Genomic DNA, 144,179 nt, shown 5'->3' with positions numbered 1-144,179 from the left:
TTTTTTGTTGGCCACATTCTTTTACTGGCCAAATTTTTTAGACCGTTCTTTCTTTTTTATGGGCCAATTTTTTGTGGTCACATTTTTTAATGCCCATTCTTTTTTAACCAGTCACTTTTTTTTATGCCACATCTTTTTTACTGGCCATTTTTTTGGACTGGTCTATTTTTATGGCCCAATTCTTTTTTGATCAGCCACTCTTTTTTAACCAGTCATTTTTTTTGATGGCCATTTATCTTTTTTACCTGCCAATTTTTAAAATTCTTTTCACGACTTTTTATTTTACCAGTCAATTTTATTTTTACTGGTCTCTTTTTTTACGGGCCACCTACCTCCTCCTCCGCCGCCTCCGCCGCCTACGCCTCCACCGCCTCCACCGCCGCCTTCGCCGCCGCCTCCACCGCCTCCGCCGCCGCCTCCGCCGCCTCCGCCGCCTCCGCCTCTACCGCCGCCTCCGCCACCGCCTCTGCCGCCGCCACCTCCTCACTTTGTGTGATGGCCAATTATTTTTTATTGACCAATTTTTTCTTGACTGGTCTATCTTTTTTTACGGGCCAATTTTTTGTGGTCACTCTTTTTTTAATGGGCATTCTTTTTTAACCGGTCACTTTTTTTTATGGCCACTCTTTTTTAACTAGTCACTTTTTTTGATGGCCATTCATCATCTTTTTTCCGGCCAATTTTTTTCACTCTTTTTTTATGACCACTTTTTTTTTACCAGTCAATTTTTTCTTTAATGGCCACTCTTTTTTTAACCAGTCACTTTTTTGGATGGCCCCTTTTTTTTAAACGGTAATTTTTTTTGATGGCCACGTTCTTTTCCTGGCCAATTTTTTTTGACTGGTGGTCTTTCTTTTTTATGGGCCAATTTTTTGTGGTCACTTTTTTTTATGGCCACTCTTTTTTAACCAGTCACTTTTTTGATGGCCACTTTTTTTTAACCAGTAAATTTTTTTGATGGCCACGTTCTTTTCCTAAGCCAATTTTTTTGACTGGTCTTTCTTTTTTATGGGCCAATTTTTTTGTGGTCACTTTTTTTTATGGCCACTCTTTTTTAACCAGTCACTTTTTTGATGGCCACTTTTTTTTAACCAGTAAATTATTTTGATGGCCACATTCTTTTCCTAAGCCAATTTTTTTGACTGGTCTTTCTTTTTTATGGGCCAATTTTTTGTGGGCACTCTTTTTTTAATGGCCATTCTTTTTTAACCGGTCATGTTTTTTATGGCCATATCTTTTTTACTGGCGAATTTTTTTTGACTGGTCTTTTTTAATGGGCCAATTATTTTTCTGGTCGGCCACTTCTTTTTTAATGGTCACTCTTTTTTAACCGGGCAATTTTTTTTCATGGCCATTCATCTTTTTTACCGGCCATTTCTTTTTTTAATGCCACATCTTTTTTAACGGTCACTTTTTTGATGGCCATTCATCTTTTTTACCGGCCCATTTTTTTCACTCTTTTTTTATGACCACTTTTTTTTTACCAGTCAATTTTTTCTTTAATGGCCATTCTTTTTTAACCAGTCACTTTTTTTATGGCCACTCTTTTTTAACCAGTCACTTTTTTTGATAGCCACTTTTTTTTAACCAGTAATTTTTTTTGATGGCCACATTCTTTTCCTAAGCCAATTTTTTGACTGGTCTTTCTTTTTTATGGGCCAATTTTTTGTGGTCACTCTTTTTTTAATGGCCATTCTTTTTTAACCGTCATGTTTTTTATGACCATATCTTTTTTACTGGCGAATTTTTTTTGACTGGTCTTTTTTAATGGGCCAATTCTTTTTCTGGTCGGCCACTTCTTTTTTAATGGTCACTCTTTTTTAACCGGGCAATTTTTTTTCATGGCCATTCATCTTTTTTACTGGCCATTTTTTTTTTTATGCCACATCTTTTTTAACCGGGCAATTTTTTTTCATGGCCATTCATCTTTCTTACCGGCCCATTTTTTTCACTCTTTTTTGATGACCACTTTTTTTTACCAGTCAATTTTTTCTTTAATGGCCACTCTTTTTTAACCAGTAACTTTTTTTTAATGGCCACATTTTTAATGGCCACTTTTTTTACCGGTTATTTTTTTTGTTGGCCACATTCTTTTACTGGTCAAATTTTTTTGACCGTTCTTTCTTTTTTATGGGCCAATTTTTTGTGGTCACATTTTTTAATGGCCATTCTTTTTTAACCAGTCACTTTTTTTTATGCCACATCTTTTTACTGGCCATTTTTTTGGACTGGTCTTTTTTTATGGCCCAATTCTTTTTTGATCGGCCACTCTTTTTTAACCAGTCATTTTTTTTGATGGCCATTTATCTTTTTTACCTGCCAATTTTTAAAATTCTTTTCACGACTTTTTAATTTACCAGTCAATTTTATTTTTACTGGTCTCTTTTTTTACGGGCCACCTACCTCCTCCTCCGCCGCCTCCGCCGCCTACGCCTCCACCGCCTCCACCGCCACCTTCGCCGCCGCCTCCACCGCCTCCGCCGCCGCCTCCGCCGCCTCCGCCGCCGCCTCCGCCGCCTCCGCCACCGCCTCTGCCGCCGCCACCTCCTCACTTTGCGTGATGGCCAATTATTTTTTTATTGACCAATTTTTTCTTGACTGGTCTATCTTTTTTTACGGCCCAATTTTTTGTGGTCACTTTTTTTAATGGGCATTCTTTTTTAACCGGTCACTTTTTTTTATGGCCACTCTTTTTTAACTAGTCACTTTTTTTGATGGCCATTCATCATCTTTTTTCCGGCCAATTTTTTTCACTTTTTTTTATGACCACTTTTTTTTTTACCAGTCAATTTTTTCTTTAATGGCCACTCTTTTTTAACCAGTCACTTTTTTGGATGGCCACTTTTTTTTAAACGGTTATTTTTTTTGATGGCCATGTTCTTTTCCTGGCCAATTTTTTTTGACAGGTCTTTTTTTTTTATGGGCCAATTTTTTGTGGTCACTTTTTTTTAATGGCCATTCTTTTTTAACCGGTCATGTTTTTTATGGCCATTTATCTTTTTTACCTGCCAATTTTTAAAATTCTTTTCACGACTTTTTATTTTACCAGTCAATTTTATTTTTACTGGTCTCTTTTTTTACGGGCCACCTACCTCCTCCTCCGCCGCCTCCGCCGCCTACGCCTCCACCGCCTCAACCGCCGCCGCCTCCACCGCCGCCGCCTCCACCGCCGCCTCCGCCACCGCCTCTGCCGTCGCCACCTCCTCACTTTGTGTGATGGCCAATTATTTTTTTATTGACCAATTTTTTCTTGACTGGTCTATCTTTTTTTACGGGCCAATTTTTTGTGGTCACTCTTTTTTTAATGGGCATTCTTTTTTAACCGGTCACTTTTTTTTATGGCCACTCTTTTTTAACTAGTCACTTTTTTTGATGGCCATTCATCATCTTTTTTCCGGCCAATTTTTTTCACTTTTTTTTTATGACCACTTTTTTTTTACCAGTCAATTTTTTATTTAATGGCCACTCTTTGTTGAACCAGTCACTTTTTTGGATGGCCACTTTTTTTTAAACGGTAATTTTTTTTGATGGCCACGTTCTTTTCCTGGCCAATTTTTTTTGACTGGTCTTTTTTTTTTATGGGCCAATTTTTTGTGGTCACTTTTTTTTATGGCTACTCTTTTTTTAACCAGTCACTTTTTTTGATGGCCACAATCTTTTCCTAAGCCAATTTTTTTGACTGGTCTTTCTTTTTTACGGGCCAATTTTTTGTGGTCACTCTTTTTTTAATGGCCATTCTCTTTTTAACCAGTCATGTTTTTTATGGCCATATCTTTTTTACTGGCGATTTTTTTTTGACTGGTCTTTTTTAATGGGCCAATTCTTTTTCTGGTCGGCCACTTCTTTTTTAATGGTCACTCTTTTTTAACCGGCCAATTTTTTTTCATGGCCATTCATCTTTTTTACCAGCCATTTTTTTTTTTTTATGCCACATCTTTTTTAACCGGGCAATTTTTTTTCATGGCCATTCATCTTTTTAACCGGCCATTTTTATTTTTTTTATGCCATATCTTTTTTAACCGGGCTATTTTTTTTCATGGCCATTCATCTTTTTTACCGGCCCATTTTTTTCACTCTTTTTTTATGACCACTTTTTTTTACCAGTCAATTTTTTCTTTAATGGCCACTCTTTTTTTAACCAGTCACTTTTTTGGATGGCCACTTTTTTTTAAACGGTAATTTTTTTTGATGGCCACGTTCTTTTCCTGGCCAATTTTTTTTGACTGGTCTTTTTTTTTATGGGCCAATTTTTTGTGGTCACTTTTTTTTATGGCCACTTTTTTAACCAGTCACTTTTTTTGATGGCCACATTCTTTTCCTAAGCCAATTTTTTTGACTGGTCTTTCTTTTTTATGGGCCAATTTTTTGTGGTCACTCTTTTTTTAATGGCCATTGTTTTTTTAACCAGTCATGTTTTTTATGGCCATATCTTTTTTACTGGCAACATTTTTTCGACTGGTCTTTTTTAATTAGCCAATTCTTTTTCTGGGCGGCCACTTCTTTTTTAATGGTCACTCTTTTTTAAGTGGGCAATTTTTTTTCATGGCCATTCATCTTTTTTATTGGCCATTTTTTTTTTTAATGCCACATCTTTTTTAACGGTCACTTTTTTGATGGCCATTCATCTTTTTTACCGGCCAATTTTTTCACTCTTTTTTTATGACCACTTTTTTTACCAGTCAATTTTTTCTTTAATGGCCATTCTTTTTTAACCAGTCACTTTTTTATGGCCACTCTTTTTTAACCAGTCACTTTTTTTGATAGCCACTTTGTTTTAACCTGTAATTTTTTTTGATGGCCACATTCTTTTCCTAAGCCAATTTTTTTGACTGGTCTTTCTTTTTTATGGGCCAATTTTTTTGGTCACTCTTTTTTTAATGGCCATTCTTTTTTAACCGGTCATGTTTTTTATGGCCATATCTTTTTTACTGGCAACATTTTTTTGACTGGTCTTTTTTAATGGGCCAATTCTTTTTCTGGTCGGCCACTTCTTTTTTAATGCTCACTCTTTTTTAACCGGGCAATTTTTTTTCATGGCCATTCATCTTTTTTACCGGCCATTTTTTTTTTATGCCACATCTTTTTTAACCGGGCAATTTTTTTTCATGGCCATTCATCTTTTTTACCGGCCCATTTTTTTCACTCTTTTTTTATGACCACTTTTTTTTACCAGTCAATTTTTTCTTTAATGGCCACTTTTTTAACCAGTAACTGTTTTTTAATGGCCACATTTTTAATGGCCACTTTTTTTTACCGGTTATTTTTTTTGTTGGCCTCATTCTTTTACTGGCCAAATTTTTTTGACCGTTCTTTCTTTTTTATGGGCCAATTTTTTGTGGTCTTTTATAACCAGTCACTTTTTTTATGCCACATCTTTTTTACTGGCCATTTTTTTGGACTGGTCTTTTTTTATGGCCCAATTCTTTTTTGATCGGCCACTCTTTTTTAACCAGTCATTTTTTTTGATGGCCATTTATCTTTTTTACCTGCCAATTTTTAAAATTCTTTTCACGACTTTTTATTTTACCAGTCAATTTTATTTTTACTGGTCTCTTTTTTTACAGGCCACCTACCTCCTCCTCCGCCGCCTCCGCCGCCTACGCCTCCACCGCCTCCACCGCCGCCTTCGCCGCCGCCTCCACCGCCTCCGCTGCCGCCTCCGCCGCCTCCGCCGCCTCCACCGCCGCCTCCGCCACCGCCTCTGCCGCCGCCACCTCCTCACCTTGTGTCATGGCCAATTATTTTTTAATTGACCAATTTTTTCTTGACTGGTCTATCTTTTTTTACGGGCCAATTGTTTGTGGTCACTCTTTTTTTAATGGCATTCTTTTTTAACCGGTCACTTTTTTTATGGCCACTCTTTTTTAATTAGTCACTTTTTTTGATGGCCATTCATCATCTTTTTTCTGGCCAATTTTTTTCACTTTTTTTATGACCACTTTTTTTTACCAGTCAATTTTTTCTTTAATGGCCACTCTTTTTTTAACCAGTCACTTTTTTGGATGGCCACTTTTTTTTGAACGGTAATTTTTTTTGATGGCCACGTTCTTTTCCTGGCCAATTTTTTTTGACTGGTCTTTTTTTTTTATGGGCCAATTTTTTGTGGTCACTTTTTTTTATGGCTACTCTTTTTTTAACCAGTCACTTTTTTTGATGGCCACAATCTTTTCCTAAGCCAATTTTTTTGACTGGTCTTTCTTTTTTACGGGCCAATTTTTTGTGGTCACTCTTTTTTTAATGGCCATTCTCTTTTTAACCGGTCATGTTTTTTATGGCCATATCTTTTTTACTGGCGATTTTTTTTTGACTGGTCTTTTTTAATGGGCCAATTCTTTTTCTGGTCGGCCACTTCTTTTTTAATGGTCACTCTTTTTTAACCGGCCAATTTTTTTTCATGGCCATTCATCTTTTTTACCAGCCATTTTTTTTTTTTTTTATGCCACATCTTTTTTAACCGGGCAATTTTTTTTCATGGCCATTCATCTTTTTTACCGGCCATTTTTATTTTTTTTATGCCATATCTTTTTTAACCGGGCTATTTTTTTTCATGGCCATTCATCTTTTTTACCGGCCCATTTTTTTCACTCTTTTTTTATGACCACTTTTTTTTACCAGTCAATTTTTTCTTTAATGGCCACTCTTTTTTTAACCAGTCACTTTTTTGGATGGCCACTTTTTTTTAAACGGTAATTTTTTTTGATGGCCACGTTCTTTTCCTGGCCAATTTTTTTTGACTGGTCTTTTTTTTTACGGGCCAATTTTTTGTGGTCACTTTTTTTTATGGCCACTTTTTTAACCAGTCACTTTTTTTGATGGCCACATTCTTTTCCTAAGCCAATTTTTTTGACTGGTCTTTCTTTTTTATGGGCCAATTTTTTGTGGTCACTCTTTTTTTAATGGCCATTGTTTTTTTAACCAGTCATGTTTTTTATGGCCATATCTTTTTTACTGGCAACATTTTTTCGACTGGTCTTTTTTAATTAGCCAATTCTTTTTCTGGGCGGCCACTTCTTTTTTAATGGTCAATCTTTTTTAAGTGGGCAATTTTTTTTCATGGCCATTCATCTTTTTTATTGGCCATTTTTTTTTTTAATGCCACATCTTTTTTAACGGTCACTTTTTTATGGCCACTCTTTTTTAACCAGTCACTTTTTTTGATAGCCACTTTGTTTTAACCTGTAATTTTTTTTGATGGCCACATTCTTTTCCTAAGCCAATTTTTTTGACTGGTCTTTCTTTTTTATGGGCCAATTTTTTTGGTCACTCTTTTTTTAATGGCCATTCTTTTTTAACCGGTCATGTTTTTTATGGCCATATCTTTTTTACTGGCAACATTTTTTTGACTGGTCTTTTTTAATGGGCCAATTCTTTTTCTGGTCGGCAACTTCTTTTTTAATGCTCACTCTTTTTTAACCGGGCAATTTTTTTTCATGGCCATTCATCTTTTTTACCGGCCATTTTTTTTTTATGCCACATCTTTTTTAACCGGGCAATTTTTTTTCATGGCCATTCATCTTTTTTACCGGCCCATTTTTTTCACTCTTTTTTTATGACCACTTTTTTTTACCAGTCAATTTTTTCTTTATTGGCCACTCTTTTTTAACCAGTAACTGTTTTTTAATGGCCACATTTTTAATGGCCACTTTTTTTTACCGGTTATTTTTTTTGTTGGCCACATTCTTTTACTGGCCAAATTTTTTTGACCGTTCTTTCTTTTTTATGGGCCAATTTTTTGTGGTCTTTTATAACCAGTCACTTTTTTTATGCCACATCTTTTTTACTGGCCATTTTTTTGGACTGGTCTTTTTTTATGGCCCAATTCTTTTTTGATCGGCCACTCTTTTTTAACCAGTCATTTTTTTTGATGGCCATTTATCTTTTTTACCTGCCAATTTTTAAAATTCTTTTCACGACTTTTTATTTTACCAGTCAATTTTATTTTTACTGGTCTCTTTTTTTACGGGCCACCTACCTCCTCCTCCGCCGCCTCCGCCGCCTACGCCTCCACCGCCTCCACCGCCGCCTTCGCCGCCGCCTCCACCGCCTCCGCTGCCGCCTCCGCCGCCTCCGCCGCCTCCACCGCCGCCTCCGCCACCGCCTCTGCCGCCGCCACCTCCTCACCTTGTGTCATGGCCAATTATTTTTTAATTGACCAATTTTTTCTTGACTGGTCTATCTTTTTTTACGGGCCAATTGTTTGTGGTCACTCTTTTTTTAATGGCCATTCTTTTTTAACCGGTCACTTTTTTTTATGGCCACTCTTTTTTAACTAGTCACTTTTTTTGATGGCCATTCATCATCTTTTTTCTGGCCAATTTTTTTCACTTTTTTTATGACCACTTTTTTTTACCAGTCAATTTTTTCTTTAATGGCCACTCTTTTTTTAACCAGTCACTTTTTTGGATGGCCACTTTTTTTTGAACGGTAATTTTTTTTGATGGCCACGTTCTTTTCCTGGCCAATTTATTTTGACTGGTCTTTCTTTTTTATGGGCCAATTTTTTGTGGTCACTTTTTTTAATGGCCATTCTTTTTTAACCAGTCACTTTTTTTATGGCCACTCTTTTTTAACCAGTCACTTTTTTTGATAGCCACTTTTTTTTAACCAGTAATTTTTTTTGATGGCCACATTCTTTTCCTAAGCCAATTTTTTGACTGGTCTTTCTTTTTTATGGGCCAATTTTTTGTGGTCACTCTTTTTTTAATGGCCATTCTTTTTTAACCGGTCATGTTTTTTATGGCCATATCTTTTTTACTGGCGAATTTTTTTTGACTGGTCTTTTGTAATGGGCCAATTCTTTTTCTGATCGGCCACTTCTTTTTTAATGGTCACTCTTTTTTAACCGGGAATTTTTTTTTCATGGCCATTCATCTTTTTTACCGGCCCATTTTTTTCACTCTTTTTTTATGACCACTTTTTTTTACCAGTCAATTTTTTCTTTAATGGCCACTCTTTTTTAACCAGTAACTTCTTTTTAATGGCCACATTTTTAATGGCCACTTTTTTTTACCGGTTATTTTTTTTGTTGGCCACATTCTTTTACTGGCCAAATTTTTTTGACCGTTCTTTCTTTTTTATGGGCCAATTTTTTGTGGTCACATTTTTTAATGGCCATTCTTTTTTAACCAGTCACTTTTTTATGGCCACTCTTTTTTAACCAGTCACTTTTTTTGATAGCCACATTTTTAATGGCCACTTTTTTTTACCGGTTATTTTTTTTGTTGGCCACATTCTTTTACTGGCCAAATTTTTTTGACCGTTCTTTCTTTTTTATGGGCCTATTTTTTGTGGTCTTTTATAACCAGTCACTTTTTTTATGCCACATCTTTTTTACTGGCCATTTTTTTGGACTGGTCTTTTTTTATGGCCCAATTCTTTTTTGATCGGCCACTCTTTTTTAACCAGTCATTTTTTTTGATGGCCATTTATCTATTTTACCTGCCAATTTTTAAAATTCTTTTCACGACTTTTTATTTTACCAGTCAATTTTATTTTTACTGGTCTCTTTTTTTACGGGCCACCTACCTCCTCCTCCGCCGCCTCCGCCGCCTACGCCTCCACCGCCTCCACCGCCGCCTTCGCCGCCGCCTCCACCGCCTCCGCCGCCGCCTCCGCCGCCTCCGCCGCCTCCACCGCCGCCTCCGCCACCGCCTCTGCCGCCGCCACCTCCTCACCTTGTGTCATGGCCAATTATTTTTGAATTGACCAATTTTTTCTTGACTGGTCTATCTTTTTTTACGGGCCAATTGTTTGTGGTCACTCTTTTTTTAATGGCCATTCTTTTTTAACCGGTCACTTTTTTTATGGCCACTCTTTTTTAACTAGTCACTTTTTTTGATGGCCATTCATCATCTTTTTTCTGGCCAATTTTTTTCACTTTTTTTATGACCACTTTTTTTTACCAGTCAATTTTTTCTTTAATGGCCACTCTTTTTTTAACCAGTCACTTTTTTGGATGGCCACTTTTTTTTGAACGGTAATTTTTTTTGATGGCCACGTTCTTTTCCTGGCCAATTTATTTTGACTGGTCTTTCTTTTTTATGGGCCAATTTTTTGTGGTCACTTTTTTTAATGGCCATTCTTTTTTAACCAGTCACTTTTTTTATGGCCACTCTTTTTTAACCAGTCACTTTTTTTGATAGCCACTTTTTTTTAACCAGTAATTTTTTTTGATGGCCACATTCTTTTCCTAAGCCAATTTTTTGACTGGTCTTTCTTTTTTATGGGCCAATTTTTTGTGGTCACTCTTTTTTTAATGGCCATTCTTTTTTAACCGGTCATGTTTTTTATGGCCATATCTTTTTTACTGGCGAATTTTTTTTGACTGGTCTTTTGTAATGGGCCAATTCTTTTTCTGGTCGGCCACTTCTTTTTTAATGGTCACTCTTTTATAACCGAGAATTTTTTTTTCATGGCCATTCATCTTTTTTACCGGCCCATTTTTTTCACTCTTTTTTTATGACCACTTTTTTTTACCAGTCAATTTTTTCTTTAATGGCCACTCTTTTTTAACCAGTAACTTTTTTTTAATGGCCACATTTTTAATGGCCACTTTTTTTTACCGGTTATTTTTTTTGTTGGCCACATTCTTTTACTGGCCAAATTTTTTTGACCGTTCTTTCTTTTTTATGGGCCAATTTTTTGTGGTCACATTTTTTAATGGCCATTCTTTTTTAACCAGTCACTTTTTTTATGGCCACTCTTTTTTAACCAGTCACTTTTTTTGATAGCCACATTTTTAATGGCCACTTTTTTTTACCGGTTATTTTTTTTGTTGGCCACATTCTTTTACTGGCCAAATTTTTTTGACCGTTCTTTCTTTTTTATGGGCCAATTTTTTGTGGTCTTTTATAACCAGTCACTTTTTTTATGCCACATCTTTTTTACTGGCCATTTTTTTGGACTGGTCTTTTTTTATGGCCCAATTCTTTTTTGATCGGCCACTCTTTTTTAACCAGTCATTTTTTTTTGATGGCCATTTATCTTTTTCACCTGCCAATTTTTAAAATTCTTTTCACGACTTTTTATTTTACCAGTCAATTTTATTTTTACTGGTCTCTTTTTTTACGGGCCACCTACCTCCTCCTCCGCCGCCTCCGCCGCCTACGCCTCCACCGCCTCCACCGCCGCCTTCGCCGCCGCCTCCACCGCCTCCGCCGCCGCCTCCGCCGCCTCCGCCGCCTCCACCGCCGCCTCCGCCACCGCCTCTGCCGCCGCCACCTCCTCACCTTGTGTCATGGCCAATTATTTTTTAATTGACCAATTTTTTCTTGACTGGTCTATCTTTTTTTACGGGCCAATTGTTTGTGGTCACTCTTTTTTTAATGGCCATTCTTTTTTAACCGGTCACTTTTTTTATGGCCACTCTTTTTTAACTAGTCACTTTTTTTGATGGCCATTCATCATCTTTTTTTTGGCCAATTTTTTTCACTTTTTTTATGACCACTTTTTTTTACCAGTCAATTTTTTCTTTAATGGCCACTCTTTTTTTAACCAGTCACTTTTTTGGATGGCCACATTTTTTTGAACGGTAATTTTTTTTGATGGCCACGTTCTTTTCCTGGCCAATTTATTTTGACTGGTCTTTCTTTTTTATGGGCCAATTTTTTGTGGTCACTTTTTTTAATGGCCATTCTTTTTTAACCAGTCACTTTTTTTATGGCCACTCTTTTTTAACCAGTCACTTTTTTTGATAGCCACTTTTTTTTAACCAGTATTTTTTTTTTATGGCCACATTCTTTTCCTAAGCCAATTTTTTGACTGGTCTTTCTTTTTTATGGGCCAATTTTTTGTGGTCACTCTTTTTTTAATGGCCATTCTTTTTTAACCGGTCATGTTTTTTATGGCCATATCTTTTTTACTGGCGAATTTTTTTTGACTGGTCTTTTGTAATGGGCCAATTCTTTTTCTGGTCGGCCACTTCTTTTTAATGGTCACTCTTTTTTAACCGGGCAATTTTTTTTCATGGCCATTCATCTTTTTTACCGGCCCATTTTTTTCACTCTTTTTTTATGACCACTTTTTTTTACCAGTCAATTTTTTCTTTAATGGCCACTCTTTTTTAACCAGTAACTTTTTTTTAATGGCCACATTTTTAATGGCCACTTTTTTTTACCGGTTATTTTTTTTGTTGGCCACATTCTTTTACTGGCCAAATTTTTTTGACCGTTCTTTCTTTTTTATGGGCCAATTTTTTGTGGTCACATTTTTTAATGGCCATTCTTTTTTAACCAGTCACTTTTTTTTATGCCACATCTTTTTTACTGGCCATTTTTTTGGACTGGTCTTTTTTTATGGCCCAATTCTTTTTTGATCGGCCACTCTTTTTTAACCAGTCATTTTTTTTGATGGCCATTTATCTTTTTTACCTGGCAATTTTTAAAATTCTTTTCACGAGTTTTTATTTCACCAGTCAATTTTATTTTTACTGGTCTCTTTTTTTACGGGCCACCTACCTCCTCCTCCGCCGCCTCCGCCGCCTACGCCTCCACCGCCTCCACCGCCGCCTTCGCCGCCGCCTCCACCGCCTCCGCCGCCGCTTCCGCCGCCTCCGCCGCCTCCGCCTCCACCGCCGCCTCCGCCACCACCTCTGCCGCCGCCACCTCCTCACTTTGTGTCATGGCCAATTATTTTTTAATTGACCAATTTTTTCTTGACTGGTCTATCTTTTTTTACGGGCCAATTGTTTGTGGTCACTCTTTTTGTAATGGCCATTTTTTTTTAACCGGTCATGTTTTTTATGGCCACTCTTTTTTAACTCGTCACTTTTTTTGATGGCCATTCATCATCTTTTTTCCGGCCAATTTTTTTCACTTTTTTTATGACCCCTTTTTTTTACCAGTCAATTTTTTCTTTAATGGCCACTCTTTTTTTAACCAGTCACTTTTTTGGATGGCCACATTTTTTTGAACGGTAATTTTTTTTGATGGCCACGTTCTTTTCCTGGCCAATTTATTTTGACTGGTCTTTCTTTTTTATGGGCCAATTTTTTGTGGTCACTTTTTTTAATGGCCATTCTTTTTTAACCAGTCACTTTTTTTGATAGCCACTTTTTTTTAACCAGTAATTTTTTTTGATGGCCACATTCTTTTCCTAAGCCAATTTTTTGACTGGTCTTTCTTTTTGATGGGCCAATTTTTTGTGGTCACTCTTTTTTTAATGGCCATTCTTTTTAAACCGGTCATGTTTTTTATGGCCATTTCTTTTGTACTGGCGATTTTTTTTTGACTGGTCTTTTGTAATGAGCCAATTCTTTTTCTGGTCGGCCACTTCTTTTTTAATGGTCACTCTTTTTTAACCGGGCAATTTTTTTTCATGGCCATTCATCTTTTTTACCGGCCCATTTTTTTCACTCTTTTTTTATGACCACTTTTTTTTACCAGTCAATTTTTTCTTTAATGGCCACTCTTTTTTAACCAGTAACTTTTTTTTAATGGCCACATTTTTAATGGCCACTTTTTTTTACCGGTAATTTTTTTTGATGGCCACGTTCTTTTCCTGGCCAATTTTTTTTGACCGTTCTTTCTTTTTTATGGGCCAATTTTTTGTGGTCACATTTTTTAATGGCCATTCTTTTTTAACCAGTCACTTTTTTTATGGCCACTCTTTTTTAACCAGTCACTTTTTTTGATAGCCACATTTTTAATGGCCACTTTTTTTTACCGGTTATTTTTTTTGTTGGCCACATTCTTTTACTGGCCAAATTTTTTTGACCGTTCTTTCTTTTTTATGGGCCAATTTTTTGTGGTCTTTTATAACCAGTCACTTTTTTTATGCCACATCTTTTTTACTGGCCATTTTTTTGGACTGGTCTTTTTTTATGGCCCAATTCTTTTTTGATCGGCCACTCTTTTTTAACCAGTCATTTTTTTTTGATGGCCATTTATCTTTTTCACCTGCCAATTTTTAAAATTCTTTTCACGACTTTTTATTTTACCAGTCAATTTTATTTTTACTGGTCTCTTTTTTTACGGGCCACCTACCTCCTCCTCCGCCGCCTCCGCCGCCTACGCCTCCACCGCCTCCACCGCCGCCTTCGCCGCCGCCTCCACCGCCTCCGCCGCCGCCTCCGCCGCCTCCGCCGCCTCCACCGCCGCCTCCGCCACCGCCTCTGCCGCCGCCACCTCCTCACCTTGTGTCATGGCCAATTATTTTTTAATTGACCAATTTTTTCTTGACTGGTCTATCTTTTTTTACGGGCCAATTGTTTGTGGTCACTCTTTTTTTAATGGCCATTCTTTTTTAACCGGTCACTTTTTTTATGGCCACTCTTTTTTAACTAGTCACTTTTTTTGATGGCCATTCATCATCTTTTTTTTGGCCAATTTTTTTCACTTTTTTTATGACCACTTTTTTTTACCAGTCAATTTTTTCTTTAATGGCCACTCTTTTTTTAACCAGTCACTTTTTTGGATGGCCACATTTTTTTGAACGGTAATTTTTTTTGATGGCCACGTTCTTTTCCTGGCCAATTTATTTTGACTGGTCTTTCTTTTTTATGGGCCAATTTTTTGTGGTCACTTTTTTTAATGGCCATTCTTTTTTAACCAGTCACTTTTTTTATGGCCACTCTTTTTTAACCAGTCACTTTTTTTGATAGCCACTTTTTTTTAACCAGTATTTTTTTTTTATGGCCACATTCTTTTCCTAAGCCAATTTTTTGACTGGTCTTTCTTTTTTATGGGCCAATTTTTTGTGGTCACTCTTTTTTTAATGGCCATTCTTTTTTAACCGGTCATGTTTTTTATGGCCATATCTTTTTTACTGGCGAATTTTTTTTGACTGGTCTTTTGTAATGGGCCAATTCTTTTTCTGGTCGGCCACTTCTTTTTAATGGTCACTCTTTTTTAACCGGGCAATTTTTTTTCATGGCCATTCATCTTTTTTACCGGCCCATTTTTTTCACTCTTTTTTTATGACCACTTTTTTTTACCAGTCAATTTTTTCTTTAATGGCCACTCTTTTTTAACCAGTAACTTTTTTTTAATGGCCACATTTTTAATGGCCACTTTTTTTTACCGGTTATTTTTTTTGTTGGCCACATTCTTTTACTGGCCAAATTTTTTTGACCGTTCTTTCTTTTTTATGGGCCAATTTTTTGTGGTCACATTTTTTAATGGCCATTCTTTTTTAACCAGTCACTTTTTTTTATGCCACATCTTTTTTACTGGCCATTTTTTTGGACTGGTCTTTTTTTATGGCCCAATTCTTTTTTGATCGGCCACTCTTTTTTAACCAGTCATTTTTTTTGATGGCCATTTATCTTTTTTACCTGGCAATTTTTAAAATTCTTTTCACGAGTTTTTATTTCACCAGTCAATTTTATTTTTACTGGTCTCTTTTTTTACGGGCCACCTACCTCCTCCTCCGCCGCCTCCGCCGCCTACGCCTCCACCGCCTCCACCGCCGCCTTCGCCGCCGCCTCCACCGCCTCCGCCGCCGCTTCCGCCGCCTCCGCCGCCTCCGCCTCCACCGCCGCCTCCGCCACCACCTCTGCCGCCGCCACCTCCTCACTTTGTGTCATGGCCAATTATTTTTTAATTGACCAATTTTTTCTTGACTGGTCTATCTTTTTTTACGGGCCAATTGTTTGTGGTCACTCTTTTTGTAATGGCCATTTTTTTTTAACCGGTCATGTTTTTTATGGCCACTCTTTTTTAACTCGTCACTTTTTTTGATGGCCATTCATCATCTTTTTTCCGGCCAATTTTTTTCACTTTTTTTATGACCCCTTTTTTTTACCAGTCAATTTTTTCTTTAATGGCCACTCTTTTTTTAACCAGTCACTTTTTTGGATGGCCACATTTTTTTGAACGGTAATTTTTTTTGATGGCCACGTTCTTTTCCTGGCCAATTTATTTTGACTGGTCTTTCTTTTTTATGGGCCAATTTTTTGTGGTCACTTTTTTTAATGGCCATTCTTTTTTAACCAGTCACTTTTTTTGATAGCCACTTTTTTTTAACCAGTAATTTTTTTTGATGGCCACATTCTTTTCCTAAGCCAATTTTTTGACTGGTCTTTCTTTTTGATGGGCCAATTTTTTGTGGTCACTCTTTTTTTAATGGCCATTCTTTTTAAACCGGTCATGTTTTTTATGGCCATTTCTTTTGTACTGGCGATTTTTTTTTGACTGGTCTTTTGTAATGAGCCAATTCTTTTTCTGGTCGGCCACTTCTTTTTTAATGGTCACTCTTTTTTAACCGGGCAATTTTTTTTCATGGCCATTCATCTTTTTTACCGGCCCATTTTTTTCACTCTTTTTTTATGACCACTTTTTTTTACCAGTCAATTTTTTCTTTAATGGCCACTCTTTTTTAACCAGTAACTTTTTTTTAATGGCCACATTTTTAATGGCCACTTTTTTTTACCGGTAATTTTTTTTGATGGCCACGTTCTTTTCCTGGCCAATTTTTTTTGACTGGTCTTTCTTTTTATGGGCCAATTTTTTGTGGTCACTTTTTTTAATGGCCATTCTTTTTTAACCAGTCACTTTTTTTATGGCCACTCTTTTTTAACCAGTCACTTTTTTTGATAGCCACTTTTTTTTAACCGGTAATTTTTTTTGATGGCCACATTCTTTTCCTAAGCCAATTTTTTGACTGGTCTTTCTTTTTTATGGGCCAATTTTTTGTGGTCACTTTTTTTAATGGCCATTCTTTTTTAACCGGTCATGTTTTTTTATGGCCTTATCTTTTTTACTGGCGAATTTTTTTTTGACTGGTCTTTTTTAATGGGCCAATTCTTTTTCTGGTCGGCCACTTCTTTTTTTAATGGTCACTCTTTTTTAACTGGGCAATTTTTTTTTTATGGCCATTCATCTTTTTTACCGGCCATTTTTTTTTTTTAATGCAACATCTTTTTTAACGGTCACTTTTTTTGATGGCCATTCATCGTTTTTACCGGCTCATTTTTTTACTCTTTTTTTATGACCACTTTTTTTCACCAGTCAATTTTTTCTTTAATGGCCACTCTTTTTTAACCAGTAACTTTTTTTAATGGCCACATATTTTTAATGGCCACTTTTTTTTACCGGTTATTTTTTTGTTGGCCACATTCTTTTACTGGCCAAATTTTTTTGACCGTTCTTTCTTTTTTATGGGCCAATTTTTTGTGGTCACATTTTTTAATGGCCATTCTTTTTTAACCAGTCGCTTTTTTTTATGCCACATCTTTTTTACTGGCCATTTTTTTGGACTGGTCTTTTTTTATGGCCCAATTCTTTTTTGTTCGGCCACTTCTTTTTAATGGCCACTCTTTTTTAACCAGTCATTTTTTTTGATGGCCATTCATCTTTTTTACCTTGCAATTTTTAAAATTCTTTTTACGACTTATTTATTTTTCACCAGTCAATTTTATTTTTACTTGTTTTTTTTTTTACGGGCCACCTACCTCCTCCTCCGCCGCCTCCGCCGCCGCCTCCACCGCCGCCTCCGCCACCGCCTCTGCCGCCGCCACCTCCTCACTTTGTGTGATGGCCAATTATTTTTTTATTGACCAATTTTTTCTTGACTGGTCTATCTTTTTTTACGGGCCAATTTTTTGTGGTCACTCTTTTTTTAATGGCCATTCTTTTTCAACCGGTCACTTTTTTTATGGCCACTCTTTTTTAACTAGTCACTTTTTTTGATGGCCATTCATCATCTTTTTTCCGGCCAATTTTTTTCACTTTTTTTTATGACCACTTTTTTTTTACCAGTCAATTTTTTCTTTAATGACCACTCTTTTTTTAACCAGTCACTTTTTTGGATGGCCACATTCTTTTACTGGCCAATTTTTTGACTGGTCTTTCTTTTTTATGGGCCAATTTTTTGTGGTCACTCTTTTTTTAATGGCCATTCTTTTTTAACCGTCATGTTTTTTATGACCATATCTTTTTTACTGGCGAATTTTTTTTGACTGGTCTTTTTTAATGGGCCAATTCTTTTTCTGGTCGGCCACTTCTTTTTTAATGGTCACTCTTTTTTAACCGGGCAATTTTTTTTCATGGCCATTCATCTTTTTTACTGGCCATTTTTTTTTTTATGCCACATCTTTTTTAACCGGGCAATTTTTTTTCATGGCCATTCATCTTTCTTACCGGCCCATTTTTTTCACTCTTTTTTGATGACCACTTTTTTTTACCAGTCAATTTTTTCTTTAATGGCCACTCTTTTTTAACCAGTAACTTTTTTTTAATGGCCACATTTTTAATGGCCACTTTTTTTACCGGTTATTTTTTTTGTTGGCCACATTCTTTTACTGGTCAAATTTTTTTGACCGTTCTTTCTTTTTTATGGGCCAATTTTTTGTGGTCACATTTTTTAATGGCCATTCTTTTTTAACCAGTCACTTTTTTTTATGCCACATCTTTTTACTGGCCATTTTTTTGGACTGGTCTTTTTTTATGGCCCAATTCTTTTTTGATCGGCCACTCTTTTTTAACCAGTCATTTTTTTTGATGGCCATTTATCTTTTTTACCTGCCAATTTTTAAAATTCTTTTCACGACTTTTTAATTTACCAGTCAATTTTATTTTTACTGGTCTCTTTTTTTACGGGCCACCTACCTCCTCCTCCGCCGCCTCCGCCGCCTACGCCTCCACCGCCTCCACCGCCACCTTCGCCGCCGCCTCCACCGCCTCCGCCGCCGCCTCCGCCGCCTCCGCCGCCGCCTCCGCCGCCTCCGCCACCGCCTCTGCCGCCGCCACCTCCTCACTTTGCGTGATGGCCAATTATTTTTTTATTGACCAATTTTTTCTTGACTGGTCTATCTTTTTTTACGGCCCAATTTTTTGTGGTCACTTTTTTTAATGGGCATTCTTTTTTAACCGGTCACTTTTTTTTATGGCCACTCTTTTTTAACTAGTCACTTTTTTTGATGGCCATTCATCATCTTTTTTCCGGCCAATTTTTTTCACTTTTTTTTATGACCACTTTTTTTTTTACCAGTCAATTTTTTCTTTAATGGCCACTCTTTTTTAACCAGTCACTTTTTTGGATGGCCACTTTTTTTTAAACGGTTATTTTTTTTGATGGCCATGTTCTTTTCCTGGCCAATTTTTTTTGACAGGTCTTTTTTTTTTATGGGCCAATTTTTTGTGGTCACTTTTTTTTAATGGCCATTCTTTTTTAACCGGTCATGTTTTTTATGGCCATTTATCTTTTTTACCTGCCAATTTTTAAAATTCTTTTCACGACTTTTTATTTTACCAGTCAATTTTATTTTTACTGGTCTCTTTTTTTACGGGCCACCTACCTCCTCCTCCGCCGCCTCCGCCGCCTACGCCTCCACCGCCTCAACCGCCGCCGCCTCCACCGCCTCCGCCGCCGCCTCCACCGCCGCCTCCGCCACCGCCTCTGCCGTCGCCACCTCCTCACTTTGTGTGATGGCCAATTATTTTTTTATTGACCAATTTTTTCTTGACTGGTCTATCTTTTTTTACGGGCCAATTTTTTGTGGTCACTCTTTTTTTAATGGGCATTCTTTTTTAACCGGTCACTTTTTTTTATGGCCACTCTTTTTTAACTAGTCACTTTTTTTGATGGCCATTCATCATCTTTTTTCCGGCCAATTTTTTTCACTTTTTTTTTATGACCACTTTTTTTTTACCAGTCAATTTTTTATTTAATGGCCACTCTTTGTTGAACCAGTCACTTTTTTGGATGGCCACTTTTTTTTAAACGGTAATTTTTTTTGATGGCCACGTTCTTTTCCTGGCCAATTTTTTTTGACTGGTCTTTTTTTTTTATGGGCCAATTTTTTGTGGTCACTTTTTTTTATGGCTACTCTTTTTTTAACCAGTCACTTTTTTTGATGGCCACAATCTTTTCCTAAGCCAATTTTTTTGACTGGTCTTTCTTTTTTACGGGCCAATTTTTTGTGGTCACTCTTTTTTTAATGGCCATTCTCTTTTTAACCAGTCATGTTTTTTATGGCCATATCTTTTTTACTGGCGATTTTTTTTTGACTGGTCTTTTTTAATGGGCCAATTCTTTTTCTGGTCGGCCACTTCTTTTTTAATGGTCACTCTTTTTTAACCGGCCAATTTTTTTTCATGGCCATTCATCTTTTTTACCAGCCATTTTTTTTTTTTTATGCCACATCTTTTTTAACCGGGCAATTTTTTTTCATGGCCATTCATCTTTTTAACCGGCCATTTTTATTTTTTTTATGCCATATCTTTTTTAACCGGGCTATTTTTTTTCATGGCCATTCATCTTTTTTACCGGCCCATTTTTTTCACTCTTTTTTTATGACCACTTTTTTTTACCAGTCAATTTTTTCTTTAATGGCCACTCTTTTTTTAACCAGTCACTTTTTTGGATGGCCACTTTTTTTTAAACGGTAATTTTTTTTGATGGCCACGTTCTTTTCCTGGCCAATTTTTTTTGACTGGTCTTTTTTTTTATGGGCCAATTTTTTGTGGTCACTTTTTTTTATGGCCACTTTTTTAACCAGTCACTTTTTTTGATGGCCACATTCTTTTCCTAAGCCAATTTTTTTGACTGGTCTTTCTTTTTTATGGGCCAATTTTTTGTGGTCACTCTTTTTTTAATGGCCATTGTTTTTTTAACCAGTCATGTTTTTTATGGCCATATCTTTTTTACTGGCAACATTTTTTCGACTGGTCTTTTTTAATTAGCCAATTCTTTTTCTGGGCGGCCACTTCTTTTTTAATGGTCACTCTTTTTTAAGTGGGCAATTTTTTTTCATGGCCATTCATCTTTTTTATTGGCCATTTTTTTTTTAATGCCACATCTTTTTTAACGGTCACTTTTTTGATGGCCATTCATCTTTTTTACCGGCCAATTTTTTCACTCTTTTTTTATGACCACTTTTTTTACCAGTCAATTTTTTCTTTAATGGCCATTCTTTTTTAACCAGTCACTTTTTTATGGCCACTCTTTTTTAACCAGTCACTTTTTTTGATAGCCACTTTGTTTTAACCTGTAATTTTTTTTGATGGCCACATTCTTTTCCTAAGCCAATTTTTTTGACTGGTCTTTCTTTTTTATGGGCCAATTTTTTTGGTCACTCTTTTTTTAATGGCCATTCTTTTTTAACCGGTCATGTTTTTTATGGCCATATCTTTTTTACTGGCAACATTTTTTTGACTGGTCTTTTTTAATGGGCCAATTCTTTTTCTGGTCGGCCACTTCTTTTTTAATGCTCACTCTTTTTTAACCGGGCAATTTTTTTTCATGGCCATTCATCTTTTTTACCGGCCATTTTTTTTTTATGCCACATCTTTTTTAACCGGGCAATTTTTTTTCATGGCCATTCATCTTTTTTACCGGCCCATTTTTTTCACTCTTTTTTTATGACCACTTTTTTTTACCAGTCAATTTTTTCTTTAATGGCCACTTTTTTAACCAGTAACTGTTTTTTAATGGCCACATTTTTAATGGCCACTTTTTTTTACCGGTTATTTTTTTTGTTGGCCTCATTCTTTTACTGGCCAAATTTTTTTGACCGTTCTTTCTTTTTTATGGGCCAATTTTTTGTGGTCTTTTATAACCAGTCACTTTTTTTATGCCACATCTTTTTTACTGGCCATTTTTTTGGACTGGTCTTTTTTTATGGCCCAATTCTTTTTTGATCGGCCACTCTTTTTTAACCAGTCATTTTTTTTGATGGCCATTTATCTTTTTTACCTGCCAATTTTTAAAATTCTTTTCACGACTTTTTATTTTACCAGTCAATTTTATTTTTACTGGTCTCTTTTTTTACAGGCCACCTACCTCCTCCTCCGCCGCCTCCGCCGCCTACGCCTCCACCGCCTCCACCGCCGCCTTCGCCGCCGCCTCCACCGCCTCCGCTGCCGCCTCCGCCGCCTCCGCCGCCTCCACCGCCGCCTCCGCCACCGCCTCTGCCGCCGCCACCTCCTCACCTTGTGTCATGGCCAATTATTTTTTAATTGACCAATTTTTTCTTGACTGGTCTATCTTTTTTTACGGGCCAATTGTTTGTGGTCACTCTTTTTTTAATGGCATTCTTTTTTAACCGGTCACTTTTTTTATGGCCACTCTTTTTTAATTAGTCACTTTTTTTGATGGCCATTCATCATCTTTTTTCTGGCCAATTTTTTTCACTTTTTTTATGACCACTTTTTTTTACCAGTCAATTTTTTCTTTAATGGCCACTCTTTTTTTAACCAGTCACTTTTTTGGATGGCCACTTTTTTTTGAACGGTAATTTTTTTTGATGGCCACGTTCTTTTCCTGGCCAATTTTTTTTGACTGGTCTTTTTTTTTTATGGGCCAATTTTTTGTGGTCACTTTTTTTTATGGCTACTCTTTTTTTAACCAGTCACTTTTTTTGATGGCCACAATCTTTTCCTAAGCCAATTTTTTTGACTGGTCTTTCTTTTTTACGGGCCAATTTTTTGTGGTCACTCTTTTTTTAATGGCCATTCTCTTTTTAACCGGTCATGTTTTTTATGGCCATATCTTTTTTACTGGCGATTTTTTTTTGACTGGTCTTTTTTAATGGGCCAATTCTTTTTCTGGTCGGCCACTTCTTTTTTAATGGTCACTCTTTTTTAACCGGCCAATTTTTTTTCATGGCCATTCATCTTTTTTACCAGCCATTTTTTTTTTTTTTTATGCCACATCTTTTTTAACCGGGCAATTTTTTTTCATGGCCATTCATCTTTTTTACCGGCCATTTTTATTTTTTTTATGCCATATCTTTTTTAACCGGGCTATTTTTTTTCATGGCCATTCATCTTTTTTACCGGCCCATTTTTTTCACTCTTTTTTTATGACCACTTTTTTTTACCAGTCAATTTTTTCTTTAATGGCCACTCTTTTTTTAACCAGTCACTTTTTTGGATGGCCACTTTTTTTTAAACGGTAATTTTTTTTGATGGCCACGTTCTTTTCCTGGCCAATTTTTTTTGACTGGTCTTTTTTTTTACGGGCCAATTTTTTGTGGTCACTTTTTTTTATGGCCACTTTTTTAACCAGTCACTTTTTTTGATGGCCACATTCTTTTCCTAAGCCAATTTTTTTGACTGGTCTTTCTTTTTTATGGGCCAATTTTTTGTGGTCACTCTTTTTTTAATGGCCATTGTTTTTTTAACCAGTCATGTTTTTTATGGCCATATCTTTTTTACTGGCAACATTTTTTCGACTGGTCTTTTTTAATTAGCCAATTCTTTTTCTGGGCGGCCACTTCTTTTTTAATGGTCAATCTTTTTTAAGTGGGCAATTTTTTTTCATGGCCATTCATCTTTTTTATTGGCCATTTTTTTTTTTAATGCCACATCTTTTTTAACGGTCACTTTTTTATGGCCACTCTTTTTTAACCAGTCACTTTTTTTGATAGCCACTTTGTTTTAACCTGTAATTTTTTTTGATGGCCACATTCTTTTCCTAAGCCAATTTTTTTGACTGGTCTTTCTTTTTTATGGGCCAATTTTTTTGGTCACTCTTTTTTTAATGGCCATTCTTTTTTAACCGGTCATGTTTTTTATGGCCATATCTTTTTTACTGGCAACATTTTTTTGACTGGTCTTTTTTAATGGGCCAATTCTTTTTCTGGTCGGCAACTTCTTTTTTAATGCTCACTCTTTTTTAACCGGGCAATTTTTTTTCATGGCCATTCATCTTTTTTACCGGCCATTTTTTTTTTATGCCACATCTTTTTTAACCGGGCAATTTTTTTTCATGGCCATTCATCTTTTTTACCGGCCCATTTTTTTCACTCTTTTTTTATGACCACTTTTTTTTACCAGTCAATTTTTTCTTTATTGGCCACTCTTTTTTAACCAGTAACTGTTTTTTAATGGCCACATTTTTAATGGCCACTTTTTTTTACCGGTTATTTTTTTTGTTGGCCACATTCTTTTACTGGCCAAATTTTTTTGACCGTTCTTTCTTTTTTATGGGCCAATTTTTTGTGGTCTTTTATAACCAGTCACTTTTTTTATGCCACATCTTTTTTACTGGCCATTTTTTTGGACTGGTCTTTTTTTATGGCCCAATTCTTTTTTGATCGGCCACTCTTTTTTAACCAGTCATTTTTTTTGATGGCCATTTATCTTTTTTACCTGCCAATTTTTAAAATTCTTTTCACGACTTTTTATTTTACCAGTCAATTTTATTTTTACTGGTCTCTTTTTTTACGGGCCACCTACCTCCTCCTCCGCCGCCTCCGCCGCCTACGCCTCCACCGCCTCCACCGCCGCCTTCGCCGCCGCCTCCACCGCCTCCGCTGCCGCCTCCGCCGCCTCCGCCGCCTCCACCGCCGCCTCCGCCACCGCCTCTGCCGCCGCCACCTCCTCACCTTGTGTCATGGCCAATTATTTTTTAATTGACCAATTTTTTCTTGACTGGTCTATCTTTTTTTACGGGCCAATTGTTTGTGGTCACTCTTTTTTTAATGGCCATTCTTTTTTAACCGGTCACTTTTTTTTATGGCCACTCTTTTTTAACTAGTCACTTTTTTTGATGGCCATTCATCATCTTTTTTCTGGCCAATTTTTTTCACTTTTTTTATGACCACTTTTTTTTACCAGTCAATTTTTTCTTTAATGGCCACTCTTTTTTTAACCAGTCACTTTTTTGGATGGCCACTTTTTTTTGAACGGTAATTTTTTTTGATGGCCACGTTCTTTTCCTGGCCAATTTATTTTGACTGGTCTTTCTTTTTTATGGGCCAATTTTTTGTGGTCACTTTTTTTAATGGCCATTCTTTTTTAACCAGTCACTTTTTTTATGGCCACTCTTTTTTAACCAGTCACTTTTTTTGATAGCCACTTTTTTTTAACCAGTAATTTTTTTTGATGGCCACATTCTTTTCCTAAGCCAATTTTTTGACTGGTCTTTCTTTTTTATGGGCCAATTTTTTGTGGTCACTCTTTTTTTAATGGCCATTCTTTTTTAACCGGTCATGTTTTTTATGGCCATATCTTTTTTACTGGCGAATTTTTTTTGACTGGTCTTTTGTAATGGGCCAATTCTTTTTCTGATCGGCCACTTCTTTTTTAATGGTCACTCTTTTTTAACCGGGAATTTTTTTTTCATGGCCATTCATCTTTTTTACCGGCCCATTTTTTTCACTCTTTTTTTATGACCACTTTTTTTTACCAGTCAATTTTTTCTTTAATGGCCACTCTTTTTTAACCAGTAACTTCTTTTTAATGGCCACATTTTTAATGGCCACTTTTTTTTACCGGTTATTTTTTTTGTTGGCCACATTCTTTTACTGGCCAAATTTTTTTGACCGTTCTTTCTTTTTTATGGGCCAATTTTTTGTGGTCACATTTTTTAATGGCCATTCTTTTTTAACCAGTCACTTTTTTATGGCCACTCTTTTTTAACCAGTCACTTTTTTTGATAGCCACATTTTTAATGGCCACTTTTTTTTACCGGTTATTTTTTTTGTTGGCCACATTCTTTTACTGGCCAAATTTTTTTGACCGTTCTTTCTTTTTTATGGGCCTATTTTTTGTGGTCTTTTATAACCAGTCACTTTTTTTATGCCACATCTTTTTTACTGGCCATTTTTTTGGACTGGTCTTTTTTTATGGCCCAATTCTTTTTTGATCGGCCACTCTTTTTTAACCAGTCATTTTTTTTGATGGCCATTTATCTATTTTACCTGCCAATTTTTAAAATTCTTTTCACGACTTTTTATTTTACCAGTCAATTTTATTTTTACTGGTCTCTTTTTTTACGGGCCACCTACCTCCTCCTCCGCCGCCTCCGCCGCCTACGCCTCCACCGCCTCCACCGCCGCCTTCGCCGCCGCCTCCACCGCCTCCGCCGCCGCCTCCGCCGCCTCCGCCGCCTCCACCGCCGCCTCCGCCACCGCCTCTGCCGCCGCCACCTCCTCACCTTGTGTCATGGCCAATTATTTTTGAATTGACCAATTTTTTCTTGACTGGTCTATCTTTTTTTACGGGCCAATTGTTTGTGGTCACTCTTTTTTTAATGGCCATTCTTTTTTAACCGGTCACTTTTTTTATGGCCACTCTTTTTTAACTAGTCACTTTTTTTGATGGCCATTCATCATCTTTTTTCTGGCCAATTTTTTTCACTTTTTTTATGACCACTTTTTTTTACCAGTCAATTTTTTCTTTAATGGCCACTCTTTTTTTAACCAGTCACTTTTTTGGATGGCCACTTTTTTTTGAACGGTAATTTTTTTTGATGGCCACGTTCTTTTCCTGGCCAATTTATTTTGACTGGTCTTTCTTTTTTATGGGCCAATTTTTTGTGGTCACTTTTTTTAATGGCCATTCTTTTTTAACCAGTCACTTTTTTTATGGCCACTCTTTTTTAACCAGTCACTTTTTTTGATAGCCACTTTTTTTTAACCAGTAATTTTTTTTGATGGCCACATTCTTTTCCTAAGCCAATTTTTTGACTGGTCTTTCTTTTTTATGGGCCAATTTTTTGTGGTCACTCTTTTTTTAATGGCCATTCTTTTTTAACCGGTCATGTTTTTTATGGCCATATCTTTTTTACTGGCGAATTTTTTTTGACTGGTCTTTTGTAATGGGCCAATTCTTTTTCTGGTCGGCCACTTCTTTTTTAATGGTCACTCTTTTATAACCGGGAATTTTTTTTTCATGGCCATTCATCTTTTTTACCGGCCCATTTTTTTCACTCTTTTTTTATGACCACTTTTTTTTACCAGTCAATTTTTTCTTTAATGGCCACTCTTTTTTAACCAGTAACTTTTTTTTAATGGCCACATTTTTAATGGCCACTTTTTTTTACCGGTTATTTTTTTTGTTGGCCACATTCTTTTACTGGCCAAATTTTTTTGACCGTTCTTTCTTTTTTATGGGCCAATTTTTTGTGGTCACATTTTTTAATGGCCATTCTTTTTTAACCAGTCACTTTTTTTATGGCCACTCTTTTTTAACCAGTCACTTTTTTTGATAGCCACATTTTTAATGGCCACTTTTTTTTACCGGTTATTTTTTTTGTTGGCCACATTCTTTTACTGGCCAAATTTTTTTGACCGTTCTTTCTTTTTTATGGGCCAATTTTTTGTGGTCTTTTATAACCAGTCACTTTTTTTATGCCACATCTTTTTTACTGGCCATTTTTTTGGACTGGTCTTTTTTTATGGCCCAATTCTTTTTTGATCGGCCACTCTTTTTTAACCAGTCATTTTTTTTTGATGGCCATTTATCTTTTTCACCTGCCAATTTTTAAAATTCTTTTCACGACTTTTTATTTTACCAGTCAATTTTATTTTTACTGGTCTCTTTTTTTACGGGCCACCTACCTCCTCCTCCGCCGCCTCCGCCGCCTACGCCTCCACCGCCTCCACCGCCGCCTTCGCCGCCGCCTCCACCGCCTCCGCCGCCGCCTCCGCCGCCTCCGCCGCCTCCACCGCCGCCTCCGCCACCGCCTCTGCCGCCGCCACCTCCTCACCTTGTGTCATGGCCAATTATTTTTTAATTGACCAATTTTTTCTTGACTGGTCTATCTTTTTTTACGGGCCAATTGTTTGTGGTCACTCTTTTTTTAATGGCCATTCTTTTTTAACCGGTCACTTTTTTTATGGCCACTCTTTTTTAACTAGTCACTTTTTTTGATGGCCATTCATCATCTTTTTTTTGGCCAATTTTTTTCACTTTTTTTATGACCACTTTTTTTTACCAGTCAATTTTTTCTTTAATGGCCACTCTTTTTTTAACCAGTCACTTTTTTGGATGGCCACATTTTTTTGAACGGTAATTTTTTTTGATGGCCACGTTCTTTTCCTGGCCAATTTATTTTGACTGGTCTTTCTTTTTTATGGGCCAATTTTTTGTGGTCACTTTTTTTAATGGCCATTCTTTTTTAACCAGTCACTTTTTTTATGGCCACTCTTTTTTAACCAGTCACTTTTTTTGATAGCCACTTTTTTTTAACCAGTATTTTTTTTTTATGGCCACATTCTTTTCCTAAGCCAATTTTTTGACTGGTCTTTCTTTTTTATGGGCCAATTTTTTGTGGTCACTCTTTTTTTAATGGCCATTCTTTTTTAACCGGTCATGTTTTTTATGGCCATATCTTTTTTACTGGCGAATTTTTTTTGACTGGTCTTTTGTAATGGGCCAATTCTTTTTCTGGTCGGCCACTTCTTTTTAATGGTCACTCTTTTTTAACCGGGCAATTTTTTTTCATGGCCATTCATCTTTTTTACCGGCCCATTTTTTTCACTCTTTTTTTATGACCACTTTTTTTTACCAGTCAATTTTTTCTTTAATGGCCACTCTTTTTTAACCAGTAACTTTTTTTTAATGGCCACATTTTTAATGGCCACTTTTTTTTACCGGTTATTTTTTTTGTTGGCCACATTCTTTTACTGGCCAAATTTTTTTGACCGTTCTTTCTTTTTTATGGGCCAATTTTTTGTGGTCACATTTTTTAATGGCCATTCTTTTTTAACCAGTCACTTTTTTTTATGCCACATCTTTTTTACTGGCCATTTTTTTGGACTGGTCTTTTTTTATGGCCCAATTCTTTTTTGATCGGCCACTCTTTTTTAACCAGTCATTTTTTTTGATGGCCATTTATCTTTTTTACCTGGCAATTTTTAAAATTCTTTTCACGAGTTTTTATTTCACCAGTCAATTTTATTTTTACTGGTCTCTTTTTTTACGGGCCACCTACCTCCTCCTCCGCCGCCTCCGCCGCCTACGCCTCCACCGCCTCCACCGCCGCCTTCGCCGCCGCCTCCACCGCCTCCGCCGCCGCTTCCGCCGCCTCCGCCGCCTCCGCCTCCACCGCCGCCTCCGCCACCACCTCTGCCGCCGCCACCTCCTCACTTTGTGTCATGGCCAATTATTTTTTAATTGACCAATTTTTTCTTGACTGGTCTATCTTTTTTTACGGGCCAATTGTTTGTGGTCACTCTTTTTGTAATGGCCATTTTTTTTTAACCGGTCATGTTTTTTATGGCCACTCTTTTTTAACTCGTCACTTTTTTTGATGGCCATTCATCATCTTTTTTCCGGCCAATTTTTTTCACTTTTTTTATGACCCCTTTTTTTTACCAGTCAATTTTTTCTTTAATGGCCACTCTTTTTTTAACCAGTCACTTTTTTGGATGGCCACATTTTTTTGAACGGTAATTTTTTTTGATGGCCACGTTCTTTTCCTGGCCAATTTATTTTGACTGGTCTTTCTTTTTTATGGGCCAATTTTTTGTGGTCACTTTTTTTAATGGCCATTCTTTTTTAACCAGTCACTTTTTTTGATAGCCACTTTTTTTTAACCAGTAATTTTTTTTGATGGCCACATTCTTTTCCTAAGCCAATTTTTTGACTGGTCTTTCTTTTTGATGGGCCAATTTTTTGTGGTCACTCTTTTTTTAATGGCCATTCTTTTTAAACCGGTCATGTTTTTTATGGCCATTTCTTTTGTACTGGCGATTTTTTTTTGACTGGTCTTTTGTAATGAGCCAATTCTTTTTCTGGTCGGCCACTTCTTTTTTAATGGTCACTCTTTTTTAACCGGGCAATTTTTTTTCATGGCCATTCATCTTTTTTACCGGCCCATTTTTTTCACTCTTTTTTTATGACCACTTTTTTTTACCAGTCAATTTTTTCTTTAATGGCCACTCTTTTTTAACCAGTAACTTTTTTTTAATGGCCACATTTTTAATGGCCACTTTTTTTTACCGGTAATTTTTTTTGATGGCCACGTTCTTTTCCTGGCCAATTTTTTTTGACTGGTCTTTCTTTTTATGGGCCAATTTTTTGTGGTCACTTTTTTTAATGGCCATTCTTTTTTAACCAGTCACTTTTTTTATGGCCACTCTTTTTTAACCAGTCACTTTTTTTGATAGCCACTTTTTTTTAACCGGTAATTTTTTTTGATGGCCACATTCTTTTCCTAAGCCAATTTTTTGACTGGTCTTTCTTTTTTATGGGCCAATTTTTTGTGGTCACTTTTTTTAATGGCCATTCTTTTTTAACCGGTCATGTTTTTTTATGGCCTTATCTTTTTTACTGGCGAATTTTTTTTTGACTGGTCTTTTTTAATGGGCCAATTCTTTTTCTGGTCGGCCACTTCTTTTTTTAATGGTCACTCTTTTTTAACTGGGCAATTTTTTTTTTATGGCCATTCATCTTTTTTACCGGCCATTTTTTTTTTTTAATGCAACATCTTTTTTAACGGTCACTTTTTTTGATGGCCATTCATCGATTTTACCGGCTCATTTTTTTACTCTTTTTTTATGACCACTTTTTTTCACCAGTCAATTTTTTCTTTAATGGCCACTCTTTTTTAACCAGTAACTTTTTTTAATGGCCACATATTTTTAATGGCCACTTTTTTTTACCGGTTATTTTTTTGTTGGCCACATTCTTTTACTGGCCAAATTTTTTTGACCGTTCTTTCTTTTTTATGGGCCAATTTTTTGTGGTCACATTTTTTAATGGCCATTCTTTTTTAACCAGTCGCTTTTTTTTATGCCACATCTTTTTTACTGGCCATTTTTTTGGACTGGTCTTTTTTTATGGCCCAATTCTTTTTTGTTCGGCCACTTCTTTTTAATGGCCACTCTTTTTTAACCAGTCATTTTTTTTGATGGCCATTCATCTTTTTTACCTTGCAATTTTTAAAATTCTTTTTACGACTTATTTTTTTTCACCAGTCAATTTTATTTTTACTTGTTTTTTTTTTTACGGGCCACCTACCTCCTCCTCCGCCGCCTCCGCCGCCGCCTCCACCGCCGCCTCCGCCACCGCCTCTGCCGCCGCCACCTCCTCACTTTGTGTGATGGCCAATTATTTTTTTATTGACCAATTTTTTCTTGACTGGTCTATCTTTTTTTACGGGCCAATTTTTTGTGGTCACTCTTTTTTTAATGGCCATTCTTTTTCAACCGGTCACTTTTTTTATGGCCACTCTTTTTTAACTAGTCACTTTTTTTGATGGCCATTCATCATCTTTTTTCCGGCCAATTTTTTTCACTTTTTTTTATGACCACTTTTTTTTTACCAGTCAATTTTTTCTTTAATGACCACTCTTTTTTTAACCAGTCACTTTTTTGGATGGCCACATTCTTTTACTGGCCAATTTTTTTGACTGGTCTTTCTTTTTTATGGGCCAATTTTTTGTGGTCACTCTTTTTTTAATGGCCATTCTTTTTTAACCCGTCATGTTTTTTTATGGCCACATCTTTTTTACTGGGCAATTTTTTTCGACTGGTCTTTTTTTATGGGCCAATTTTATTTTGGTCACTTTTTTTAATGGCCATTCTTTTTTAACCAGTCACTTTTTTTCATGCCACATCTTTTTTACTGGCCAATCTTTTTTGACTGGTATTTTTTAAAGGCCCAATTCTTTTTTGGTCGGCCATTTTTTTTTAATGGCCACTTTTTAACCGGTAACTTTTTATCATGGCCATTCATCTTTTTTACTGGCCAATTTTTTTACTTTTTTCATGACCACTTTTTTTTTACCAGTTATTTTTTTCTTTAATGGCCACTTTTTTAACCAGTCACTTTTTTTAATGCCACATCTTTTTTAATAGTCACTTTTTTAACCCGTCATGTTTTTTATGGCCACATCTTTTTTACTGGCCAATTTTTTTTGACTGGTCTTCTTTAATGGGCCAATTCTTTTCTGGTCGGTCACTTTTTGAAATGGTCACTCTTTTTTAACCGGTCACATTTTTTGATGGCCATTCATCTTTTTTACCAGTCAATTTTTTCTTTAATGGCCACTCTTTTTTAACCAGTCACTTTTTTTAATGGCCACATCTTTTTTAATGGCCACTTTTTTTTACCGGTTATTTTTTTTGATGGCCATTTATCTTTTTTACCCGGCAATTTTTAAACTTATTTTTACGACTTTTTTTTTTACCAGTCAAATTTTTTTTTAATGGTCTCTTTTTTTTACAGGCCACCGACCTCCGCCTCCGCCGCCACCTCCGCCACCTCCGCCGCCGCCGCCGCCGCCGCCGCCGCCGCCGCCTCGGCCGCCTCGGCCGCCTCCGCCTCACTTTGTGTGATGGCCAATTATTTTTTTAAAGACCAATTATTTTTTTAATGGTCTTTCTTTTTTTACGGGCCAATTTTATGGTCACTCTTTTTTTAATGGCCACTCTTTTTTAACCGGTCACTTTTTTTGATGGCCATTCATCATCTTTTTTACTGGCCAATTTTTTTCACTTTTTTTTTTATGACCACTTGTTTTTTTACCAGTCAATTTTTTCTTTCATGGCCACTTTTTTTTTAACCAGTCACTTTTTTGATGGCCACTTTTTTTTAACCGGTAATTATTATTTGATGGCCACATTCTTTTCCTGGCCAATTTCTTTTTGACTGGTCTTTCTTTTTTATGGGCCAATTTTTTGTGGTCACTTTTTTTAATGGCCATTCTTTTTTAACCGGTCACTTTTTTTTATGGCCACTCTTTTTTAACCAGTCACTTTTTTTATGGCCACTCTTTTTTAACCAGTCACTTTTTTTTAACCGGTAATTTTTTTTGATGGCCACATTCTTTTCCTGGCAAATTTTTTTTGACTGGTCTTTCTTTTTTATGGCCCAATTTTTTGTGGTCACTTTTTTGAATGGCCATTCTTTTTTAACCGGTCACTTTTTTTTATGGCCACATCTTTTTTACTGGGCAATTTTTTTCGACTGGTCTTTTTTTATGGGCCAATTCTTTTCTGGTCGGCCACTTTTTTTTAATGGCCACTTTTTTAACCGGTCACTTTTTATCATGGCCATTCATCTTTTTTACTGGGCATTTTTTTTACTTTTTTTTATGACCACTTTTTTTTTACCAGTCAATTTTTTCTATAATGGCCACTCTTTTTTAAATCCTTTATATTAAGTTCGCATGCTTGCTTGCTTGCGTGCTTGCTTGCGTGCTTACGACCGTGCAAATCTTTCGGTCGTTTTTTAACCCACTTCCCGTGATCCAATCGAGCTGACATTTTCCACAGACTCGTTGTGACAGACAATGTTCGTGAAAAAAAATTCCCAAAATTTTACACTTTTTAGGCAAAAACAAATTATTTTACATATATTCAAATAGAACTCATTCTTGGCTTTTGCTGAACGTCACAGTATAAGAGCCCAGAGCGTAACCCCTCCACAGGCCGTGGCGGAGTAGCGCAGTTGGTAGCGCCCTCGCTTCCCATGCCAAAGGTCGCGGGATCGATCCCCGCGTCCTCCACAGGCGAATATATTTTAAATCCTTTATATTAAGTTCGCTTGCTTGCTTAGGACCGTGCAAATCTTTCGCTCGTTTTTTAACCCACTTCCCGTGATCCAATCGAGCTGACATTTTCCACACAGACTCGTTGTGTGTGACAATTAATTTTTGTGAAATTTTTTTTCCAAAATTTTACACTGTTTATGGAAAACAAATTAAATTTTTAATTACCAATTGCTTAATACTGGCAGACAATCATCTGACCCATAGATTGCAGCCATCTCAAGCCAGAGGACGAGAGGACTCTAGCCGCCACGCATATAAAGGATTTAGAGTGAAACACTTTGTTTTTACGGGTTTACATGTTAACCAGTCACTTTTTTTAATGCCACATCTTTTTTAATGGTCACTTTTTTTATCGGTTATTTTTTTTGATGGCCACATTCTTTTACTGGCCAATTTTTTTTACTGGTCTTTCTTTTTTTACGGGCCAATTTTTTGTGGTCACTCTTTTTTTAATGGCCATTCTTATTTAACCGGTCACTTTTTTTCATGGCCACTTAACTTTTTTACTGGCCAATGTTTTTTTGACTGGACTTTTTTATGGCCCAATTCTTTTTTGGACGGCCACTTTTTTTTTAATGGCCACTTGTTTAACCGGTCACTTTTTTTGATGGCCATTCATCATCTTTTTTATCGGCCAATTTTTTTCACTTTTTTTACGACCACTTTTTTTTTTTACCATTAATTTTTTTCTTTAACGGCCACTCTTTTTAACCGGTCACTTTTTTTAATGGCCACATATTTTTTAATGGCCACTCTTTTTTTACCGGTTATTTTTTTTGATAGCCACATTCTTTTACTGGCCAATTTTTTTGACTGGTCTTTCTCTTTTATGGGCCAATTTTTTGTGGTCACTTTTTTTGATGGCCATTCATCTTTTTTACCAGTCAATTTTTTCTTTAATGGCCACTCTTTTTTAACCAGTCACTTTTTTTAATGGCCACATCTTTTTTAATGGCCACTTTTTTTACCGGTTATTTTTTTTGATGGCCATTTATCTTTTTTACCCGGCAATTTTTAAACTTATTTTTACGACTTTTTTTTTTACCAGTCAATTTTTTTTTTAATGGTCTCTTTTTTTTACAGGCCACCTACCTACACCTCCGCCGACGCCTCCGCCGCCGCCTCCTCCGCTGCCTCGGCCGCCTCCGCCGCCGCCTCCGCCTCACTTTGTGTGATGGCCAATAATTTTTTTATTGACAATTATTTTTTTTATGGTCTTTCTTTTTTTACGGGCCAATTTTGTGGTCACTATTTTTTTAATGGCCACTCTTTTTTAACCAATCACTTTTTTTGATGGCCATTCATCATCTTTTTTACTGGCCAATTTTTTCACTTTTTTTTATGACCACTTGTTTTTTTACCAGTCCATTTTGTCTTTAATGGCCACTCTTTTTTAACCAGTCACTTTTTTTAATGGCCACTTTTTTAACCGGTAATTTTTGTTGATGACCACATTCTTTTCCTGGCCAATTTTTTTTGACTGGTCTTTCTTTTTTATGGGCCAATTTTTTCTGGTCACTTTTTTTGATGGCCATTAATCTTTTTTACCGGACAATTTTTTTCACTTTTTAATATGACCACTTTTTTTTTTTACCCGTCAATTTTTTCTTTAATGGCCACTGTTTTTTAACCAGTCACTTTTTTTAATGGCTACATCTTTGTTAATGGCCACTTTTTTTTACCGGTAATTTTTTTTGATTTGTCATTTATCTTTTTTACCCGCCAATTTTTTTACTTATTTTTACGACTTCTTTTTTTACCAGTCAATTTATTTTTTTACTGGTCTCTTTTTTTACAGGCCACTTACCTCCTCCTCCGCCGCCGCCTCCGCCGCCGCCGCCTCCGCCGCCGCCTCCGCCTCAACTTTGTGTGATGGCCAATTATTTTTTTATTGACCAATTTTTTTTTGACTGGTCTTTCTTTTTTTACGGGCCAATTTTTTGTGGTCACTCTTTTTTAATAGCCATTCTTTTTTAACCGGTCACTTTTTTTTATGGCCACTCTTTTTTAACCGGTCACTTTTTTTGATGGCCACTTTTTACGGGCCACCTACCTCCGCCTCCACCGCCTCCGCCGCCGCCTCCGCCGCCTCCTCCGCCGCCACATCCGCCGCTTCCGCCACCTCCGCCGTCTCCGCCGCCTCCGACGCCGCCGCCGTCTCCACCGTCTCCGCCGCCTCCGACGCCGCCGCCTCACTTTGTGTGATGGCCAATAATTTTTTTATTGACTGGTCTTTCTTTTTTTACGGGCCAATTTTTTCTGGTCACTTTTTTTTATGGCCATTCTTTTTTTACCGGTTATTTTTTTTGATGGCCACATTCTTTTACTGGCCAATTCTTTTAAGCGGTCACTTTTTTGATGGCCATTTATCTTTTTTACCGTCCAATTTTTGTAACTTTTTTTACGACCAGTTTTTTTTACCAGTCAAATTTTTTTTTTTATGGCCACTCTTTTTTAACCAGTCAATTTTTTTGATGGCCACTTATCTTTTTTTATTGGCCACTTTTTTTTAACAGGTCACTTTTTTTGATGGCCACATTCTTTTACTGGCCAATTTTTAGTGAACGAACGTAACACTCACACTCGTGAACGTGACACACTCATGAACGTGACACCCACACTCGTGAACGTGACACCCACACTCGTGAACGTGACACCCACAATCGTGAACGTGACACCCACAATCGTGAACGTGACACACACGTGAACGTGACACACACACGTGAACGTGACACTCACACTCGTGAACGTGACACTCACACGAGTGAACGTGACACACGAGTGAACGTGACACACGAGTGAACGTGACACACGAGTGTACGTGACACACGAGTGTACGTGACACACGAGCGAACGTGACACACGAGTGAACGCGACACACGAGTGAACGCGACACACTCGTGAATGCGACACACTCGTGAACGCGATACACACACACACACTGGTGAACGCGATACACACACACACACTGGTGAACGCGACACACACACTGGTGAACGCGACACACACACACTGGTGAACGCGACACACACACACACTGGTGAACGCAACACACACACTGGTGAACGCAACACACACACTGGTGAACGCGACACACACACACTGGTAAACGCGACACACACACACTCGTGAACGCGACACGCACACACACTCTCGTGAACGCGACACACACACACACTCGTGAACGCGACACACACACTCGTGAACGTGACACACACACACTCGTGAACGTGACACACACACACACTCGTGAACGCGACACACACACTCGTGAACGTGACACACACACACTCGTGAACGTGACACACACACACTCGTGAGCGTGACACACACACTCGTGAACGTGACACACACACTCGTGAACGTGACACACACACACTCGTGAACGTGACACACACACTCGTGAACGTGACACACACACTCGTGAACGTGACACACACACTCGTGAACGCGACACACACACTCGTGAACGTGACACACACACTCGTGAACGCGACACACACACTCGTGAACGTGACACACGAGTGAATGTGACACACTCACTTGTGAACGTGACACACGAGTGAATGTGACACACACACTCGTGAATGCGACACACACATTCGTGAACGTGACACAAGAGTGAATGTGACACACACACTCGTGAACGTGACACCCACACTCGTGAACGTGACACACACACTCTTGAACGCGACACAAACACTCGTGAACGCGACACACTCACTCGTGAACGTGACACACTCACTCGAGAACATGACACACTCACTCGTGAACATGACACACTCACTCGTGAACGTGACACTCACACTCGTGAACGTGACACTCACACTCGTGAACGTGACACTCACACTCGTGAACGTGACACTCACACTCGTGAACGTGACACTCACACTCGTGAACGTGACACTCACACTCGTGAACGTGACACTCACACTCGTGAACGTGACACACACACTCGTGAACGTGACACACACACACTCGTGAACGTGACACCCACACACTCGTGAACATGACACCCACACACTCGTGAACGTGACACCCACACTCGTGAACGTGACACCCACACTCGTGAACGTGACACACACACTCGTGAACGTGACACACACACTCGTGAACGTGACACCCACACTCGTGAACATGACACACACACACTCATGAACGTGACACACACACACTCGTGAACGTGACACAAACACTCGTGAACGCGACACACACACTCGTGAACGTGACACACACACTCGTGAACGCGACACACACACTCGTGAACGTGACACACGAGTGAATGTGACACACACTCGTGAATGCGACACACACACTTGTGAACGTGACACACGAGTGAATGTGACACACACACTCGTGAACGTGACACACACACTCTTGAACGCGACACAAACACTCGTGAACGTGACACTCACTCGTGAATGTGACACACTCACTCGTGAACGTGACACTCACACTCGTGAACGTGACACCCACACTCGTGAACGTGACACACACACTCGTGAACGTGACACACTCGTGAACGCGGCACACACACACTCGTGAACGTGACACCCACACACTCGTGAACGTGACACCCACACTCGTGAACGTGACACACACACACTCGTGAACGTGACACACACACACTCGTGAACGTGACACACACACACACTCGTGAACGTGACACAAACACTCGTGAACGCGACACACACACTCGTGAACGTGACACACACACTCGTGAACGTGACACACGAGTGAATGTGACACACACACTCGTGAACGTGACACACGAGTGAATGTGACACACACACTCGTGAACGCGACACAAACACTCGTGAACGTGACACCCACACTCGTGAACGTGACACCCACACTCGTGAACGTGACACCCACACTCGTGAATGTGACACACACACTCGTGAACATGACACACTCGTGAACGCGACACACACACTCGTGAACGCGACACCCACACTCGTGAACGTCACACACTCGTGAACGTGACACCCACACTCGTGAACGTGACACACTCGTGAACGTGACACACACACTCGTGAACGTGAAACACACGTGAACGTGATACACACGTGAACGTGACACACACGTGAACATGACACACACGTGAACGCGACACACACACGAGTGAAGGCGACACCCACACGAGTGAAGGCGACACCCACACTCGTGAACGCGACACTCACACTCGTGAACGTGATACTCACACTCGTGAAGGTGACACACACACTCGTGAACGTGACACCCGCACTCGTGATGGTGACACACGCACTCGTGAACGTGACACACTCATGAACGTGACACACTCGTGAACGTGATACTCGTGAACGTGACATACACGTGAACGTGACACACACACACGAGTGAACGTGACACTCACACTCGTGAACGTGACACCCGCACTCGTGAACGTGACACTTGTGAACGTGACACACGAGTGAATGTGACACACACTCGTGAATGCGACACACACACTCGTGAACGTGACACACGAGTGAATGTGACACACACACTCTTGAACGCGACACAAACACTCGTGAACGTGACACACTCACTCGTGAACGTGCCACACTCACTCGTGAACGTGACACTCACACTCGTGAACGTGACACCCACACTCGTGAACGTGACACCCACACTCGTGAACGTGACACACACACTCGTGAACATGACACACTCGTGAACGGGACACCCACACTCGTGAACGTCACACACTCGTGAACGTGATACTCACACTCGTGAAGGTGACACACACACTCGTGAACGTGACACTCGCACTCGTGAAGGTGACACATGCACTCGTGAACGTGACACCCGCACTCGTGACGGTGACACACGCACTCGTGAACGTGACACACCCATGAACGTGACACACTCGTGAACGTGATACTCGTGAACGTGACATACACGTGAACGTGACACACACACACGAGTGAACGTGACACCCGCACTCGTGAACGTGACACTCGTGAACGTGACATACACGTGAGCGTGACACACACACACGAGTGAACGTGACACTCACACTCATGAACGTGACACACAAGTGAACGCGACACCCGCACTCGTGAACGCGACACTCGCACTCGTGAACGCGACACCCGCACTCGTGAACGCGACACACGCACTCGTGAACGCGACACTCGCACTCGTGAACGTGACACTCGCACTCGTGAACGTGACACTCGCACTCGTGAACGTGACACTCGCACTCGTGAACGTGACACTCGCACTCGTGAACGTGACACTCGCACTCGTGAACGTGACACTCGCACTCGTGAACGTGACACTCGCACTCGTGAACGTGACACTCGCACTCGTGAACGTGACACTCGCACTCGTGAACGTGACACTCGCACTCGTGAACGTGACACACGCACTCGTGAACGTGACACTCGCACTCGTGAACGTGACACTCGCACTCGTGAACGTGACACTCGCACTCGTGAACGTGACACACGCACTCGTGAACGTGACACACTCACTCGTGAACGTGACACACGCACTCGTGAACGTGACACACTCACTCGTGAACGTGACACCCACACTCGTGAAGGTGACACACGCACTCGTGAATGTGACACACGCACTCGTGAAGGTGACACCCGCACTCGTGAAGGTGACATACGCACTCGTGAACATGACACACTCGTGAACGTGACACTCACTCGTGAACGTGAAACACACACTCGTGAACGTGACACTCGCACTCGTGAACGTGACACTCGCACTCGTGAACGTGACACTCGCACTCGTGAACGTGACACTCGCACTCGTGAACGTGACACTCGCACTCGTGAACATGACACACGCACTCGTGAACGTGACACTCGCACTCGTGAACGTGACACTCGCACTCGTGAACGTGACACTCGCACTCGTGAACGTGACACTCGCACTCGTGAACATGACACACTCGTGAACGGGACACCCACACTCGTGAACGTCACACACTCGTGAACGTGATACTCACACTCGTGAAGGTGACACACACACTCGTGAACGTGACACTCGCACTCGTGAAGGTGACACATGCACTCGTGAACGTGACACCCGCACTCGTGACGGTGACACACGCACTCGTGAACGTGACACACCCATGAACGTGACACACTCGTGAACGTGATACTCGTGAACGTGACATACACGTGAACGTGACACACACACACGAGTGAACGTGACACCCGCACTCGTGAACGTGACACTCGTGAACGTGACATACACGTGAGCGTGACACACACACACGAGTGAACGTGACACTCACACTCATGAACGTGACACACAAGTGAACGCGACACCCGCACTCGTGAACGCGACACCCGCACTCGTGAACGCGACACCCGCACTCGTGAACGCGACACACGCACTCGTGAACGCGACACTCGCACTCGTGAACGCGACACTCGCACTCGTGAACGTGACACTCGCACTCGTGAACGTGACACTCGCACTCGTGAACGTGACACTCGCACTCGTGAACGTGACACTCGCACTCGTGAACGTGACACTCGCACTCGTGAACGTGACACTCGCACTCGTGAACGTGACACTCGCACTCGTGAACGTGACACTCGCACTCGTGAACGTGACACTCGCACTCGTGAACGTGACACTCGCACTCGTGAACATGACACTCGCACTCGTGAACGTGACACTCGCACTCGTGAACGTGACACACGCACTCGTGAACGTGACACTCGCACTCGTGAACGTGACACTCGCACTCGTGAACGTGACACTCGCACTCGTGAACGTGACACACGCACTCGTGAACGTGACACACTCACTCGTGAACGTGACACACGCACTCGTGAACGTGACACACTCACTCGTGAACGTGACACCCACACTCGTGAAGGTGACACACGCACTCGTGAATGTGACACACGCACTCGTGAAGGTGACACCCGCACTCGTGAAGGTGACATACGCACTCGTGAACATGACACACTCGTGAACGTGACACTCACTCGTGAACGTGAAACACACACTCGTGAACGTGACACTCGCACTCGTGAACGTGACACTCGCACTCGTGAACGTGACACTCGCACTCGTGAACGTGACACTCGCACTCGTGAACGTGACACTCGCACTCGTGAACGTGACACTCGCACTCGTGAACGTGACACTCGCACTCGTGAACATGACACACGCACTCGTGAACGTGACACTCGCACTCGTGAACGTGACACTCGCACTCGTGAACGTGACACTCGCACTCGTGAACGTGACACTCGCACTCGTGAACGTGACACTCGCACTCGTGAACGTGACACTCGCACTCGTGAACGTGACACTCGCACTCGTGAACATGACACACGCACTCGTGAACGTGACACTCGCACTCGTGAACGTGACACTCGCACTCGTGAACGTGACACTCGCACTCGTGAACGTGACACACGCACTCGTGAACGTGACACACTCACTCGTGAACGTGACACCCACACTCGTGAACGTGACACCCACACTCGTGAATGTGACACACGCACTCGTGAAGGTGACACCCGCACTCGTGAAGGTGACATACGCACTCGTGAACATGACACACTCGTGAACGTGACACTCACTCGTGAACGTGAAACACACACTCGTGAACGTGACACACACACTCGTGAACGTGACACACACACTCGTGAACGTGACACACACACGAGTGAACACGACAAACACACGAGTGAACGTGACACACACACACACACGAGTGAACGTGACACACACATTCGTGAACGTGACACTGTTGTATATGTGACCCTTTCTCTAAAATTCATATTAAGAATATTTCTGCCAATAATTTTTCTTCATACAACCAATCGCGGGGTCACTTGGAGCGCAAACAACAGAACCCCCCCCCCCTCGCGAGCAGCTGCCGTGACACGCTCGCGACAGGAAGCCGGAGATGAACCATAAAAAATTGTGAAAGGACACACCCCGCCTCCTCATACAAAAGAGAGACGAAGGTGACACCCCTCCCTCCCACCAACGGAAAGAGGTCAGTCATAAAAAAATACACATGCCCCGCCCTCCCCGGACGAAAGAGAACACAGGCGTTTAGTTTTGGTTAACTTTTTCACGTTTATCTTCTTGGTTCTTTCTTTCTACCGAAAGAACCAAGAAGATGAATCCCTGCAGTCACGAAAGCTTTAAATCGAAAATTTCCACGTTTCTTCTAATAACGAAAATCCAAACTTAGCGACAAAGATTAAGTGAACATTATCGCAGTACGCCTCACAATCACTCAAAGTAAAAAAACAGGCTAAAATCTACATCAGTTACTATTATTTCCCATTCATTATTTTAATACAAATGTTATTTATTTTTATCTTTATCTACGCGACCAAGCCAAAACGAATTCCCGAGCCTTGGGATGTCAAATAATAATAATAATAACACGAGAACAAACAGCACAAACCCAGGATACAGGCAGTGGAACGAAGGTTAGTAAAACCCTATGAATATACGTGGTAATAATAATGCTAAATCACAAATCTTGAATAAACACAAACCAAATAATAATTACGAGTAGTAGACAAAGGGTCATCTAGAAGAATTAAAGGCGAAAGAAGTCAGTCATACCTAACCAAAATAGAATGTACTCCATAGGGAAAGAGCCTCCCAACCGCCTTTGTCTTCCTGCAGCACGGATAGCAAGATTTTCACACACAAGCAAAGAACATCTCCCCATAAAAAAAAATCCAACCTCGATGGAAATACTGTGAACCCGGCTACAACATACCTTGAATCATTTACAATCAAAATTACAAGTAATGTTATAAGAAGTAAAGTGAGTCATTTTAACTTCCAAACAGAAAACTGAAAAACTTGGAAGTTTGTGTGAGACAAAGAGTCACACCCACCGCCGGAGACGGAGAAACCCCCCTCCTCCTTCCAAGTTAATAATTCGAGGCTGAGGAGAGGTACGAGTGGGAGCCATCTGGAGAAAATTCCTTTGTTGGCGAGAGAACCCGAGGAAGCCAATTATCACCCCCAATAAAATGGAACACACGGACACACATACCACTCCCCCTCCCCACAGCAAGCGACATCAAAGTAAGTCAGGCCTTTTGTGAAGAGAGAGAGGGGAGGGATTATAAAATTTGAAGTACGAACACGATTCACAAATTGTCAGTCTTGCTACAGCTGGGTTCGGCATCAGCCAACAAGAGTATCGCTGAAAGTTTCATGCTACATTTACGCTGATGTGTTGATACATTAGCAAAGTCAAGGATTGCGACAAGTGATAGTGTCCTAAGCTTTCACAGCTGTTTAAGAGGTGTGCGAATACAATTCACAACTTTTGAAAGTGAGCGCGCAGCAAAAGCGCCGTGAGATCATCATCACCACCGACGCAGGAGACCATCACCACCGACGCAAGAGACCATCACCACCGACACAGGAGAAGCGCCAACAGAAGAAGTATCGCTCCACCGAGCCGCTGCCGTGCGTGTAAAGCTGGCGAAAATTCCAGCTATTACTCTCGTGAAATAGCGGAAAGTGCCCAACATCGATCAAGCAATGAATGAGAGCATCGTTCATCGCCAAAGAACCCGGAGCCGGAGAGCGCGCACAGCCGCGTCGCCCAGTGCCCAGAGCACAGGTGTCAGCCACCAGCACACGAGCGAACGAGCACCGCCAAGCGCCGCCGGGCACCACCAGGGCCACCGGGCGTCACCGGGGGCCACTGGGCACCATCGAGCGCCACGAGCGACCAACGGGCGACCAAGCCTCTTCAAGCACAACATCGTGCCGACGCCGCTCATCTAGCAGCGGAGAGATAAAGCCGGCGGCTCACTGCAGCCACGCCCGAGCGAGAGGAAAACTCCAAGCCGTTCGTATCCCACGCCCCCACACTCACAAACCCACGACGCGCCCGGTGTCTGATTAATATAAAGAATTGACCCAAGGAATCAAAATCACACACGCACACATCTACATCCCCGGACTCACGTGAGAATTTATCAAAGAGACAAGCCACCTCACCCACACAATGGAACCAACCATAGCCAATAATAAGAAGACTAATCATACAAGTGCATGAACTATCAGCTGGCCGTGAAGGCATCGCGGCTCATCGAGTGATAAGAATACGTCTTTTATAAGTTAATTAGCCGTCCTATTTATTTATTTATTTATATTTTACTTCTAAATTGCATTAATTACCAATAGATTCAACGAGAAGAACTAAACCCTTGAAACCGTCGTCACCTTCCTCAAGAATCTACATGCTCACAGAGAGAGAATATCGTGTTAAACCTGTTTCTTTGTCATAGAACCTTGTCCACGAATTAATATAGGTAGGAACAATGTTCCACACTGCCCACCAGGGATTTTTTGTCTGTCTGTCGTGCATAAATAAATATATAATACAAACAGCTCTTTGATTGGTGGAGACCTACTGCCGGGTACGGAGAGGGGAGGGGCCTAAAGGAAGGGGGGTCAGGGGAATCGGCCTAAGGATATGGGGGGGTGGTCAAAGGAGGGGCCTAAAAAAGGGGGGGGGGTCAGTGGAGGGGCCTGAGGGAGGTACGGGGAGGTGCCTAAGCAAGGGGGAGGGGCCGATAGTTAAGGGGGTTGAGGATGTCGGGGAGGGTGGGGGGAAGGTTAACACGCCCACTCATCCAACTGCCCCGCCCCCCTGAACGCCGCGCTGAGTGTGTGTGTGTGAGTCTGACAGTAAGAGAGTGTGTGTGTGTGAGTCTGAGAGTGTGTGAGTCTAAAAGTGTGAGAGTGAGTGTGAGTGTGTGAAAGTGAGTGTATGTGTGTGTGAGAGTGAGTGTGAGTCTGTGAGAGTGAGTGTATGTGTGTGTGAGTCTGAGAGTGTGAGTGTGAGTGTGTGTGAGTATGACAGTGTGAGAGTGAGTGTGTGTGTCTGAGAGTGTGAGGGTGAGTGAGTGAGTGTGAGTCTGAGTGTGTGTGTGAGTCTGAGAGTGAGTGTGTGTTTGTGAGAGTCTGGGAGTGTGAGAGTGAGTGTGAGTCTGAGAGTGTGAGAGTGAATGTGTGTGTGTAAGTCTGAGAGTGTGTGTGTGTGTGAATCTGAAAGTGTGAGAGTGTGAGAGTGTGTGTGTGTGAGTCTAAGAGTGTGAGAGTGAGTGTATGTGTGAGTCTGAGAGTGTGAGAATGAGTGTGTATGTGAGTCTGAGAGAGTGAATGTGTGTGTGTGTGAGTCTGAGAGTGTGAGAGTGTGTGTGTGTGTGAGTCTGAGAGTGTGAGGGTGAGTGTGTGTGAGTCTGAGAGTGTGAGAGGTGAGTGTGTGTGCGAGTCTGAAAGTGTGAGAGTGAGTGTGTGTGTAAGTGAGAGTGTGAGCGTGAGTGTGTGTGTGAGTCTCAGAGTGTGAGAGTGAGTGTGTGTGTGTGAGAGTGAGTGAGTGTGTGTGTGTGCGAGTCTGAGAGTGTGAGGGTGAGTGTGTGTGTGAGTCTGAGAGTGTGAGAGTGAGTGTGTGTGTGTGTGAGAGTGAGTGTGTGTGTGAGTCTGAGAGTGAGTGTGTGTGAGTGTGAGAGTGAGTGTGTGTGTGAGTCTGAGAGTGTGAGGGTGTGTGTATGTGTGTGTGTGTGAGTCTGAGAGTGTGAGGGTGAGTGTGTGTGTGTGAGTCTGAGAGTGTGAGAGTGAGTGTATGTGCGTGTGAGTCTGAGAGTGTGAGAGTGAGTGTGTGTCTGAGTGAGAGTGTGAGCGTGAGTGTGTGTGTGAGTCTCAGAGTGTGAGAGTGAGTGTGTGTGTGTATGAGTCTGAGAGTGTGTGCGTGTGTGTGAGTCTGAGAGTGTGAGAGTGAGTGTATGAGTCTGAGAGTGTGAGAGTGAGTGTATGTGTGTGTGAGTCTGAGAGTGTGAGAGGTGAGTGTGTGAGTCTGAAAGTGTGAGAGTGTGTGTGTGAGTGAGAGTGTGAGCGTGAGTGTGTGTGTGAGTCTCAGAGTGTGAGAGTGAGTGTGTGTGTGTGAGTCTGAGAGTGTGTGTGTGTGAGTCTGAGAGTGTGAGAGTGTGTGTGTGAGTCTAAGAGTGTGAGAGGTGAGTGTGTGTGCGAGTCTGAAAGTGTGAGAGTGAGTGTGTGAGTGAGAGTGTGAGCGTGAGTGTGAGTCTCAGAGTGTGAGGGTATGTGTGTGTGAGTCTGAGAGTGTGACAGTGCATGTGAGTGTGAGTCTGAGAGTGTGTGTGTGAGTCTGAAAGTGTGAGAGTGTGTGTGTGTGTGTGAGTCTAAGAGTGTGAGAGTGAGTGTGTGTGTGTGTTTGAGTCTGAGAGTGTGAGAGTGAGTGTATGTGTATGTGTGTTTGTGAGTCTGAGAGTGAGTGTATGTGAGTCTAAGAGTGTGAGAGGTGAGTGTGAGTCTGAGAGTGTGTGTGTGTGTGTGAGTCTGAGAGTGTGAGAGTGAATGTATGTGTGTGTGAGTCTGAGAGTGTGTGTGTGAGTCTGAAAGTGTGAGGGTGTTTGTGTGAGAGTGAGTGTGTGTGTGTGCGAGTCTGAGAGTGTGAGAGTGAGTGTGTGAGTCAGAGTGTGAGAGTGATTGTGTGTGAGTGTGAGAGTGTGAGAGGGAGTGTAAGTGTGTGTGAGTCTGAGAGTGTGACATTGAGTGTGTGTGTGTGAGTCTGAGAGTGAGTGTATGTGTGAGTTTGAAAGTGTGATAGTCAGTGTGTGTGTGAGTCTGAGAGTGTGAGAGTGTGTGTGTGAGTCTGAGAGTGAGTGTATGTGTGTGAGTCTGATAGTGTGAGAGTGAGTGTGTGAGTCTGAGAGTGTGAGTGTGTGTGAGTCTGAGAGAGTGAGTGTGTGTGAGTCTGAGAGTGTGCGTGTGTGTGAGTCTGAGAGTGTGAGGGTGAGTGTGTGAGTGAGTCTGAGAGTGTGAGGAGTGTATGTGTGTGTGAGTCTGAGAGTGTTATCATGAGTGTGTGTGAGTCTGAGAGTGAGTGTATGTGTGTGTGTGAGTCTGAGAGTGTGAGGGTGAGTGTGTGAGTCAGAGAATGTGAGAGTGAGTGTGTGTGAGTCTGAGAGTGTGAGAGGGAGTGTATGAGTGTGTGAGTCTGAGAGTGTGTGCGTGAGTGTGTGTGAGTCTGAGAGTGTGAGAGGTGAGTGTGTTGTGTGAGTCTGAAAGTGTGAGTGAGTGTGTGTGTGAGTGAGAGTGTGAGGGTGAGTGTGTGTTTGAGTCTAAGAGTGTGAGAGTGAGTGTCTGAGTCTGAGAGTGTGTGTGTGAGTCTGAGAGTGTGAGAGTGAGTGTGTTTGTGTGAGTGAGTCTGAGAGTGTGAGACTGTGTGTGAGTGTGTGTGAGTCTGAGAGTGTGAGATGTGAGTGTGTGTGCGAGTCTGAGAGTGAGTATGTGTGTGTGAGTCTGAGAGTGTGAGGGTGAGTGTGTGTGAGTCTGAGAGTGTGAGAGTAAGTGTGTGTGTGTGAGTCTGAGAGTGTGAGGGTGAATGTGTGTGTGTGAGTCTGAGAGTGTGAGGGTGTGTGTGTGTGAGAGTGAAAGTGTGAGCGTGTGTGTGAGTCTAAGAGTGTGAAAGTGAATGTGTGTGTGTGAGTCTGAGAGTGTGTGTGTGTGTGAGTCTGAGAATGTGAGAGTGTGTGTGTGAGTCTGAGAGTGAGTGTGTGTGAGTGTGAGAGTGAGTGTGTGTGTGAGTCTGAGAGTGTGAGGGTGTGTGTATGTGTGTGTGTGTGAGTCTGAGAGTGTGAGGGTGAGTGTGTGTGTGTGAGAGTGAGTGTATGTGCGTGTGAGTCTGAGAGTGTGAGAGTGAGTGTATGAGTCTGAGAGTGTGAGAGTGAGTGTATGTGTGTGTGAGTCTGAGAGTGTGAGAGGTGAGTGTGTGAGTCTGAAAGTGTGAGAGTGTGTGTGTGAGTGAGAGTGTGAGCGTGAGTGTGTGTGTGAGTCTCAGAGTGTGAGAGTGAGTGTGTGTGTGTGAGTCTGAGAGTGTGTGTGTGTGAGTCTGAGAGTGTGAGAGTGTGTGTGTGAGTCTAAGAGTGTGAGAGGTGAGTGTGTGTGCGAGTCTGAAAGTGTGAGAGTGAGTGTGTGAGTGAGAGTGTGAGCGTGAGTGTGAGTCTCAGAGTGTGAGGGTATGTGTGTGTGAGTCTGAGAGTGTGACAGTGCATGTGAGTGTGAGTCTGAGAGTGTGTGTGTGAGTCTGAAAGTGTGAGAGTGTGTGTGTGTGTGTGAGTCTAAGAGTGTGAGAGTGAGTGTGTGTGTGTGTTTGAGTCTGAGAGTGTGAGAGTGAGTGTATGTGTATGTGTGTTTGTGAGTCTGAGAGTGAGTGTATGTGAGTCTAAGAGTGTGAGAGGTGAGTGTGAGTCTGAGAGTGTGTGTGTGTGTGTGAGTCTGAGAGTGTGAGAGTGAATGTATGTGTGTGTGAGTCTGAGAGTGTGTGTGTGAGTCTGAAAGTGTGAGGGTGTTTGTGTGAGAGTGAGTGTGTGTGTGTGCGAGTCTGAGAGTGTGAGAGTGAGTGTGTGAGTCAGAGTGTGAGAGTGATTGTGTGTGAGTGTGAGAGTGTGAGAGGGAGTGTAAGTGTGTGTGAGTCTGAGAGTGTGACATTGAGTGTGTGTGTGTGAGTCTGAGAGTGAGTGTATGTGTGAGTTTGAAAGTGTGATAGTCAGTGTGTGTGTGAGTCTGAGAGTGTGAGAGTGTGTGTGTGAGTCTGAGAGTGAGTGTATGTGTGTGAGTCTGATAGTGTGAGAGTGAGTGTGTGAGTCTGAGAGTGTGAGTGTGTGTGAGTCTGAGAGAGTGAGTGTGTGTGAGTCTGAGAGTGTGCGTGTGTGTGAGTCTGAGAGTGTGAGGGTGAGTGTGTGAGTGAGTCTGAGAGTGTGAGGAGTGTATGTGTGTGTGAGTCTGAGAGTGTTATCATGAGTGTGTGTGAGTCTGAGAGTGAGTGTATGTGTGTGTGTGAGTCTGAGAGTGTGAGGGTGAGTGTGTGAGTCAGAGAATGTGAGAGTGAGTGTGTGTGAGTCTGAGAGTGTGAGAGGGAGTGTATGAGTGTGTGAGTCTGAGAGTGTGTGCGTGAGTGTGTGTGAGTCTGAGAGTGTGAGAGGTGAGTGTGTTGTGTGAGTCTGAAAGTGTGAGTGAGTGTGTGTGTGAGTGAGAGTGTGAGGGTGAGTGTGTGTTTGAGTCTAAGAGTGTGAGAGTGAGTGTCTGAGTCTGAGAGTGTGTGTGTGAGTCTGAGAGTGTGAGAGTGAGTGTGTTTGTGTGAGTGTGTGAGTGAGTCTGAGAGTGTGAGACTGTGTGTGAGTGTGTGTGAGTCTGAGAGTGTGAGATGTGAGTGTGTGTGCGAGTCTGAGAGTGAGAGTGAGTATGTGTGTGTGAGTCTGAGAGTGTGAGGGTGAGTGTGTGTGAGTCTGAGAGTGTGAGAGTAAGTGTGTGTGTGTGAGTCTGAGAGTGTGAGGGTGAATGTGTGTGTGTGAGTCTGAGAGTGTGAGGGTGTGTGTGTGTGAGAGTGAAAGTGTGAGCGTGTGTGTGAGTCTAAGAGTGTGAAAGTGAATGTGTGTGTGTGAGTCTGAGAGTGTGTGTGTGTGTGAGTCTGAGAATGTGAGAGTGTGTGTGTGAGTCTGAGAGTGAGTGTGTGTGAGTGTGAGAGTGAGTGTGTGTGTGAGTCTGAGAGTGTGAGGGTGTGTGTATGTGTGTGTGTGTGAGTCTGAGAGTGTGAGGGTGAGTGTGTGTGTGTGAGAGTGAGTGTATGTGCGTGTGAGTCTGAGAGTGTGAGAGTGAGTGTGTGTGTGAGTGAGAGTGTGAGCGTGAGTGTGTGTGTGAGTCTCAGAGTGTGAGAGTGAGTGTGTGTGTATGAGTCTGAGAGTGTGAGAGGTGAGTGTGTTGTGTGAGTCTGAAAGTGTGAGTGAGTGTGTGTGTGAGTGAGAGTGTGAGGGTGAGTGTGTGTGTGAGTCTAAGAGTGTGAGAGTGAGTGTCTGAGTCTGAGAGTGTGTGTGTGAGTCTGAGAGTGTGAGAGTGAGTGTGTTTGTGTGAGTGTGAGTGTGTGAGTCTGAGAGTGTGCGCGTGTGTGAGTCTGAGAGTGTGAGGGTGAGTGTGTGTGTGAGTCTGAGAGTGTAAGAGTGAGTGTATGTGTGTGTGAGTCTAAGAGTGTGAGAGTGAGGGTGTGTGAGTCTGAGAGTGAGTGTATGTGTGTGTGTGTGAGTCTGAGAGTGTGAGGGTGAATGTGTGTGTGTGAGTCTGAGAGTGTGAGGGTGTGTGTGTGTGTGTGTGTGAGTGAAAGTGTGAGCGTGTGTGCGAGTCTAAGAGTGTGAAAGTGAATGTGTGTGTGTGAGTCTGAGAGTGTGTGTGTGTGAGTCTGAGAATGTGAGAGTGTGTGTGTGAGTCTGAGAGTGAGTGTATGTGTGTGTGAGTCTGAGAGTGTGTGTGTGTGAGTCTGAGAGTGTGAGAGTATGTGTGTGTATGAGTCTGAGAGTGTGAGAGTGTATGTGTGTGTGAGAGTCTGAGAGTGTGTGTGTGAGTCTGAAAGTGTGAGAGTGTGTGTGTGAGTCTAAAAGTGTGAGAGTGAGTGTGTGTGCGTGAGTCTGAGAGTGAGTGCATGTGTGTGTGAGTCTGAGAGAGTGAATGTGTGTGAGTCTGAGAGTGTGCGCGTGTGTGAGTCTGAGAGTGTGAGGGTGAGTGTGTGTGTGAGTCTGAGAGTGTAAGAGTGAGTGTATGTGTGTGTGAGTCTAAGAGTGTGAGAGTGAGGGTGTGTGAGTCTGAGAGTGAGTGTATGTGTGTGTGTGTGTGTGAGTCTGAGAGTGTGAGGGTGAGTGTGTGAGTCTGAGAGTGTGAGAGGGAGTGTATGAGTGTGTGAGTCTGAGAGTGTGAGTGTGTGTGAGTCTGACAGTGTGAGAGGTGAGTGTGTTGTGTGAGTCTGAAAGTGTGAGAGTGAGTGTGTGTGTGAGTGAGAGTGTGAGGGTGAGTGTGTGTGTGAGTCTAAGAGTGAGTGTCTGAGTCTGAGAGTGTGTGTGTGAGTCTGAGAGTGTGAGAGTGAGTGTGTGTGAGTGTGAGAGTGAGTGTGTGAGTCGGAGAGTGTGAGAGTGTGTGTGAGAGTGAGTGTGTGTGTGAGTCTGAGAGTGTGAGATGTGAGTGTGTATGCGAGTCTGAGAGTGTGAGAGTGAGTGTACGTGTGTGTGAGTCTGAGAGTGTGAGGGTGAGTGTGTGTGTGAATCTGAGAGTGAGTGTGTGTGTGTGAGTCTGAGAGTGTGAGGGTGAATGTGTATGTGTGAGTCTGAGAGTGTGAGGGTGTGTGTGTGTGTCTGAGAGTGTGAGGGTGTGTGTGTGTGTCTGAGAGTGTGAGGGTGAATGTGTGTGTGTGAGTCTGAGAGTGTGAGAGGTGAGTGTGTGTGTGAGTTTGAGTGAGTGTGTGAGTCAGAGAGTGTGAAAGTGAGTGTGTGTGAGTCTGAGAGTGTGAGAGGGAGTGTATGTGTGTGTGAGTCTGAGAGTGTGACATAGAGTGTGTGTGAGTCTGAGAGTGTGATAGTCAGTGTGTGTGTGAGTCTGAGAGAGTGAGTGTGTGTGAGTCTGAGAGTGTGCGTGTGTGTGAGTCTGAGAGTGTGAGGGTGAGTGTGTGTGTGAGCCTGAGAGTGTGAGAAGGAGTGTGTGTGAGTCTGAGAGTGTTATCGTGAGTGTGTGTGAGTCTGAGAGTGAGTGTATGTGTGTGTGTGAGTCTGAGAGTGTGAGGGTGAGTGTGTGAGTCAGAGAATGTGAGTGTGAGTGTGTGTGAATCTGAGAGTGTGAGAGGGAGTGTATGAGTGTGTGAGTCTGAGAGTGTGAGCGTGAGTGTGTGTGAGTCTGAGAGTGTGAGAGGTGAGTGTGTTGTGTGAGTCTGAAAGTGTGAGAGTGAGTGTGTGTGTGAGTGAGAGTGTGAGGGTGAGTGTGTGTGAGTCTAAGAGTGTGAGAGTGAGTGTCTGAGTCTGAGAGTGTGTGAGTGAATCTGAGAGTGTGAGAGTGAGTGTGTGTGAGTGTGAGAATGAGTGTGTGTGTGAGTCTGAGAGTGTGAGAGTGTGTGTGAGAGTGAGTGTGTGTGCGAGTCTGAGAGTGTGAGAGTGAGTATGTGTGTGTGAGTCTGAGAGTGTGAGTGTGTGTGTGTGAGTCTGAGAGTGTGAGAGTGAGTGTGTGTGAGTCTGAGAGTGTGAGGGTGAATGTGTGTGTGTGTGTGAGTCTGAGAGTGTGAGGGTGTGTGTGTGTGAGTGAGAGTGTGAGCGTGTGTGTGAGTCTCAGAGTGTGCAAGTGAGTGTGTGTGTGTGAGTCTGAGAGTGTGTGTGTGAGTCTGAGAATGTGAGTGTGTGTGTGAGTCTGAGAGTGAGTGTATGTGTGTGTGAGTCTGAGAGTGTGTGTGTGTGAGTCTGAGAGTGTGACAGTATGTGTGTGTATGAGTCTGAGAGTGTGAGAGGTGAGAGAGAGTGTGAGCGTGAGTGTGTGTGAGTCTGAGAGTGTGAGAGGTGAGTGTGTTGTGTGAGTCTGAAAGTGTGAGAGTGAGTGTGTGTGTGAGTGTGAAAGTGAGTGTGTATGTGTGTGAGTGAGTGTGTGAGTCAGAGAGTGTGAGCGTGAGTGTGTGTGAGTCTGAGAGTGGAGAGAGGTGAGTGTGTTGTGTGAGTCTGAAAGTGTGAGAGTGAGTGTGTGTGTGTGAGAGTGTGAGGGTGAGTGTGTGTGTGAGTCTAAGAATGTGAGAGTGAGTGTCTGAGTCTGAGAGTGTGTGTGTGAGTCTGAGAGTGTGAGAGTGAGTGTGAGTGTGAGAGTCTGAGAGTGTGAGATGTGAGTGTGTGTGCGAGTCTGAGAGTGTGAGAGTGAGTGTATGTGTGTGTGAGTCTGAGAGTGTGAGGGTGAGTGTGTGTGTGAGTCTAAGAGTGTGAGAGTGAGTGTCTGAGTCTGAGAGTGTGTGTGTGAGTCTGAGAGTGTGAGAGTGAGTGTGTTTGTGTGAGTGTGTGAGTGAGTCTGAGAGTGTGAGAGTGTGTGTGAGTGTGTGTGAGTCTGAGAGTGTGAGATGTGAGTGTGTGTGCGAGTCTGAGAGTGAGAGTGAGTATGTGTGTGTGAGTCTGAGAGTGTGAGGGTGAGTGTGTGTGAGTCTGAGAGTGTGAGAGTAAGTGTGTGTGTGTGAGTCTGAGAGTGTGAGGGTGAATGTGTGTGTGTGAGTCTGAGAGTGTGAGGGTGTGTGTGTGTGAGAGTGAAAGTGTGAGCGTGTGTGTGAGTCTAAGAGTGTGAAAGTGAATGTGTGTGTGTGAGTCTGAGAGTGTGTGTGTGTGTGTGAGTCTGAGAATGTGAGAGTGTGTGTGTGAGTCTGAGAGTGAGTGTATGTGTGTGTGAGTCTGAGAGTGTGTGTGTGTGAGTCTGAGAGTGTGAGAGTATGTGTGTGTATGAGTCTGAGAGTGTGAGAGTGTATGTGTGTGTGAGAGTCTGAGAGTGTGTGTGTGAGTCTGAAAGTGTGAGAGTGTGTGTGTGTGTGAGTCTAAAAGTGTAAGAGTGAGTGTGTGTGCGTGAGTCTGAGAGTGAGTGCATGTGTGTGTGAGTCTGAGAGAGTGAGTGTGTGTGAGTCTGAGAGTGTGCGCGTGTGTGAGTCTGAGAGTGTGAGGGTGAGTGTGTGTGTGAGTCTGAGAGTGTGAGAGTGAGTGTATGTGTGTGTGAGTCTAAGAGTGTGAGAGTGAGGGTGTGTGAGTCTGAGAGTGAGTGTATGTGTGTGTGTGTGAGTCTGAGAGTGTGAGGGTGAGTGTGTGAGTCTGAGAGTGTGAGCGTGAGTGTGTGTGAGTCTGAGAGTGTGAGGGTGAGTGTGTGTGAGTCTGAGAGTGTGAGAGTAAGTGTGTGTGTGTGAGTCTGAGAGTGTGTGTGTGTGTGAGTCTGAGAATGTGAGAGTGTGTGTGTGAGTCTGAGAGTGAGGGTATGTGTGTGTGAGTCTGAGAGTGTGTGTGTGTGAGTCTGAGAGTGTGAGAGTATGTGTGTGTATGAGTCTGAGAGTGTGAGAGTGTATGTGTGTGTGAGAGTCTGAGAGTGTGTGTGTGAGTCTGAAAGTGTGAGAGTGTGTGTGTGTGTGAGTCTAAAAGTGTGAGAGTGAGTGTGTGTGCGTGAGTCTGAGAGTGAGTGCATGTGTGTGTGAGTCTGAGAGAGTGAGTGTGTGAGTCTGAGAGTGTGCGCGTGTGTGAGTCTGAGAGTGTGAGGGTGAGTGTGTGTGTGAGTCTGAGAGTGTAAGAGTGAGTGTATGTGTGTGTGAGTCTAAGAGTGTGAGAGTGAGGGTGTGTGAGTCTGAGAGTGAGTGTATGTGTGTGTGTGTGAGTCTGAGAGTGTGAGGGTGAATGTGTGTGTGTGAGTCTGAGAGTGTGAGGGTGTGTGTGTGTGTGTGTGTGAGTGAAAGTGTGAGCGTGTGTGCGAGTCTAAGAGTGTGAAAGTGAATGTGTGTGTGAGTCTGAGAGTGTGTGTGTGTGAGTCTGAGAATGTGAGAGTGTGTGTGTGAGTCTGAGAGTGAGTGTATGTGTGTGTGAGTCTGAGAGTGTGTGTGTGTGTGAGTCTGAGAGTGTGAGAGTATGTGTGTGTATGAGTCTGAGAGTGTGAGAGTGTATGTGTGTGTGAGAGTCTGAGAGTGTGTGTGTGAGTCTGAAAGTGTGAGAGTGTGTGTGTGAGTCTAAAAGTGTGAGAGTGAGTGTGTGTGCGTGAGTCTGAGAGTGAGTGCATGTGTGTGTGAGTCTGAGAGAGTGAATGTGTGTGAGTCTGAGAGTGTGCGCGTGTGTGAGTCTGAGAGTGTGAGGGTGAGTGTGTGTGTGAGTCTGAGAGTGTAAGAGTGAGTGTATGTGTGTGTGAGTCTAAGAGTGTGAGAGTGAGGGTGTGTGAGTCTGAGAGTGAGTGTATGTGTGTGTGTGTGTGTGAGTCTGAGAGTGTGAGGGTGAGTGTGTGAGTCTGAGAGTGTGAGAGGGAGTGTATGAGTGTGTGAGTCTGAGAGTGTGAGTGTGTGTGAGTCTGACAGTGTGAGAGGTGAGTGTGTTGTGTGAGTCTGAAAGTGTGAGAGTGAGTGTGTGTGTGAGTGAGAGTGTGAGGGTGAGTGTGTGTGTGAGTCTAAGAGTGAGTGTCTGAGTCTGAGAGTGTGTGTGTGAGTCTGAGAGTGTGAGAGTGAGTGTGTGTGAGTGTGAGAGTGAGTGTGTGAGTCGGAGAGTGTGAGAGTGTGTGTGAGAGTGAGTGTGTGTGTGAGTCTGAGAGTGTGAGATGTGAGTGTGTATGCGAGTCTGAGAGTGTGAGAGTGAGTGTACGTGTGTGTGAGTCTGAGAGTGTGAGGGTGAGTGTGTGTGTGAATCTGAGAGTGAGTGTGTGTGTGTGAGTCTGAGAGTGTGAGGGTGAATGTGTATGTGTGAGTCTGAGAGTGTGAGGGTGTGTGTGTGTGTCTGAGAGTGTGAGGGTGTGTGTGTGTGTCTGAGAGTGTGAGGGTGAATGTGTGTGTGTGAGTCTGAGAGTGTGAGAGGTGAGTGTGTGTGTGAGTTTGAGTGAGTGTGTGAGTCAGAGAGTGTGAAAGTGAGTGTGTGTGAGTCTGAGAGTGTGAGAGGGAGTGTATGTGTGTGTGAGTCTGAGAGTGTGACATTGAGTGTGTGTGAGTCTGAGAGTGTGATAGTCAGTGTGTGTGTGAGTCTGAGAGAGTGAGTGTGTGTGAGTCTGAGAGTGTGCGTGTGTGTGAGTCTGAGAGTGTGAGGGTGAGTGTGTGTGTGAGCCTGAGAGTGTGAGAAGGAGTGTGTGTGAGTCTGAGAGTGTTATCGTGAGTGTGTGTGAGTCTGAGAGTGAGTGTATGTGTGTGTGTGAGTCTGAGAGTGTGTGTGTGAGTCTGAGAATGTGAGTGTGTGTGTGAGTCTGAGAGTGAGTGTATGTGTGTGTGAGTCTGAGAGTGTGTGTGTGTGAGTCTGAGAGTGTGACAGTATGTGTGTGTATGAGTCTGAGAGTGTGAGAGGTGAGAGAGAGTGTGAGCGTGAGTGTGTGTGAGTCTGAGAGTGTGAGAGGTGAGTGTGTTGTGTGAGTCTGAAAGTGTGAGAGTGAGTGTGTGTGTGAGTGTGAAAGTGAGTGTGTATGTGTGTGAGTGAGTGTGTGAGTCAGAGAGTGTGAGCGTGAGTGTGTGTGAGTCTGAGAGTGGAGAGAGGTGAGTGTGTTGTGTGAGTCTGAAAGTGTGAGAGTGAGTGTGTGTGTGTGAGAGTGTGAGGGTGAGTGTGTGTGTGAGTCTAAGAATGTGAGAGTGAGTGTCTGAGTCTGAGAGTGTGTGTGTGAGTCTGAGAGTGTGAGAGTGAGTGTGAGTGTGAGAGTCTGAGAGTGTGAGATGTGAGTGTGTGTGCGAGTCTGAGAGTGTGAGAGTGAGTGTATGTGTGTGTGAGTCTGAGAGTGTGAGGGTGAGTGTGTGTGTGTGAGTCTGAGAGTGTGAGAGTGAGTGTGTGTGTGTGTGTGTGTGCGAGTCTGAGAGTGTGAGGGTGAATGTGTGTGTGAGTCTGAGAGTGTGAGGGTGTGTGTGTGTGTCTGAGAGTGTGAGGGTGAATGTGTGTGTGTGAGTCTGAGAGTGTGAGAGGTGAGTGTGTGTGTGAGTCTGAAAGTGTGAGGGTGAGTGTGTGTGTGAGTGAGAGTGTGAGCGTGTGTGTGTGTGTGAGTTTGAAAGTGTGAGGGTGAGTGTGTGTGTGTGTGAGAGTGTGAGCGTGTGTGTGAGTCTCAGAGTGTGAAAGTTAGTGTGTGTGTGAGTCTGAGAGTGTGTGTGTGTATGAGTCTGAGAATGTGAGAGTGTGTGTGTGAGTCTGAGAGTGTGAGAGTGAGTGTATGTGTGTGTGAATCTGAGAGTGTGTGTGTGTGAGTCTGAGAGTGTGAGAGTATGTGTGTGTATGAGTCTGAGAGTGTGAGAGTGTATGTGTGTGTGTGAGTCTGAGAGTGTGTGTGTGAGTCTGAAAGTGAGTGTGTGTGTAAGAGTGAGTGTGTGTGCGAGTCTGAGAGTGTGTGCGAGTCTAAGAGTGTGAGAGTGAGTGTGCGTGTGCTTGAGTGTGAGAGTGAGTGTGTGTGTGAGTCTGAGAGTGTGAGAGTGAGTGGGTGAGTGAGTGTTAGTGTGAGTCTGAGTGTGAGATGTGAGTGTGTGTGTGAGTCTGAAAGTGTGAGCGTGTGTGTATGTGTGTGTGAGTCTAAGAGTGTGAGAGTGAGTGTGTGTGTGTTTGAGTCTGAGAGTGTGAGAGTGAGTGTATGTGTGTTTGTGAGTCTGAGAGTGTGAGGGTGAGTGTGTGATTCTGAGAGTGTGAGCGTGAGTGTGTGTGTGAGTCTGAGAGTGAGAGTGGTGAGTGTGTGTGCGAGTCTGAGAGTGTGAGAGTGAGTGTGTGTGTGAGAGTCTGAGAGTGAGTGTATGTGTGTGTGTGAGTCAGAGTGTGAGCGTGACTGTGTGTGAGTCTGGAGTGTGAGAGTGAGTGTGTGTGTGAGTGAGAGTTTGAGCGTGAGTGTGTGTGTGCGAGTCTCAGAGTGTGAGTGTGTGAGTCTGAGAGTGTGTGTGTGTGAGTCTGAGAGTGTGTGTGTGAGTCTGAGAGTGTGAGTGTGTGTGTGTGAGTCTGAGAGTGTGAGAGTGAGTGTATGTGTGTGATTCTGAGAGTGTGAGAGTGACTGTGTGTGTGAGTCTGAGAGTGTGAGAGTGAGTGTGTGTGTGAGTCTGAGAGTGTGTGTGTGAGTCTGAGAGTGTGAGTGTGAGTCTGAGAGTGTGTGTGTGAGTCTGAGAGTGTGAGAGTAAGTGTGTGTGAGTGTGTGTGAGTCTGAGAGTGTGAGATGTGAGTGTGTGTGTGAGTCTGAGAGTGTGAGATGTGAGTGTGTGTGTGAGTCTGAGAGTGTGTGTATGTGTGTGTGAGTCTAAGAGTTTGAGAGTGAGTGTATGTGTGTGTGAGTCTGAGAGTGTGAGGGTGAGTTTGTGTGTGTGAGTCTGAGAGTGTGAGAGTGAGTGTATGTGTGTGTGAGTCTGAGAGTGTGTGAGGTGAGTGGATGTGTGAGTCGGAAAGTGTGAGGGTGAGTGTGTGTGTGAGTGAGAGTGTGAGCATGAGTGTGTGTGTGAGTCTCAGAGTGTGAGAGTGAGTGTGTGTGAGTCTGAGAGTGTGTGTGTGTGAGTCTGAGAGTGTGAGAGTGTGTGTGTGTGAGTCTGAGAGAGTGTGTGTGAGTCTGAGAGTGTGAGATGTGAGTGTGTGTGCGAGTCTGAGAGTGTGAGAGTGTGTGTATCTGTGTGTGAGTCTAAGAGTGTGAGAGTGAGTGTGTGTGTGTGAATCTGAGAGTGTGAGAGTGAGTGTATGTGTGTGTGTGAGTCTGAGAGTGTGAGGGTGAGTGTGTGTGAGTCTGAGAGTGTGAGGGTGAGTGTGTGTGTGAGAGTGAGTGTGTGCGTGAGTCTGAGAGTGTGAGATGTGACTGTGTGTGTGAGTCTGAGAGTGTGAGAGTGTGTGTATGTGTGTGTGAGTCTAAGAGTGTGAGAGTGAGTGTGTGTGTGTGTCTGAGAGTGTGAGAGTGAGTGTATGTGTGTAGTGACATAAGAAGGGAGGGGCTGCTGGGGGCTCTGGGTTCCCAGGTGGGTCCAGACGCTAAGCCTCTGGGCGCCAGGCGTTGAGTTCCCAGGGGGTCCAGACGCTTAATCCCCTTGGCGCCGCCAAAGGGGGGGGCTGTGTGTGCTCTGTGGGATATCTGGGGGCGCACACGGCCCCACCCCTCGTTGTACCAGGCATAAAAGGAGAGCTCCCTGGACGATCGGGGCCCAGTTGTAACTCAAGACCCAAGACCCACGACCAGCCATCTGAAGACCCGGGGATGCTGTGAGAGCCAGCGCTGGGACTCTGGAACTCCCGACTCTACGACCTTGTGAGGGCGAGTTCCGGAGCGTAGCCAGAGTAGAGTATCTAGGCTGTGTAGCTAGGCTGTGTACCTAGGCTGTAACAGAGTATCAGGACTGTTGGACTGTTGGACTGTTGGACTGTTGGAGTGTTGTATTGTAATAAAGAAGTTACCTCTACAAGTGTCTCCGGAACCTGTTACATTTGGCGTCAGAAGTGGCAATGGAGACAAGAAGTAAGCCACCAGGCGATGTTGAGGAGCAAGCGGCGACGGGGCAGCCAACTCGGGCCGACAGCGACGCTGCACCGCCGGCTCAGCAGTCGTCCACCATACCTGCCGATCTTCCTCCAGCGTCGGGAGCAGCAATGGAGGAAACGCTGCTTCGCCTCACCGAGCTGCTCCACGCCACCGTCTCCATCCTGGACGACATGCGTCGCTCACAGGCGGAGACAGCAGGGAGAGAGGAGGCGCAGCGGCCGCACCATCCCGCCGGCTCCCACACAAAGATGGCGGCCGTTCCCGCCGCAAATACATCCGGGTGTGTCGTCACTTCTGCGGGGGGAGCAGTGGCCGCTGGGAGCGACGTCACTTCCGGGCCCAGCGTGGGCCAACCCGATGACGCCGCGTCATCAGCGCTGCGTCCCTCACCGCCGGGTGACAGCGCTGCGAACGCGAAGCCAGCTTCAGCCGGGTTGCCAGGCAACGAAAGCTTGGCTCACGTCCAGCAACGCCTGCCGGCACTCAAGGCATTTTCTTCAGAGGGGGGTGAGTGGGCAGCGTTCGAACGCCGGTTCGTCTCTCTTATAGAGACGTCCGGCTGGTCGGAGTATGAAGCGCTCCAAGGCCTCCCGGCCATGCTCGACGACGACTCCCTCGCAGCACTCCTTACTGTGCCACGCGCAAAACGTGCCACGCTCACGGATGCCCTTCATCAGATGCGGCTGATTTATGGACCCCCATCCGAAGCACGTCACCGCTTCGATGCGAGGAGGAAGAAGGCCTCCGAGTCGGCGATGGGGTACCGCAGCGCGCTGCTGGCCATGGCAAAGGTTGCCTACCCTCGCATGGATGAAGACGCTGTGGAGTCACTCGTGCTGCAGAAGCTCATGAGCTTGGCCCGCCAGCTTCGAGTTGCCATGCCGACAGCCGACGACGACGACGACTTCACGTCGCTACGTGCTGCCAGGTGCATCCAAGCACACCTACATTGCGATGAGGACACGACCATCGCCGCCTGCGCAGGCCCACCTGATGCACAAGCCTATGACGTGCATTCGGGGCCTCATCAGGCCTTCGCAGCAACAGAAAATCGCGGATCGTCCAACTGGCGATCCCAGCGAGATCACCACCAGCGGGACCGGCCAACCTCGCGCCAGGACGGAGCGTCCATCGTCTGCCACAACTGTGGCCTTCGGGGCCATGTGGCGTCCGGCTGCCGGGTCCCCCGACGCCGGACTTCAGGACCTCCGGCGCCTCGGCCACCACCGTATCCTCGGCATACCCAGGCGAGTCACGACACCTCGCACTCTCGGCCCCCACTTACAACAAGCACGCACCCTCACACCACACAGGGGGGTCATGCTTCTGAGGAGGGGGATTCGGGCCCATCATTGAACAACCGGGCGCTCGGACCGGGTCAATGGTCCGAGTTGGCCCATAGGGTCGTTGCCGCTGCGGCAGGGTCCTCTGCCGTAGTGGGTTCCATCGAGGGCGTTGATGTTCGTATGTTGATCGATACGGGTGCGTCGGCGACCATCATTTCAGACATAATTTATAACATTTTGCCCGATATATGCCGTCCCTTGCAGCCAGTTGATGTGCCATGCTATGCCGCAAATGGGGGTTCGTTGGGCATCACCGGACGGATCAATGCTCAGATCCGCATTGCTGACGTCCAATTAGTTGGGCCCATTTTGGTCTCATCAACCCTCGCCGTTCCGTGCCTCCTCGGAACAGATTTCTTGGGGAAGATGCCCATTAAAATTCTCATTAACAAAGGGTGTATTGAGCTCCCCTCCGGCCGACGCATGGCCTTCCTACCCACACCCACTCGGTTGCACTCCGCATCTACGACGGTGCAGGCGTTGGCGGCGTGCACAATTCACATTCCTCCTGGCTCTCAGATGTTAGTTCCCCTCCGGTTTCGTAAACCCCTTGATTACGACGCGTTCATGGGGGGTGCTGTGATCGGGCCTTCGCGTTCAGCTGAGCGGGTGTCGGACCTCGTGTGTGCACAAACGCTCGTGCGAAGCGACCACGACCCCTTTATCCAGGTCCTTAACGCGGGATTGGAAACGGCCGTTATCTGTCAGGGAATGGTGCTTGCTCACGCGACGCCAGCCCCGCCAGAAGATGTGATCGTGGGTCACGTAGGGGGCGAGTTCTCTTCCGTTGCCAAGCCAGGTCCTGACACAGGATGGCTCGACGCGCTTTGCTCCACTTCTGCCGATTTGTCACCATTACAACATGCTAAATTACGCACGCTGCTGAGCGATTTCGCCGACGTTTTCAGTCAAAGCAAATTCGACATTGGCTGCACTAAATTGCTAAGCCACCACATCGACACGGGTGATGCCGCTCCAATTCGTCAAAACCCATTCCGGTTGAGCCCGGCCGAAAAGGAACATGTACGGGTGGCCGTCAACGATATGTTGGCGGCCGATGTCATTGCGCCATCAAATAGCCCATGGGGGGCGCCGATCGTTCTTGTTAAGAAGCACGACGGGAGCCTCCGCTTTTGTGTTGACTTCAGGAAACTTAATAAGATTTCGGTGGCCGACGCCTACCCGCTTCCCAGGATGGACGAGTCGCTCGATGCCTTAGCAGGTGCGCATTACTTCTCCACCTTGGATCTCCTCTCGGGGTTTTGGCAGCTACCCCTTGATGACGCATCCAAACCAAAGACGGCCTTTCGCACGCCGCAGGGACTGTTCCAATTCAACAGACTTCCCATGGGTCTTCACTCGGCCCCGGCGACGTTCCAGCGCCTGATGGAGCTGGTCCTCGCTGGGCTCCAGTGGGATTCTTGCCTAATCTACCTCGACGATGTAATCGTGTTCAGCAAAACTTTTGATGAACACCTCACGCGATTGAAGGCAGTTTTCCTTAAAATGCGAGCGGCTAACCTCAAATTCAAACCGCAAAAATGCCACCTCATGAGGGATTCGGTTCGTTATTTGGGCCATATTGTCAGCCGCTCGGGAATTGCCACGGACCCCGAAAAGACAAATTGCGTGCGCTCATGGCCAACTCCTACCTCTGTTGGGGAGGTGCGGAGTTTTATCGGCTTCGCCTCATATTATCGACGATTTGTTGCGGGATTCGCATCTATTGCGAAGCCCCTCCACGCATTAACGGCCAAAGGGGTCAAATTCCGATGGGGAGAGTTAGAACAGGCATCATTCAATGCCGTCCGAAAAGCACTGGTCGATGCTCCTACCCTGTCTTATCCAGATTTTACCACTCCGTTCATTCTGGATACAGACGCCAGCAACACCGGAATTGGAGGGGTGCTGTCGCAAATTGTCAATGGAGTGGAGCGCGTCGTCGCCTATGGCAGCAGGGTGCTGTCGCCCGCGGAGCAACGTTACTGCGTGACGCGCCGCGAATTGCTTGCTATCGTTTTTTTCATAAAGCAGTACAGGCCATACGTGTATGGCAGGCATTTCACAGTACGCTCCGACCACGCGGCGCTACAATACGCCTTGCGAGTGGACCAACCATCTGGACAGCTCTCGCGTTGGCTCGAGATCCTCCAGGACTTTGCGTTCACTGTCATTTACCGCAAGGGGATTCAACACGGGAACGCCGACGGGTTGTCGCGACTGCCGAACAATGGGCGCTGTGCTTGTTTTTTGGGTGCGGGGCGTTGTAGGCAGCCTGACGGGGTACCGCCCCCATCCCTTGCGGCCGCGGCCGGGGATGGGGTCGGGGACCACGGGGCTCCCTCCACGCAAGTTCCGCAGGACGCATTGCTGGGCCTCGGGTTGGACGACTGGGGACGTCTTCAGATGGAAGACGTCTCCCTCCTCAAATTGAGACGCCGCGCTAGGGATGCCGAGGGTCACAGGGGGCAGGGGGGCCCCGTATCATATGTCATCCGGGAAGGCGTCCTCATGCATTGGGATGGGGGGTCCCAATCCCACACATTGGTGGTGCCCACCTCCCTGCGGGGGCGACTTGTGTGGGAAACCCACAGTCGCCTCTTGCACTTGGGTGTTCAGAAAACACTAGCTAAAATCCAATTGGAATTTTTCTGGCCGGGCATGGCAAACGATGTGGCTGACCTTGTGCAAGGTTGCACAGAATGTGCACGGCGGAAACCACCTGCTAGGCCGTCCTGCCCGCCGCTCCAATCCATTAAAGTTTCCCGGGTCAATGAGATCGTCGCATTGGATATTTTGGGTCCGTTTCCCGCTACTCCTCGGGGTAATAAGTACCTTTTGGTTGGGGTCGAATATTTTACCCGATGGGCCATGGCCTGGCCACTCCCCAACCAGTCTGCAGCAGCCATTACAGAGGCCTTTTTCCAGGGCTACGTCCTGGACAAGGGTGCTCCCGAACGCCTGCTGACCGACCAAGGGAAAAATTTCTCTTCCACCCTGTTGCGGGATGTGTGCAACCTGCTAGGGACACACAAAATTCGCACCTCGCCATATCACCCCCAGACTGACGGTATGGTCGAGCGATTACATAGGACACTTACCTCCATGCTAAGCCACCAGGTGTCTGAGTCACAGACTGATTGGGATCTCCACATACCTGGTGTCTTGGCCGCCTATAGAATGGCGCCCCATGCTGCCACGGGGTACTCGCCATTCTATCTAATGTATGGTAGGGAGGTTTGCCCCCCAATCGACGTACAATTGCACATTAAACAGCCCGCACCTAAGGCTAAGATTGCCGACCACATCCGTGCTAATGTGCGTCGTCTCGTAGATGCCCGGGAGGCTGCTCAAAATAACTCAGAAGCCCGTCAGCTTGCCAACGAGCGGTTGCGGAATCTCCGCACATCCCGCCACGTTTGGGTAGAAGGGGACCGCGCCTGGCTCCACTGCCCGCAGGTACCATTGGCTACTTCCTCAAAACTGCTTAAGCCTTGGAGAGGGCCGGTTGTTATTATTCGCGTTCTCCGCCCGCAGTGTGTCAGGATCCAGCATGGCAAGCGACGTTGGTTCGTGCACCCGTCACGTCTAAAACCTTACATTCAACCCTACACACCTCCTTCACATCTCCGGGGCCGAGAGCGCGACATGTCTGACGAGTCGCGCCGCGATGATGCTGCTCCTAACTCTCGGGCAGGTCCCGCTGCCCCGCCCTCAGGTGCCTTGGGAATGAAATCCGCCACGGCCGACCCAGCGGGAACAAGCTTGCCCGCGGGATCAGCGACCCAGGACACAAGCGCAACAGCGGGTCGTCGGTCCCCTCCTGCCTCCGTCGCGACCGATGGACCTGCCACTCGGACTCGCTCAAAACTCAAACGATTTTCATGACCCCCGCCCACGAACTCTCGTCCCAACGCGACGCCACTCACTTTTCCATCATGTATAGTGGGCGATTGGGGCGTGCGTTCATCCTGCATATATGTGTTTATACAGTGTTGTTCTGCATCGGTGACCACAGGAGGGGGAGAGGCGCTTTCTTCTCATTTTTTTTTCTTGATTTGTCACACACTCATTCTGATGGTTAACAAATAATTTCTTGTACAATTGTATTTTTTTTTGACAGCCGGGTCGGCTGGAGGCTACGTAGAGGGGGGTAATGTAGTGACATAAGAAGGGAGGGGCTGCTGGGGGCTCTGGGTTCCCAGGTGGGTCCAGACGCTAAGCCTCTGGGCGCCAGGCGTTGAGTTCCCAGGGGGTCCAGACGCTTAATCCCCTTGGCGCCGCCAAAGGGGGGGGCTGTGTGTGCTCTGTGGGATATCTGGGGGCGCACACGGCCCCACCCCTCGTTGTACCAGGCATAAAAGGAGAGCTCCCTGGACGATCGGGGCCCAGTTGTAACTCAAGACCCAAGACCCACGACCAGCCATCTGAAGACCCGGGGATGCTGTGAGAGCCAGCGCTGGGACTCTGGAACTCCCGACTCTACGACCTTGTGAGGGCGAGTTCCGGAGCGTAGCCAGAGTAGAGTATCTAGGCTGTGTAGCTAGGCTGTGTACCTAGGCTGTAACAGAGTATCAGGACTGTTGGACTGTTGGACTGTTGGACTGTTGGAGTGTTGTATTGTAATAAAGAAGTTACCTCTACAAGTGTCTCCGGAACCTGTTACATGTGTATGTGTGTGTGTGAGTCTGAGAGTGTGAGGGTGAGTGTGTGTGCGAGTCTGAGAGTGTGATCGTGAGTGTGTGTGTGTGAGTCTGAGAGTGTGAGAGTGAGTGTGTGTGTGTGAGTCTGAATGTGTGAGTGTGTGTGAGAGTGTGAGCGTGAGTGTGTGTGTGAGTCTCAGAGTGTGAGTGTGAGTGAGTGTGTGTGAGTCTGAGAGTGAGTGTATGTGTGTGTGAGTCTGAGATTGTGAGAGGTGAGTGTATGTGTGAGTCGGAAAGTGTGAGGGTGAGTGTGTGTGTGTGTGAGTGAGAGTGTGAGCGTGTGTGTGAGTCTCAGAGTGTGAGTGTGTGTGAGTCTGAGAGTGTGTGTGAGTCTGAGAGTGTGATAGTGTGTGTGTGAAAGTCTGAGAGTGAGTGTATGTGTGTGTGTGAGTTAGAGTGTGAGTGTGTGTGAGTCTGAGAGTGTGAGAGTGAGTGTGTGTGTGAGTCTGAGAGTGTGAGAGTGTGTGTGTGTGAGTGAGTGTGTGTGTGCGAGTCTGAGAGTGTGTGTGTGAGTCTGAGAGTGTGTGTGAGTCTGAGAGTGTGATAGTGTGTGTGTGAGAGTCTGAGAGTGAGTGTATGTGTGTGTGAGTCAGAGTGTGAGTGTGAGTGTGTGTGAGTCTGAGAGTGTGAGAGTGAGTGTGTGTGTGAGTCTGAGAGTGTGAGTGTGTGTGAGTGTGTGTGTGCGAGTCTGAGAGTGTGAGAGTGTGTGTGAGTCTGAGAGTGTGTGTGAGTCTGAGAGTGTGATAGTGTGTGTGTGAGAGTCTGAGAGTGAGTGTATGTGTGTGTGAGTCAGAGTGTGAGCGTGAGTGTGTGTGAGTCTGAGAGTGTGAGAGTGAGTGTGTGTGTGAGTCTGAGAGTGTGAGAGTGTGTGTGTGTGAGTGTGTGTGTGCGAGTCTGAGAGTGTGTGTGTGAGTCTGAGAGTGTGAGTGTGCGTGTGCGTGAGTGTGAGTGTGTGTGTGAGTCTGAGAGTGTGAGAGTGAGTGTATGTGTGAGAGTGAGTGTGTGCGTGAGTCTGAGACTGTGAGATGTGACTGTGTGAGTCTGAGAGTGTGAGATGTGAGTGTGTGTGTGAGTATGAGAGTGTGAGAGTGAGTGTATGTGTGTGTGTGAGTCTGAGAGTGTGAGGGTGAGTGTGTGTGTGTGAGTCTGAGAGGGTGAGTGAGTGTATGTGTGAGTGTGAGAGTGTGAGAGGTGAGTGTGTGTGTGTGAGTCTGAAAGTGTGAGCGTGTGTGTGTGAGTGAGTGAGAGTGTGAGCGTGAGTGTGTGTGTGAGTCTCAGAGTGTGAGAGTGAGTGAGTGTGTGTGTGTGAGTCTGAGAGTGTGTGTGAGTCTGAGAGTGTAATAGTGTGTGTGTGAAAGTCTAAGAGTGAGTGTATGTGTGTTTGTGAGTCTGAGAGTGTGAGGGTGAGTGTGTGATTCTGAGAGTGTGAGCGTGAGTGTGTGTGTGAGTCTGAGAGTGAGAGTGGTGAGTGTGTGTGCGAGTCTGAGAGTGTGAGAGTGAGTGTGTGTGTGAGAGTCTGAGAGTGAGTGTATGTGTGTGTGTGAGTCAGAGTGTGAGCGTGACTGTGTGTGAGTCTGGAGTGTGAGAGTGAGTGTGTGTGTGAGTGAGAGTTTGAGCGTGAGTGTGTGTGTGCGAGTCTCAGAGTGTGAGTGTGTGAGTCTGAGAGTGTGTGTGTGTGAGTCTGAGAGTGTGTGTGTGAGTCTGAGAGTGTGAGTGTGTGTGTGTGAGTCTGAGAGTGTGAGAGTGAGTGTATGTGTGTGATTCTGAGAGTGTGAGAGTGACTGTGTGTGTGAGTCTGAGAGTGTGAGAGTGAGTGTGTGTGTGAGTCTGAGAGTGTGTGTGTGAGTCTGAGAGTGTGAGTGTGAGTCTGAGAGTGTGTGTGTGAGTCTGAGAGTGTGAGAGTAAGTGTGTGTGAGTGTGTGTGAGTCTGAGAGTGTGAGATGTGAGTGTGTGTGTGAGTCTGAGAGTGTGAGATGTGAGTGTGTGTGTGAGTCTGAGAGTGTGTGTATGTGTGTGTGAGTCTAAGAGTTTGAGAGTGAGTGTATGTGTGTGTGAGTCTGAGAGTGTGAGGGTGAGTTTGTGTGTGTGAGTCTGAGAGTGTGAGAGTGAGTGTATGTGTGTGTGAGTCTGAGAGTGTGTGAGGTGAGTGGATGTGTGAGTCGGAAAGTGTGAGGGTGAGTGTGTGTGTGAGTGAGAGTGTGAGCATGAGTGTGTGTGTGAGTCTCAGAGTGTGAGAGTGAGTGTGTGTGAGTCTGAGAGTGTGTGTGTGTGAGTCTGAGAGTGTGAGAGTGTGTGTGTGTGAGTCTGAGAGAGTGTGTGTGAGTCTGAGAGTGTGAGATGTGAGTGTGTGTGCGAGTCTGAGAGTGTGAGAGTGTGTGTATCTGTGTGTGAGTCTAAGAGTGTGAGAGTGAGTGTGTGTGTGTGAATCTGAGAGTGTGAGAGTGAGTGTATGTGTGTGTGTGAGTCTGAGAGTGTGAGGGTGAGTGTGTGTGAGTCTGAGAGTGTGAGGGTGAGTGTGTGTGTGAGAGTGAGTGTGTGCGTGAGTCTGAGAGTGTGAGATGTGACTGTGTGTGTGAGTCTGAGAGTGTGAGAGTGTGTGTATGTGTGTGTGAGTCTAAGAGTGTGAGAGTGAGTGTGTGTGTGTGTCTGAGAGTGTGAGAGTGAGTGTATGTGTATGTGTGTGTGTGAGTCTGAGAGTGTGAGGGTGAGTGTGTGTGCGAGTCTGAGAGTGTGATCGTGAGTGTGTGTGTGTGAGTCTGAGAGTGTGAGAGTGAGTGTGTGTGTGTGAGTCTGAATGTGTGAGTGTGTGTGAGAGTGTGAGCGTGAGTGTGTGTGTGAGTCTCAGAGTGTGAGTGTGAGTGAGTGTGTGTGAGTCTGAGAGTGAGTGTATGTGTGTGTGAGTCTGAGATTGTGAGAGGTGAGTGTATGTGTGAGTCGGAAAGTGTGAGGGTGAGTGTGTGTGTGTGTGAGTGAGAGTGTGAGCGTGTGTGTGAGTCTCAGAGTGTGAGTGTGTGTGAGTCTGAGAGTGTGTGTGAGTCTGAGAGTGTGATAGTGTGTGTGTGAAAGTCTGAGAGTGAGTGTATGTGTGTGTGTGAGTTAGAGTGTGAGTGTGTGTGAGTCTGAGAGTGTGAGAGTGAGTGTGTGTGTGAGTCTGAGAGTGTGAGAGTGTGTGTGTGTGAGTGAGTGTGTGTGTGCGAGTCTGAGAGTGTGTGTGTGAGTCTGAGAGTGTGTGTGAGTCTGAGAGTGTGATAGTGTGTGTGTGAGAGTCTGAGAGTGAGTGTATGTGTGTGTGAGTCAGAGTGTGAGTGTGAGTGTGTGTGAGTCTGAGAGTGTGAGAGTGAGTGTGTGTGTGAGTCTGAGAGTGTGAGTGTGTGTGAGTGTGTGTGTGCGAGTCTGAGAGTGTGAGAGTGTGTGTGAGTCTGAGAGTGTGTGTGAGTCTGAGAGTGTGATAGTGTGTGTGTGAGAGTCTGAGAGTGAGTGTATGTGTGTGTGAGTCAGAGTGTGAGCGTGAGTGTGTGTGAGTCTGAGAGTGTGAGAGTGAGTGTGTGTGTGAGTCTGAGAGTGTGAGAGTGTGTGTGTGTGAGTGTGTGTGTGCGAGTCTGAGAGTGTGAGAGTGTGTGTGTGAGTCTGAGAGTGTGAGTGTGCGTGTGCGTGAGTGTGAGTGTGTGTGTGAGTCTGAGAGTGTGAGAGTGAGTGTATGTGTGAGAGTGAGTGTGTGCGTGAGTCTGAGACTGTGAGATGTGACTGTGTGAGTCTGAGAGTGTGAGATGTGAGTGTGTGTGTGAGTATGAGAGTGTGAGAGTGAGTGTATGTGTGTGTGTGAGTCTGAGAGTGTGAGGGTGAGTGTGTGTGTGTGAGTCTGAGAGGGTGAGTGAGTGTATGTGTGAGTGTGAGAGTGTGAGAGGTGAGTGTGTGTGTGTGAGTCTGAAAGTGTGAGCGTGTGTGTGTGAGTGAGTGAGAGTGTGAGCGTGAGTGTGTGTGTGAGTCTCAGAGTGTGAGAGTGAGTGAGTGTGTGTGTGTGAGTCTGAGAGTGTTTGTGTGTGAGTCTGAGAGTGTGAGGGTATGTGTGTGTGAGTCTGAGAGTGTGAGAGTGTATGTGAGTGTGAGTCTGAGAGTGTGTGTGTGAGTCTGAAAGTGTGAGTGTGTGTGTGTGAGTCTAAGAGTGTGAGTGTGTGTGTGTTTGAGTCTGAGAGTGTGAGAGTGAGTGTATGTGTATGTGTGTTTGTGAGAATGAGAGTGAGAGTGAGTGTATGTGAGTCTGAGAGTGTGAGAGGTGAGTGTGAGTCTGAAAGTGTGAGTGTCTGTGAGAGTGTGAGCGTGAGTGTGTGTGTGAGTCTGAGAGTGTGTGTGTGAATCTGAAAGTGTGAGGGTGTTTGTGTGTGAGAGCGTGAGAGTGAGTGTGTATGTGTGTGAGTGTGAGAGTGAGTGTGTATGTGTGTGAGTGAGTGTGTGAGTCAGAGTGTGAGAGTGATTGTGTGTGTGAGTGTGAGAGTGTGAGAGGGAGTGTAAGTGTGTGTGAGTCTGAGAGTGTGACATTGAGTGTGTGTGTGTGAGTCTGAGAGTGAGTGTATGTGTGTTAGTTTGAGAGTGTGAGGGTGAGTGTGTGTGCAAGTCTGAGAGAGTGAGTGTGTGTGTGTGAGTCTGAGAGTGTGAGAGTGAACGTGTGTGTGAGTCTGAAAGTGTGAGAGAGAGTGTGTGTGTGAGTGTGAGAGTGAGTGTGTGAGTCAGAGAGTGTGAGAGTGAGTGTGTGTGAGTCTGAGAGTGTGAGAGGGAGTGTATGTGTGTGTGAGTCTGAGAATGTGACATTGAGTGTGTGTGAGTCTGAGACTGTGATAGTCAGTGTGTGTGTGAGTCTGAGAGTGTGAGAGTGTGTGTGTGTGAGTCTGAGAGTGAGTGTATGTGTGTGAGTCTGAGAGTGAGTGTGTGAGTCTGAGAGTGTGAGTGTGTGTGAGTCTGAGAGTGTGAGAGTGAGTGTGTGTGTGTGAGTCTAAAAGTGTGAGAGTGAGTGTGTGTGCTTGAGTCTGAGAGTGAGTGCATGTGTGTGTGAGTCTGAGAGAGTGAGTGTGTGTGAGTCTGAGAGTGTGCGTGTGTGTGAGTCTGAGAGTGTGAGGGTGAGTGTGTGTGTGAGTCTGAGAGTGTGAGAGTGAGTGTATGTGTGTGTGAGTCTAAGAGTGAGTGTATGTGTGTGAGTCTGTGTGTGTGAGTCTGAGAGTGTGAGGGTGAGTGTGTGAGTCTGAGAGTGTGAGCGTGAGTGTGTGTGAGTCTGAGAGTGTGAGAGGTGTGTTGTGAGCCTGAAAGTGTGAGAGTGAGTGTGTGTGAGTCTGAGATTGTGAGAAGGAGTGTATGTGTGTGTGAGTCTGAGAGTGTTATCATGAGTGTGTGTGAGTCTGAAAGTGAGTGTATGTGTGTGTGTGAGTCTGAGAGTGGGAGGGTGAGTGTGTGACTCAGAGAATGTGAGAGTGAGTGTGTGTGAGTCTGAGAGTGTGAGAGGGAGTGTATGAGTGTGTGAGTCTGAGAGTGTGAGCGTGAGTGTGTGTGTTAGTCTGAGAGTGTGAGGGTGAGTGTGTGAGTCTGAGAGTGTGAGCATGAGTGTGTGTGAGTCTGAGAGTGTGAGGGGGAGTGTATGTGTGTGTGAGTCTGAGAGTGTGACATTGAGTGTGTGTGAGTCTGAGACTGTGATAGTCAGTGTGTGTGTGAGTCTGAGAGTGTGAGAGTGTGTGTGTGAGTCTGAGAGTGAGTGTATGTGTGTGAGTCTGAGAGTGAGTGTGTGAGTCTGAGAGTGTGAGTGTGTGTGTGAGTCTAAAAGTGTGAGAGTGAGTGTGTGTGCGTGAGTCTGAGAGTGATTGCATGTGTGTGTGAGTCTGAGAGAGTGAGTGTGTGTGAGTCTGAGAGTGTGCGTGTGTGTGAGTCTGAGAGTGTGAGGGTGAGTGTGTGTGTGAGTCTGAGAGTGTGAGAGTGAGTGTATGTGTGTGTGAGTCTAAGAGTGAGTGTATGTGTGTGTGTGAGTCTGAGAGTGTGAGGGTGAGTGTGTGAGTCTGAGAGTGTGAGCGTGAGTGTGTGTGAGTCTGAGAGTGTGAGAGGTGAGTGTGTTGTGTGAGTCTGAAAGTGTGAGAGTGAGTGTGTGTGAGTCTGAGATTGTGAGAAGGAGTGTATGTGTGTGTGAGTCTGAGAGTGTTATCGTGAGTGTGTGTGAGTCTGAAAGTGAGTGTATGTGTGTGTGTGTGAGTCTGAGAGTGGGAGGGTGAGTGTGTGACTCAGAGAATGTGAGAGTGAGTGTGTGTGAGTCTGAGAGTGTGAGAGGGAGTGTATGAGTGTGTGAGTCTGAGAGTGTGAGCGTGAGTGTGTGTGTTAGTCTGAGAGTGTGAGGGTGAGTGTGTGAGTCTGAGAGTGTGAGAGGTGAGTGTGTGTGAGTCTGAGAGTGTGAGAAGGAGTGTATGTGTGTGTGTGTGTGAGTCTGAGAGTGTTATCGTGAGTGTGTGTGAGTCTGAGAGTGAGTGTATGTGTGTGTGTGAGTCTGAGAGTGTGAGGGTGAGTGTGTGAGTCAGAGAATGTGAGAGTGAGTGTGTGTGAGTCTGAGAGTGTGAGAGGGAGTGTATGAGTGTGTGAGTCTGAGAGTGTGAGTGTGTGTGAGTCTGAGAGTGTGAGAGGTGAGTGTGTTGTGTGAGTCTGAAAGTGTGAGAGTGAGTGTGTGTGTGAGTGAGAGTGTGAGCGTGAGTGTGTGTGTGAGTCTCAGAGTGTGAGTGTGAGTGAGTGTGTGTGTGTGAGTCTGAGAGTGTGTGTGTGTGAGTCTGAGAGTGTGAGGGTATGTGTGTGTGAGTCTGAGAGTGTGAGAGTGTATGTGAGTGTGAGTCTGAGAGTGTGTGTGTGAGTCTGAAAGTGTGAGTGTGTGTGTGTGAGTCTAAGAGTGTGAGTGTGTGTGTGTTTGAGTCTGAGAGTGTGAGAGTGAGTGTATGTGTGTTTGTAAGTCTGAGAGTGAGAGTGAGTGTATGTGAGTCTGAGAGTGTGAGAGGTGAGTGTGAGTCTGAAAGTGTGAGTGTCTGTGAGAGTGTGAGCGTGAGTGTGTGTGAGTCTCAGTGTGAGAGTTTGTGTGTGTGTGTGTGTGTGAGTCTGAGAGTGTGTGTGTGTGTGTGAGTCTGAGAGTGTGTGTGTGTGTGTGAGTCTGAGAGTGTGAGAGTGAATATATGTGTGTGAGTCTGAGAGTGTGTGTGTGAGTCTGAAAGTGTGAGGGTGTTTGTGTGTGAGAGCGTGAGAGTGAGTGTGTATGTGTGTGAGTGTGAGAGTGAGTGTGTATGTGTGTGAGTGTGAGTGAGTGTGTGAGTCAGAGTGTGAGAGTGATTGTGTGTGTGAGTGTGAGAGTGTGAGAGGGAGTGTAAGTGTGTGTGAGTCTGAGAGTGTGACATTGAGTGTGTGTGTGTGAGTTTGAGAGTGAGTGTATGTGTGTTAGTTTGAGAGTGTGAGGGTGAGTGTGTGTGCGAGTCTGAGAGAGTGAGTGTGTGTGTGTGAGTCTGAGAGTGTGAGAGTGAACGTGTGTGTGAGTCTGAAAGTGTGAGAGTGAGTGTGTGAGTGTGAGAGTGAGTGTGTGAGTCAGAGAGTGTGAGAGTGAGTGTGTGTGAGTCTGAGAGTGTGAGAGGGAGTGTATGTGTGTGTGAGTCTGAGAGTGTGACATTGAGTGTGTGTGAGTCTGAGACTGTGATAGTCAGTGTGTGTGTGAGTCTGAGAGTGTGAGAGTGTGTGTGTGAGTCTGAGAGTGAGTGTATGTGTGTGAGTCTGAGAGTGAGTGTGTGAGTCTGAGAGTGTGAGAGTGAGTGTGTGTGTGTGAGTCTAAAAGTGTGAGAGTGAGTGTGTGTGCGTGAGTCTGAGAGTGAGTGCATGTGTGTGAGTCTGAGAGAGTGAGTGTGTGTGAGTCTGAGAGTGTGCGTGTGTGTGAGTCTGAGAGTGTGAGGGTGAGTGTGTGTGTGAGTCTGAGAGTGTGAGAGTGAGTGTATGTGTGTGTGAGTCTAAGAGTGAGTGTATGTGTGTGTGTGAGTCTGAGAGTGTGAGGGTGAGTGTGTGAGTCTGAGAGTGTGAGCGTGAGTGTGTGTGAGTCTGAGAGTGTGAGAGGTGAGTGTGTTGTGTGAGTCTGAAAGTGTGAGAGTGTGTGTGAGTCTGAGATTGTGAGAAGGAGTGTATGTGTGTGTGAGTCTGAGAGTGTTATCGTGAGTGTGTGTGAGTCTGAAAGTGAGTGTATGTGTGTGTGTGAGTCTGAGAGTGGGAGGGTGAGTGTGTGACTCAGAGAATGTGAGAGTGAGTGTGTGTGAGTCTGAGAGTGTGAGAGGGAGTGTATGAGTGTGTGAGTCTGAGAGTGTGAGCGTGAGTGTGTGTGTTAGTCTGAGAGTGTGAGGGTGTGAGTCTGAGAGTGTGAGCATGAGTGTGTGTGAGTCTGAGAGTGTGAGAGGTGAGTGTGTGTGAGTCTGAGAGTGTGAGAAGGAGTGTATGTGTGTGTGAGTCTGAGAGTGTTATCGTGAGTGTGTGTGAGTCTGAGAGTGAGTGTATGTGTGTGTGTGAGTCTAAGAGTGTGAGGGTGAGTGTGTGAGTCAGAGAATGTGAGAGTGAGTGTGTGTGAGTCTCAGAGTGTGAGAGGGAGTGTATGAGTGTGTGAGTCTGAGAGTGTGAGTGTGTGTGAGTCTGAGAGTGTGAGAGGTGAGTGTGTTGTGCGAGTCTGAAAGTGTGAGAGTGAGTGTGTGTGTGTGAGAGTGAGAGTGTGAGTGTGTGTGTGAGTCTAAGAGTGTGAGAGTGAGTGTCTGAGTCTGAGAGTGTGTGTGTGAGTCTGAGAGTGTGAGAGTGAGTGTGTGTGTGTGAGAGTGAGTGTGTGTCTGAGAGTGTGAGAGTGTGTGTGAGAGTGAGTGTGTGCGTGAGTCTGAGACTGTGAGATGTGACTGTGTGTGTGAGTCTGAGAGTGTGAGAGTGTGTGTATGTGTGTGTGAGTCTGAGAGTGTGTGTGTGAGTCTGAAAGTGTGAGAGTGTGTGTGTGTGAGAGTGAGTGTGTGTGTGCGAGTCTGAGAGTGAGTGTGTGTGAGAGTGTGAGTGTGAGAGTGAGTGTGTGTGAGTCTGAGAGTGTGAGAGTGAGTCTGAGAGTGTGAGAGGGAGTGTATGTGCGTTTGAGTATGAGAGTGTGACATTGAGTGTGTGTGTGCGAGTCTGAGAGTATGATATTCAGTGTGTGTGTGTGAGTCTGAGAGTGTGAAAGTGTGTGTGAGTCTGAGAGTGAGTGTATGTGTGTGAGTCTGAGAGTGAGTGTGTGTGTGTGAGTGAGAGTGTGAGAGTGAGTGTGTGTGAGTGAGAGTGTGAGAGGGAGTGTATGTGTGTGTGAGTCTGAGATTGTGAGAGTGAGTGTATGTGTGTGAGTCTGAGAGGGTGAGAGTGAGTTTGTGTGTGAGTCTGAGAGAGTGAGTGTGTGTGTGAGTCTTAGAGTGTGAGTGTGAGTCTGAGAGTGTGAGAGTGTGTGAGAGTCTAAGAGTGTGAGGGTGAGTGTATGTGTGTGTGAGTCTGAGAGTGTGAGAGTGAGTGTATGTCTGTGTGAGTCTGAGAGTGTGAGAGTGAGTGTCTGTGAGTCTGAGAGTGAGTGTGTGAGTCTGAGAGTGTGAGATGTGAGTGTGTGTGTGAGTCTGAGAGTGAGTGTGTGTGTGTCTGAGAGTGAGAGTGAGTGTGTGTGTGTGTGAGTCTTGGTTACCTAGAGTGTTATACAGGTAGGAACAACAGGTTCCACACTGCCCACCAGGGATTATGTGTCTGTCTGTCTGTCGTGCGTATCCGGAATTCCGCCCACCCATGCACCTCCCCACCGAACACCAAGCTACGCGCAATTGGTTGACGATGTCGGGGAGGATGGGGGGGAAGGGTCAACATGCCCACTCATCCAACTGCCCTCCCCCCGAACGCCGCGCTGTCCGACCAAGTTCCTTACTGTCCACTCCGAAGGAACGTGTTTAAAGCTTAGCCAGATATAATAATCTTCCGTAAGAGGGCACACGCACGCCGTCGCACACCATTGTTCCAAAAACATTTTGTTAAACATATATATAATCTTGCCGATGAATCTATTGACGTATACTTTTGCCTTTGGGGTATAATTTGCTTTTATTGCCTTTCGTATGAATATCATTGCATGCCTGTTTTAAAAAACTCTACCTGTCGCCGGATATGCTCGCGTTACTCCGTGGAATTAATTGATTTTTCTGATTACCCAGTTTGACAACGTAATCACTGAGGGTTAATTGCACGGATCAATAAGGAGAACATCTCCAGGAGTACTGTGTTAATAATTCCAAGCATGAAAGTTCGCATATTAGAGTGTTATATTTTTGTTTAGAATTAAAATTGCTTAACACAGAAGTGTTTGAGTGTTTCTTTCCTAAGTTCATGCATAACATCTTATTTATAAGAACTGTATCCTGCGTTGAGATATGAATTTGGAGACCTAACATAACACACTAAGATATCTAACCTATATAATTAATTTTACAGGTAGGAACAATATGTTCCACACTGCCCACCAGGGATTTGTTGTCCGTCTGACTGTCGTGCATAAATAACTATGTAATATAAACAGCTCTTTGATTGGTGGAGATCTACTGCCGGGTACGGAGAGGGGAGGTGCCTAAGGGAGGAGGGTCAGGGGAGGGGCCTAAGGAAGGGGGGAGTCAGGAGAGAGGCCTGAGGGGGGGAGGTCAGAGGAGGGGCCTAAGGGTATGGGGGGTGGTCAGGGGAGGGTCCTAAGGATATGGGGGGGGGGGTCAGGGAAGGGGCCTAAGGGAGGGGGGGGGTCAGCGGAGGGGCCTGATGGAGGGGGGGGTCATGGGAGGGGCCTCAGGGAGGGGGGGTAAGGGGAGGTGCCTAAGCAAGGGGAGGGGCTACCTGGCTGGCTGCCTGGCTACCTCAAGTCAAGTTATCTTTTATACAGGTAGGAACAACAGGTTCCACACTGCCCACCAGGGATTATTTGTCTGTCTGTCGTGCATATTTGTCTGTCGTGCACGAATGCGCTGTCCAACCAAGTTCCTACCTGCCCACTCCGAAGGAACGTGTTTACAGGTAGGAACAATGTTCCACACTGCCCACCAGGGATTTTTGTCTGTCTGACTGTCTGTCGTGCATAAATAAATATATAATACAAACAGCTCTTTGATTGGTGGAGACCTACTGCCGGGTACGGAGAGGGGCCTAAGGGAAGGGGGGTCAGGGGAGGGGCCTAAGGATATGGGGGGGGGGGGTGGTCAGGGGAGGGGCCTAAGAGAGGGGGGGTCAGCGGAGGGGCCTGATGGAGGGGGGGGTCATGGGAGGGGCCTCAGGGAGGGGGGGTAAGGGGAGGTGCCTAAGCAAGGGGAGGGGCTACCTGGCTGGCTGCCTGGCTACCTCAAGTCAAGTTATCTTTTATACAGGTAGGAACAACAGGTTCCACACTGCCCACCAGGGATTATTTGTCTGTCTGTCGTGCATATTTGTCTGTCGTGCACGAATGCGCTGTCCAACCAAGTTCCTACCTGCCCACTCCGAAGGAACGTGTTTACAGGTAGGAACAATGTTCCACACTGCCCACCAGGGATTTTTGTCTGTCTGACTGTCTGTCGTGCATAAATAAATATATAATACAAACAGCTCTTTGATTGGTGGAGACCTACTGCCGGGTACGGAGAGGGGCCTAAGGGAAGGGGGGTCAGGGGAGGGGCCTAAGGATATGGGGGGGGGGGGTGGTCAGGGGAGGGGCCTAAGAGAGGGGGGGTCAGCGGAGGGGCCTGAGGGAGGGGGGGTAAGGGGAGGTGCCTAAGCAAGGGGGAGGGGCCGATAGTTAAGGGGGTTGAGGATGTCGGGGAGGGTGGGGGGGAAGGGTCAACATGCCCACTCATCCAACTGCCCACCCCCCCGAACGCCGCGCTGTCCAACCAAGTTCCTACCTGCCCACTCCGAAGGAACGTGTTTGTCTGTCTGTCTGTCCGTCTGTCAGCGTACGCTCACTTGCGGGGGATTTGGTTCTCAGACGGTGGGGTTCGCCGAGAGAAAATTTGGCCGGGAGGCACGCCCCGAGCCCTGCGGTGGAAATAGGCATTTCCGTTTTTTCGTTCCTAAACTTTAACGCGGTCCGATTATCGATTTAGTGTGATTTCTCTTTTTTACTTATTTACGTTTGCCGACCAGCGCGCGACGAAGCACGCCGTTGCGCATGCGCGAGACGCCGACCGAGGGTTGCCCCTGGCAACGGGCAGCACGCCATCGCTGCAGGGCGGACGCTATTGCTCATTCCCGTTCCAAATGCACAAAATTGTACACGCGACGCCGAGGTAAATTCATCAAAGTTTCACGTCCTCTTCTCTCCCACCCCACCCCAATGTGTGCAATTACTATTATAGGGTCGGTAGATAATAAAATTATAGCGATTAGACAGTATTATTTTAGCGCGGGGGGGGGGGGGGGAAACGGCCCAGCACCCAGCCTCGGCTGGCTGGGCAATCTAGGCGAGACCGGGGGCTCTGCACGGTATTAGGCCTCGACACCCCACACTTGTCAGGCGAAGACTTTGTGCTATAAACTCGATATACCCAGCGTTGCCCGGGGGAAAAATACATTTAAAATCTTCTTAAAACATAACATACCAATGAAAATAAAACTCTGTAATTAAAAATTTTAAACCTCACGCTCACCACACCCCTCAATGCTCATCAGTCACCCTCACCACTCACCCGCACCGCTCATCAGTCACCCTCACCACTCGTGAACACGACACACTCGTGAACGCGACACAAACACGACCATAACATAGGGACATAATCGAACTGTTGACTTTCGGTCGAGTCTTAGCGCCGGCATTCCTAGCAACGGCTGGCCATAGCAAGTGTTGTGGTAAAGCGGTGTCTAGAGTTGTGTGGTCGTGGTGGAAGTGTACAACGTGTTAATATAGTCGCGTGGTATAGTGCAGTCGTGAGGCGGAGCGCAGTTGAACCTACTTGAAATTGATGTCGCCTTAAATTTGACCCCAACCGCACTCACCTGCATCTGCTCCCCGCCACTCATCGGACGTCCGTCGTCTCGACTCTCGGTAGACGCGAAAACCGCGTGCGTGCAGCGAGAGGCTGAGAGTTCGCGCTGCCGCCGCGACTGTGCCGATTCGTTGCTTGGCGGTGACATCACCCGCGCGTGACGTAATAAGGGGGCGTGGTTAGTCACGCACCCGACTTCCCCCGCGCGTGACGTAATAGAAAACGGGGCGTGCTCAAGCACACCCCATTCCTTACTTCAGCCGCAGCGTGACGTAATAAAAGGGGCGTTACCTTCCTTAACACCCGTGCGTGACGTAATAAGGGGGCGTGGTTAAGTCACGCACACCTGACTTCACCCGCGCGACATAATAGGAAAAGGGGCGTGGTCAAACACGCCCCCTTATTACATCACCCGCGCGTGACGTAATAAGAAAAGGGGCGTGGTCTTCCTTCACGCCCATCGACGCAAAGGGGCGCTGGAGCCACTACGAAACGTTGGAGCGTAACCACACGAGTAGACGTAACACAAAAACACAACATACGGACCCCGTCGGTCGATTGACCGTTGGTCCAGCCTTAGCTGCGGCGTCCCTAACAACGGCCGGCCATAGCAAATGGCGTGGATAAGCGGTGTAGAGCACAAGTCACAGTGGTAGCGTAATTTCACCTACTTGCAATTAATGATGTAGCCTTCAACTTGACCTGAATCACACTCACCCGAATCTGCTCCGCCACTCGGATGGCTGTCGTCTCGAATGTCGATAGAGCTTGAAACCACGTCCGTGCGGCAAGACGACTTCGTGCTGCCGCCGCCACCGCTTGTTGTGCCTTTAGTTGCTAGGCGACGCGTGACGTCGTAAGAAAGGGGGCGTGGTGAACAAAGGCCACGCCCATCGACTCGCGCGATGGTCACGAGGCCGCTTATGAACGTTGATGCACGCACTACCGCCATTCACCACTAGATGGCAGTGACCATAACCACGGCGCTTGTGTAATGCTAAATGCACTTGGTCAAGCGAAGTGTTCAAGATCCGCTGGCAGGTTACAGAAACATACCCAGGTGCCATGGGCTGAGATGACTGACTGGAAGATGCACCGTGGTCACAACTGCTAACCTTCTGGGTTATAGCCGTATAGCGCTCTGCTAATTGTCGCTGGAGGGCGACTGCCTCCCAACTCCACAGCAGCGTCCTTCACGAACTTCCTACAGTGGCCGATTTTGACATCGCTGGTACCAGTAATCGGCAAGTCCAATCAGCTCCGCATCCTTCTGTACCACTGTATTCCATCTCCCTAGTATGTGCCACACCCGTTTAGCCCCATCCGGCCAAACAGAAGCTGGCATGCAGTGGCTAGGTATGCAGGCTACATGTCACCGATTAAATGTCCAGATCTTTCAAGGTTCTGCGAGTTCCTCGCACAATCCAGTCTCGTTAAATCCAGAATAGATCGTATGGATAGCCTGAATGTTTAAAAGTAGCGCAATGTTCCATTAAGAGGGCTACACGTTTCACAAGCATAGAGGGCATAACTGTGGCCGAGAAGACTCGGAATATGTATCAATAAGCCAGGTAGCTTCTACATAGCGTTACACAGCTGATGAAAATATGTCGCTCGACTGATTCAGCGAGACCTCGGCTGCCAAACCAGAGCTGGTCACAAGCACACTGCCCAAGTACAGAGACTTATCTACTCTCCCCACAACTATCTCATCACTTGAGGAGTTAATGGAAGGGAGCATGTGATGACATAAAATACTCAGGCCGGTGCTTTGTTTTTGTGGGGCCAATGGTAAGGCGCTATTTCTGAAGTAGCATGCTCCAGGTTCAGCAGCAGGACCTGCAACTCTTTCTCAGTGGGCAGCAATTGCCAGATAATGCGCATACGTATGGTTGACACAGACATGCAAAGATTCCCCCAACTCGTGTACTGTACCACTAGGACTGCACAAAACATGATCTTATATTAAATACAATTTTGTACCAAATTGTGCTGCCTTTAAGGACTTGCCTTATTCAAAAGCAGTCAAATTCACTAAGGGGTTGCACAAAACTTTCAAGATGCAAACCATAGGATATTGATACTATTTGAAAATATGCAAACACGTTGTAATGTATCACATAATCCACATCCATAACTCTTAATAATTTGTTAATACTCAACTGAAAGTCTGCACTATTGACTTTTTAGGCTGAATTTGAATATCCTGACAGCAGGTTGCTGGACGTATATTGAACGTATTTCGCACCATTCATATCCAACCATGCTTAATAAGTGTCGGGAAAGAAGTAGAAAAAGCAGTTCTAAATAATGTTAGTTAATGCTGGAGCTCCTGGATGTAACATATTTCAAAAACAGATATCTTGAGCCGTCATTATCCTCTTCCACACAGAACAGAAAGAGGGAATAGTGCGTGAGCAACATCTTCCATTTTTAAACCATGAGACTTTCTTTAAAGTAGCAATCACAGTACACACGTGTAGGGACTGTGTTGGATACCGTCTCTTTTACTAAAACAGATGCTCCCTGCTTCCCCATCTCAATCTCTCCACTGTCAAGTGGTTCAGGTGGACAAGCCTCTGAAGGAACCGGAATGACGCAAGGGTCACACGTGCAGCTGCACCGAGCCCTGCTGCAGTGAACATGTGAGCCCTCGTCTGCAGACTGGCTGCTCAACACTTTTAATGTCCGGCGCTTGCTGTACACCTTTGTGATCGCGCCAATCGTGCGAGTTCCATCCAAAGGTGAGGCGATGGGGGCGATCGCATCCCCCTTGAGACGCCAAAATTGCTATTCTATTGTTATTTTTTTTTTATCTACGTGGCTTTACCAAAAGACCCAAATATTTTTATTGATATTTACCAGTAAGACATGTTTCAAGCAGCTTAAAATGTCGGCACTACCGTCTCTCTCCTTACGAAGTTTATAGACCCGCCTCTGCACTACTGTGCACTGCAACTCTATTCCAGTGTTGTTGCACTGCAAGGTGTCATTCAGTGGGCAGGCAGGAACATCCAGACGTCGCTGCTGGGGTTCACTCGACACGCGGCTCGTGTGCAGCGCGTGTGGTCCTCGGTGGAGAATGTGTGTCTGGGACAAGTCCGTCGTCCACATCTTCACAGAAGAGGAATACTGTTTGGAATCGGAGACGTCCACATACGAATCTGCCAGCATCACAAAACAAATATTGGCGAGGAGTTAAATTCCATCTTTGATCACAAATTTTCTTTTGAAATGTGAAATTAAGTACATTTAACTTAGCATTATTTTAGTGTAAGTGCTCATCTCAGAAATATCAACATGCAGCCGATTGCTCGCACCACTGCCGGCAGAAGGAACTCAACTGGGGGAGCTCTGGAGAGCTCATCGAGGATTATAACTTATCTTTCAAGATGGCCAGGCGTCTTGGAAAGGAAGTACCCACACTTTACCTCACCACATGCGTATTGCCGATCAACTCGTTGCTGGGTGGACAGGCACCGTGAATTTAGGAAACTTGCTTTCACCTTTAGGTCAACTCAGCCTTATATTAGTCTGAACCTATACTAGGTCTCCCCTAGGTCAAATCAGCCTTAAGTTAATACAAACCTATATTGGCCCTCCCTTATGGTTTACTTTGGATACATACAAGGCACAATTAGTATAACTAATACTCATAACCATACTATCCCTACCCCTAAATCTATTCATAACATTTTCTCCTGTCTATAGCCAGGTTACACTTCATATGAAAGTGTATGTGCTTGGATTTTAGATGTAAATTTGCAGCATGGGTCTTGCAACGTTGTAATGTACTCAGTGGGGAGAAAACTCGCCACACAGGAAGTTGTCCATGGTGGAAATGGAACGGTGAGATGGGCTGTGTGCAGGGGACGGTTCCTGGCATCACAGGACAGTGCAGGGTGGTAAGTAGCCTTGATCAGTGACCATCATGGCTGCTGATTGAGAGCATACAGTAATGTTTCACGACGGATGACCACAACATTTTTTTCTTCATAGAGTTTTGTTATGGATATAGTGCAACAAAACATTCCGTAAGAATAATCTTCCTACAATATATACATTGCAAGCAATATTTAAACATGACATTAACTTATTTTGTACAAACTTATTTTGTGTTTAAACAGGAAAACATTTCATTTCAATGTGTTTGTTTGCAATCGGTTCCCTTTGAATATACGTGTGAAAATGAACCAGAGAAAGCCCACAGAAACCACAGGATAATACTCAAGCGAAGTCATTCAGTACTACGTCGCATATCTGACTTGCTGGGGAGTGTGGTATAGGCAGATCGGTGAAACCTTTGGATATGTAAGAGAACATGCATATGCAATGAGTCAAAAGATTCAAAGATGCTGCACTGGGTGTGGCCGGTGAATTGATCAGGACGGATATGCAACGTAATCTATGTCAAGCATACTTGCTGTACCAAATCCTACAGGTACCATCCCATCACCCTGCAGGCGCGTGCCCCCAGCAAACACGATAGCTCCATCTCCACAAAATCCACCTAACCTCAACTACAAACCACTGGTTTCACAGGCTCATGTCACAGTGGTTATCATGCTGATTTACCCAGCAAAGCGTCATTGAGCACATTGACTATTTTACATAAGAGTCTTGCCAGGTTTACACAGGAGGGGGTTACGATCGCTATGTATATCCCCAATTGAATCATTCAGGCACAATTTCTCATGAGAATAACATGGCTCATGATACCGCCACACAATGGCCTAACCTTGCGAATGACGTCATGGGATCTTTAATGTCCACTCTGAAGCAGACGGAGTGTATGTTTACAGCTAATAAACCCGCAGTATTAAATCCGAGCGGCCGCTGGATTCTAACCGTGCACCTTCGTAATAAGCGGCAAACGCACGACTGCTAGGTGGCCACCGCCCATTTGATGATTTTCGACCTCCCATTATCGGTCCATGAAATTAAAAAAAATTACTTTGTTGACGTTTGTTTTCGTCACTAATTTCACGAACCAAATGAACCGTGGCCCGGTGAGTGTCACCGGAGCGCAGTGGCGACAAATGAGGCCTCTGCCAGGAGAAGCGCGGAGCGCGTCCCGTGAGCCAGGCCGGCTCCAGTGCCGTCACTTTCCTCACGAAGCGAGACATCTGCACCATCTCGTTCAACAGCACCCAAACGCACGTGCACACAAGCACGCAGATAGTGACCCTCGTTTAGAATTAAATACTGGAGGGGGCTGCTGTGGTGCAATGCCTAGCACGCTGGCCTGGCAACAGCGAGGTTGCTCGTTCGACCCTCTGGCACAGCAGTTGAAACAAATGGTCAAGTAATCTTAAATTCCCCTGCCTATCTACCAAGCAGTAAAACATCTGACCAGTGTGGAAGAGTAGACCAAATACTTTGTAAAGGGGCTCTCACACGAGCATCCTCTTGTGGAAATTATTTCTGCCAGCAGAGGCATGAGAAAAAGAAACGTCATGACTGTGCCACAGCTCTGCAATCCCAATTGTTTTGGCAAAGTGTCTAAAGAATGTTGCTAATTAAAAAGGTTGCTTATGTATTTAACACATGGGTGTTTAGAGGCCAGAGCACTCTAACTGGCACCACCGAGTACCTGAGTTTGAATCCAGGCAGCTGCCTGTGATTAAAGCGGGTTCTCAAATCGAGTGAATTAATGGTCTCAGTCCGGTCGTCATTGACTGCACAAAATAACGCATCATATTGCTATTAATTCTGCACGACTAACATTACTCTCATATGAGAAACGGGTGGGCAAGTCCTGCCCTTTACTATGTGGACGAAAGGTCAATTAAAGGGTACAAAGTAGCTGTTACATCAGATTCATTGGGCTATGATCTAAAACAACACTTGTATTGCTCTGTAAGACACGAATGAATACTTGGGGACCCATGACATGATAGCGAGAGCACAATCGCGGTAAATTGGGAAAATATGGAAAAAAATGCAGGTTTACAAATAAAAAACATTGCGGGTTTATTACCACTACAGTGGCTTCTCGGCATTGAGCACGGAGGTGGTGTGGATGTGGGGCTCAAAGTCATCTCCTACCGTCCTATTTCACGAAAAAGTGGAAAAACAGAGTACTAGTCAACAGACGTCTACTGCCATTAATATCAACAAAAAATATATAACACGCACATTTGCATGAAATTGTCCACGTCTCCAACATGGCCATGATGAACCCAGTGAGACGGTCAAAGCTGGGGACAGCATGAAGAATCTCAGCACTGTTAGATCAGTTTCTCTGACAAAGACACTGACCCAGAAGCATGTACACATACAAAGACACCACATATAGCCTTTACCAAACTTTTGGAACAAGTGGTGTTTGCAAGAACCCATGAAGTCCGGCTGGCATACTAGGAGCTGGGTAGTCAGCACCACGCCCGGCCGCCTTTGTCTCCCAAGTGGTTATGTTTACACACCGCACCAGGTACTGATTTCAGGTTGAGTCGACATAGAGGAGGCCGAAGACCGGTTCGGATAATCGTTACTGGTACTGGCCATGAGCGGGACCGAACTCGAGTCACCATTTTCGTAGTGCAGCTCGCTAACCGCTACAATACCACTCCCCACCACTACACACATACGTACACACACACAAAACAAAAACACAAAGAGTCACATAGTTTATACAGACTGCCTGGCACATGCCAGGCAAGTGCTGCTATATGGAGCTGAGTCTACATATAGGAGACTCGAATTGGTTCAGATATCACTCACCAGTGATGCGAGCCATGGCACGAAATCAAACTTAGGTCGCTGGATTTGTAGCCACTAGCGTCCTGCAACACATTTGCCAATTTCTACACACGTACACTCAAACCCCTGAAAAAAAAACAGAAAATACCAGGGATCCATTAGTAGGTTTTTACCCTTTTAAACTGGTACAAAACTGACACCTTTATTCAAGGCATCATGTTTGCAATAACCACAACACAAGTAGTCAAAAAAGCAAACAAGAAGAAGCAACTCTGATAATGATAATATGCACTGTCCTTGAAGTTGATTGGTCCACACCCGAGACAGCTTTCTTTAGAGCCTAGTCCCCATTGGTGTTGGACCAGATGACACCAGAAGGCGTACAACTCAAACAGTGCAATATCAGAGTATTGAGAGCTCGGGGTAAGCATTTTTTGCTTTTTTGACTACTTGTGTTGTGGTTATTGCAAACATGATGCCTTGAATAAAGGTGTCAGTTTTGTACCAGTTTAAAAGGGTAAAAACCTACTACTATATTTTGCCACTGGTAAAAGAGATCTCATAGTGTAAATGCTTACCCCGAGCTCTCAATACTCTGATATTGCACTGTGTTTGAGTTGTACGCCTTCTGGTGTCATCTGGTCCAACACCAATGGGGACTAGGCTCTAAAGAAAGCCGTCTCGGGTGTGGACCAATCAACTTCAAGGACAGTGCATTTTATTATCATTATCAGAGTTGCTTCTTTTTGTTTGCTTTTTTGACTACTTGTGTTGTGGTTATTGCAAACATGATGCCTTGAATAAAGGTGTCAGTTTTGTACCAGTTTAAAAGGGTAAAAACCTACTACTATATTTTGCCACTGGTAAAAGAGATCTCATAGAGCACCAGGGATCCAATCTCAGGTCTCAACAGTGCCAGCGTAGTGTCTCTGACTCTGGCCATTATGAACTCTTTCAGAGCAACAGGTAGATACCCCTCTTAATCCAGGATCTCAGCAGTGCTCCTCACTTCATGTAGGACATAGCCATTCTGATTGCCCTGAACCACACAACCAACTTTTCTTATTCTAAGCCAAACGTTCCATTATTGCAAGGGGTCAGCTGCTTCTATTTCCTTTCTCCGTGAACTTCCATTCCGTGCCTCTTTTCTCGTCATATCCACCGTCCTCGTGTCTCGTGCCACCGCAGCCTCCCATCTCCCCCTCGGTCGCTGCATCGGTAGCATCTCCATAGCACCTGTCCCTTACACCTTCTTTGTCTCTTCTCAACACAAACCATCAAAGTCTCACCTCTCTAACCTTCGTGATAATCTCAATAACCCCGAAGGCACATGACCACTTCGTCACATTAAAACAGGAGGCAATATGGAGAAACTGCACCTGTAAGATTCACGGTGGTACAGTTTGGCAGCATTGGTGAAGAAACCGGACACAATGTACGGGGTTGGCATCTCCTGCTCATGCAGAGAGCGGAAAACAAGACACGCAACACACACATTGGGAATAGTGACTAAAATCCAATTCTTTGGTTCTTTCAGTAGTCACGTAGGTAGAAAAATAAAACAAAAATAATAATATATCACAACGTTTCGATCGCAACACAAGCGCTGGTTCAGCAGTGCCACTGCAGGATTATTTTTTCCGCCTGAGGACGACCGCTTGTGTTGCGATCGAAACGTCGTGATATATTATTATTTTTCTGTGAATTTTCTACCCACGTGAGTTTACCGAAAGAACCAAAAGAGTATCGATTCCTGCAGTCACGAAAGCTTCAAATCAAGATTAAAATCCAATTATCTGTGATTACATTTTTGCCTTATCTGCATTTGTACACGGGTAAGAGCAGATAATGAGAAAGTTGGCAATGTGAGAAATATCCTGGGTCAGCTGGAGATTTAATGAAGATAACTCTGCAAAGAAAAATGGAAAGGAAACGGGGAAGAGGGAGGAACTGATCAGTTGGTGGCAAAATGTGAACAGTTAGACGGGACTCTCCATGAGAGAGCCTGAAGATCACGAAAATTGAAGAGCATCGTCCTTGGGCATCAACCCTCGGTTATGACGATGACAAGAGATGGACAGGAGAAATGAGATAAGAGTTGTCATGCAACATTTCACATTATAATTGGTTTTGCACTTCAGCCAGGCAGAGGTGGCGCAAGCCTGTGATCCAGTACTGTGGAGGCAAGAGTTGGTAGATCACACAAATGTTTGTTAGAATGCAGCACAGCACAAATCTTTATGCCACCTGTTCCATCTGTATGGGAAGGAATGTTGCACTCCTCCGCACTGAGAGACTGATCTAGCCAACTGTACTAAAGGAAAGTGTGCTAATCTAAGGTGAATTGCGAACAAAATTACGACGAACGGTTACAAACCACTGCATTGACATAGTTGGGAACCCAGGTAACTGCAACTGGTAGTCAACCCGGTATGTTTACCCGTGACACTTGGATCGGACTCGCACGAGTTCAGCCCGTGAGCCTGTCACTCCACGTGGTCTCAAAGTGCCCCTAGCCTGGGCAGAAGCATACATCGTCAGGAAGTTATCTGTACTTGTAGAACATTTCTGAGAGCTAGTTACATCCCTCCATGGTTAGGACGGTGCACGTGTACTTGTGGTTGAAGAGCTTTGGAATTTCTGGATTAAAAGTAGAAAGTAATGGTGCAGTTCTACAATTACTTGCTCATGTCACTGCTGGCAGAAGGGTCTCCACTAGAGAGACCGTGCAGTGGCTGGTGCACCAAGCAGTGGCGAGGTCTTTGTGTTCCTGAGGTTGGTGATGATCAGTGTTGATTTCCTGAGCATTTCACTCTTTTAGTATTAGTCTACAATAACCTGCAACATTTTAGTCAACCCATCATCTGTTTTATTTAGTCATTAAAATAAATATGCCAACTAAAATAAATCCACAGAATAAGACTTTACGTAAATTCCACAGGTTTTTGGTAACCAAAAAATGTAACGCTCATGTTGATACATCAGAAGCCACCGACTACTTTTGGTCAGAGTTGACCTACAATCAGAATGGGAACAAAGCAGCATGGGTCAGTATAACCATAGCACTGAAACCCAACACCGCCTGCTCATCACATGCAATAGCACGGCATCGATACTTGCATTTTAAAGCCACGCTAGCATCAACCACACAATCAACTCAAACCTCTGCATTAAGAGGAGCAGATGTAATGATAATCCTCAGCTCTTCTCTCTTCTGAATTTGCCAAGAAAAATATATAATACCATGTGTACGTATGTATGTTTAACTTCTTTTGCACCATTCAAAGTCAACTGTGCTAATCGGAGGTGTGGTAATTGAAGGTGAATTGTGAATAAAAGTATGAAATAAAGAAGACAATTAGGGCAGGAGAGAGTGTTTTTGGAATATCGATTTGATCATCAACAGCAGCATAATAAAGTGCCTGAATAATAAAGGTGGTTTTCAATCAGTACACATTACCCACTGTGACAAAGATCAGAAAACAATGAGACTAAGCTGAAACGTATGCAAAGAACAGAGTTGCATTCTTGGGATTGCAGTGAAAGACAGATAAGGAAACACGTGAATCAGGGACAAACACAACCAAATCAATCTTATTGTATGTATGTACAACTTCTTTCGCACAGTATAAAGCCAACCACGCTAATCGAACTGTTAAGAAAAGCAAGAGGGGGCTTAGGCTGGACACCACTCGATGGGATGATAGCCGATGGACAAAACCGATGCCGGAATTGCAGCCAAAGGAGAAAGCAAGGGCAAGAAAGAGCGATGAGATTAGTTCAAGAGCGCGATTGATTGTGGCAGCGCGCAGGGCAATGAGGGATGCCGATGGCATGGGGATCTGTTCATTCAGCAGTGCAGATACCAGGGCTGATGTTGACAATTTGCATTACACATACAGTACATTGACGATTAAATTCTATACAGAGAGTACAGCTGTTCTATTACTGTCAATCTTAGCTCATTACACTGAGGTTAAAACTTTCCTTTATAAATAAGGTAAATGGTTCCAACTTTCTCAGCAGCCCAGGAGGAATATTGGTGTACAGTGTCCATTCATGGGCTTCATAAAATATAATGGCATAGCGGACACAAAAAACTAAACTCAATGAACCCTTGCACAGCGCTCACTAAACACTATACCAGGGACCAGAGTGCATTAGACACATTGTTTAAGGGAGGATAAGATACAATCCTGAAATATATGATTGAAGCCACTGCTGGGTGAAGAGGTGAACGGTCTATGTGTGGCAGTGAGATAGACTCGGGTGAGTAAGTGTGGGTAGAGAGGTCAGTGTGAGAGTGAAACAGACCAAGGGGAGTGAGCAAGCTGGCGAGTCGCGAGCGAGGCGTGCGTGTGCAGCGTCGCTCTCACCCTTGCGTGGGTCGGGCACGAGGCTGTGGCTGCCACTGCAGGAGGTCGTCCACCCCCACGCATAGCTCCATCGTGTGGCTGGCAAAGATAGTTGTCACCGATGCTGGCCGTGAGCGGAAATCCACCTACACCCTACACATACACAGACCGAGTTGTGATTCAAATGGATCCTCAAGCTGTATTGATTTTATGGTCTCAGCCCAGCCACCAATGATTTACATCGAGACCCAGTGAGTCACACAAGGCACCCATAGGATCAGAGAGACACACAGACTTCCACTGAGTTGTGATTAAACCTGGTCCTCAATTTCTGTGAGTTGATGGTCTCAGCTCGATCACCAATGACTTAAGTAGAAAACAATAGACTATTCTGGATATATAATGACTCCTCTACTTAGCCTGGCACGATCAGTAAACCCCATGGCACCTGGGTTTCCCCCGTGACCTCCTGCACCTAGCCTGGCACCACGAGTCAACCCCTTGGCACCTAGATATGTAATGTGACCTCCTGCACATAGTCTGGCACTATCAGTTAACCTCTTGGCACAAGGGTCTCACCAATGACCTCCTGCACCTAACCTGGCACCATAATTAAACCCCTTGGCACCTGGGTCTGTCATGAGACCTGCTGCACATAGCCTGGTAACATCAGCTAACCCATAACACCTGGGTCTGTCACGAAACCTCCTGCACCTAGCCTGGCACCATCACTCAAACCCTTGGCACCTGGGCCTGCAGAATGACCTTCTGCACCTTGCCTGGCATCATTAATAAACCCCTTGGCACCTGTGTCTGTCCAATGACCTACATTAAGCATGTCATAATCAGGCAACCTAAAGTACCTGGGTCAATCATGTGAGCTGCAGCACATAGCCTGGCATTTTCAGCAACCCCTTGGCACCTGGGGCTGTCCTGTGACATCCTGTACCTAGCCTGGCACCACCAGTTAACACCTTGACACCTGGGTCTGTAGCGTGACCTTCTACACATAGCCTCACACAATTTATAAACTCCATGGCACAAGGATCTACCAGTGACATCCTGCACCTAGTCTGGCACCATAAGTCAACCCCTTGACACCTGGGTGTGTCCCATGATATCCTGCACATAGCCTGGCACCACCAGTCAACCCCATGGCACAAAAGTCTGACATGTGACCTTCAGCACCACTTTTCTTCCTGTACCCTCTCATCTCACTGTACCCCCGTCCACACACTCACCTGTCTCTCATCTCACTTGACTCCCCTCCACAAAGTGACTCGTCTCTCATCTATAAAATCTCACTCTCGTTCACTCACCTGCCTCTCCCCTTTCATTCCACTCTAGTCAACACACTCACCTGCCTCTCCCCTCTTCTCAATCTACTTCCCTCCACAAACTCATCCGTCTCTCCCAACTCACTCTACTCTACTCCCCTCCACACTAACCTGTCTCTCCCCTTTCATCTCTCTACGCCCCTCCACACATTCACTGTCGCTCCCCTCTAATCCTACTCTACTCCCTCCACATACTCTGCTGCCTGTCCCCTCTCATCTCAATCTACTCAACTCCACATACTCAACTATCTCTCCCCTCTCATCCCATTGTACTCCCCTCCACAAACTCACGTGTCTCTCCTGTCAAATCCCACTCTAATCCACATTCACCTACCTCTCCCCTTTCATCTCACTCCTCCCCTCCACATTCTCACCTGTCTCCCCCTCTTATCCCACTAGACTCCCCTCCACAAAACTGTATCTTACCTCTCATCCCACTCGACTCTGCTCCACACACTCACCTGTTTCTCCCCTCTTCTCACTCTACTCCCCTCCACAAACTCACCCGTCTCTCCCCACTCATCTCTCTCTACTCCTCTCCACACACTATCCTGCCTCTCTCCCCTCTCTTCTAACTGTACTCCACTCCACAAACTTACCTGTCTCTACCCTCTCGTCTCCCTCTACTGAGCTCCAGACTCACCACTCTCCCCTCATTTCAATGTACTCCCCTCCACACACTCACTATCGCTCCTCTTGAACTCCCCTCTACGCCCCTTCACACAATCTGCTTCCTCTGTCCACTCATCTCACTGCACCCCTCCACACAATCCGCTGCCTCTCCCTTTTCACCTCGCTCGACGCTACTCCACACTCACCTGTCTCACCCTCACATCCCAATCTACTCCCTTCAACAAACTCACCTGTACTTCTCCTCTCATCTCACTCTACTGACCTCCACACACTCAACTGCCTCTCCCCTCTCATCCCACTCTACTCCCCTCCACAACCTCAGTCACTAACCTCTCATCCCACTCTACTCCCCTCACACACTCCCCTGCCTCTCCCCTTTCACGTCACTCTACTCCCATCCACACACTCACCTGTCTCCCCCTTTCATATAACTCTAGGCCACTCAGCTGTCTCTCTTCCCTCTCATCTCACTCTAGGCCACACTCAGCTGTCTCTCTCCTTTCACCTCGCTCGACTCCACTCCCCACACTCACTGTCACTCCCCTCTCATCCCACTGTACTCCTGTCCACACACCAACATGTCTCACCACTCATCTCACTCTAGGCTACAATCACCTGCCTCTCCCCTTCCATCTTACTCTACTAATCTACACACACTCACTGTCACTCCCCTCTCATCCCACTGTACTCCTGTCCACACACCAACATGTCTCACCACTCATCTCACTCTAGGCTACAATCACCTGCCTCTCCCCTTCCATCTTACTCTACTCCTCTCCACACACTCACCTGTCTCATCCTCTCATCCAACTCTACTCCCCTCAATAAACTCACTCGTCTCTCACGCTACGCCCCTCAACAAACTCACTTGTCTCTCCCCTCTCGTCTCACTACTCAGCTCCACACTCACAAGTCTCTCCCCTCATCCCAATGTTCTCCCCTCCACACACCCAGTCACTCCTCTCTCATCCCACTGTACTCCACCTCCACACTCATCTGCCTCTCCCCTTCCATCTTACTCTACTCCTCTCCACACACTCACCTGTCTCGCGCCGATCATCTAACTCTATTCCCTTCCACACACTAACCTGTTTCTCCCCTCTCATCTCACTCTAGGCCACTCACCTGTCTTTCTCCTTTCATCTCAATCTACTCCTCTCCCCACACTCACTGTCACTCCCCTCTCATACCACTGTATCCCCTCCACACACTCCACTGCCTCTCCCCTTTCATCTCACTTTAATCCCCTCTCCATACTCACCTATCTACCCCTCTCATCCCAATCGACTCCCCTCCACACACTCACTCCTCTCGAATCCCCCTCTACGCCCCTCCACACACTCTGCTTCCTCTCCCCTCTCATCCTACTCTACTCCCCTCCACAAACTCACCCGTCTCTCCACGCTCATATCTCTCTACTCCTCTCCACTCTATCCTGCCTATCTCCCCTCTCATCTAACTCTACTCCCCTCCACAAATTCACTTGTCTCTCCCCTCTCATCTCACTCCACTCTGCTCCACACTCACCAGTCTATCCCCTCATCTCAATGTACTCCCCTCCACACACTCACGAACCTCTCATCCCACTGTACTCCCCTCACACACTCCCCTGCCTCTCCCCTTTCACCTCACTCTACTCCCCTCCACATACTCACCTGTCTCCCCCTCTCATCCCAATCTATTCCCTTCAACAAACTCACCTGTGCCTCTCCTCTCATCTCAATGGGACTGACCTCCACACACTCAACTGCCTCTCCCCTCTCATCCCACTCTACTCCCCTCCACAAACTCACCCGTCTCTCCCCGCTCATCTCTCTCTACTCCTCTCCACACATTATCCTGCCTCTCACCCCTCTCTTCTAACTCTAATCCCCTCCACAAAATCACTTGTCTCTCCCCTCTCCTCCAATTCCGCCCGACAAACTCACCTGTCCCTCCCCTCAAATCACACTCTAGTCCCTTCAACAAACTCACCTGTCTCTCCCCTCTCGTCTCACTACTCAGCTCCACACTCACAAGTCTCTCCCCTCATCCCAATGTTCTCCCCTCCACACACCCAGTCACTCCTCTCTCATCCCACTGTACTCCACCTCCACACTCATCTGCCTCTCCCCTTCCATCTTACTCTACTCCTCTCCACACACTCACCTGTCTCGCGCCGATCATCTAACTCTATTCCCTTCCACACACTAACCTGTTTCTCCCCTCTCATCTCACTCTAGGCCACACTCAGCTGTCTCTCTCCCCTCTCATCTCACTCTAGGTCACTCACCTGTCTTTCTCCTTTCATCTCAATCTACTCCTCTCCCCACACTCACTGTCACTCCCCTCTCATACCACTGTATCCCCTCCACACACTCCACTGCCTCTCCCCTTTCATCTCACTTTAATCCCCTCTCCATACTCACCTATCTACCCCTCTCATCCCAATCGACTCCCCTCCACACACTCACTCCTCTCGAATCCCCCTCTACGCCCCTCCACACACTCTGCTTCCTCTCCCCTCTCATCCTACTCTACTCCCCTCCACAAACTCACCCGTCTCTCCACGCTCATATCTCTCTACTCCTCTCCACACTATCCTGCCTATCTCCCCTCTCATCTAACTCTACTCCCCTCCACAAATTAACTTGTCTCTCCCCTCTCATCTCACTCCACTCTGCTCCACACTCACCAGTCTATCCCCTCATCTCAATGTACTCCCCTCCACACACTCACGAACCTCTCATCCCACTGTACTCCCCTCACACACTCCCCTGCCTCTCCCCTTTCACCTCACTCTACTCTCCTCCACATACTCACCTGTCTCCCCCTCTCATCCCAATCTATTCCCTTCAACAAACTCACCTGTGCCTCTCCTCTCATCTCAATGGGACTGACCTCCACACACTCAACTCTCCACAAACTCACCCGTCTCTCCCCGCTCATCTCTCTCTACTCCTCTCCACACACTATCCTGCCTCTCACCCCTCTCTTCTAACTCTAATCCCCTCCACAAAATCACTTGTCTCTCCCCTCTCCTCCAATTCCGCCCGACAAACTCACCTGTCCCTCCCCTCAAATCACACTCTAGTCCCTTCAACAAACTCACTTGTACCTCTCCTCTCATCTCACTCTACTGACCTCCACACACTCAACTGCCTCTCCCCTCTCATCCCACTGTACTCCCCTCCACAACCTCAGTCACTAACCTCTCATCCCATAGTACTCCCCTCACACACTCCCCTGCCTCTCCCCTTTCACGTCACTCTACTCCCATCCACACACTCACCTCTCTCCCCCTTTCATATAACTCTAGGCCACACTCAGCTGTCTCTCTCCCCTCTCATCCCACTCTACGCCACTCCACAAACTCATCTGTTTCCCCCTCTCATCCCAATCGACTCCGCATCACACACTCACCAGTCTCTCCCCTCATTTCAATGTACTGCCCTCCACACACTCACTGTCGCTCCTCTCGAATCCCCCTCTCCGCCCCTCCACACACTCTGCTTCCTCTGCCCCCTCTCATCCACTGTACTCCACCTCCACATACTTCCCTGCCTCTCCCCTTCCATCTTACTCTACTCTCCTCCACAAACTCACCTGTTTCTTCCCTGCGAGTTCGCATTGCATTGTAGCCATGCCAGCTGCCCCGGGACCGGCGCGCAGTTCCAGGTAGGCGAGTGGCGCCGCTGGTGTTAAGTTCCCACCACACTCGCCGCGCCACAGCTGGGTGCAGACCCCAGCTGCGCTCTGGGGGCGGGGGGCAGACACAGAGAGAAGCAGACGCTCGCAAATTGATTCGCTGCTGGGTGGACGATGTGGCAGCGCATCGAGGTGCAACGGGGAGCACAGGAGGGAGGAGCAGGATCATGATCTGCCCGAGCAGACTCCCACCACAGGGAGTTCATGGAATATTCTTGATTCCTTACGGGATGCGGTTGTTCTTGCTCTATTTCACCCTTGCAAATGCGTCCAAGCTCCTCTCTCGAGTCCTCATCTGGTGACATAAAATCAACTCTGGGACACTTAAGAATCGTATCTGGTTCACAGGTGTGTTTCTGGGTCGTGCTGCGAGGCGTGGTTCAGCACGATGACCGACGTCTTGCTCCACGTGTTGGGAGCTCGTGCAGGAACTGTGGGGAAGGTGGTGTTGGTGGGCGGGGACAGTCAGGGTGGGACGGCTTCACGACAACAGCTAACCTCCCCCTTGGAGTAGCGAGACAACATACGATGAGGATGCCTGTCTCCACGGCTACGTCACTCTCCATCGTAACAGCAATGCCAGTGATTTAACTCGGACACCGTGAGACGGGTGCTGCCACATTTGTATGTTTTACGACAAATTCCATTACTCGTCACAGATTAGCATCATGTGGGAGAAAACCGGGAGAAAACCTGCCAAGTGTAAGTGAAGATAAGACGCTGATACTGGTAGGAACGAAGTGGACCAGACCACCAATAGATTATATCGTCCGACCGTTTGTCCGTCCGTCCGTCCGCGTCCGTTTGTCCGTCCGTCCGCGTCCGTTTGTCCGTCCGCGTCCGTTTGTCCGTCCGTCCGACAAGATGGCCGCCCGCTCCCCCTGCGCGTGTGTGTGTGTGTGCGTGTGTTTGCGTGCGTGCGTGTGCGTGTGTATGCGCGTGTGTGTGCGTGTGTGTGCGTGTCTGTGTGTGTGTGCGTGTGTGTATATGTGTGACTGTGTGCGTGTGTGTGCGTGCGTGTGTGCGTGTCCGGCCCACTCGAGCGGCGTGATGAATGGGCGCTATTGGGCTTCGGATCGTTATTCACGGCGAACTGGAAGCGTAGCAACACAACTTCATTACGTGTGCGTGCGTGCATGTATGTGCGTGTGCGTGCGGTGTGTGTGCGTGTGTGTGTGCGTGTGTACGTATATGCGCGTGTGTGCGCGTGTGCGTGTGTGTGCGGTCGATATCCCTGTACCGGTATTAGTATTATTCCTACCAGCCCACCCCGCAGGGTCCTGTTATTTAGGAATTCACTGCACACGTATCACGTGTCGCTGTGCACCACCTGCCTTTCCCGCACGCGTTCTGGGAGTGGCCGGTGAGCGGGTGGCTCTACGCGCCGGCGACGAACGTGCAGATCGACTCCCCACCACCAGGGGGTCCTGGTCCTGTAACAACAACAAACACAAAGATTCCCCCATAGCCTCAATGCTACGTTGGAGCAAGTGCTGAGTTGAAACCACGTGCTGAGTCTGTATGTTTTGCAGAGTTTAGAGTGTGAGCGAGTATATGTGTTTGGGAGCGTGTCCGAGTGTGTGTGTGTGTGTGATAATGTACAAGTGTTTGCGAGTGGGGAGCAGTAGCGTAGTGGTGTGAACCCAGCGAACCGAGTTCTATTCCTGCTCACGGCCATTATCAGTGACAAATATATAAACCTGTTCCGGGCCTCCCCTAAGTCAGCCTTAAATGAGTACAGGCAGTCCCTGGGCTCGGGAAGACCCGACTTATGGAAATCCGACTTTATGAAAAAGCTCCGATAAATGTAAAAAAAAAATTAAGATGCGGAAATGTTTGCATAAGTTACGCAAGCGCAAATAGTGCAGCGCGGTGAGGTTGCGGATGAATACCGCGGAAAGATGCATAAGGCACGCCGCCTTACGCCTCACTCCACCAAAACGCCTCCCTTCACCAAGCCCAAGCTTCACCAGGATTATGGTCAATTTAATTGTTTTGTACCATTACGTAATTGTTTGATATCTATGCTTCGAACTATCTTTTTCCCCCATGTTTCTATTGTTAGGTTTTTACTGTATTTACTGTGTGTGCATGTGTGTGCCTGTGTGTGCATGTGTATGTAAAGTCTAGGCCTAGCCTAATGCACGGTAAAAGAACATTCGGAAGTGACTGCTTTCTATTAACAATTTTTATTAAAATGTTTCGTTGTATTCATAAACAATTGGATCCAGTACATGTTCCATTAGTTTAGTTATGGGTAGTGTTATTCGATTAAATGAAAAAATCATAGCAAGTGCAGAGTAAATTTTGATTTAAAGCTTTCGTGACTGCATGGATTCATATTCTTGGTTCTTTCGGTTATTCACCTGAGGACGGCTGCTTGCATTGTGGCCAGAATGTCGTGAGAATTTTATCTTATTATGTTTTATTTTTTATTATTTCCCTTCTACGTGACTTTACCGAAAGAACCAAGAATAAGTGCAGAGTATGTACAGCAATAGAATATAGGTAGCAATAGAAAACAGATGACAGCGCAATACAGTCCGGAGAGAAAACAAACTAGTATTCGGGTAGGGGAGGCACAACTATTTCTGGCTATTGGATTTTATCTTTATTTTAGGGTAAAATTGTTCAGTTACCGACATACGGAAAATTCGGGTTACGGATCGTTCTCAGGAACATAACCCTTCCGTAACCCGAGGACGACCTGGACCTGGCAGCACTGGGGAGACTAAGCCAGGTGTGGTGCTGGCCACCCACCCTCTCGTGTGATGTGTCGGCTTTCATAGGTGCTCTCGAACAGCACTTTTCCCAGGTAGCGTTTGTCTGCAGATTGCCCGATATGATATAATTACAACTTTCTGGACCACAGAGGACGAGTGCTGCAGGATTGGAAGGATGCCTTAGTGGTCCCCCTATATAAGGGGGACCCGTACTACCAGAGCATCTTCCTCCTCAATGTGCCGGGAAAAGGTCCTAGCAAAAAAATGTTCAACATCGCCCTCTTGCCAAACACACTGAGGAAAGGCTTGCAGTGCTCCAGTGTAGTTTCAGGCGGGGCGGTCTGCACGGACACAGTATTCTCTGTCCGTCAGCTATAGCAGCAGCAGATGCAGCCAAACCAGCTCCACTTCTCAGGAAGAAATGCGAACTTGGCTTCCGATGAGGTGGACTCGCCGTGTTCATGATGCAGGTGGCGTCCACCTCCGTGAAAACAACCCCTCAGTGTTTAGTGGCAGCAGTAGTAGAGGAAGGCACGCCATAAAGGAGCGCACGTTACAGAGGGGAGCACAGAAATTGCTATAATAGTTTATTATAGTCATGAATAATGTTACCATCTTCGAAATATTATCGTTGTTTATAAAGTAGAATGCAATGTTGTTTATGTTATCATAGTTTATTGTTCTAGTCAATGTTAACGTTAGAAAGGTTGTCAATCTTGATATACAAGAATGCAATGTTGTTAATGTCGATTTAGTTCATAATACAGTTGACTCGATTATCCGCATGCGATTTATCCGATTTGAGGATTAACCACGCACCTGATATTTACACAAATTAATGACTCATGAATGTTTCCCTTAATCCCAAATTAATAATCTAAAAACAGTGTTACACTTATTCATGGAAATGTTTATTACAAGTCACGTGCTTAAACCGAACAACTATGTGCTCCGGTTAATCCGAAATCCACGTGATCGCCGCTACAGTACAGTAGTTGCATATCTTTACAACAGTGGGTGGAGTGTGATTGATTTTGATTGGCGTGGCTATGCTTCTGTCCACTTAGTGGGCCGAGTCTTCTGCGCGGGAGCAGGAAAGTTATCACTGAGCATGCGCATCATTCGGACGATCGTTATCATTCATTCTAAATCAAATACTTTTGTTCATTAACAAACTCAATTTCCTTAACTTAAACATCATTAGTGTTTTTTGGCAAAGAGATCCAAGTAAAGTAAAATTGATATTTTTGGATGATCCACAAGTTTGAATTATCCGCGGCTGTCCTCATCGGCATTAGCACAGATAATCAAGAGGCTACTGTATTGTAATATATGTTACCATTTATCAATGTTGATATGGTAAAATGCAATGTTAATGGGGGAGAACATACCAACTCCACACGCTCTCTTATACCCACTCTTATATTCACTCACTCACACTCTTGCATACTCACACTACAGAATAGCGGGCGAACATACAGAATCCACACGCTCTGATACTCACTCGCACACACACACACGCTCTTACCAAATAAATACATACATTTTGAAAATGTAAAGGTGCAGCCCTAGAATTGCTTGCTCACGTCACTGTTGGTGGAAGGGGCCTCCAGTAGAAGGAGCTCTAGTAGAAGGAGCTCTAGTAGGAAAGCCCTGATCCAGCAGTACATTGAAAATCGCTGTAAATAGAAATGTGTGGCACCCATGAAATCATAGAAGTCATGTTACCGGCTTCCTGGACGACCTGGGACAGCTTTTCCCTGACACTCCCCAACGGCTCGCAGTTGACGACGCACTGACAAACGAGTGACTATACTAATATAATAAACCTTCTCTATTCACGAGGGGTACAGCCGTCTTAAAAAGTCGCGAATCCAGAATTCGCAAATGTAGAAATCTTGTTCAACAGGAAAAATGGGATAAGTTCTTGATACGAGAAGATAGCACTGGGGGGCACTAGCCGCAACACTTTCCCTGATTGCATTCGTCTTATTCTTAATGGATCTCACAGTCGACGCCAAAATGTCGCCCCATCACAAACGTACTCTCGAGTGCTAAAATGATAACTGTGTATTGTTATCAAACACCTGCATCTCCCAAGGAGTCGTCCACATGAATTCCTCACCATCTCCATTGTCATCAAATCATCATCATGAAAGGGAATAAAAAAACATTGTCATTCATATTTTATTATTTATTGCAGTCAGTGTTATTAAACTTTTACCATTCCCCCCTATGTTCACTCGTGCCAGGAATGTAACCCCATTTTTCCTGTTGAACAAGGTTTCTACATTCGTGAGCGTTTTCAAGAACATAACCCTTGCGGGTTGAGAGGGTTTACCGTCGATATTTTATCTTGGAAAAAGCCAGTGTTATTGACGAATGCGTCCATGTATTTGTTGTTGTGCTTGTCAGCTTGTGTACCACTGCCAACGTAGAAACACCAAGTCATTTGCTGTGCGGTGTGTGGATGAGACCAAACAGTCGGTGTGGTAGACCAAAATTGTTAACATGGGTGAGGGAATGAATCCGACTGCTCACCCTTCATCTAGATGAATCATCGATTGTGCATTTCATATAGTGTACCGTCAAAATACACGACTGCATTCTTCTTCAGGGTCATTTTCAATTATGCGACCCAACTGGGTGGGATCGTTTTGCATAATTTCATCGATTTCAGGCTCACATCCTTGCAGGTCAATGCCGCGCAAAGAACACATTGGAATTTCAAACGTATTTGTGCATTCCATGTAGCCTTGGGTCTCATAAAGCCATCCTCATTGTCGATGTGATGGTAATGTCTGTCACTAATGGCTTCTCTAGGCCAGTGGTTCGCAACCGGGGGTACGTGAGGTGATTTATAAATGTGTGAAATAACAGCATACATGAGACTTACTGGTGAGTAATCACGTATGAATCTGCCAAAAGATAATTACGACGCTAACATTTAAATCCATATCGTAACTTAGAACAATATAAAAGACCTTTCTAAATTCATTCATTATAAACAATGCTGTTTCCAAAAGTAACCAGAGAGCGCGAACAAATGACGTCGTTGATTTTTTATTCGCTTACAAGTTACTGGCTAGTTAGAGATATCTCACAAAATGGACAACTGGTTAACATATCGTGTGGCCATTAGTCAAACATTTATTTCTCAGAGCCATGATGGGTCAGGCAAGTGAGGGTAATCGGTTGAAACACAATTCTACAAGAAGACTAATAGTAGCCAGAGAAGGTTGAGAACTACTGCTCTGACAATCGGGTAAATATTTACCCGACGGACGCAAGGATGACAACACAATGGGGAGGTTAACACATGGCAGTTTATATTTTGGACATTCGCTAATCCATGTATATAGTTTAAAGTGAAATCTTTGGAAGGCTTTATACCCACGTCATATTGGGCACTTTATTTTACCATTTTGAATGCCATAAGTCACGCTCTGAAAATAAATATCAGCACGGAGAGGAGGGTAGAGCGAGCAGCTTATTGCAAACTGGACGTCTCGTAGTTCCATATGTTTAAACGAATCGAGACAGAATATATTAAAATCTACGAACAAAAATATGTAAAAGACATAAAAATTGACGACTTAGTTAAGTTTGACTTTTAAACGCTTAACACTTTTTTCGAGAGAGAAAAGTGCTCATTTTGCAAAATAATCATTGAGTGAACCTCGGGGGGGGGGGGGGGTAACGCATAAATCGATTGTGATATTTCCACGAATGTTAGTACAGTCGTATTTTTACCGCCAAAATATTGTACACGTGAATTTTACTCAAACTTGCGGCTACCAAAAGTGTAGCCCTTAAGCGTCGGGCACAAAGAAAATAAGAAACTACATACCTGATATAAAATATATGTAACAACAATAATATAAGTATAGTAAAGAGCTTACTTACCCACCGCTGTTGTTTGTGAGGGCTGGCAGAGTTTGCAATGGCGGCCCCGCCCGCCGATCCTCGGGTGTGGGTGGGGTGTCTAACACAACGCCCGGCCGCCTTTGTCTCCCCGGTGGCGATGTTTACACGCCGTACTAATTTGATGCCGAGTCGATCTCGGAGTGTCTCAGGACCACTTCGTACAATCGCCACCGGTGTTGGCCGTGAGCGGGAGCCGCGAGTCGCTCCCCACCCGCCGCCATGACAGTGCTGCTACCGCCACGTGGCCCCACCTGGGTCACGTGTTCAGGTGGCGTGCGCAGGACACCGCCTTACGACTATCACGTCGATGTAGCGTAGCGCCCCTTGCCACCACGCCACGCGTTTGATTGATCGGTCTCCGCTTGTTTCGGGAACATTTTCTCGTGTTGCGAACAAATTGGGCTGAATTCAAATTGCGGGATCTAGCAGATTCTAGTGAAGAACGCTCGTTAAGCGAGACGCGCCTGTGGTTGGAAAACGAAATGACGTGAAAGCAAATATGCAATGAAACCACAAATATACAAATGAGCGATCTAATCACAGCATCCGTGAGAGATAGTGTGTGGAAGATGAGTTTGTTGAAGTTGAGCTGCCGGCTCCACTCAATTTTCAAAGTTTCTTTCAGACGACGAAATTGACCAGTGCCCCCACTTGGGCGAAGACTGACCACCTCAGCTGCCTGGAAGCACACTTCGCAACCAATGTCCCTGATTTTGACGTGAAAAGGTGTGATTGGGTACAAAAATAATTTCAATGCCCAGCCTAAAACAATGGATGTGACCGCAGCTGAAACGAAACTCATTGAAATGTCACGTGACAAGTTTTTCCTCACGGAAAAGAAAGAATCCGCAAAACCCCGACATCTTATCGCGTGCATTTTGTAAGCATGTAGTGTACACGTGAGAGAGCGCACTGACTTTGGATGTGACAGCTGAAGAAGGTGGGATGTGCAATGTCAGCCACACCGCAAGATTTTAAGAAACTGTGTCGCATGCCTCAAGCCCACGCGTCTCATTCAACCTGGTGAGTCCAAATTATTGCTTCATCATTTCTTTATCCAAAATTGTAATATTTGTTGTTCTGCAATACCAAAACATAATGAACGTACATAATATCCTGTCACTTGAAATGTTTTTTTTTATTATTGGTTATTGTCCAGTTTAAGAGGAATTTTGTATTAAAACAGAGTCATATTGGAAAATTGTTTGGAAAGTGCTGCTATACAATGCGGTTAAATTGCAATCTTGAGAATCTAATATTAGTGTAATTGATCAAAATTTTCAAGTTGATCTGTGCAGAGTCCCAAAAACGCCAAGCGTCCAGCAACAAACAGCACCATCATATGTCAAAGGAAAGAGACCCACGTGAGTATTGAACACTGATGGATAAAATCATAACAAACCGCAGCCAATCGACAGCATACAGGACAACCATCCCAGACACTTGAGGTAACATCTTGTAATTGTATTTCTCTTGAACAAGAGTAACACGTAATATTGTGAAACACCTGAGCCAGGTCTCTTCTGAAAAAAGATCTACATAGCTCAGTGGGCCTCACCTGGTAAAATAAAAAGTTTATAGTTTTAGTTTTTATAGACTACCTCGATAAAATGTCATTTTTTTCCTTACAGAGTCTTGGAATGTGGTTGAATTGCATTGTATTGTATCTGATAGATACCAATTACAATACTGCATTTGATGGAATGGATGAATCTAAGGTTTACACTTAAACGGATGGACCATTTAACATGGTACAGGAAACCAGATTGGCCCTGGCTTACTGGTAATTCTGGACAAACCGTTGCTGACATTGTGCTAGAATGCTACACTGAAGGTCAGAGGTTTATAAAATAAAATCCATTGTGTGGAAATGCAGAAGTGGTGGTTCCATAGAGTCCCCCCTCCCAAAGGAATGTGGAATATTGACCACCTTGCTGAGAGCTGCATACTGAATGGAATTTCACCCCATGCTCGTTTGGAGCAGCAAGACTCATATTTTTCAGTTTATGGCAAAATACGCTTTTATTTACAAATGCAAACATTACAGCTCATTTGCCAGTCCACTGCTGTAGAAGGGCCTCCACACACCGTGTCGGTCATTTGGGTTGTTCGACCATACTTTACCATGCTGCTCGGTATGGGTTGGGGGGGGTACAGGATCTGTTCAGATGTCACTTGTCACCGATGTCAGCCATGGCCAGGAATCAAACTCAGATCGCACAGTGCATAAACCACTGCATCATCACTCCATCCATTATCTTTGACCCTGCTAAAGGTAAAAACAATTGCTATAACGTGTTTTTGTTGCAGCAGGAAACCATGAATAGCGAATACTATAAAGACAAAACCGGTAGCACACGGATACCTTGAGCTTGCTATTTCGCAGGTGAGTTCATTGTCACATTCTGTTTGATATGCCGTTGTGACACGCACTTGCGAGATCATATGAATTTGTTTTACTGAAATCATGTGTTTTTATGGTGAATACCTTATGTAATAAAGGACTCGATCCTGGGTCTGTCTCCGTTGTCCTTTATTCTGGTTCTTACACTTTTCCCACACGGCCCTCGCTCAGAGCTCTCCCCTTGGCAGCTCCATAGCTGCCCTCGCTCCCGTAGCCTCCACACCTCTGTAGCTCCGCTGCAGACTCCTGTACAGTCCTCCGGCTGCACTCACTGCAGCTCCACCGCTGCCCTCACTGCAGCTCCACCGCTGCCCGTCGTTCCTCCGTGCTTGGTCACCGCTGGCCGACGGTGCCAAGTCTTACCGTGTGTGGCGATCTCGCCACTCCCCAACCTCAACCCTGCGTGGCCTCTGTGGCGATCTCGCCACTCTCTGTCTCTATCCCCAACTCTCTCTTCCACCCCGCTGGCTGGCGCCGTCATGAGCCCCTCAGCCACCAGGCTGAGGCACGGCGACCACCCAACGTGTTTTCCACTCTTCACTCCCCCGACTGACCCAGATGTCTTCCTGTCTCCCCGCTATACCATCTCCCCCCACGTGATCCTGACTCCTCCCTCTCGGATCGTCACATCCGGCCCGCCCATTTACGCCCGCATTACACCACACTCCCCCGTAGAGAAAATTCCAGCCGTTCTCGGCTGAAACAGAACAAAATAATGCGGGCGAAGGCATCACAAACAGGAGTCCCCCAGACACAACGGAGATTATAACAACAACACAAGTAACGAAAGGGGAGGGATCAGGAACCGGAACAGAACAACAAGAATAATAATAGCACAAAGCACAACAACGGCAACCGACATGCAAGAATGGCACACGCGCACAACCCAGAAATGTGGTGTCTTAGAGCGTGTCCATGTTGTTGTTCCATCCGCTCGGCTCAAGTCCAACATCAAAGAGCAAGTGGTAGAGCAGAATGAAGAACGGGTGCTCAATTGCTCCTTTAAGTCCTCATCCAGTTAGCACACCAGGTAACACCCAGTATGTGGCAGGCACCGAAGATCTGTGACGAGAAGGAGAATCCAATCCCTGAGGCACAGCACAACAACGCACATCCGCATGTCGTACATGACAGCCACCCGGCCCCAGGGTAGTGGAGATGATGTAATTCCGGCCCGTTTAAGATAACCCCAAAAATTACCCAAAATAAACGCGATGGATGCCCCAGTATTTACATTTTAACAACAATATTATTTACACGTGACAACAACAACAAAAAAAATTTCTGCTCTTACCCACCAGCAGTCCTCCCTTGAGGACCAGCACAGACATCACACGTACACAGCATGTACCCACGGTCACTCTCAACAAAACCCCTAGTCGCACACCCTCGCGTGGAGAGAGCCACGCTCCCCAGCGGTAACGTTTAACTCGCCCTAACCCTTACCGTGGTCGTCAAACCACAGCAACATCCACTGATCATACTCTCGGCTAGTGCAATTTCGGGGATGAGCAGCAACTCGGCCATGCTCCGCCCTTACTATCCCATCAGCGATGGACACACACCAGCCTCTTATAGTCTAACGCTTTATAGCCAAGGGAAGATCAATCCCTCGACAAGGCCAGACACCAACGACCCCCCCCATGGGGTAATGTTCTCTTATAGAGACAATAACGCCCTAACCCAAATCCCGTGAGCCCCCGGCACACCAGGTTCAGTCTGCCACCGCACAACTGAACCATGACTCCCCGAGCCATATGAGCACACGGCCCATTAGTTTGAGACATACCACGGAGGTTTCGCCTCCGGGCTGTCAGGTCAGCCATCAGCCATAGGCCGATGTGACCACAACTCGTGCATCACCCAATCAACAATGGCAGGCATAACAGATGGAATATTTGCCCCATCGAGGTTTTTCCCGCGCGCTCAAAATGGCGGCCCCCTTCGCCAAGCGCGTTCTCGCAATATCTCGCGCGCACTCAAAATGCCGGCCCTTTGCGCAAAGCGCATCGTCGCCATACCCCACGTGCGCGCAAAATGGCGGTCCAACGTGCGAACACGTGGCCAGTTTTCTCCGTGCGTGCACCCCAGCTTCCCTTTGGTGGGGGTCACAAAATGCATCCCCCGTCACGTTGTAACAACCCCACCAATGATAGACGCACAGCCCCAGCTTGCTGCGCAAAGCAGTCATATCGGGGAAATTTTAACCAATATTTTACCAAACCACATTGGTTACACACACCAACTCGCAAAGCAACTCCTGGCTGCATGCAATCAACCGAATGAGCGACGCCACTTGGCGCCAATTTACGGTCCCATCACCCTTAACATCTGAGCCACCCACAACGGCGTCATTGCGCACCCTCATCGCGCGCTCTCTCTATCAAAAAGCGCAATTACCTATAATATACACGCAATATCGTGTGCATAAACATCCATACAACCAAATTTTTGGGTCCCCCTCGAATTTGTTACCAATTTCCAAACAGGTACGCACAATTAATAACACTCCCAACCCCAATAGTCAACTAATGCATTGCACCCCGTAACCGTACAGAATGGTGTAAACAGCACATGCAGTCAGCATATCGCGATCACACGCGTACATTTAAGCACAATAGCAAGCAGATCTGCAGGCAACCAACACACCATTAATCCAGTCGTAACATTGCAGCAACAACACAAATATTCTCTCTCTTGCAAACAACCACATCGCACATAGCACCTCGCAGCACAATACACCAAAAAAAATATATTTTTCAATTAAGCCCATCGCACACGGTAACCCACGAGATGGTACAGCGCAGGATACCCGACGCTCCCGAGTTAATAATTAACTTCGCCATCAAGATAACAACTCCACACCGCAGCGCACACACACTATTTGACACACAGCAAGCACAGCAGACTCTCCGTCCATCCTCAACACACACACACACTAATTGACACCGAGCAACAAGCAGATAGCGCGTTCATCGTCAACACACACACACATACACACAGCCCGAACCGCGCTCCGCACACTCGAGACATGAGAAAAATCGCCCCCCGGCCCTCGAAAGATGGGTGAGGTGTGTGTTAAGGCCGGGTGCGTATCGTTACGACTCGCCCGGGGCTGCAGCAAGCAGAGGACAGCAGGGTGGTAACTTGAGACGCCTCGCAGAACTCGAACGATGACTTGACTGCTCCGTTGTCTCGCACCCGAGCCAGGACGGGAGAGCTCCCACCCCAGCAGCTGCAGCGTCGCCGTCCTCTCCTCGCAAAACAGCAGCTCACAGCAGGCTGCTCACCCTGCGGCACCTCCAGATGGCAGCGCAAGGCCGCCTCTCCGCCGCGATGTTGAAGATGGCGGCGTCTCCCCGCCGCGGTGAAGACAAGATGGCGGCTTCCCGCCGTTTCTCCCCTGCCACGCCCAAGATGGCGTCTTCGTGCCGCGTGGCAGATGGCGCTGGCAGCGCAGGCAAGGCGGCGGCCTGCAGACCACCATCGGCTCTCCCCACCGCCGTCCTCGGCGTGGTGAGCTCACACAGTTGCGCCAGCACGATTTTCAAGGTCTCCAGCTGCGCCGCCATCTGTCTCCGTCGTAAGTCGGATGTAGCAGATGATGGCGCAGGAATATTCTTTCTTCTGAGCTGTCTTGACATGCCGTTTCACTTCTGACACCAGTGTAATAAAGGACTCGATCCTGGGTCTGTCTCCGTTGTCCTTTATTCGGGTTCTTACACTTTTCCCACACGGCCCTCGCTCAGAGCTCTCCCCTTGGCAGCTCCATAGCTGCCCTCGCTCCCGTAGCCTCCACACCTCTGCAGCTCCGCTGCAGACTCCTGTACAGTCCTCCGGCTGCACTCACTGCAGCTCCACCGCTGCCCTCACTGCAGCTCCACCGCTGCCCGTCGTTCCTCCATGCTTGGTCACCGCTGGCCGACGGTGCCAAGTCTTACCGTGTGTGGCGATCTCGCCACTCTCCAACCTCTGCCCTGCGTGGCCTCTGTGGCGATCTCGCCACTCTCTGTCTCTATCCCCAACTCTCTCTTCCACCCCGCTGGCTGGCGCCGTCATGAGCCCCTCAGCCACCAGGCTGAGGCACGGCGACCACCCAACGTGTTCTCCACTTTTCACTCCCCCGACTGACCCAGATGTCTTCCTGTCTCCCCGCTATACCATCTCCCCCCACGTGACCCTGACTCCTCCCTCTCGGATCGTCACATCCGGCCCGCCCATTTATGCCCGCATTACACCACCCTCCCCCGTAGAGAAAATTCCAGCCGTCCTCGGCTGAAACAGAACAAAATAATGCGGGCGAAGGCATCACAAACAGGAGTCCCCCAGACACAACGGAGATTATAACAACAACACAAGTAACGAAAGGGGAGGGATCAGGAACCGGAACAGAACAACAAGAATAATAATAGCACAAAGCACAACAACGGCAACCGACACGCAAGAATGGCACACGCGCACAACCCAGAAATGTGGTGTCTTAGAGCGTGTCCATGTTGTTGTTCCATCCGCTCGGCTCAAGTCCAACATCAAAGAGCAAGTGGTAGAGCAGAATGAAGAACGGGCGCTCAATTGCTCCTTTAAGTCCTCATCCAGTTAGCACACCAGGTAACACCCAGTGGCAGGCACCGAAGATCTGTGACGAGAAGGAGAATCCAATCCCTGAGGCACAGCACAACAACGCACATCCGCATGTCGTACACGACAGCCACCCGGCCCCAGGGTAGTGGAGATGATGTAATTCCGGCCCGTTTAAGAAAACCCCAATAATTACCCAAAATAAACGCGATGGATGCCCCAGTATTTACATTTTAACAACAATATTATTTACACGTGACAACAACAACAACAAAAATTTCTGCTCTTACCCACCAGCAGTCCTCCCTTGAGGACCAGCACAGACATCACACGTACACAGCATGTACCCATGGTCACTCTCAACAAAACCCCTAGTCGCACACCCTCGCGTGGAGAGAGCCACGCTCCCCAGCGGTAACGTTTAACTCGCCCTAACCCTTACCATGGTCGTCAAACCACAGCAACATCCACTGATCATACTCTCGGCTAGTGCAATTTCGGGAATGAGCAGCAACTCGGCCATGCTCCGCCCTTACTATCCCATCAGCGATGGACACACACCAGCCTCTTATAGTCTAACGCTTTATAGCCAAGGGAAGATCAATCCCTCGACAAGGCCAGACACCAACGACCCCCCCCATGGGGTAATGTTCTCTTATAGAGACAATAACGCCCTAACCCAAATCCCGTGAGCCCCCGGCACACCAGGTTCAGTCTGCCACCGCACAACTGAACCATGACTCCCCGAGCCATATGAGCACACGGCCCATTAGTTTGAGACATACCACGGAGGTTTCGCCTCCGGGCTGTCAGGTCAGCCATCAGCCATAGGCCGATGTGACCACAACTCGTGCATCACCCAATCAACAATGGCAGGCATAACAGATGGAATATTTGCCCCACCGAGGTTTTTCCCGTGCGCTCAAAATGGCGGCCCCCTTCGCCAAGCGCGTTCTCGCAATATCTCGCGCGCACTCAAAATGGCGGCCCTTTGCGCAAAGCGCATCGTCGCCATACCCCGCGTGCGCGCAAAATGGCGGCCCAACATGCGAACACGTGGCCAGTTTTCTCCGTGCGTGCACCCCAGCTTCCCTTTGGTGGGGGTCACAAGATGCATCCCCCGTCACGTTGTAACAACCCCACCAATGATAGACACACAGCCCCAGCTTGCTGCGCACAGCAGTCATATCGGGGAAATTTTAACCAATATTTTACCAAACCACATTGGTTACACACACCAATTCGCAAAGCAACTCCTGGCTGCATGCAATCAACCGAATGAGTGACGCCACTTGGCGCCAATTTACGGTCCCATCACCCTTAACATCTGAGCCACCCACAACGGCGTCATTGCGCACCCTCATCGCGAGCTCTCTCAAAAAGCGCAATTACCTATAATATACACGCAATATCGTGTGCATAAACATCCATACAACCAAATTTTTGGGTCCCCCTCGAATTTGTTACCAATTTCGAAACAGGTACGCACAATTAATAACACTCCCAACCCCAAGTCAACTAATGCATTGCACCCCGTAACCGTACAGAACGGTGTAAACAGCACATGCAGTCAGCATATCGCGATCACACGCGTACATTTAAGCACAATAGCAAGCAGATCTGCAGGCAACCAACACACCATTAATCCAGTCGTAACATTGCAGCAACAACACAAATATTCTCTCTCTTGCAAACAACCACATCGCACATAGCACCTCGCAGCACAATACACCAAAAAATATATATTTTTCAATTAAGCCCATCGCACACGGTAACCCACGAGATGGTACAGCGCTGGATACCCGACGCTCCCGAGTTAATAATTAACTTCGCCATCAAGATAACAACTCCACACCGCAGCGCACACACACTATTTGACACACAGCAAGCACAGCAGACTCTCCGTCCATCCTCAACACACACACACTAATTGACACCGAGCAACAAGCAGATAGCGCGTTCATCGTCAACACACACACATACACACAGCCCGAACCGCGCTCCGCACACTCGAGACATGAGAAAAATCGCCCCCGGGCCCTCGAAAGATGGGTGAGGTGTGTGTTAAGGCCGGGTGCGTATCGTTACGACTCGCCCGGGGCTGCAGCAAGCAGAGGACAGCAGGGTGGTAACTTGAGACGCCTCGCAGAACTCGAACGATGACTTGACTGCTCCGTTGTCTCGCACCCGAGCCAGGACGGGAGAGCTCCCGCCCCAGCAGCTGCAGCGTCGTCGTCCTCTCCTCGCAAAACAGCAGCTCACAGCAGGCTGCTCACCCCGCGGCACCTCCAGATGGCAGCGCAAGGCCGCCTCTCCGCCGCGATGTTGAAGATGGCGGCGTCTCCCCGCCGCGGTGAAGACAAGATGGCGGCTTCCCGCCGTTTCTCCCCTGCCACGCCCAAGATGGCGTCTTCGTGCCGCGTGGCAGATGGCGCTGGCAGCGCAGGCAAGGCGGCGGCCTGCAGACCACCATCGGCTCTCCCCACCGCCGTCCTCGGCGTGGTGAGCTCACACAGTTGCGCCAGCACGATTTTCAAGGTCTCCAGCTGCGCCGCCATCTGTCTCCGTCGTAAGTCGGATGTAGCAGATGATGGTGCAGGAATATTCTTTCTTCTGAGCTGTCTTGACATGCCGTTTCACTTCTGACACCAGTGTAATAAAGTACTCGATCCTGGGTCTGTCTCCGTTGTCCTTTATTCGGGTTCTTACACTTTTCCCACACGGCCCTCACTCAGAGCTCTCCCCTTGGCAGCTCCATAGCTGCCCTCGCTCCCATAGCCTCCACACCTCTGCAGCTCCGCTGCAGAGTCCTGTACAGTCCTCCGGCTGCACTCACTGCAGCTCCACCGCTGCCCTCACTGCAGCTCCACCGCTGCCCGTCGTTCCTCCGTGCTTGGTCACCGCTGGCCGACGGTGCCAAGTCTTACCATGTGTGGCGATCTCGCCACTCCCCAACCTCAGCCCTGCGTGGCCTCTGTGGCGATCTCGCCACTCTCCAACCTCTGCCCTGCGTGGCCTCTGTGGCGATCTCGCCACTCTCTGTCTCTATCCCCAACTCTCTCTTCCACCCCGCTGGCTGGCGCCGTCATGAGCCCCTCAGCCACCAGGCTGAGGCACGGCGACCACCCAACGTGTTCTCCACTCTTCACTCCCCCGACTGACCCAGATGTCTTCCTGTCTCCCCGCCATACCATCTCCCCCCACGTGACCCTGACTCCTCCCTCTCGGATCGTCACATCCGGCCCGCCCATTTACGCCCGCATTACACTTATTTAGATCCCACCCTGCCCTCAAGCTGGGCGATAGGTCTTCATCTTCCTTCACATGGCTAATGTAGACGCAGAGCAACAACTGCAATCTCACATTCAGGTGGTCAAGCCAGACAACCGCGCCAAGAGCAGTGAAGTGTATCATCATCATTGAGATGTCCCTTTCGTATTTGTGGATCGGGCGTTGCATCATTGTATGGTGTACGGTCTGTTCTGGATGACCACAGTCACACACTACTGGGGAGTTTTTCATTTTCCACTTGTGCATCAGGTATCTTAATCTACTGCCGTGGTTTGTGCAGTGAATACAGTTTAGGGTGGACCATGAGCTTCGTGGAAGATCAAACCCAGGGATCTTCTTGCGTTGGCTCTTTCACAACAAGGCGGTGTTTGTGGGCGATGGTTGAGGGGCATGTCGAGTATGCGAGTCTGAGACTGCGAGCGCAAGACTTGAAACGCCTCCTCATGGTACATTCAGGCAGTGGTGGTGCTGGCCTATTTGGTGGCCCCGAGCAGAAATAATTTTGCCCCCACCCCTTTCCTATCCATAAACTCATTGTGAGACGACAGAAGAGATATTGACAAGAGACGAACGATATGGAAGATGTAGCAGTTTTACTGGTAGGAACGAAGTGAACCAGCCTACAATAGATTATATCGTCCGTCCGTCCGTCTGTCCATCCGTGTAGCAACATCGCCCCCTACTGCAAACACTTGGCAGGACCCTACAAAAACCTTTAGACTCAGTGACGCTTTCCTGGCTAAACAAGTGTAACATTCCCTTATAATTTCCTCAGATAGCTTTTAATTAAAACATTAAAATTAATGAGGCTTTCCTGGCTAAACTAGTGTAACATTCCCTTATAATTCCCTGAGATAGCTTTTAATTAAAACTTTTAAATAAAAATTTAACTCACAGCGGCATAAAGCCTACAGCTAGGCCTAAAGCCTAGAACTAGGCCTCAAACTCTCCCTTCGTATCGTACCCCCGCGTATGTGCAAGGGAGTTAATGTTTAACAATGTTACATTCCCTCATGTTTTTAAATAGAAACATTTTAATTTAAAGCTTTTATATAAATAATAAAAACATTCAAATTAAAAATTAACTCACAGCGGCCTAAAGCTAGGCCTAAAGCCTAGAACTAGGCCTCAAACTCTCCCTTCGTATCGTCCGATTAGGTGTAGCAACATCGCCCCCTACTGCAAACACTTGGCAGGACCCTACAAAAACCTTTCGACTCAGTGGGGCTTTCCTGGCTAAACAAGTGTAATAATACATTATGTTTATATTCTTTGGTTATTCGTTCCTACCAGCCCACCCCGCAGGGTCCTGTTATATTGATTCGCTTTTTTAATATTCCTTCGAAATTGAAATCGAGCTTAAATTTGGTCGACCTCTAGTGTCCTGAGTTTGAGACCCTGCATGATTATACAGTCTGCTCTCCTGTAACGCAGTAGTTGCGTTCCTGAAGAACACCGCGTTATGGAAAATTGCGTTACAATAAATAATGTACAGGGTGCTTCAATTTTTTTTTATACTTGTGAGAATTTGCAGCAATACCACAAGAAATGCGCCTCCGGGCTCTGGAGACCACCTGGAGAAGATTCAAGGCATGTGTTGACAATGATGGCGAACAGGTGGAGACTCTTTGACTTTTTGAAGCTATTAACGTACATTTGTTTTTATCATGTTACAGTGTATTATCCGTTCTTTTTCCTGTAAAAACGATAGTCTCATATAAGTGTTAAAAAAATGTTGAAGCACCCTGTACAATATAGGGTAAGCCACGGTCTGCGATAACACGTGATGTGCTTACGCAGGCTAAACAAAGACTGAGGTGTGTGGGTAGCATCAAGAGCATCCAACCTTGTGATGCTACACCGAGGTAGCCTTACAACTGCTTATTCCTACTCGCGCAACGTAGTTCTGTTCACTCGATCGCCTTATAACCAATTCGCATGCGCGTTATAAAAATGTGTTCCCTAATAGATTCATCGAATTATATCCAATTCGCCTTATGAAAACACGCATTACAGAATAGGGGTTGCGCAATCAGAGAGGAGGCTGAGCACGTCCTGCCTCATCTCTCGTCTCTTCCTGTATTTGCAGCGGAGCTCCGCAAATTTGGTGATTTTGACTATAAAAATGATTGGAATCGTACATAAATGACATTTATAACACAGATCAGTGGAAAATGAAGTGTTTTAATTGATTCTTTTTTTTCGTAACAGCGATTTTCATTGGAGTATGACAGGTGAGGCTCTGCCTCGCCTGACCGCACGTCCCTGCGCTACACGCACATACAAGTGTATTTTGTTTTACATTGAGATATGCTGTATATATGTTGTTGATCCTTGTTATGGAGGTGGTTTTATTGGAGACTAAAGAGAAGCCATTACGTTTCAACAGCTCTCTGTGCCACCCCGCCCTCTATAACCCTATCCATTGTACGAATTTACAAGAGTTTGCCATCACATGCCAAGCTATTGTAAATGATAGAGCAGCTAAGCAGATTTATCAGGTAAAAAGTATTTGTATTGTTTTAATCTAACCTATATAATTCATTTTTTGTCTGTCTGTCTGTCCGTCCGTCTGTCCGTCTGCGTACGCTCCCTTGCGGGGGATGTAGCTCTCGGACCGTGGGGTTCGCCGAGATTAAATTTAGCAGGTGGGCACGCCCCGGCCCCGCGGTAAACTTAGGCATTTCCGATTTATCGTCTCTAAACTTTAAATCGGACTGATTATCGATTTAGTGCGATTTCTATTTAATTAGTTATTTAAATCTTTATTTATTTATTTAATATCGCTGACCGGCGCGGACCACGGCGGTTGCCCCTGGCAACGGGTAGCAACAACTTCGCTGCGGGGTGGACGCCATTTTTAATTCCCGTTAAAAATATGCGCACGCATTAACACGCGACTCTGAGGTAAATTCATCAAAGTTTCACGTCCTCTTCACTCCCCCCCCCCACCCCAATGTGTGCAATTACTATTATAGGGTCGGTAGATAATAAAATTATAGCGATTAGACAGTATTATTGTAGCGCGGGGGGGGGGGGGTAATGGCCCCAGTACCCAGCCTCAGCCGGGTGGGCAATCTAGGCGAGGCCGGAGGCTCTGCACGGTACTAGGCCTCGACACGCAACTCTGTCAGGCGACGACTTTGTGGTATAAACTCGATATACCCAGCGTTGCCCGGGGGAAAAATACATTTAAAATCTTCTGAAAACTTTAAAACATAACATCTCAATGAAAATACAACTGTGTAATTAAAACTCTAAACCCGACCGCGCCAAGAATCGATTCTATGAATCGCGAAAAGGAATCGAAGGTTGTAGATTCATTTAGAATCGCCTTATTTCCGTTTAATATAAGTTGGTTATAGAGTTGATATAAACTGCTACGAATGGGAAATATCCGGCGTTGACCGGGGCTAAAATATAATTAAAAACTCCTGAAAACTTTAAAACATAACATAACAATGAAAATAAAACTTTGTAATTAAAAATGGAAACCTCCTATGCGCCAGGAATCGATTCTTTGAATCGCGCAAAGGAATCATCGAATGTTGTAGATTCCTTTAGGATCGCCCTTTGGTGAGGGAGAGTGGTGAGGGAGAGTGGTGAGGGAGAGTGGTGAGGGAGAGTGGTGAGGGAGAGTGGTGAGGGAGAGTGGTGAGGGAGAGTGGTGAGGGAGAGTGGTGAGGGAGAGTGGTGAGGGAGAGTGGTGAGTGGTGATGGTGATTGGTGAGGGTGAAGGTGAGTGGGGAGGGTTAGTGGCAGTTGTGAGTGGTGATTAGTGAGGGGTGTGTGGTGAGGGTGAGCGTGAGTGGTGAATGGTGAGGGTGAGTGGTGAGGGTGAGTGGTGAGGGTGAGCAGTGAGGGTGAGCAGTGAGGGTGAGTGGTGATTGGTGAGGGTGTGATTGGTGAGGATGAGTGGTGAGTGGTCAGGGTGAGTGGTGAGGGTGAGTGGTGAGGGTGAGTAGTGAGGGTGAGTGGTGAGTAGTGAGGGTGAGTGGTGAGCGTGACTGGTGAGTGGTGAGGGAGAGTGGTGAGGGAGAGTGGTGAGGGTGAATGGTGAGGGTGAGTGGTGAGGGTGAGTGGCAAATGGTGAGGGTGAGTGGTGATTGGTGAGGGTGTGATTGGTGAGGATGAGTGGTGAGTGGTGAGGGTGAGTGCTGAGCGTTGAGGGTGAGTGGTTATTGTGAGGGTGAGTGGTGAGAGTGAGTGGTGAGGGTGAGTGGTGAGGGTGAGTGGTGATTGTTGAGGGTGTGATTGGTGAGGATGAGTGGTGAGTAGTGAGGGTGAGTGGTGACGGTGAGTGGTGAGGTGAGTGTTGAGGGTGAGTGGTGAGGGTGAGTGGCGGTTATGAGTGGTGATTAGTGAGGGGTGAGTGGTGAGGGGTGAGTGGTGAGGGTGAGCGTGAGTGGTGAGGGTGAGCAGTGCGGGTGAGTGGTGATTGGTGAGGGTGTGATTGGTGAGGATGAGTGGTGAGTGGTCAGGGTGAGTGGTGAGTAGATGTTGTGAGGGTGAGTGGTGAGGATGAGTGGTGAGGGTGAGTGGCGGTTGTGAGTGGTGATGGGTGAGTGGTGAGCGGTGAGTGGTGAGGGTGAGTGGTGACGGTGAGTGGTGAGGGTGAGTGCTGAGTGGTGAGGGTGAGTGGTGAGAGAGTGGTTAGTTTTGAGGGTGAGTGGTGAGCTTGAGTGATGAGGGTTAGTGGAGAGCGGTGAGTGGTGATTGGTAAGTGGTGATTGGTGAGGATGAATGGTGAGTAGTGAGGGTGAAGTTGAGTGGTGAGGGTGAGTGGTGGTTGTGACGGTGAGTGGTGAGGGTGAGTGGTGAGGGTGAGTGGTGAGGCTGAATGGTGAGGGTGAATGGTGAGAGTGAATGGTGAGTGGTGAGGGAGAGTGGTGAGTGAGAGTGGTGAGGGTTAGTGGTGAGGGTTAGTGGTGAGAGTGAGTGGTGAGGGTGAGTGGTGATTGGTGAGTGGTGAGGGTGAGTGGTGAGGGTGAGTGGTGAGGGAGATTGGTGAGGGAGGTTGGTGAGTGGTGAGTTGTGAGGGTGAATGGTGAATAGTGAGTGGGAGTGGTGAGGATGAGTTGTGAGTGGTGAATGGTGAGGGTGAATGATGAGTACAGTCAATATGCACTGCTGTTATCATACCAGGTACCACCACCACAATATGTACTCCTCTCATCATAGCAGATACCACCACAGCAGTATGCACTGCTGTAATCATAGCAGGTACCAACACAGCAGTATGCACTGCTGTAGTGATAGCAGGTACGACCTCAGTCGGTATACACTGCTGTAGTGAGAGTAGATACTGCTATCGAGTTGGTAGATACCGCTATAGTAAATACTAAAACAGTCAGTATATACCACTACAGTCAGTCAATACTGCTACAGTCAGTATATACTACTATACAGTCAGTACATACTGCTACGGTGAGTAGCTACTAGAGTCAGTAGATACTATTATAGAGTGAGTAGATACTGCTATAGATTTTGTAGTTACTACTATAGTCAGTGGATACAACTATAGAGTCAGCAGATACTATACAGTTAGTCGTTACGAGTATATAGTCGGTAGATACTACTGTAGGCCCAGTAAATACTACTATGGTCAGTAGTTATTACAGTCACTAAATACTACTACACAGTCAGTAGCTACTACTGGCTCAGTAGATACTACGGTACAGTCAGTAGATACTACTACAGAGTCAATAGATACCACTTCCTCTGTTGTATGTGTAATGTAGTAACTCGGCGGGAGACGACTTCACGGGTAGCACACTCTTTTATTTCACCAACTATAGTTACACGGGTGACTAACACCAGCTATAGTTACTCGGGTGACCAACACTCACTTAGTTACACGGGTGGCTAACACCAGCCTAACCCATACGGTTCTCCTGGCTACACCAACACGGGCTCTTACGCCCCGTAGCCTCTCGGAACACACACAGCCGGGGTGTCCGTCTCGACTCTGGGTCCCACAGTCCCGACCCACATGGGCGTCGGACCACGGGTCCCACAGTCTCGCCTCCGAGCCACACAGGGCCCCGGTCCTGACAAGGACAGCGGGACTAGGGGTCTCAGGGCACTACTTCTTCAACTCCGTCTTCAATCTTCAACTGGTTAACAACCCCGAGTGCTCCCGCGCGTCCTCCTTTATGTCCATCCTGCGGACGTCGCTGAGAGCACCCATCCCATTTGACCAATCACTGCGCGCTGCCCACGATCCTCTTTCTCACCTCGTGTCAGCGCGCACAATCCCACACGCCGCGCCGCCCCGTACTCACTCACTCCCGGCGCGCGCGTCCACACCACGCCCACATGCGTGCCCAACCCCGCACCCCGCGCCACCCCGTGATCCATCACTGTCGGCGCACGTCAACACCACCACTACATAAAAATTTATTACTCCCCCCCCCCCCCCCCCCATGTGTGCCCCGTAACACAACAACAATCACAACACAACAAGAACACCCCCATTCGCAAAAATCAGCACATGCCACTGCAACAACAAGAACAATATGTACAATCCGGCGAGTGACAACAATAAATGTGTATGCAAGAAAAAAAATTTCCGACTCGTGCAGCGTCCCATTCTTTCCGAGCGCCCCTTGAACGGGACATTACCCCGGCAGAGGGGGAACACGGCGGCGAGCTCGGGTTTGATTTTTTTATTTTTTCATGAAAAGTGTTGTGTCCTAGCACGAGTCCGCCTTGCCGGTCCGTCGTACGGCACCCGACGCGGTTGACCGTCCGGTGGTGCCGGCAGTCCAGGAAGGCACGGGCCAGGCATCGGAGATCCGCGCGTGCTGCGGGGTTCCGGTTCCCGACGGTCAACAGCCGTCAGGTCCGAGACACCTGGGGGTGGGTCAGGTGGAGACACGCGAGGATCAGCCTGCGACACATCCCTCCCCGAGTCGACGGCCACATCACACGCTCGGTCGCCACGGCACAAAGTGGGGTCACGCGGTGCCGCGAAGGGTTTCAGTCGGGAGGGGTGCACGTACCAACGGCGTTTTTCCCATTTAATCTGTATACTCTGGGGTCGTGCAACACGCACAATTTCCACCGGTCCCCTCCATGGTCTCAACAATTTAGGGGACGTAGCCAACGGTGTATGTGGACAATGCAGCCAGGCCTTATCGCCTGGTTTCCAATCGTGCGTATGCACCCTTCGTCCATGCAATCTTTCGTTCGCGATCTGCCGAGACCGCGAATTCAATCTCGCAGCCTCTCGCGCTTCAGCCAGTTTGGCGATATTAAATTTGATGTGGTCTGCCAATTTAGATTTTCCGCGTGGCTGGGAAATCCCCAGTTGGACGTCCATGGTCGGATCGGCCTCCCGCCCATACATGAGAAAAAATGGGGAAAACCCCGTCGCCGCATGAGGGGCCATTCGATAGGCCGCGAGTACCCCAGGTACCTGTAAGTCTCAATCAACCTGATCGTTGCAGACCTGTTGGCACAGCATAGAAGTAATCGTCCTGTTCAGACGTTCAACCATTCCGTCAGTCTGCGGGTGGTACGGGGAGGTACGCACTTTTTTTGTACCCAACAGGTCGCACACCTCGCGCAACAAAACGCTCGAAAATTTTTTCCCTTGGTCCGTCAGCAAGCGTTCGGGGGCACCCTTGTCCAAAACATAGCCCTGGACAAAGGCGTCCGCCACTGCCGCAGCCGACTGGTTGGCGAGTGGCCATGCCATGGGCCAACGGGTGAAGTACTCTACGCCAACCAGCAGGTACTTATTACCCCTAGGTGTAGCGGGAAAAGGCCCCAAGATGTCGAGCGCAACCAGTTCGTTTGTGCGTGAAACCTGAATGGATTGCAGCGGTGGATTAGCCGCTATTGGTGGCGGTTTTCTTTGGGCGCACCCTACACATCCCTTAAGGATGTTCGCCACGTCGTTGCCCATCCCCGGCCAATAATAGTCTCGCTGGATTAGGGCGAGCGTTTTGTGAAAACCCAGATGCATGAGTCGTTCATGAGCAGCCAGAACGACCCTACCCCGCATAGCAAATGGCACAACGAGCGCGTGACGCCGAGACATGTTGTCCCACTTCATCAAGAGGCCCTGTCTGCACACCCAGGAACCAACCCGCGTTTCCCCCCCTCCGGGAGCGTCAACCTTCCGACGTAGCGTGAGTAGGGAGCTGTCGGCCATTTGGAGACGGCCCCACTCGATGAGAGGCAACGCTAGTAACGAGTCCGTCCCCGTGGGAGCGTCGACCCCCGTAGTGTCAGTGGCGGCGAGCAAAACTTCCGCGGGGGCGGCGACAGGGGGTTTACACCGCGCCGATCCCAGCAGACATGCGCATTCCGTGCGCGGCGGCAATCGCGACAAGGCATCCGCATTCGAGTGGCGCAATCCCTTACGGTAAATCGTCGTGAATTGGTAGTCCTGAAGGACCTCCAACCATCGGGACAATTGGCCGGAGGGTTGCGCCACCCGCATAGCGTATTGGAGAGCCGCATGGTCCGTACGAACCATAAAAGGACGGCCGTAAAGATACGGCCTGAATTGCTGTATAAAAAAAACAATCGCCAGCAATTCACGACGTGTTACGCAGTAGCGTTGTTCCGCAGGTGACAGAACTCTGCTACCGTAGGCGACCACCCGTTCGACCCCCCCGACCACCTGTGAGAGCACTCCCCCGATACCCGTGTTACTGGCATCCGTGTCGAGCAAAAACGGTTGCGTGAAATCGGGGTAACACAAGGGGGGAACCCGCACCAAGGCGTCACGAAGGGAGCAGAACGCAGCCTCCTCTTCCGGCCCCCAGTGAAACCTCACACCTTTAGCCGTCAGAGTGTGCAGGGGCCTGGCTATGGTGGCAAATTGTTTAACAAAACGACGGTAGTAGGAGGCGAATCCTATGAAGCTGCGGACTTCAGTGACCGAGGTTGGCGTTGGCCATGAGCTGACGCAGTGCGTCTTAGCAGGGTCTGTCGAGATCCCTGAACGGCTAACGATATGGCCCAAGTACCTGACCAATTCCCGAAGCAGGTAACATTTTGCCGGTTTAAATTTAAGTTTAGCGGAACGCATCCTGAGGAACACCGCTCTCAGTCGCTGGAGGTGCTCCTCAAAAGTCCGGCTGAAAACGATATCATCGAGGTAAATCAAACAGGTGTCCCATTGGAGTCCTGACAAAACCAATTCCATGAGCCTCTGGAACGTGGCAGGAGCGGAATGTAAGCCCATGGGCAATCGGTTGAATTCAAATAGGCCTCCCGGTGTCCGGAAAGCGTTTTTTGGTTTCGATTCGTCATCGAGGGGCAATTGGCAAAATCCCGAAAGCAGATCAAGCGTCGAAAAAAACTGTGCTCCCGCCAAGGCATCCAGCGACTCATCCATCCTGGGGAGCGGATACGCGTCGGCCATTGAGATTTTGTTTAGGCGGCGGAAATCGACACAGAACCGCAAGGACCCGTCCTGTTTTTTAACAAGGACGATGGGAGCACCCCACGGACTGGAAGAGGGCGAAATGATGTCGGCCGCCAACATGTCATTAACCGCGGACTGCACATGCTCCTTCTCGGCTGGGCTGAGCCGGAAGGGATTCTGTCGAATAGGGGCCGCGTCCCCCGTCGCTATGTGGTGGCGCAACAGGTCTGTGCAGCCAATATCTTACTTGTGTCTGCTAAACACGTCAGCGAATTCGAGTAGCAAGCCCCTCAACGCTCCCAACTGCACACTAGACAAGTTACTAGACCCAGCACACAACGAGTCCAACCACTCTGTCCCCTCCTCAATTTGAGGATGCGTATCGACTCTCGAATCCACGTGAGCAACGAGCTGTTCCTTGACGGGTAGCGGCGCCGCGTGAGCCAGCACTGTTCCCTGTGTAATTATGGCTGGCCGCGACCCCGTATTCAGGACCATAACGAACGGCTCACTGTCCGCCCGCACCATGGTCTGAGCCACCGCTAAGCCGAGGCCCCCAACAGCTCTGTTTGACGGCCCCAACAGAACTCCCTGTCCCCCCGCATCCACCCCGAGGGGTTTCCTCAATCGAAGGGGTACCAACATTTGCGATCCCGGGGGTACCCGTACAGTCTGAGTTGCCAGCGCCTGCACCGTCGCACAAACCGTGCGTATTTTAGTAGGACTCGTCAAAAATGCAACCCGCCGTCCCGATGGAAGCTCAATGCAGGCCTGATCTATGAGAATTTTGACGGGCATTTTAGCCAGAAAGTCCGTACCTAGTAAACAAGGAACTGCCAGCGATGATGATACAACAATAGGACCCGCCAATTTGATATCGCCAATACAAATAGTCGCCCGAATCTGGCCGATGATTCCCAAGGATCCCCCGTTCGCCGCGTAAAATGGTACGTCCACCGGCAAAAGGGGTCGACATTGGACGGGAAGGATGTTATAAATAAGGTCCGAAATGATAGTGGCTGACGCACCCGTGTCCACATGCACCCGGACCTCAACCCCGTCAATAAACCCCGTTACCACGGACGACCCGGCCGACGCAGCCACCATCCTGTGGGCCAATTCGGACCATTCGACTGCTTTCGGGCCGTGTACGAACCCCCCTCGCCGAACCGAATCCCCGGTACCCATACGCGGTCCCCCCACCGCGAAGCGGCGACCCGAGTGTGCCGTGTATGTGGACCGAGCGTGTGAGGTGCCGCGACTTGCCGGGTTTAGCTGGGACGACTTGTGGCCCTGGTCGTCGTCCGGACGTGGTCCCGTGGCGCGCTGACGCGGAGCCCGGCACCCGGACGCGACGTGACCCCGAAGGCCGCAATTGTAGCAGACGACGAGGGACGTCATAGGTTTTGGTTGCTCCAGCTTGCGGGATGAACGTGTGGGCGAACGACCTCCCGTTCTCCACTCACCCTGTCTTGATATGGTGAAGGCCTCCTCCCGAGCCGCAGCAGGCTGAGGCTCGGCGACCGTGGCGGCAGGTGCCGCGATCCCCGCCGATGCGCAGATGACCGTCCGCTTGCGCTTGAGGACTTCATATGCGTGAATACTCGTGACAATCCCCAGGGAGTAGATGTCCATTTCGTCCGCCGTATTGATGGGGACTCCCAGGTCGTGAGCCAACGCCAGCAGCTGCTCCGTCACCATGGCGTCCTTCCCCTCCTTGTCCATGCGGGGAAAAGCTGCGTCCGCCAGGGCGAGCAGCGCCGTGCGATAGGCGAGCGTTGTTTCTCCAACCACCTTGCGCCGTTCGTAGAAATGGTGGCGACAGGTCGAGGGCGGGCCGAACACCTTAGCCATTAGATGTAGCGCGGCCTGGAGCGTTGAGCGGGACGACCTTGGGGCAGATGTGAAGGCTGCAAGCGCGTCGTCGTCGAGCGTCGCTGGCAGCGCGCGTAGGGCAGTGGTGTCGGACCACCCCGACATTTCTTGATGTGCGAAGAACCTTCGTTGGAAGGCTCCCCAGTCGCCCCCGTCTGCCTTGAATGCCGTCAGCGCGGGCAATCGTTGCTGGAAGACCCGGTCGTCGTCCTCCGAGGAATGATTTTCCCGCGCGCCGCTGTGGTTATAGAAAATGTCGGCTCCGTCTGCAGGCGCATGATGGAGAGCTCTGGCGCGCGCCGATGACGCGGGCTGCGCTGAGTGGAGATCTCCGCCCACGTGGTGTCCGCGCTTCCCGCCAACCGATGGCGGACCCTCAAAAACGGCGCCAACTTCAAAACTTTTGGCACGAAGCGCCTTCTGGCGGGATCCCTCCAGCCGCGCTCCCTCCTCCAACCCCGCAGCCGTCCCTCCGCCCGCTGAAACGGTGATTTCCACCAAAATTGCAGCGGCGGCGAGCAGCAACTCCGCCAGGCGGGAGTGTGCGTCCTGTAGGCTGGTGTCGGAGGCGAGCGGAGCGTCGGCCATCGCCGCGAAGTGCTGCATCGGCGGCAACTCCTCGTCCTCTCCTTCCGAGGTTTGTGTCTCCGGTACGCCGTCGTCTTCCCGATCTCGCTCGTGGGTGCGGGTAGTCTTCCTAGTATCCATTCTTTTTTGAAGACAGGTTTACTTCTGACGCCAGTTGTAATGTAGTAACTCGGCGGGAGACGACTTCACGGGTAGCACACTCTTTTATTTCACCAACTATAGTTACACGGGTGACTAACACCAGCTATAGTTACTCGGGTGACCAACACCCACTTAGTTACACGAGTGGCTAACACCAGCCTAACCCACACGGTTCTCCTGGCTACACCAACACGGGCTCTTACGCCCCGTAGCCTCTCGGAACACACCCAGCCGGGGTGTCCGTCTCGACTCTGGGTCCCACAGTCCCGACCCACATGGGCGTCGGACCACGGGTCCCACAGTCTCGCCTCCGAGCCACACAGGGCCCCGGTCCTGACAAGGACAGCGGGACTAGGGGTCTCAGGGCACTACTTCTTCAACTCCGTCTTCAATCTTCAACTGGTTAACAACCCCGAGTGCTCCCGCGCGTCCTCCTTTATGTCCATCCTGCGGACGTCGCTGAGAGCACCCATCCCATTTGACCAATCACTGCGCGCTGCCCACGATCCTCTTTCTCACCTCGTGTCAGCGCGCACAATCCCACACGCCGCGCCGCCCCGTACTCACTCACTCTCGGCGCGCGCGTCCACACCACGCCCACATGCGTGCCCAACCCCGCACCCCGCGCCGCCCCGTGATCCATCACTGTCGGCGCACGTCAACACCACCACTACATATGTAAGGTGTTGTTAGTATATATACCTACGAAGGGTAAAGATATTTTTTGAGGGGGGGGGGGGAGACCACAATTTTCGGAAACATTTTGACATCAACTATTTACCCCACACTTTCTAAAACTTTTTGGACTTGTGAAAGCCTCTTATATATTTGTTGGTGGAGAAATGTACAAACAGCCCACCGGGCTTTGACAATACCTTAGTATCTGTGTATATATATGTAAGGTTTTTAAGAAATATATTTTTCACCCGGGAAAAGCCGGGTACTTCCGCTAGTATAATATAAACTACTTTAGTTTTCAAAAGACTCCTTGTTCATTGAATTTCGTGGAGAGTATAAAAACAAACATACATCAAAGCATACAGATTAGCCGCGTATAGAGTAGATGCTCTCCAGTTGGCCAGTGGACCTCCACTAACCGATACATTTCAAATAAACCACCCCACAGAAACAATTACGGCGTGTTTCAAGGTACCTACTGAATTTCCATCTGACTACACAGCACGATAGCATGATGCATGAAAGAGCCATTGTTATCACGTCTCACATGCCGACTCAAATACTTTTTTTTCGGAACATTTTTCACCTCGTGCACATCACTGTTTATAATGTGAATAAACACAAAAAGTCCAAAACACGGTTAAAATCAAAACAATTACAAGAGCACTTTAAAAAGGGGGAAAAAACCTCCCGCCTGCCCTGATAAGTCCGGTATGCCCGATACCTTCGATGCCCCTTGGAACTGCTGCCCGGAGTGTCAAAATATTGCAATGTATGATGCGAGGGAGGATGTGGAATAAAATATTTTTTTAGGAATAAAAATTTGGGACAAAAAAGAAATGGTCAAATATCCTAAAGCAGTGTTGTTCACAAGGAATGTTTAACCATACTTCACTCAGCTTGTCAGTGCGGTTTAACAAAGGGGGCATCCAGGACCAGTTCAGATACCACTCCGCACTGCTTTTTAGCAGTGGCCGGGGATCGAACTTACTTCGCTAGGTTCACAGCGCAATGCACAAAAACCACCGCACAGTTCATCCACCCCCATCTTCGATAAACAAGGGCGTTGGGTTTATAAACTTTTATAGCTCGATTTAAAAACACGACCCAACGCAAAGGAGCGGAGGAGGCTCGCGCGCGACTCGTGTTCGATCCCCGCTCACGGCACGGTCAGTGGTGCCGATTCTCGTCCTCCAAGAGGTCCTGCTCGATGAGGACGTCCTCGTGCTCTACGAGGCTGCCCTGGCTGATGCACGTGGCCACCGTGGAGGCGGTGCTGATGTGCGGCTCGCTCGCGTGCAACACGCGCCGCCGGCGCCTCACCTGCAAGGTGCGCGGGTACACACAGTGTGTCCCGGGAACCCCGGGGCCTGCCACGCGCGTTCATGGTGCACGCAGCACACCGATGTTAGCCTCTCGCCGCACTACCACCATCGTATCGCAGTCATCTTCGGTTGGCCACGTACGGTGCGAAAGAAGTTCAACGTACGTACATCTCTACTATCCTCACCACTGCCATCATTGCAAAGATGCTCACCGCCATCGTCGTCAGCCAATTCCTATCGTCCGTTCTCACCACCCCCATGATTAGGCAGCCAATCTCATAATCGTCATCCAATGTCAACCATCTGCCGAGACTTGTCATAATCATTGTTACCCAATGAATATGTTGAACTTCTTTCCCGCCGTACGTAGAACACGTGCTAATCGGGGGTGCGGGGGTTGGACAACAAACTAAATAGGATTGGTTCAAGTGTCGCTCATGTTAACCTTGGCTGAGAATCAAACTTAGGGTCACGGGGTTTTCATGAGTGGTACGTGTTAAATGCTACTGTACTGCTCCACCCAAACAATTACAGCAATAAAACGTACTGAGTTGGTTATTTATGCATGTCGTGATGTCTTAAAGTGAGGTTTGTGTTTATATTATGCTGATAAAACGATAGCGGTATAGAGAACGGATCAGAGAATTATGTCTATTCACTCACGCGCTTTACTTAAGTGTTAATTTCTTGATCGGGATGCTGTCGGTAACTACCCCCGGACCAATATTCCGCCGAGCTCAAATCTTTTTTTCTATCACAGTTGCTTAGCACAGGCCCAAAATTCCCATGGGCCATCAACAAACAGCACTCCTGAAGTTGAAAAAAATAATTAATATATTTCTGGCATTGAGCGAGGTTACAAAATCTTTGGAAATTAGACGATGGAAGGGAATGCCGGCGTCACGTCAAAGTTTTGGAAATTGTCTGCAAAAAACAATCATTGGGAGAAATGCACAGCAACATCACCCCCCACGCCCCCCGCGAAACTCCTGCGGGTCTGCGAGACAGAGCAAATTCGATTCGATCGTCGCTTATAAATGCTAGCGACTCGCGATCGTGAGAGGCGGCGGAGTGGCGTTGTGGCCCTCCGGCTGCGCTCACCCTGGCGGTTGTAGCAGTCCTCGGCCATGCAGCTGTGCTGCTGCCCAGAAGGGCGCGCGGCACTGTGCGTTTTGGGGCGCTGCACGCGCGTGGGGCACACGCCGGCCTGGCACTGGTAGCACGGCGATGGCACGCCCATCTGTCCCCAGCCGCTGCTCACAAACAAGCAGAATATTTACAGTGGAACCTCGGTATACGACCGCTTTGGAATACGTCGAATTTGGTATACGTCGTGTTTTTTCGAGAGATAAAATGTCTTGGGATACGCCGCCTTGCTTGGGATACGACGCGCTTGCTAGAACTTGTATGGGTCGGGATGAGTCACCGCGTACAGTACCCGCGTATGCCCCGTTCATGACTGAAATAAAGCGAGAGGGGCGGGGGACGTGGGGGAGAGGGGCGGGGGACGTGGGGGCGAGGGGCGTTGGGGAGAGGGGCGGGGGGGCGTGGGGGGCTGCCCCCATGGAGGGTGGAGCCCCGGGTCGAGGCGCACGCGAAGTGCGGGGTTGAGGCACGCCATGTGACCAGCGCAGCTGGCAGCAGCGCGGTCACGTGACTTCTGTATGCATTTGAGTAATTAGTGTCTACATTTTTTTTTTATACAATCCCATTAATGTATAATATGCCACATAAAATATCATTTCTTTTCCTCTGGAACGGATTATTTCCTTTCCCTTTATTTCTTATGGGAAAAATTCGTTTGGTATACGTCATTTTCGGTGCCTACTGGAACGAATTAACGATGTATACCGAGGTTCCACTGTATTTATACTGGAAGAATCCGATGAGCTATGAAGCTCTTTTTCACAGATGTCCAGTTAGGGGCAGGTCAGAACGTTAAAACCACAAATAATACAAAAACACGATAGCAATACAAATTACATGCAGTTAAAAATATATATATAGTTGGTAAGGACTTCTGAACCATGAGCGCCCAGGGCATCAGAAGACGTGCGATGCTTGGGAAAGGTCTTGACGACCCCATCGATTTGTTCCATGCTTGTGATCACTTCAGAAGGTTTTATCGATATGTCTTCATTATTAATTTGTTGTTTATTTTGAACATTTTAAAAGGCATTTTCTGTCTGTCCGTCTGTCTGTCTGTCTCTGTGTGGAAGCACACTTGCGAAGGATTTGGCTCCTGAACCATGGGGTTGACGTTTAAAAAAAGTAGCCAGGTACCACGCCGTAAGCCCTGTAGTGAGCCAGCGCTATTCCGTTTTCACATTCGTCAACTTTAAAGTACTTAAATTAACAATTTAGTGCTATGCCGCATAATTTAATTATTTACTCGAGCCGCTACAGCTGCCCAGGGGTTGCCCCTAGCAACGCACGCACGTCATTGGTGGAGGGGATTTCTCCTTCGCGTTCAAAATGCTAAAAAATACACGCAACGCTGAGGTAAATTCATCAAAGTGTCATGTCCTCTTCTCTCCCCCCCCACCCCAATGTGTGCACTTAATACTATAGGGTCGGTAGATATTAATATTATAGCGCTTAGATAGTATTATTGTAGCGCGGGCGGGGGGATGGTGGGGGGGGTAGCGGCCCAGCCCCCAGCCTCGGCCGGTTGGGCAATCTAGGCGAGGCTGGGGGCTCTGCACGGGACTAGGCCTCACCACGCCACTCTGTCAGGTGAGTACTTTGTGCTATAGAGTCGATATATACGGCTATAGAGTCAGGATGTACTACTGTAGTGATAGCAGGTACCACCACAGTCAGTATGCACTGCTGTAATCATAGCAGGTACCACCACAGTCAGTATGCACTGCTGTAATTATAGCAGGTCCCACAACAGTATGCACTGCTGTAATCATAGCAGCGACCACCACTGTCAGTATGCACTGCTGTTGTGAAAGCAGGTACAACCACAGAATGCACTGCTGTAATCATAGGTACCACCAGAGTCAGTATGCGCTGCTGTAATCATAGCAGGTACCACCACAGTCAGTATGCACTGCTGTAATCATAGCAGGTACCACCACAGTCAGTATGCACTGCTGTAGTGAAAGAAAATACCACCACAGTCAGTATGCACTGCTGTAGTGAAAGAAAATACCACCACAGTCAGTATGCACTGTTGTAGTGAAAGCAGATACCACCACAGTCAGTATGCACTGCTGTAGTTATAGCAGGTTCCACCACAGTATGCAATGCTGTAGTCATAGCAGCTACCACCACAGTCATTATGCACTGCTGTAGTGGACGCAGGTTCCACCAGTCAGTATGCACTGCTGTAGTGAAAGCAGGTACCATCAACGTAGGTATGCACTGATGTGGTCATAGCAGGTAGCACCACAGTAGGTATGCACTGCTGTAGTGATAGCAGGTACCACCACAGTCGGTATGCACTGCTGTAGTTATAGCAGGTACCACCACAGTCGGTATGCACTGCTGTAGTTAAAGCAGGTGCCACCAAAGTCGGTATGCACTGCTGTGGTCATAGCAGGTACCACCACAGTCAGTATGCACTGCTGTAGTGAAACCAGGTACCACCACAGTCAGTATGCACTGCTGTAGTGAAAGCAAGTTCCACCATAGTTGGTATCCACTGCTGTAGTGAAAGCAGGTACCACCAAAGTCGGTATGCACTGCTGTGGTGATAACAGGAACCACCACAGTCTCTATGCACTGCTGTAGTGAAAGCAACAACCACCACAGTTGGAATGCACTGCTGTAGTGATAGCAGGGACAACCACAGTCGATATGCACTGCTGTAGTGAAAGTAGGTTCCACCATAGTTGGTCTGCGCTGCTTTAGTGATAGCAGGAACCACCACAGTCGGTATGCAGTACTGCAGTGATAGCAGGTACAACTACAGTATGCACTGGTGTAATCACAACAGGTACCACCACAGTCAGAATGCACTACTGTAATCATAGCAGGTACCACCACAGTCAGTATGCACTGCTGTAATAGAAGGTACCACCAGTCAGTATGCGCTGCTGTAGTGAAAGCAGGTGCCACCACAGTATGCACTGCTGTGATCATAGCAGCTACCACCACAGTCGGTATGCACTGCTCTTGTTAAAGCAGGTACGACCACAGTCGGTATGCATTGCTGTAGTGAAAGCAGGTACCACCATAGTCGTTATGCACTTCTGTAGTTAAAGCAGGTACACCACAGTTGGTATGCACTGCTGTACTGATAGCAGGAACCACCACAGTAGGTATGCACTGCTGTACTGATAGCAGAAACCACCACAGTCGGTATGTAATGCTGCAGTGATAGCAGGGACAACCACAGTCGGTATGCACTGCTGTAGTGAAACCAGGTACCACCACAGTTGGTAGGCGCTGCTGTAGTGATAGGAGAAACCACCACAGTCAGTATGAACTGCTGTAGTGATAGCAGGTACCACCAAATTCGGTATGCACTTCTGTAGTCATAGCAGGTATCACCACAGTCAGTATGCACTGCTGTAGTGAAAGCAGGTGCCACCACAGTATGCACTGCTGTAATCATAGCAGGTATCCACCACTGTCAGTATGCACTGCTGTAATCATAGCAGCTACCACCACAGTCTCTATGCACTGCTGTAGTGAAAGCAGCAACCATCACAGTCGGTATGCACTGCTGTAGTGAACGCAGGTACCACTACAGTGGATATGCACTGCTGTAGTTAAAGCAGTGACACCACAGTCAGTATGCACTGCTGCAGTGAAAGCAGGTACCACCACAGTCGGTATGCACTGCTGTAGCAATATCAGGATACCACCACAGTCAGTATGCACTGCTACAGTGATAGCAGGTTCCATCACAATGAGTATGCACTGCTGCAGTGATAGCAGGTAACCACCACAGTCGTTATGCACTACTGTAATCATAGTAGGCACCACCACAGTCAGTATGCACTGCTGTAGTGAAAACAGGTATCACCACAGTCAGTATGTACTGTTGTAGTGAAAGCAGGTGCCACCACAGTCAATATGCACTGCTGTAGTGAAAGCAGGTATCACCACAGTCAGTATGCACTGTTGTAGTGAAAGCAGGTGCCACCACAGTCAATGTGCACTGCTGTAGTGAAAGCAGGTACCACCACAGCAGTATGCACTGCTGTAAACATAGCAGGTACCACCACAGTCGGTATGCACTGCTGTAAGCATAGCAGGTACCACCACAGTCAGTATGTACTACTGTAATCATAGCAGGTACCACCACAGTATGCACTGCTGTAATCATAGCAGGTACCACCACAGTCAGTATGCACTGCTGTAGTGATAGTAGATACTCCTATCGAGTTGGTAGATACTGCTATATAGAGTTAGTAGATACTAGAACAGTCAGTATATACCACTACGGTCAGTAAATACTGCTACAGTCAGTAAATACTAATATACAGTCAGTAGCTACTACTGGCTCAGTAGATACTACTGTACAGAGTCAACAGATACTACTTATTCTTGGTTCTTTCGGTAAAGTCATGTAGAAGGAAAATAATAAAATAATAAAAATACAATTATAAAAATAAAACAATAAAATTCTCACGACGTTTCGGCCACAACGCAACCAGCCGTCCTCAGGTGAAGAACAGAGCTGTCGGAAAGACAGCGTCCTAATCAACACTGCTAAGCTTGGCAGCGTATTTTAAGCTGGGTGGGAGGAGGAGAGCGCCTTGACAAAGGAGTTTACATATCAACAGAGGAATTTAGCATGTTGATGACAAATGCAGATATGGGGTTAGTCACTCCTTGTGGATTGGGTAGGCGGTGGGGGGTTTAAAATATATATTATAGTATTATGTAGGATTACCAGTAATAAAGGAAGGGAAATTTTCATAATAAAGAACTGCAGCAGCCAAATAGTATTATTTTATTATTTCCCTTCTACGTGACTTTACCAAAAGAACCAATAATATGAATCCCTGCAGTCACGAAAGCTTTAAATCGAAAAATAAATAGAAGTGGAGAAATATGGCAAACTACCATTCTTAGATATTCTGTTTGAGAGGAGACCTGACGGATCCTTGGGACATTCTGTCTACAGGAAAGCCACCCACACAGATTCCTACTTGAAACCGGATTCTCACCACCACCCATCTCAAAAGAATTCTCTCATCAAAACGCTATACCACAGAGCTCATGGCATTTCTGATCAACACCACCTGGCCAGCGAATTAAGACACGTACATCGGGCCCTCAGGATGAACGGATATTCTGAACGCACCATCCGCCAAGCTGTGTCTCCCACCATACAGAAACAGCCACTTGAAACTCCGATCAAAACTGTCACGTTACCATACATAGCAGGCATGACCAAAAAGATCTCCAAAATTCTAAACAAACATAAGATCCAAGTCCGATTCAGTACAGTACATAAAATCCGTGATCTAATTCCATCTGTGAAGGATGTCATCCCTGACTTGCAATACCCTGGAGTCTATAAACTGAGTTGCAGCTGTGGTGACTGTTACATTGGGGAAACGAAACGTCATGTCTCTGATCGTGTCCGCGAGCACAAGTCAGATTTGAAACACGGCAAAATTGAGTCTTCCGCCGTTGCCGATCATTGCTACAACGCGGTGGGCTCTCATGATATTGTTTTCTCTGAGACTAAGGTGCTCTGCAAACCCTCTGGCTACCATCAAAGGTTTGTACACGAAGCCATTCAGATATACAAACACAGACATAATTTCAACCGTGATGATGGGTACAAACTTAGTAATCATTGGAAATATGTTATCAACCATGCAAAAAAGATTTAACTACACATTTTTGGACCATCTTATCTGACAGGCACTATTTTACTCTACCGAGTGTTAACATCCCCAGCGTTTAACAGTATTCTCCAGCAGCATAACAAAATGCGGCTTAATTGTATTTAGTTAATTTACCCACCCAGTAGTATAACAAAAAGCAGTACTTGACCACTGCACAACTCCTCCTCCCCCGCGGCCCTTCCCGGCTCCTCCCCCCTTAACCACTATATAAGGTCGTACCTCTTGGGACTTCTCTTCACTTGATACAGATATTTTGCTGTGACAGTTTCACCTGAAGACGGAAACTTGTGTTGCCTCCAAAACGTCGTGATTTTATTGTTTTCATTTATTTTTTAATTAATTTTAATTTCATTTTTTACCTACGTGACTTTACTGAAAGAACTAAGAGTATACTACTTACTCTGTTGTATGTAGGGTGTGCAGGTATATATCCATACGCGGGGGTAAAGATATTTTTTTGAGGGGGTGGGGGTCGACAACTTTTCGGAAACCTTTCAAATCAACTATTTACCCTACACTTTCTATAACTTTTTGGACTTGTGCAAGCCTCTTATAATTTTGTTGGAGGAGAAATGGACAAACGGACCACCGGGCTTTCACAATACCTTAGTATCTGTGTATGTATATGTAAGGTTTTGAAGAGAAATTTTTAAATATATTTTTCACCCGGGCAACGCCGGGTACTTCCCGCTAGTCTAACCTATGAAAGTATTTTTTTGTCTGTCTGTCCGTCTGCGCAAGCGCACTTGCGAGGGATTTGACTCTCAAACGGTGGGGTTTATGTAAAAAAAATTAGACAGGTACCACGACGTAAGCCCCGCGGTGGGCAAGCACTATTTCTTTTTCCCGTCCGTCACCTTTAAATTTGTTAAAATTGTGTTTTTGTGTGATTTCTCTTTATTTATATATTTTTGCCACCCACCGTGGGACAAAGCACGCAAATGCGCATTTCGCGAAACGCTGACAGGAGTTGCCCCTAGCAACGCACACATGATCGCTAAAAAATTCCATTCACGTTAACAATGCTTAAAAAATATACACACAACGCTGATGTTCATTCTTCGCAGTCTTAAGTCCCCCCCCACCCCAATGCGTGCAATTACTGATATAAAGTCCCTAGATATTAATATTATAGCGCTTACATAGCATTATTTCTGCGTGGGTGCGGAGAGTGGCCCAGCACCCAGCCTGGCAATGTGTCACCTCCTCCGGCTGGGCAATCGAGGCGAAGCCACAGGCTCTGCATAGGACTAGGCCTCACCACGGCAATGTAAAGTACAATTTTATTGAATCCTTCGCTAAGAACTCAGGTTCATTGTTTACTATTATGAAACTAATAAGTTGCAAAATATTACAATAATGTTTGTGTGCAGAAAACTAATATTTCATTATTAGGTTGCTAAATATTATTTTTAGGTGTTTTTATGACGCTGCGACGGTGTACTTGCCAGTCTGTCCTGTGGCCTGCTGCCTGCTGATTAATTAACGTCAGTGCACTAGCACTCTATTATCTACACTGGTAATTTTGCTTTTGTTTATTATGAGTGTATGCCAGTCTATAATCTGTTGCCTGCTTCTTTACCATACTCAGTGTACTGCCAGCCTTTCATGTCGACTGCATCCTGCTTTTTCAGCTGCTGACCGTATTGCCAGCTTTTTATGTCGACTGTAGCAATGCTTAGGTCATTGAGTCGACGTACTGGCAGTCTATAATCTAGACTGTAGCCTGCTTCTCAACTTACCTGTGCCTACTGCTGCTCTTTAATGTACACTAATTTCTGCTTATTTCTTCAATGCTTTTCTATTGTTTCGATTGCTCACGTCACACTATAGTACTGCGATGCTGATTAATCTGTTATACTGCTAAATATGTTGGACTTTCTTAGCTACAGCCCATTACATTTCGTATATTGTTTTGTCACATTCGTAGGAACATCACCCATTTTAATTTTGCCGTACCACACCTTTACTTTCCACCAAAGCGGGGAGCACGCAGGGAGGTTCAATGCCTCAAATATTGTTGACCTTGCTTTCTTATGGTGGGTGAGGAACATTGTGAGAGCGACATTGTTCTTCCATACCAAGAAAACACCATCGCACGATTTTCTGACACTAACAGAGCATACGATGCCCTACAATAACACATTTTCTTGTCGCAAGTCCAGGATGGGTACCATGTCAACATTCCTCCAATTACAAAGCTGTAGGACAAAGACATTCTCACAAAACTGTCTCCTCTAAAAAAAACTTCTATTCCTTCGTGATCATGGACAGAGGAGGAAACCACATATTATGGTGCGCCAACCTTTTTAATCAGTATGTTGTCGATTAGAATGCCAACATTGACAGTGAGCACCTTCTTTACATTCAACTGAATCAAAACTGCCTGCAGGTGAACAGTATGCTCATCTCTGGGATGCCATCAATGCCGAAGGAGATGCAAACGGTCACAATGTGGGCTGATTAGTTATTTTGCCTTCATCCTTCACCAAGATACATGCATGAGAAGACTCACGATGCCATGACGTACATCAGCCAATATGCCACGTCCCATATCTTCATCACCTTCACTTGCAATCCCAAATGAAAGGAGATCCAGGTTTACCTTTATCCAAACCAAAAACCACCAGACAGACATGACATCTTAGCGAGGCTCTTAAAACTCAAAGTTTATGACCTTATGATGCTTATTATAACCAATGAAGGCGGCATCTTTGGATAGACAAGCAGTAACTTGCACACCGTTGGGTGGCAAAAACGTTGTCTTCCTCATGCTCATATTTCGCTATGGATGAGGGAAACAATTCATTAAGACCCTGCACTTTTTCTATGTGGTCTGCAACCAAATGCTCCACGGCCCATGTGCCCAGTTCTATCTAAATGTGCCATGTATGGAAGACCACAGGTGTACCAAGAGGTATCCACGGAACTACTTGAAAGACACTCAGTCGGCCCATGATGGCTATCCTCTATATCATCACAGAAATACTGAGCATGGTGGATTTCAAACAACGCTCAGACCTGCCACTAACTCGCAACTTAAGGTTCACAACCGATGGATAGCTCCCTACTGCCCTCTTCTGTGCAAGATCTTCCTGCTCCACTTTAATGTGAAATTATGCTATTCTTAAAAAAGCCATCATATATCTTTGCCAATACATCAACAAAGGCTCTGACATGACTGTCTTTGCCTTACAAAACAGAGGGGCAAAGTGTGCATGAGCTAAAACTGTTTTTCCAAGGAAGATACATCAGCAACCATGAAGCAATTTGCAGAATTCTTGGCTTCCCCATCCATGACCGTTCCCCCACAGTCGTCCATTTGGCACTTCACCTCCAAAATGCTCAACGCATCTATGTCACCAAAGGAAATGCCCAACAGCAGGCCCTGGCTCCACAAGATACCACCCTTATGGCGTTCTTTGTTTTGTGCCCAAGTGACCCATTTGCTGCCAACCTGCTCTACCATTACGTTCCCTCCTACTATACATGGACTGCTAAAATAAATGGAAGCGATGTGCTGCTGATGGTCAATCTGATGCCTTAGGACGAGTCTACACAGTTCATCCCAACAATCAGCAGTGCTACTTTCTCCCAATTCTTCTCCATGTTGCCAAAGGGCACAAATCTTTCCACGACCTCTAAACAGTGGAAGGAATTGTCTGTCAAACATACAGGGAAGCTTTCAATCTTCGTGCAATTCTTGTGCATGATCACCATCTTCATAAAGCTATGACAGAAGCTTCTGTTGGTCAGTCCTCTTTCCAACTGACATTGCTCTTCTGCATACATCTTCAAGTTTGCAGCCCATCTAACCCCATGGGACTCTGGTAAAAATACAAAGAGGGCATGAGTGAGGGCATCCTCCACGGAGCTCAATGAGAAAATACAAACCTCAACGTCAACTTTTCTTATGTCATCTTTAAACAGGCCCTCATCCTCCTTCAGGACAAACTGCACTCCATTGGTGGAATATACCTCACGTCTATGGGACTACCAACACCCTACAGGGACAACATTCATGCCCTTGCTCAAGAGATCCTACGTGAAATATGCTATTATGCTTTAGAGCTTCTTAAATTTATTTAGGAAAATTAACCAAAGCTGATGGATGTACAAATAGAAGCCTACACGAAAATTTTGGAAGACATTGAGACTACAAATCGAGTGCGTAAGTCGATGTTTGTGCGCGGGTCCATGTGTGTGTGTAAGTCCATGTGTGTGTGTCTTAGTCGATATGTGTGTGTGTAAGTGCATATGTGTGCTTAGGTCGATGTGTGAGAGTCTACGTATGTGTGTGTGAGTCGATTGGTGTGTGTAACTCCATGTGTGTGTATCTAAAGTAGATATCTGTGTGTGTGAGTCCATATCTGTGTGTGTGTGTAAGTCGATGTGTTTGTGTGTGTGGGTCGATGTCTGTTTGTGTTTCTAAGTCGATGTGTGTGTGTGTCTTTTTCGCCCGGGCAACGCCAGGTACTTACTGCTAGTGCTCTATATTTACTACTATCGTAATCATATACACAATACATTGCGCTAATTATAAAAAAAAATCATTCTCATCATCAGCAGCCATGTTAAATCCCCTGCCGGATGAAGGCCTCCCCCAAGCAGGCACCATCTGTCACAATTTAATAATCCACTGAGCACTAGCACCTGTGCGCGAGCCGATGTCGTCGCTCCATCTCCGCAGTGGACGAACTCTGAGATGCGTTTCATTCCTTCACTGCTGCCACTATCTGTCCTCAATACGAGTTTTGTGGTTCCAAACTATTTTCTCTCAGTTTGCTTTCACACCCCCCCCCCCACTTTTTCTCGACATCACTATGCAAATGTATTTGAGTGGTGACATCCTTTCCAATGGTTTGCTCCTCTCGTATTACGATATAAACAGGGGCGGTTTCTTCATTAGGGCGATTGGGCGACGCACCACCAATGTCATTCAACCACAGAGTCACGCTAGCCGTCACTGTCAGCCTCTGGATATAGTCCAATCAGCGTCATGTCACGTTCTGTGGAGTACCGCCTCTTTTTGGGCGATTTCACTACGGTTGAGAATCGCCCCGAGTGGCCCCATAGACTTACATTCAAAGATGTTTTTTTTCGAACGGGGGCGCTGCAATGCATTCTCTATGGCTTCCGGGAGGGCATGCACTAACGTGCTTACGTCATCATACGTGCTAACGTCATCATAAGTAAGCACTTTTCATCCAACAATATAATTTATCGCCACCTAGTGGAATCTTTAATAAATAAACTTGAGTGGTTTGTTTTAATAGTGAGTATATATACAAACAAGATGTATTGTAAGAGTCACTTTATTTTTCAGTAATATTAAAGAAGTGAAGTTTCCTTTACATGCTTAAGCTGTTAATTTATTCATTGCATGGGTGGGCCTTATCAATCATCCAGACATTTTCCCCCCCTGAGAGATTTTGTAGGAGCCGCCACTGGATATAAAATATATATATATTTTTTTTTATAAAACACCGGTTCTCATGCGCACATACGCACACTCGCGTAAGCTTTCCGAATCAATGCATCAATACACACATAAAAGCTGTCCCTTTTATCGCCGTCAACCTGAAGGTGTTATTGCAGTTTGTGCAGTTGAAGAGCGCTCCACTCCCCCACTCCCTGTCCCGTGGCACTGGCTGGTACTTCCTTTTGCAGCGCCTGCACTGGGACACCTGCACAGCAAAGACAACGAATGATCCACACCCCAATCAGCAATGGTGGAAGCAACAGAAGTTGTTGGGCGGTGGCATTGCCGAGCGGTGGCGCATTTGCCGCTCATTGGAAAGGTTCACGATTCATCCCCGTGGCCACCCTGGTTAATGCCGTGGGTGTATTACCAGAAAATATATGCCGTATGCTCCACAGTGGATGTGACAAATCCCGTGACGTGATTAGGAAAAAGAGTAGGCCATGTGCACTAGGGTCATGGTTCAAATAAATCAAAATATTTGCAAATTACTCAACTGATAAAACCCATAGAAACATTGCCAGCAACTGGCAAACTACTACCCACTTGCAGCCTGGGGCTGTGTTCACCTTGTGCCATATGGGGACAGCTGCCATCAGAAGCTCCCTTGGGCTAAAAATAAAGTTAAGTATTGGAATTATTGAGATGAGATGGAAGATGCGTGTTTCTGAGGCAAGAACCTTGTAAATTGAACTGTAAATCCTACTCAAGCTAATTTATATGGGGCAAGGTTCCAAACAAATGCACACTCACTCTTTGCTTTCACCTAAGGTATGGGCTTCGAGGGAAAGACTAGTAAATAACACTGGTCAACAAAAAAAAAATTCTGGCCTGGACTTTTGCAGCTGTTTTAGACTAATTTCAGGGTGCTGATTCCAAATCTGATCTCAGATTTGCTCTATCACATCTCATTTTTATGCTATAGGCATACCCCATTTTCATTTTTTACTCGAAATTAACTCTGTCACTTATGATTGCAAGTTGTTGCGAGTCAGTGACTGCTTTAGTGTTAAAATATGGTGCTGTATTTTTAGGATAGTGTGTTTATAATATCATTTTATGTAGATATCCACATTTATTTAATATTTTTCTTCTGCAGTTTTTATTGAAAATGCAATATTTGAAATCTCAAAAACCTGATGTGATAGACAAAAACTGATGCCAGATTTGGAATCAGCACCCCAAAATTACCTTAAAACCGTTGGAATACATTATGCCAGAAAAAGTGTGTTGACCAGTGTAATACATGAGGGAAAGAAAGGGAAAATTAGTTCAGGGACGATGGAAGATTTGAGAACAGATGTGGAGTGAGCAGTGTGGGTGGCAGGTGGAATTACGTATAGACAGTGGAGGCAACAAAGGAGAAGGAGCAACAGAGTGGGTGGAGATTTACTGGAGATGACAAATAAGACAATTGGGAATCAATTCATGATTGATCTTGAAACAGTGAGGGCAGTCTTGTAGCTGATCTGACAGTGGCTTGGCAGCCAGTGAAGAGATCTGAAGATTGGCGTGATGCGGTTGCAGTCATTATACACAAAGTGCCTGCCACAAATGAACCACAATACCTTGCTGATTTCGTCGCAGTGGCTTTTGGCTAGCCATCGAACAAATACAGTCACTGCATTGCACGCTTTCAGATGTGCTTCTGCAACCGTCTGGAATGCTCTTGCTTCCGATATACAGAAGCCACTGGAGATATGCACTCTAGAATCATCTCGATTGAAAACTAATTTTTTAAACCGCTTTTTGTGTTTAGTTTGTTGTCCTTCCCCCGCACCTACGATTAACATGGTTGGTTACGTACGGTGCAAAAGAAGTTCAACATACATACATTTACAGGCGGGTTAAAGCATGGTGCAGATTAGTCTCGTGCTGGGATTGAAGTTCAGATCATTTTCCGCTGTGGCACGCGTCTCCATCACATGCTGTCGCAGACGCTGCATGCAAACTGGCAGTCATCGTGCGGCACTCATTGTTCGCCAGGTTTTCGAACATGTTGAGGTTCTGCTCGGTCAGCTCCAGCACGCGTAGCGCGTTGGCTGCCGTCTACATAGGTGAAACACAAGCGCTCTGAATTGTACCGGTTGTGGGGGGGGGGGTCTATTCGATTTGAACAGATGCAATCCTGACGAAACAAATTCAGTGGCTGCATGAATTTAGTTAGGGAAATTCTATCTGCTCTGGTACAATCCAACTAAACAACATTTTTTTTTTCCAAAAAAGGCCCACTGAGCTATATAGCTATTGTTCAGAAGCAACCTGGCCACAAATGATAGCTCAACGAAGTGGCTTATCACATGTAAATTTATATAAACCAAATCATCTAAACCAATGTTTCTAAAGGTGAAGAGAAAAACCGGAGGACCCGGAGAAAAAATCCATGGGAGAACATGCAAACTCCAAATATGAACGCGTCAATATCGGGATTGAACCCACGACTCCTATATACCAGGCGAGGTAGTTAACATCTGTGCCAAAATTTCATGAAAGAAACCTTACATTTTTATGAAAGTGTAGTTTTGTTTTACAAAGCCTACATTTATGCCAATATATGTATTGACATTCCTACACTAAGAAAATATATTTTCGTCACCTTTTATATATTTTTGCTTCTTTTCCAATATATCTTCTAATTGTGCTTTTATAATGTTTGCCACAGCGACTAGGCTCTTCATATTATTAATTAAGTGCCCATTTTCATGCTAGATTGACTTGTTTAACGTGTTATCTGTTGGCACAGATCACCTCGAAGCTATTCATTATATGACACGGCCATGTGCCGCTGGAGTCGACTTTTCACAGCGATGTAATTAACAACCTGAACGTCGAAATCCTGCATGGGATCCCTTTGCCTGGGCTCTGGTGGCAGTAGGACATTCATCCGGATCCGACGCATAATGTTCTGAAAGAATAACAAACAACGGGTCAAGGGCTGACTCAACCCAGTATTCCTCCCAGATGGATAAACATTCGTATCATAGTGTGGAAGTCAACAGTAGTCATCATATCATGGGACCTTTTTGTCAGTATCAAAGTATGAAAAATAAGAGGTTTTACCCTTTCTGGAAATAAAGGGTAAAACCTGACAATAAAGGATAAAACCTATTCTTATTTTTAATACTTTTTTTACTGGCAAAAAGGTCTCATGATATAGCTGCTCACCCCGAGTTATGAATGCTCTCATACGTGCATCTTATTTGTACTGTCTGCCTTTTGGCATTCTCTGGTCTGACACTGGTGAGACGAGTCCATAAGGAAGGCTGTCTCTGGTGTAGGCCAATCAGTTTCAAGGACAATGCATATATTATCAGAGCAAGTTTGTTTGCATGTTCACCACAAGTACGTGTGGTCAATACAGACCTGATGCCTTGTAAAAGGTATCTATTTGGTGTTTGAATATCTTAACAACTGTTTTTTTGCCACAAAGGGTAAAACCTATTCTTATTTTTCATGGTAGTCATCACATGAGGAGACTGGCCTGGCCAATGAATGTTAAACTTCCAACACTGGCGAGGGACCGTCGATAAAAGATGAATGCACCCAATGCTCACTTGAGCATAGATACAATTTGAATTGAGCACAATTACTCACCACATCCAAATTGTATTTGCTCAGTGCGCTGCTGGTAATTAGGCCACTGAGTCACCTGGCCACCTCTTTTTTGCCAATGTAAAACAGTTTCAATGTTCAGAATTGCATTGTAATGGACCGATACAAGTCCAGCAGTAAAGTATATTGTCTCAGAAAACCGACCAATACAGGGTGTTTGAAAATTATGGACCCAATTTCAAAGCAGTATATTTCACGATGAAAACATGTTACAATTACACAAAAAGTTACAAACGGTTGAATGAGTTATCAGGATTTACTAACAATTTTATAAATGTTCTATGTGCCCTCTACCTACTGTACGGACAACATCGAGACGATAGTTGAATTCGTCCCAAACGCCTCTCAAAGTGTCTTCTTCCACTGAAGTCACCGCTGTCGTTATTCTGTTTTTGAGGTCATCCAGATTAGTAGCTAATGGTGGCACAAAACACGGTCTTTGACGTATCCCCACAAGAAAAAGTCGCAGCGTGTGATGTCTGGGGATCTTGGGGGCCAAGAGTGTAGCGCCAAGTCTTTGGGTCCCATGTGACCTATCCAATATTGAGGCAGTGTGTCGTTTAGAAACGTCGGAATCTTCATCAAGTTGTGGAAAGAGCCATTTCTGCAGCATTTCAAGATACACTTGCCCCGTAATTGTGTTTCCCTCGAAAAAGAAAGGGCCATAAACCTTTCTTTGAGAAACAGCACAAAACACGTTCACTTTCGGGGAACTACGCTCATGCTCTACAGTTTCGTGTGGATTCTCTAATCCCCATATGCGCACATCGTGACCGTTAACTTTACCGCTTAGATGAAACGTTGCTTCATCACTAAAAATCAAACGCGGTAAGAAGCTGTCGTCCTCCATGTTCTGTAACATCGCATTACTAAATCTACACCCTTTCCTTTGTCACCTGCACGAAGAGCCTGTACCATTTGTAACTGGAATGACCTCTTGATTAAACATCGCCTTAACACACGCCAGACAGTCGTATGAGGGATTGCAAGTTCTCGGCTGGCACGACGAGTGGACTTGCGCAGGCTACGCAGAAAACTCTCTTGAATTCTTCTCACGTTTTCCTCTGAGGTACGTGGTCACCTTGTGATCTTCCCCTTACATAAACAACCTGTTTCCTCAAATTGTTGGTACCAACAACGAATGCTCTTTGATATTGGCGGATCAATGACAAAACGCCGTTGAAACGCATGCTGCACCGCAATTACGGATTCAGGTTTGCTGAACTGCAGAACGTAAAATGCCTTGTGTTGCGGGGTCGCCATCTTGCGAATGACTGAGGCTAGGGGCTGTTTGTACGCTGGAAGAGGCATCTAGCAGTGATCATTCGAAACTCTATGCCCTGCCCTTTCAAGTGGTAAGAGTTTCATTCATGGGCGGTTCATGGTTGCACAGATATAGCGATTTCAAATCGGGTCCATATTTTATAAACACCCTGTATATTGCAGTGTTGAAACGTAAAACATCCACATATTTGAAATCAACTCGATGGTACATGAGTTTGCTTGCTTTAACAAATGCTGCTGGATGACAGTCTGGAAGGTTCTGAGATTGATGTCCCAAAATACTTTCATGTGGACAGACATAACAGAGGCATATTTGTTATTATTACCCATAATGCTCCACAGAAAAATGTACCAGATCTCATCAAATCTCAGCTGAGCCTGGATAGCGTTTGGATGGGTGAAATCCATGGCCCAAGGACGCTGTGGACAGTAGAGGGCAGTGCACCTTATCCAACCCACAGTGACGAGAGCGGTGAAGTATGATCGAATATGATTCATGGACTTCAGCTTGTGAAGAGGCTCTTGGCTAGTGGTGTACTTGAAAAAAAACAGCGATGCATGTACAATGTTCCACAATGGTGCGTGGTTTAATTCTTAACTATTCTAATTTATTTGTATTTATCCAGGTAGGGCACATTGAGCTATGTAGCTTTATTTCAGAAGAGACCTGGCCACAAATGATAGCTCAACGAAGTGGCTCATCACGTGGAAATGTATCATAGCCGAATACTATAAAACGCATGTTTCTAAATGTGGAGAAGAAAACCGGAGGGCTCGGAGAAAAATCCACGCGACCACGGGGAGAACATGCAAACTCCAAATATACAGGCATCAGGGTCAGGATCGAACCCACGACCTCCTGTATACCAGGCGAGGTAGTTAACATCTCACCACCATAGTCCCCTTGTCAGTTCTATACAACACAGCATTGCTTTGTAGCACAAAAAAAAGTCCATCCTGAAGGTGCAGTGCACTTTCCAATAACATTTGGCAACCCAACATTATTTTTCTTCAACAAATACTGCTGGACACTAATTCAAAACGCCCATAAGCTGATGGATTTCTAAATATAATTGTAGGTGCTGTAGTATTACTCTACAGGTGGGTGTCTCATGTACCCAATGGCTCCATCTTGGTGTGATCCACAAACTCCACCTCCAAGTCA

At 46.2% G+C, this 144,179-nt stretch overlaps 2 protein-coding genes across 8 annotated transcripts; both read right to left on the bottom strand.

Moving 5' to 3' along the window:
* Positions 1–80,672: 80,672 nt before the first annotated feature.
* On the bottom strand, positions 80,673–101,841 carry LOC144721197 (uncharacterized). 7 transcript variants are annotated; one of them, XM_078598603.1, is made up of 6 exons: positions 101,530–101,839; positions 99,965–100,049; positions 96,235–96,333; positions 94,799–94,948; positions 89,265–89,396; positions 80,673–81,350 (listed from the first exon to the last, which is right to left on the bottom strand). In XM_078598603.1, the coding sequence occupies exons 2-6, from the start codon at positions 100,013–100,015 to the stop codon at positions 81,303–81,305; spliced, it is 480 nt and encodes a 159-aa protein (XP_078454729.1). In that variant the 5' UTR covers positions 100,016–100,049; positions 101,530–101,839; the 3' UTR covers positions 80,673–81,302. The 7 variants fall into 7 exon arrangements, 5 of the variants coding, with proteins under 5 accessions (XP_078454729.1, XP_078454732.1, XP_078454733.1 ...); XM_078598606.1 differs by lacking the exon at positions 80,673–81,350 and adding an exon at positions 81,369–82,124 and having other exon boundaries at positions 101,530–101,841; XM_078598607.1 differs by lacking the exon at positions 80,673–81,350 and adding an exon at positions 81,369–82,121 and having other exon boundaries at positions 101,530–101,841.
* Positions 101,842–125,660: 23,819 nt separating this feature from the next.
* Positions 125,661–141,002, bottom strand: LOC144721424 (shiftless antiviral inhibitor of ribosomal frameshifting protein-like). The gene is made up of 6 exons (XM_078599038.1): positions 140,940–141,002; positions 140,091–140,167; positions 140,015–140,034; positions 138,217–138,325; positions 126,917–127,068; positions 125,661–125,860 (listed from the first exon to the last, which is right to left on the bottom strand). Exons 1-6 carry the CDS (start codon positions 141,000–141,002, stop codon positions 125,661–125,663), a joined length of 621 nt encoding a protein of 206 aa, XP_078455164.1.
* Between the last annotated feature and the right edge of the window lie 3,177 nt (positions 141,003–144,179).

The sequence above is a fragment of the Lampetra planeri genome, chromosome 11, assembly GCF_965212315.1.
Source record: "Lampetra planeri chromosome 11, kcLamPlan1.2.h2, whole genome shotgun sequence".
In the NCBI taxonomy this organism is placed as follows: Eukaryota; Metazoa; Chordata; class Hyperoartia; order Petromyzontiformes; family Petromyzontidae; genus Lampetra; species Lampetra planeri.
Note: the sequence above shows the minus strand (reverse complement) of the source record. Positions and strands in the feature narration are given on the sequence as shown.

Bases quoted from the DNA above. Each gene is read 5' to 3' on its own strand.
- LOC144721197 (XM_078598603.1), bottom strand. From the start codon at position 100,015: ATGGACGCATTCGTCAATAACACTGGCTTTTTCCAAGATAAAATATCG. The intron at 96,334-99,964 runs GTAAACCCTCTC...TTGTTGTTACAG, and splicing joins TCCAAGATAAAATATCGACG to GACCAGGACCCCCTGGTGGT. The intron at 81,351-89,264 runs GTGAGAGCGACG...TGATGCTGGCAG, and splicing joins CGTGCCCGACCCACGCAAGG to ATTCGTATGTGGACGTCTCC.
- LOC144721424 (XM_078599038.1), bottom strand. From the start codon at position 141,002: ATGAATGTCCTACTGCCACCAGAGCCCAGGCAAAGGGATCCCATGCAG. The intron at 140,168-140,939 runs GTTGTTAATTAC...TCACCTATGTAG, and splicing joins TGCAGGATTTCGACGTTCAG to ACGGCAGCCAACGCGCTACG. The intron at 127,069-138,216 runs GTTGACGGCGAT...GTTTGTGAGCAG, and splicing joins AACTGCAATAACACCTTCAG to CGGCTGGGGACAGATGGGCG.